General features: G+C 55.6%; 25 protein-coding genes across 25 annotated transcripts in view; 17 read left to right on the forward strand and 8 right to left on the reverse strand.

Annotated features, from left to right (window-relative positions):
• Positions 1-262: 262 nt before the first annotated feature.
• On the reverse strand, positions 263-1,333 carry HRG_07365 (uncharacterized protein; the record flags this gene model as incomplete). Its single annotated transcript, XM_044865836.1, has 2 exons — positions 263-441; positions 1,042-1,333. The coding sequence occupies 2 exons, from the start codon at positions 1,331-1,333 to the stop codon at positions 263-265; spliced, it is 471 nt and encodes a 156-aa protein (XP_044718800.1).
• Positions 1,334-15,546: 14,213 nt separating this feature from the next.
• HRG_07366 (kinase) lies at positions 15,547-18,109 on the forward strand (the record flags this gene model as incomplete). The annotated part of the gene is made up of 4 exons (XM_044865837.1): positions 15,547-16,961; positions 17,089-17,367; positions 17,559-17,976; positions 18,041-18,109. 4 exons carry the CDS (start codon positions 15,547-15,549, stop codon positions 18,107-18,109), a joined length of 2,181 nt encoding a protein of 726 aa, XP_044718801.1.
• Positions 18,110-19,160: 1,051 nt separating this feature from the next.
• On the reverse strand, positions 19,161-20,784 carry HRG_07367 (Endonuclease/exonuclease/phosphatase; the record flags this gene model as incomplete). Its single annotated transcript, XM_044865838.1, has 7 exons — positions 19,161-19,361; positions 19,429-19,547; positions 19,587-19,717; positions 19,753-20,031; positions 20,052-20,377; positions 20,444-20,755; positions 20,779-20,784. 7 exons carry the CDS (start codon positions 20,782-20,784, stop codon positions 19,161-19,163), a joined length of 1,374 nt encoding a protein of 457 aa, XP_044718802.1.
• A 539-nt stretch (positions 20,785-21,323) lies between these two features.
• On the forward strand, positions 21,324-22,953 carry HRG_07368 (uncharacterized protein; the record flags this gene model as incomplete). Its single annotated transcript, XM_044865839.1, has 4 exons — positions 21,324-21,338; positions 21,392-21,658; positions 22,718-22,806; positions 22,863-22,953. The coding sequence occupies 4 exons, from the start codon at positions 21,324-21,326 to the stop codon at positions 22,951-22,953; spliced, it is 462 nt and encodes a 153-aa protein (XP_044718803.1).
• Positions 22,954-25,566: 2,613 nt separating this feature from the next.
• On the forward strand, positions 25,567-27,006 carry HRG_07369 (uncharacterized protein; the record flags this gene model as incomplete). Its single annotated transcript, XM_044865840.1, has 2 exons — positions 25,567-26,033; positions 26,103-27,006. 2 exons carry the CDS (start codon positions 25,567-25,569, stop codon positions 27,004-27,006), a joined length of 1,371 nt encoding a protein of 456 aa, XP_044718804.1.
• A 2,146-nt stretch (positions 27,007-29,152) lies between these two features.
• On the reverse strand, positions 29,153-31,185 carry HRG_07370 (PIF1-like helicase domain-containing protein; the record flags this gene model as incomplete). The annotated part of the gene is made up of 4 exons (XM_044865841.1): positions 29,153-30,475; positions 30,533-30,748; positions 30,804-30,912; positions 30,992-31,185. 4 exons carry the CDS (start codon positions 31,183-31,185, stop codon positions 29,153-29,155), a joined length of 1,842 nt encoding a protein of 613 aa, XP_044718805.1.
• A 2,806-nt stretch (positions 31,186-33,991) lies between these two features.
• On the forward strand, positions 33,992-36,211 carry HRG_07371 (uncharacterized protein; the record flags this gene model as incomplete). The annotated part of the gene is made up of 6 exons (XM_044865842.1): positions 33,992-34,458; positions 34,526-34,797; positions 34,867-35,173; positions 35,635-35,766; positions 35,850-36,156; positions 36,206-36,211. The coding sequence occupies 6 exons, from the start codon at positions 33,992-33,994 to the stop codon at positions 36,209-36,211; spliced, it is 1,491 nt and encodes a 496-aa protein (XP_044718806.1).
• Positions 36,212-39,970: 3,759 nt separating this feature from the next.
• On the forward strand, positions 39,971-40,652 carry HRG_07372 (uncharacterized protein; the record flags this gene model as incomplete). Its single annotated transcript, XM_044865843.1, has 3 exons — positions 39,971-40,061; positions 40,234-40,267; positions 40,331-40,652. 3 exons carry the CDS (start codon positions 39,971-39,973, stop codon positions 40,650-40,652), a joined length of 447 nt encoding a protein of 148 aa, XP_044718807.1.
• A 2,573-nt stretch (positions 40,653-43,225) lies between these two features.
• On the forward strand, positions 43,226-44,179 carry HRG_07373 (uncharacterized protein; the record flags this gene model as incomplete). The annotated part of the gene is made up of 1 exon (XM_044865844.1): positions 43,226-44,179. One exon carries the CDS (start codon positions 43,226-43,228, stop codon positions 44,177-44,179), a length of 954 nt encoding a protein of 317 aa, XP_044718808.1.
• Positions 44,180-44,762: 583 nt separating this feature from the next.
• HRG_07374 (uncharacterized protein) lies at positions 44,763-45,380 on the forward strand (the record flags this gene model as incomplete). Its single annotated transcript, XM_044865845.1, has 1 exon — positions 44,763-45,380. One exon carries the CDS (start codon positions 44,763-44,765, stop codon positions 45,378-45,380), a length of 618 nt encoding a protein of 205 aa, XP_044718809.1.
• Positions 45,381-59,872: 14,492 nt separating this feature from the next.
• Positions 59,873-61,154, reverse strand: HRG_07375 (uncharacterized protein; the record flags this gene model as incomplete). The annotated part of the gene is made up of 6 exons (XM_044865846.1): positions 59,873-59,968; positions 60,059-60,239; positions 60,341-60,578; positions 60,649-60,788; positions 60,859-60,916; positions 61,001-61,154. The coding sequence occupies 6 exons, from the start codon at positions 61,152-61,154 to the stop codon at positions 59,873-59,875; spliced, it is 867 nt and encodes a 288-aa protein (XP_044718810.1).
• Positions 61,155-68,550: 7,396 nt separating this feature from the next.
• On the forward strand, positions 68,551-69,506 carry HRG_07376 (uncharacterized protein; the record flags this gene model as incomplete). Its single annotated transcript, XM_044865847.1, has 3 exons — positions 68,551-68,556; positions 68,614-69,083; positions 69,134-69,506. 3 exons carry the CDS (start codon positions 68,551-68,553, stop codon positions 69,504-69,506), a joined length of 849 nt encoding a protein of 282 aa, XP_044718811.1.
• Positions 69,507-78,780: 9,274 nt separating this feature from the next.
• Positions 78,781-79,890, forward strand: HRG_07377 (reverse transcriptase; the record flags this gene model as incomplete). Its single annotated transcript, XM_044865848.1, has 1 exon — positions 78,781-79,890. One exon carries the CDS (start codon positions 78,781-78,783, stop codon positions 79,888-79,890), a length of 1,110 nt encoding a protein of 369 aa, XP_044718812.1.
• A 2,077-nt stretch (positions 79,891-81,967) lies between these two features.
• HRG_07378 (kinase) lies at positions 81,968-83,542 on the forward strand (the record flags this gene model as incomplete). The annotated part of the gene is made up of 3 exons (XM_044865849.1): positions 81,968-82,283; positions 82,482-82,681; positions 82,742-83,542. The coding sequence occupies 3 exons, from the start codon at positions 81,968-81,970 to the stop codon at positions 83,540-83,542; spliced, it is 1,317 nt and encodes a 438-aa protein (XP_044718813.1).
• A 338-nt stretch (positions 83,543-83,880) lies between these two features.
• HRG_07379 (delta(6)-protoilludene synthase) lies at positions 83,881-85,157 on the reverse strand (the record flags this gene model as incomplete). Its single annotated transcript, XM_044865850.1, has 7 exons — positions 83,881-84,258; positions 84,343-84,490; positions 84,604-84,624; positions 84,701-84,875; positions 84,956-84,994; positions 85,067-85,101; positions 85,153-85,157. 7 exons carry the CDS (start codon positions 85,155-85,157, stop codon positions 83,881-83,883), a joined length of 801 nt encoding a protein of 266 aa, XP_044718814.1.
• A 5,167-nt stretch (positions 85,158-90,324) lies between these two features.
• HRG_07380 (membrane bound o-acyl transferase family domain-containing protein) lies at positions 90,325-91,222 on the forward strand (the record flags this gene model as incomplete). Its single annotated transcript, XM_044865851.1, has 2 exons — positions 90,325-90,541; positions 90,651-91,222. 2 exons carry the CDS (start codon positions 90,325-90,327, stop codon positions 91,220-91,222), a joined length of 789 nt encoding a protein of 262 aa, XP_044718815.1.
• A 3,368-nt stretch (positions 91,223-94,590) lies between these two features.
• On the forward strand, positions 94,591-95,055 carry HRG_07381 (fatty acid hydroxylase superfamily domain-containing protein; the record flags this gene model as incomplete). The annotated part of the gene is made up of 1 exon (XM_044865852.1): positions 94,591-95,055. The coding sequence occupies one exon, from the start codon at positions 94,591-94,593 to the stop codon at positions 95,053-95,055; it is 465 nt and encodes a 154-aa protein (XP_044718816.1).
• Positions 95,056-103,122: 8,067 nt separating this feature from the next.
• HRG_07382 (PIF1-like helicase domain-containing protein) lies at positions 103,123-108,027 on the forward strand (the record flags this gene model as incomplete). Its single annotated transcript, XM_044865853.1, has 13 exons — positions 103,123-103,369; positions 103,422-103,559; positions 103,849-104,441; positions 104,741-104,815; positions 104,887-104,995; positions 105,061-105,293; positions 105,440-105,531; positions 105,593-106,139; positions 106,396-106,482; positions 106,702-107,138; positions 107,204-107,581; positions 107,636-107,681; positions 107,809-108,027. 13 exons carry the CDS (start codon positions 103,123-103,125, stop codon positions 108,025-108,027), a joined length of 3,201 nt encoding a protein of 1,066 aa, XP_044718817.1.
• Positions 108,028-112,473: 4,446 nt separating this feature from the next.
• On the forward strand, positions 112,474-114,340 carry HRG_07383 (VrtJ; the record flags this gene model as incomplete). Its single annotated transcript, XM_044865854.1, has 2 exons — positions 112,474-113,845; positions 113,928-114,340. 2 exons carry the CDS (start codon positions 112,474-112,476, stop codon positions 114,338-114,340), a joined length of 1,785 nt encoding a protein of 594 aa, XP_044718818.1.
• Positions 114,341-119,788: 5,448 nt separating this feature from the next.
• Positions 119,789-124,903, forward strand: HRG_07384 (PIF1-like helicase domain-containing protein; the record flags this gene model as incomplete). The annotated part of the gene is made up of 11 exons (XM_044865855.1): positions 119,789-119,926; positions 119,984-120,085; positions 120,140-120,295; positions 120,381-120,671; positions 120,731-120,735; positions 121,167-121,773; positions 121,838-122,320; positions 122,425-122,801; positions 122,855-122,896; positions 122,967-124,487; positions 124,543-124,903. 11 exons carry the CDS (start codon positions 119,789-119,791, stop codon positions 124,901-124,903), a joined length of 4,083 nt encoding a protein of 1,360 aa, XP_044718819.1.
• A 3,901-nt stretch (positions 124,904-128,804) lies between these two features.
• HRG_07385 (uncharacterized protein) lies at positions 128,805-130,240 on the reverse strand (the record flags this gene model as incomplete). Its single annotated transcript, XM_044865856.1, has 3 exons — positions 128,805-129,413; positions 129,479-129,704; positions 129,774-130,240. The coding sequence occupies 3 exons, from the start codon at positions 130,238-130,240 to the stop codon at positions 128,805-128,807; spliced, it is 1,302 nt and encodes a 433-aa protein (XP_044718820.1).
• Positions 130,241-131,312: 1,072 nt separating this feature from the next.
• HRG_07386 (uncharacterized protein) lies at positions 131,313-131,597 on the forward strand (the record flags this gene model as incomplete). The annotated part of the gene is made up of 1 exon (XM_044865857.1): positions 131,313-131,597. One exon carries the CDS (start codon positions 131,313-131,315, stop codon positions 131,595-131,597), a length of 285 nt encoding a protein of 94 aa, XP_044718821.1.
• A 293-nt stretch (positions 131,598-131,890) lies between these two features.
• On the forward strand, positions 131,891-133,761 carry HRG_07387 (VrtJ; the record flags this gene model as incomplete). The annotated part of the gene is made up of 5 exons (XM_044865858.1): positions 131,891-132,424; positions 132,496-132,594; positions 132,636-132,720; positions 132,779-133,075; positions 133,229-133,761. The coding sequence occupies 5 exons, from the start codon at positions 131,891-131,893 to the stop codon at positions 133,759-133,761; spliced, it is 1,548 nt and encodes a 515-aa protein (XP_044718822.1).
• Positions 133,762-135,494: 1,733 nt separating this feature from the next.
• HRG_07388 (uncharacterized protein) lies at positions 135,495-135,896 on the reverse strand (the record flags this gene model as incomplete). The annotated part of the gene is made up of 1 exon (XM_044865859.1): positions 135,495-135,896. The coding sequence occupies one exon, from the start codon at positions 135,894-135,896 to the stop codon at positions 135,495-135,497; it is 402 nt and encodes a 133-aa protein (XP_044718823.1).
• Positions 135,897-136,545: 649 nt separating this feature from the next.
• Positions 136,546-137,089, reverse strand: part of HRG_07389 (reverse transcriptase (RNA-dependent DNA polymerase) domain-containing protein) — a gene marked incomplete at both ends in the record, with an annotated part of 1,809 nt that continues 1,265 nt past the window's right edge. Inside the window, one exon of the mRNA XM_044865860.1 lies at positions 136,546-137,089. This exon is cut by the window's right edge and continues 111 nt beyond it. Within this exon, the coding sequence (XP_044718824.1) occupies positions 136,546-137,089 (544 nt within the window).

Genomic DNA, 137,089 nt, shown 5'->3' on the forward strand with positions numbered 1-137,089 from the left:
CCGGTAAGGTCATCGTGAAATTAACCCTGCCGTACCCCTCAATCCGGACTTCTGATTCCCCTGTGATTAGGTAGTCTTTCTGGGCCTTTCTGAATGACCGGAATCGGCTGAGTGTGTTACACACGTGAAGGGAAGCTCCTGAGTCAAGGATCGCGGATAGGCGGAGCGGGTATTCCGACACTGCCACCGATGACCCGGCTGGGTAGACGAAAGCCGGATTGGCCGTTCCAACCATCCTTCCTCGAACCCGGGTCGCTGGTTGCTATTTCCCATCTTTCTGGATTTCGCGGATCTCCTCGACCTTCTTCCGTAGGTCGGGGTTATCCTTGATAGCCTTCTGGGCTCTCTTGCACAGCCTTTCAGATCGATTGAAATGGCCTGGCCGTAATTCCTCGAAGACTTGCCAGCAACCCTCAAGTTCATGGCTGTCAAGACCACAAGCTGGGCAACGGTCTTTGTCAGATGCTTCCTTCCTCTTCTTCCGTGGCGTGGAATCTTCTTTCGGACTGGCCTGAAAGCCGGCTCCTCTTTCACCGTTCCCGGGCCGTTACTGGGTTCAATTCGACGATTTCCTAACCTGGCGAGCTGCTTCCTGGTAGGTCCATCTTTCTTCTAGGTATTGTTTTGGTCGCTTTGGGGATTCTCGATGCAGTCCTGGCCTATGTGCTTGGTAGATCTTGAACTGGATGGCAGCGGCTTCTTCGTCAGCCTTTGCTTCCGCGGATAAATATAGCCGAGAAGCCGTCGGAAAGGGGCTTAATCAGGCTAGCTATGTCTCGCAGCCATTGGCCGGTCACAGCCTCCACGAGGAAGTACTGTTCAGCTTCTCCCATGATTTCCTCCCATCTAGCGAGCCAGGTAGAGATATTCTTCGTCGGAAAAGCTCGAAGATGGATCGTATACTGGGCTCGGATACGTTCCATCATATAGCCCCTCGTTGGGGCTGTCGAGGCCTCGAGCTTTACAAACCACTCCCGAAGAGTCTCGTCGTCGTGAAGGAGGTCAACTTCGCTTTGCTAATCGTTTCCGTAATCGTCGTACGGGCTGCTGTGACGAGCCTCGTCTCGTAGAGGTATTCCTTTCGGCGACCTTCGTAGTCCCTCGATGCTTCAGAATAAGCCTTCTGCTGGCCTGCATTCAGATCAGCAAATCTTTCAGCCTCAGCGTTGAAATCACTGAATTCGGGGCGTTCAGGTAGTTCAAGGGGGGTCTTGTCATGTTCGAAGATGAGCTTGTGGATGGTCTTGTCCACACGGGCCCGAAGCTCCTTCAGCCACTTATCCCAATCCTGAGGCTCCGTAAGAATCGTGCGCTGGATGGTGTCCTTCGACATCTTGGTTGAAGCAGAAAGGATGATTAAGGAGAGAGAAATGGGGCGTAGAGGTGTCTTAATCGACGATAAGTTCAATCGAGAGCGTTTGTGGAAGAATGCAGCAGCCGGAAGTTACAGAAACACTGTTTCTCCCGGGCTCATAACTCTCGAAGAGAGGTGCAAGTGATGAATAGATTATGTTTTTCTCCTTAGATTCTTCTTCCTCCTAACAAAAGTGACTTCTTATAGTTCTGTCACCTGTGGCTGCCTTGTGGTGGCGATGTCGCCACCCAGGCCGCCTAGATGACGTTGTCATCTAGAAGGTTCGATACCACCGCTTAACAACAACATTATTCATCCTTCTCAGTCACCTTTGCTAGAGTCAGCCCGACTAGGTAACCTCCGGACCTAGATCGTTAACCCGTTTTCACGACAGTTGTCGCTCTCGTAATTCCAGCTGTCATATTCTGTAGCTCCAACGTCTTTGCCTGACCCGTTGTAGTGAACGCAAATCCAGAATAGCACCCAGAAGAATGACTCAAGGTCGTGCATGAAGGAGTGCTGCTCGTTGCCTAACAGTGCCCCGATGGCCATGAATGCCCTCGTACCTGTCTTCCCTTTCGCTCCCGAGGCATCTTCACGTTGGGTTCTAATGGCGAGGTCTAGGTCGATCAGGAAAGCTCGCCGGGAGGGGTTTTCATCGTCCTCATTGACCATAAAAATATGAGTCCAGAACGAGCTCGGCCACGTCATGCGCATTACGACTGCACCGAAACAGCTCCACGATTCATCGCATGTGCCAAGTCAGCCAATCTTGGCTTGCGGACGATCCTTGTATGCCTTGGGCTAGGTTGAACCAGACGCACAGTGAGTTTGCCCTCTACGGGACTGGTTACAAGACCATTATCATAAAGAGGAGACGGGGGAAAACCGAGCTTGGCTTGATCCCGTGGACGCCACGGGTTGAATTCATGAGGAAACGGCTGAGTGAACTGCGCTGTGTTGCTGAACAGAAAATCATGCCGGGATATCCACTTTAGCTAGCCTCGACTATTATCGGCTCTTGGCTGGTACAGCGGTATCTCAGATTTGGCCGCCACATAGTGAATGCTCCTGGCTCGGGTAGTCCGACTCTGAACACGCATGTTGTTTAGTTCAGCACAGTACCAAACGCAGCGAGTCGCTCTATTTTATGCTGGGACGGTCTAGCAAGCTAGTTCTGTTGTAGGCCATATATTGCCAATTGCATTGTCGCATTCATGGTACATATGTTGGATAAGTGCGCGATAATGTCGCTATTAAGCGATATTATTGAACCTTCTAGAAAACAATGTCACCTAAGCAGACTAAGTGGTGACATCGCCACCTCAAGGCAGCCACATAAGTATAAGAAGGGAGAACTTCTCAATCATTTCAGACAGATAACAATGAACATATTTGACTCATACTCTCTACTTCCATTCCCTGCGAAATGCATGCTGTCAACGTAGACGGTAGCCATGTTTTCGACCGCGAACGCATCGAAGGATTGGCGTTTTATTTTGCAAAGCCGCAACGCTTGTCTCACTGAGCCTGCTCACTGCATCTTACCAGGCCGTTCCGCTGTCTTGCCAAGCCGGACCGTTCGTCATGGTGAAATCGCGCCCGTTCTACATCCCGACATGAGTGGTAGGATACCGTACCGACTTAGGCTACTTCCTGTCTTAGACAGGACTTGACTATGTGAACATTGCCGGCGAAACTTTGCCTTTGAGGTATAGGTACTTATGTGCCTTGATCGCGTCGCGGAGCGCCCCCAGGAGCTACGATATCTTTTCGTACTTGTGGATCGCTCGGCCTGCCGGGGAGATCACTAGACATCGAAAGACTCGACTATCATAAGGTCCGATGTTAGGAGCGAGCAGACTCGTCCTCTGAGCTTCCCCAACATCATATGTAACTTCGTCCTGCCCTTGGCTCGACCTTTGACTGTTGGATCTTGATCGCTTAGATTTCCGGCCGACATCAACCGGCTTGCGCTTTCTTAACGGCTTGTCAGTGATGCTCAAGCCATGAAGCTTTCTGAATGACCGAGAAAGGGCACCGGGAGGCTGAGACAGGGAGAAAGAATGCGAAAAATTCGACGCAGTGCTTGGAAGACCTCGGAAGGAGTAAGGCCTCGTGAATGTCAGGCCTGATCGCATTTCATTGATGCTGGTTATGCGACGATAGCCTATCAACTCAGCAATGCCCTCGACTTCTCTTTAACGGCCCAATCTCAGAAGATCTGCCTCTGGCTTTCGCCGGTCAGACGTCCACGAAAACTTCGCGACATAACTCCAATTCTCGGAGTCCGGAGGCTTCGTGAGATAGCAAGACGCCCCACGGCAGACGATTGCCCGTTGACGGGTGAAAGGCTGCGATTCCAGCCGCAGCCTCGTCCTACTTGAAGCCTCGTCCTGCTCAATGCGTATCAAGCGACTGTCGCCATCCAGCTCTGTAAAGGTGTCCAAGCCCAGTTCCTCGTCATTTATCATTGTGTAGCCGGCGATCACCTGTATGAACCGTTCGGGCTTCTCATGGATATCGAACGCGCCAGGACTGTAACATCCCAAGCGGTCAAATACCCAAACCTCCATCTCGCGCCCGCAGATTGTAAACGCGTGGACATACCAACGCGTCGGCTGGCAGGAGAAAACATCTCGCACGTGTCGGCCGATCTAGATTAGCGTCGCCTTTTTTTTTGGCTCTTGGACACCTTGAGCTCACCCATCACTTCGACATCCCTCCGGAGAGTCGTGCGCGGCATCTGGCAGCTGCCCATTCTTTTACTTGGCAAAGAGATCAATTTGTCGCTGAGCTTCGGCACCGACAAGATCCTTCGGGTTTGTGGTTGAGTAATAGCCGCGTCGTTCCTTCGAGAGGAAGTCGTCTTGGAATCGGACCACCAGTCCAGAAATTCGGCCTGCACGGGCGGGACAGGAGGATCGGTCCACGCGCCATCGACGTGCCGATGCTTCGTCGCCTCATAGACGTTCAAGGCACGGCACGTCCAGTCTCCCCTCTAAGTATTTCTATCGTGATATGTGCAGAAGCTGATCTCTTCAAATACCTTTCTTTCCAGTCTGTTCGGCACCTTGCTGGGAAGCGGAGAAATGAGTAATGGGAGTGCTGTCGTACGTGATTGGGACGCTTGGAGGTGTCACTCGGGCGAACATGGTTGTAGGATCAAGCACGGCGCTGTGTCGAGTACCGGTAGTGTGTCGAGTAGTGAGTGTATCGAGCGGTCTCGAGCGGGGAAAGGATTTTACTCCGCACCTTCCTCCTGAGTTACTATACCCGTTCGGTGTGGGCGGGTGTAGTTCTCTGCGACAGCCGTGCAATCTTGTACCGAGCTTGCACCCTGCATGCACCTTCTTTCGTTCCTCAAGGCATTTCCACGTCAAGTCCTTTCGGCCCGCTAGTTGATCCGCCATCGTACCAAATTACGGACGCGGCGCATTGGGCGACGGGTACGAAGTACCCGAATGCGCCGCCAAATTACGGGCGCTGCTTATGTAACTCTACCAATAATACTTCAACCGACTCATCTCCTCTGTCTCCTGAAAGCATCCGTTCCGTTTCCCCAGTCTCGACAAGGTCAAGATGGAACCGTCGCCAAGCCCGAATCGACGCGCCAATGCAGAGGCCCTTTCCATCTACGAGTCGGCTCGCCGCCAACCGAGAAAGCGCATTCTCATCGAGCCTCTACTGTGGACGAGACTGCATCTCGAGATCCTGTCGTGCACATTTAGCCAATGCAGTCCTGCCCCCCCGGTCATGATGCACCTTCCGTCGACAGAGAATGCTTTTCGAGATGCCAGTCGACGGCGACTTTTTGAGCGCTACTTCTTTGACAATCGACACTTGTGGGTGGCAAAGGAAGGATCAATACGCGGGTTTCTTTGCCTCGAACCTTCACCATTGTCTTGGCGGTGAGTCGATGCACATACCAAGTGGCGTCATCTGACCTTGGCACCCGTAGTTGCGATCTCGACTTGCATCTTGGTGGCTATCGCAGCGTCCTTCTTCCATGCCACTACTACTGCCTCGGCGATCATATCCCCGTAGCTGCACATGTCGACCGCAGCCGCATTATCTCTCAACGCAAGAAAAGGGTTGGGCCGACGATACGTCGATACAACCCCCCTGCCGTCAACTTAGGCAAGCTTCAACTCAAGATGGTTACTCCCACCGAGTCGTTGCACGATCCGTACCTAGTGGCGCTCTTGATTGCCCTCGGCCAGCTACAATGGAGGCGTTGGGACCGCAAAAACTCAGCAGGCGGCTGGCGTGACGGTAAGTATGCACACCTCATCTAGATCAGCTGACCTCCTAATGCGTTGGCAGCCCAAGCTCATGTTCAGCACCGAAGATTGCAATTTTATGTACATCTATTCGGTAAATATATCCTCGTCCCTCATCAACATGTTCGATAACCCAGCCATGAAGCCGTCGGCGCCTGATTCCCTTGCTGTGCAAATATCCACTATTCCCTATAAACCTGTCGAAACGTTTCGTGGTCGTCTCTTGGCGCTCCTCCTCTCGGCGACTTGCCCCGAGGACGTGGACAAGTCGGAAAAGTTGATTGTGTACGGATATACGTGCACCTAGATGCAAGCGCCAACCCCCCTGAAAGGTTGCGGCTGCTGCATGCATGCTGCAAACTGCAAGTCATTACCCACCCTTCATCATTCCCATGTTCACCAATCCTCTCGACGGCTGGCCCAGCACACGGCGCTTGATGAAACACGGCCCCCAAATTGGAAGCGGCAAAACTTGTCACGCTCCCCCGCCATCACTCTTAAATATCGTCGAGGTTGCCCGGCTGGGGATACACTTGCCTCGCCAACCCACTACTGTTTCTAGCAGGACAGCTGACACTCATCACATCTTTTGCTCTTCGTAACATGCAACAATCATGTCTTACTACGACACAGTCAGAGACGCGTCCACCTTCGCGCAAAGAGGCAAGGGCAGAGATAACCTCTCTGCTCTGGTTCATTCCAGGCACTGGAAGAGCGCCGTCAGTCAATGGGGTCGCGAACACTTGTTTGCGCACCGCGTCCTCTGCAAGGAGCCTAAGAAAGCTCTGCCTCTCTTTGAGTCTCGCAGGCTCTTGCCTCGCGACCCAAGAAACACCAACGCCTGCATCAACGCTCTGGTCCAAGGTCCGGAAAGCATCGACGCCCTCAAATACCAAGTGGAGCCTCAGCTCGTGCAGCACTACAAGCCGGACAGTCTCGGCTACGTCTGGGCAGCCTTGGCTCCATTTGTGCGAGCTGGCGCCGGCTCTATTCAGGACGCCCCCTCGGACACAGCAGTCCGGGAAGCGTCCAAACGGACGTCAAAGAGACCTGTGGAACTCCAAAACTTCGTCCCGTCCGACCAGGTCACCTTCGGGAGCTCCCCGACTATAAACATCGTCCCGCAACGTCGGGCTCGAATGAGACTCATTCGAGCGCGGGCTACGTCGAGGGCTTGTAGCACCACTCGTCGAGGATGCTACTGTCCGTCTCGCCAGTTGCTTTATCCGCTGCGTACTGAATTACGGCCAGCACCAGGATCAGACAGTTCCATTTCTCTACTTCTGTGACGAGCGTCAGACGTATTCTTTCTCGCAGGGCAATCTGCACATCCACGCAGTCGATGATGGGGGCATCCAGTTTATCGACGCGAACGGCGATCACCAACATGTAGCGATGCTTGAAGGCAAACGGACGTTCGCAAAAGTCATCGACGGGATTCCAATTGTCTCCGACGAGCTGCTAGGCCAAATGGTGGGAGAGGCGTTAGCCGTGCGATGCTCAGGCGTTCTCGCGGTCTCTACTACCGAGTAAGCTCTTGCCTCTAAACGTGCCAGCCTCAAACTAACCATAAGGTTTTTATAGCTTCATCACGATTCTTGCGGCCAGCCACTTTATAAAATTCTTCCACTTTCATATTTCTGACGCCTTTCGTCGCAGCTATGAGGAATCGCTCGCCAATCTAGATGGCTATTTGCATGTGCACTCTACGATGTGGTTCGACATAAAGAACAACCGGCATAGAGAGGACGTTGTTGCTCACATCTTTGCTCTAATAGCCTGGGCCAAGGAATACATGTAATGGGGCGGCAAGGAAGGGGCACCAGACATGGGCATATTTATTGTTAAGCTTATCAATATCGATAACAATATGGAAGTCCCCTATCAATATGTATTGCTAATGTGCCCCTATTTTGACTTGAATGCCTGTTTTAGGCGTACTTACTTTTTCCACACGTCAGCCGTAGCGCTGAGGAAAGGGGCTCGGCACAGAATGGGAGCATTCTTTCGTTCAAGATTCTCCATGCCCTCCATTTTGGTGATCGAAGTGCACGCCCTCGATATCTCAGCTTTGGCAATGGAAGACTACGTATCCCGTGTGCCGGAAGTTGACATCGCATCGAACCCTTCGTCATCAATTTTGCCTTCCGATAGTGTCTCGCAATCTGCCAGTATACCTTCAGAATCGGAGCATTCCTCCGGCAGCAGTCAAGAGGAGGAAGTTGAGAGCGACGTCGACTTGGCATCACTTTCGACAGGCTCGAGGCGATGAGCCACGCACGGCAGGTGGCAATTTACTCCACTACTGCAAACGTTGTCGCAATCCATCGTGGTCAACCCACATTTCTGGCAACGCCCGCTATCATCTCGAAAAGGTTCATCACGTACAAGTCAGAGAAGACACGAATGCTCGATGCAAGCGTCAAGTAGCCATCGAGAATGCCTTCGCGAGAACAAGCGAAAAGCAGCTGAGGCTGACTCAAGAGAGCGAGGTCAATATTTTGCGGAGCGTGATCAATGTCGATGCTTTCCGAGAGGCACAGATGCTACTTTCCGCGAATAGGCATCTGCCACTGAGCTGCGCGACGTGGCCAGAGTATCAGGCACTTTTGACCGCGATCAACCCCGCAGTCGAGGAGTTCCTCGTCGACTCTAGCAACACGGTCGCTTCGGATCTAGATAGGGCCTACGACACGCATCAACAATCCGTCTGTCGGTGGCTCGAAGGCGCTCGGAGTCTTGTGCATATCGCAATGGATGTATGGTCTTCTCCTCAACGCAAGGCATACATCGCTGTTCATGCGCAATGGGTCGACGAGGCATACAAGCCTCGCAAGGCAATGCTGGGATTGCCAAACCTGCGACGGTCGCACGCGGGCGCAGCGATGACGCCGCACCTACTGAAGATCATCCGGAGATACGGCATAACACAAAAACTCGGCTATTTCACCGGGGACAATGATGCTAAAATGACACTTGCCTCCGTCAACTTTCTGCCGATTTATCGCAAGAGCATGGGCTGACCTTTGATCCAATATCCTCTCGAACGCGGTGCGCTGGCCACATCATTAACCTTTCCTGCAAGCCTTTCTCATTGCGACCAGCGAAAGTGCACTTCAGGCCGCCGTTGAACAGGCGGACGATGAACTGAATCAAACTACTGTTGCAGACGCCTTGCATGACCACCTCCATTCAGAATCTACGCCAAGAACTCACGCCCAGCGCAGAAAAGAAATGACATTGCCGGTTGGCGGAGTATCGGTCCAATGGGAAAACTTCACAACATTGCTGTGTTCATTCGCAACTCTACAATTCACAACGACGCATGGGACGACATTGCGGGGAAAGCCCTCGGTATCGACAACATCACGCGCTGGAACTCGTGGTTCAAGCTGCTAAGGTCAGTCGCAGACTCTGCAAGTATTGCCTTCGGGCTGAAGAAGAGAGCTCAACTTCGATGCAGGTCAAGTATGCCGAAAACGCCCACATGGTAAGCTCGGTTCACATGGGCTGGTGGGTTCTTTCAAAGTATTACGAAGAAACCGACAAAAACCCCGTCTATGCCACGGCACTTCTGCTCCATCCAGAAAAACGGCGGAGGTATCTCGACCGTCATTGGGCACCAGAGTGGCGGCAGACAGCCATTGCTGCAGCGCAGCGGCAATGGGCGAAGTATAAGGACAGACCGATTTCGTCGGAGAGAACCGTGCGACCCAGTTGTGAAGCGCGAGAGGTCGCTTCTTACGAGCGCATAAGGCAGTCAATGAGTGTCCTGGATGAACCTGGCGATGAAGACGAGTTTGAGAAATTCATCAATGCTCCTCCGAGACATATGCTGACTGCCAATCCGCTTGAATGGTGGTGTCGTGAGGAGCAGAGAGCCGAGTATCCACGCTTGCATCAGATGGCCCTTGACATACTCAGCGTCCCAGCGATGTCGGACGAGCCGGAGCGGGTGTTCTCTTGCACAAGGCGGACACTTTCTTGGGATCGAGCTCGACTTTCCGCGGACAGGACTGAAAAGCTGCAATGCTTGGGTAATTGGGTGAGGAACGATTTGATTCGCAAACTGTACGTTGCGGTTGATGACGAGATCATGGATGTGGGCGGCGCCAACGGAGACGGAGATGAGCATTCAATGTTATACTAATAATTATTGATAAGCTTAACAATACATATCAATATAGCCACACTCCTAACAATACATAACAATATGCCAAAAATATGTATTTATTTATTATTGCAATGTCTGGGCCGGACGGACCTGTTCTTCTTCAATGATAAACAGCTCACCCTCGTCGTCGCCCTCTTGGCCGAAGGCTGACGTCACGCCGGCGTCGCGCACATCGTCATCGGCGCCATCTTCACCATGGTTCGACCCTAATGTATCGTCGGTAACCTTGTTGGCAAGGCTTCGCTGACCGGCTTGTAGTGAATGTCAGCGCCCAAGGACATATTGAGTGCTCGGGGCGTCCTTGTATGACCGGCAGTGGCCCTTTTCTCTTTGCCTTGCTTGCAAAAGTTGCGCACCATCTTTGACGGAATGTTCTCTTCCGACTCCATGTCGGATTCCGATCCGGAGGCCAGTTGCCTTCCCATCGCATCTGAAGGTAGCGCACCAGCCCGCGTCCCTCGACGTCGTAGACAGCCATGTTCTCGAGTCGCTTGACCACCCACGCATGCTCCCCGTCGTCATCAGAACTGGTCGCGAGTGAAGTCTCCCGGGGCGGGGGCGGGTGACTCTACACGGCATGGCCCCTTGGGTAGGCTTGATATTCAACTTCAAGAGCCCGTGGGCGTTTGTGTACCGGAGAAGACGAATTGAGGTGGCGCGGGTCGACTCGTCAGGGCCGAGGCTGGCTAATGCGCTCCTCTAAACGTGCCATTGACCGCAATGGCGCCAAGCCCCCAAGTGCCCCATTCCGATTCAAGCGCAGACTGCTTGCCATCATCAACAACGTTGACTTCGAAGTCGTCGGCCATGTACCAGCGGGCTTCGCGAGCTATCTGCATAGAGGATTCCGCCCTCGTCGTTGGAAAGCCCGTCAAAGCCTTCCAGCCTGGTCCTGTGCGACGTAGACGCCTAGGCTCATTGCGCCCATTCTGATACGCGTCGGGGGTCCCACATCCGGGCTCAGCAACGGCAGCCGACTCAATGCCGGTGTGGGCGGGCGGTCAGCCCTACTTCTCGCCGCCCGCGTGCTTTTCGTGGGCCAGCTTCTTACGGTCCCCGTCGAGCTCTGCCTCCATGTTGGACTCCCATTCCTTGAGGGCTCGCGGCGAAACGTAGTCGAGGATCTTCATGGCAGGGACCAGGTGCCGGGCAGCGAGAAGGTCGTGCCATCCGACAACGTTCGTCATGCTTTTCGACAGCGGCTTGCCGTCGGCAGCCGGGCCCGGCGAGGGCAGCAGAATGCCTCGACAATGTAGGGGAGGCATATGCCCTGGAGCGGCGGGCCGCTGCCGGGGACGTAATCGCGCGGCTTGGAGCGTAGCGTTATCTCGATTCGACTCGTCGGCTTGTTCTTGCGCGGCCGAAGCTGCGTGTCTGAGCGAGCCGGAAGAGGCTTCGTCGCCATGGCAGAGTGCTAGAAGTCGTCGTGGCTGCGCGGTCAACTGTCGTGACGTGGTGCCAAGGGAGGCCGGAACGCGCCCGCCCATTCGAGGCCAAGGAAGTGTGTAGAGGCGAGACGAGCAGGCCGAGGGGGCGCAATGCATGCGGAGGGAGCGTCGGCACTGGCGACGAGGCGTGGCCCGAGCCGCGGCTTCATCAACGTTGACGAGGCGCAAGATGGGTGCCCCTGGACCTGCACTGTAGGTGCTTAAGTCATCTGCTAAGCTTCGATACATACCTAGGACTGACCTGGCTTTTTACAATCTGAATCATCACGTCGTGCCTAGACTCGAAGGGAAATAACCACGCTTTGAGTCGGCAACCACCCTATACGCTTTCGACTCCACAGGAAGTTCATGGCGCTGTGACATGTCAAGACTAGTGGCCGTAAGGAGGAAGTGGCCAAAGCGACTGTTTGCGTGTTTTTTGAACCCAAGATGGTAAAACGGACCGATGAAAGTGGTTCCAGCAGACTTGGAACATCTGACGAAATATCACCTTGCAAGTGACTGTGAATCCCTCGGGGAAGCCACTGCAGATGCCCAGCCAATTCTCATCGCTACAGGGAGGAGGCCATCCAAGACAGAACAATAATGAATCAACACTTTTGCACCCCAACTATCCCTACCGTCCCAATTGTCCCCTTTACACCCTCTGCCCAGCTCTCTTCGTGAGATGTCGAATAAGTCACTTCCTCCCAGCTTCGTCCGTGATGCAGAGACTCTTATTATATTCCAGGAACACGTCTAACAGCTTGATGAAGATTCTCGACGTTGGGGTTGATGGTCTCTTGGATACGTGCCGTCTCAGGCTTGCGCTCACTTGCAGTATTCGACTCATCTGCAGTAGTGACTGTCACCCCTATTCCTTTCACTTCAGCCAATCGCCAACCGTCGTCATGATAAATCACGAAGTCATTCTTACCATCGTCCTGAAAATGGGGCCGTTGAGCGGCTGTGGTGATATCGGAGTGAAAACCGGACTGTTCCTGGGTAGCCGAAGAACCTTTCGAACATGCGGAGGGGCCGAAAGGAGGAGATTCGGTTTGCGACATCGTCTTCCAGAAGGTCGAGTGTATGGTCAAGGCTGCGAATAGATCATATACAGTAGTGGGTAGAAGCTCCGGGAAACACAATATGATCTGGAGAGGCAAACATCCACACCATCAGTCTAGTTTGATGGCAGCTCACAAGCGGAGAGATGCGATGGGGGCCAAGTGCAAGCAGCATCACAAATAGCGGCCCTGAACCATACTTATGCCCCTGACCGCACTGGCCATAAACCACGGTCAGGGTGTCCGGCTGCCCCTGTGTTGAACGGGAAGTAGACTGCGCCTGTTAATGCATGTTTTTATGAATCGAGTTACTTGAAAGGAGGTTGGAAGTATCGCAATATCTCGCATTTCCCACCCTATGGGGCGAACCAGTAGGCTCTCCTTGTATCCTTGCTACGGGCGCAAGCATCGCCAAAAGCCCATGTAACGGGTCCAAGCCAGCAAAGCGAATAGACCTCAGGCCACCTTACCAAGGTTCCCCAACAAGGGGAGTGGCAAGTCGGTTGGTCGGTTGGTCGGTTGGCCAGTTGGACCAGGTCCTGGGAGCCGCTCACTCCCACGCAGGTCTTACAGAGGTTACCTTCTTCTTCCAAGGCTGATGCCGAGGAGGGCAATTATTCTTTGCCATGAAGCTTCGTACGCTGAAAGCTTCGCCACCTCCAGACCTTCCCATGCATATGCATACATGTTGGCACTTGGGGCCAAGTCGGAGAGAAGAGAAATCAGCAGGCAGAATTCTGCGTCACGCTCACCCCCTGAACCCCGCTGCAGAAGAGCTGCGGGCTTGTCCGTGTCATGCGGACGAGGCGGTCCGCCCAGTCACTCTTCGCCCTAGTACCTATTCGGAGGTTGGGTGCTGATGGATTTGAAGAAACCTCGGATGTGATCGGCGCGTAGATGCAGAAGCTGGAGGTGTCCTGGTCAAGCTGGGGCTGACTATTAGACATTCATTCCAGGAGGTGGCTTACAAGCATCAGTCAAGCAACAGCGGACTACTGTCCCGAAAGAGGAATAAGGGGCAAAAGACAGCTGGCCGAAAGATGCCATGGGGCGGCCAAAGTTGCACTGCAGAGAACGTACGGGATGATTTGCTGGAGCCCACATTAGGAGTCACGGAAAAGCTCATCTGGGACAGCTCGTTTGCAGTCGCGTGGAGGATAGAGAAACTTAAGCACCGGTCCACCCGTTTCCTCGGTCCCCCATCATTCTCGTATTCTTGCACTCTCAGAAGGCCAATGAACGGCAGAATCCCACAAAGAACCTCCTGCCTGCCATGTCGACTGACTCCCTCTCGACGTTCCAGGAGTATACGGATACGGAGTCGATTGCACGTGGACAAACTGGCCAACTGCGTGCTCTCGGCAGGCTTCTATGTCCTGCATCGCCAACACCAGAGGCTCTAGACACCGTGACCCAATATAAAGGCGCGAGCCGTGGCGACAAACGTGCGCAAGATGAGATTTCAAAGTCACCTACAACCGACACGCAGCCGACACTCGCACCAAGCGATCTTCGAGAGGCTCATCATTCTTTTCTCGTGGCGATGGGAAGGGGAACTGTTCTCCTGGACTTGCATTCCAGGTCACTTTGTTCAGTGCCTGCCATCGAGTAGAGGCCCACGGATCCATCGATGGCGGACATGACGAAGAAGTTGCACTGGATTTCACTCTCCCTCATCGAAAGCCAGTTAATATCACCATGAGATTTTCTCAGTATTCTCCTCGAGGGTCTTCACAATATACCAGGCAACGCAAGCAGAAGGTCCATGACGGAGTCTCCAGGAGGATCGGGCGGAATTTCAAGCGCCTCAGCGAAGATGGCTAACTCCTGAACCGGGGCACAGAAGGCAACGAGCCTACAGATCACAAAGGAGCAAGCAAGGGCCTTGCGAGCCTTCCAGAACAAACAAACGTATTGATTTCAGATTAAGTGTCTTCACCAGCCCCTGAAATGGTAATTGCCCCTAGCTGCCTCCTCCAATAGATATCTGTTCCACGAACCAGCGTTGCCTTCGCTTGCCTTCATGTGAGGACCCTCGGAAATTGCCTCAAGTTCGGCGTATCTTGCAATACGTGCTGACGATCGAATATGGTGTCGGTTGCGAATTTCACTTGCTGCCTTTCCCACACGAGACCAAATCGAAGAGAGTCAGCCAACTCATTCGCGAGCATGTTATGACGAGTCCTTCGTGGCGATAGAGGTGCTGCGGCTTTCCCACAATGCTTCATGGTTCGGGCCATGTTTGCTTGGCCTCCATTGCGCGTCGGGGTGCGCCACCAACCAGTGGTGCAATGCCTGCACAACTTCTCGTTCCGTACGGTCCAAGTCTCGGGCGCAAATTTGATCGCCCAGCATGCCACTCATGGAGGAAATTTTGTGAACAGTTTATGCTCAAAACACCTGTCCGTTGGTTTCAAGGGTATCGCTGCCCTCTTTCATGCCCATGAACCGATGTGTAGGTATTTAATTGGATTCCGCTCCTGGGATTTTTCGTCTCTTCCCCCTCACGACTTGGGCGGGGAAAAATTGCGGCCCGATCTTACCTCAGCAAAAGCCCGGGCCTTTTCCAAGAGGAGTCTAGCCCTGTTGAGAGCAAGTCACGTTACTTTCACAAATCCTCGAGAATATGCCTTAGGATCCTGTCAAACGCGCGCACTGCGTTGGGCTATTGCATGTGTTTTGTGCATTTTTGAAAGTCACAACATTCCTTTGAGTCTATTCAATTTGCAACCGCACTTGCGGGACCGCCTCCTGCGAAGCCCAGTCCCTTCTGACGGCTCTGGCTGGCCGTAAGAATCGTACGGTACTCAAGTACGTAGCGTGTCCTCCGTGCTCGACTTCCTGAAGAGCCATTGCGTTGAACAACACCAAATTCGTTCGCCTTCGCGAAGTGGTGATGGCGACAAATAAGCATGCTATTTGCCGTCAGACGCTTTCCTTGAAAGCTGACGGCATCGAGATGCGATGAAGAGGAATCACAAGACACGCTCGACCAGCATACCTGCTTGGCCGGCAAAGCTCTCTCCGCAAAGACGTGGGTAACGGATCTATATATCAGTCCAGTCCCCAACCCTTTCCGGGTCCTAGCAAGGAACACCGCCACTTGACATCAATTCTTGTTTCGTACGGAATTCTCTGGTTGGTTGCGATTGCGGCCATGTTTTGCTGTGTGGGTGGAGAATTCATGTTCCAAAAGGGTGGCCAAGTCGGGAAGAATTTCAGGCGAGTCACGTGACATAATATGGTTGCCGTCTCAACTGCCTCTAGCCTTTTTGTAGCCATCGTTCCCACGAAGGTTGTCGTCAACATCAAAAACACCCGTTTAGCAAGTTCCAGCCAACATCAATACCACATGCAGGAAACAAAAAAAATCGAGGAGCTAGAGAGGCGACTTCGTGAGGCGGAAGAACGCATTGCAAGCGAAAAGCAACGCGCCGAAAAGGAACAGCAACGCGCCGAAAAGGAACAGCAACGCGCCGAAAAGGAACAGCAACGCGCCGAAAAGGAACAGCAACGTGCCGAAGAAGCAGAACGAGAGCGTCAACAAGAGCGAGATCGTGCCGAGAAGGAGCAGCAACGCGCCGAGAAGGAGCAGCAACGCGCCGAAGAAGCAGAGGAACAGACCCGACCGACCACATTCGACGAGTACATCGCTGCTTGTCATCGCCATGTCTTTTCCCAGTTCACGGTGGAAAGAGACCGCAGGCTTACGTCAAGGGGTTCTATCACCAACCCCCGAAATAAGCTATGCCCTACTAGTCTTGAGCCTTGGCCACGCTTCCTGGAACTGCAGGGGAGCGTTTTCGATACTCTCTACGAATGTCTGCCCGTCGACATTCGTGTCTTCGAGAGCCAAAACTTCCTAGCCGGTCTAGGAAGGAGAGTGGCGCAGCGATCGATAGCAGATGAGAAGACGCTGGAATACTTCATGCATAATAGTGTCGAAGATCCTGTCAGAGTCATCATGGAGCAACTCAGGCAGATTGACGAGGTGTGCGACGCATTCGACATGGGAAACGGGATCGTCTTCGAGAACCACCCTCACGCCATCAGCGACGTCGCCGAGGAAGTAGTCGCCCGGGAGAACCCGTCAACACCGCCGCAAGCACCAGACCACCGACGAGATCTTCATCAGCTACGGCCCGACCAAATCTGCATTTATCGGTCAGGTGATGACCCATCCCCGGAGAAGCGGACGATGATCTACGTGTCCGAGTATAAGGCACCCCATAAGCTCACAGCTCCGCACCTCCGCGCCGGACTACGGCCGATGAATATCTACAAGGAAGTCGTCAATCGGAAGACGATCCCGCCATCTGTGGACCCGGACGGCCGTTTTGAATATCACGCCGAGAGACTGACGGCGTCTGCCCTCACACAAACGTATCACTACATGATCGAAGGCGGTCTCGAGTACGGGTTGCTGACAACTGGCGAGGCGACCGTCTTTCTCAAGGTGGACTGGGCCGAGCCTGAGACGTTGTATTATCACCTGGCAGAGCCCGGGCCGGAGGTGTTGGCTCATCCAGAGCATATGCAGTCTAGCTCCGCGGTGGGGCAGTATCTCACGTTCAGCCTGATGGCGCTAGGTAGACCGGGCGGACGGGTGGAACATGGGCAGGATGAGCGTGATCGGGCGACGGCGAATCTCAACAGGTGGGCGGAGGATTTCGAAGTGACACTGCGATCGATTCCCGAGAGCGACCGAATGGCATCGGACAGCGCATCCAGCTGGGCACCTACGACATACGAGGACTTTGACCGGTCGCCGATTACGCGGCAGGGGAGGAGACGCCGTCGAGGTAGAAGAGGCGACGAGCGCGACACAATTGCGACTAGACGAGATCAGTCGGAATCATCGGACGACGAGTCGGGATATCGGCCTCCGGATACGCCGAGCCCCTCTGAGCGGCAAGGAGGACGTGGACAACGCGGACAACGTGGACGAGGCGATGCAAATGTGCCTCGACGAAGTCAACGAATCCTGGCACGCCGACCCCGCCAAGGGACTGATGAGGAAGTGGAACGGCGGTACTGCACCCAAGCATGCCTCCTTGGACTGGTTCGGGGAGGTACCCTCGATCCTCGATGTCCCAACGCGGGGTGTCATGGCGGCCCTCGAGGATGCACTCGCGCACCACATCCGATCAGTCATTCTACATGGCTGCAACTTTTGAGTGAGCAGCTGCGACAGACGCTGGATGCCGGGATCACAAAGCTAGGAAAGCACGGTGCTCGAGGAGTGCTTTTCAGGGTGACCCTTCTGTCGTACGGCTACACGTTTGTGTGCAAGGGCACAGTGCAGGCCTTCATCCGGGACCTTGAGCATGAAGCAGCAGTCTACAAGCGCCTAGAGCGGGTTCAGGGCGTCAACGTACCCGTCTTTCTCGGAGCCGTAGACCTTCGGCCGCTGAAGAGGACCTACTACTACGACCATCGGGTTTACGTCGTGCACATGACGTTTCTTTCATGGGGAGGAGACGTGATTGACGAGGCCAAGATCGCAGCCAGCACGAGAAGAATCCTCGAGGCCAAGGCGCTTGCATCCCTGCGGGCGATACATGAGGAAGGTGTGGTACACAAAGACGTGCGAAGCGCCAACATGCTGGTCAACAAAGAGACGGACGGTGTGATGATGATCGACTTTGAGCGTGCTATGTTGCTTGAACTAGTGCGACGGCCACTTGCGCAGCTGGTGCCCAACAAGAGAAGATTGGACTCGGGCAACACGACAGGTTCAGGGAAGGGCAGAGCATGCAAGCGGCGAGGTGCGGGAAGTTGTGGATTCGCAGAGGATACTCTGATGGTCAGGACAGCATTCCTGGGGATGGAGGACGGCCATGAATGAGAAAGGACGTTTATGATCCAACGTGATGACGATGGGCGACGAATGCGTCTACTACTACTGGATAAAGGGTACGCTGTAATAATATATTAATATTCGGAGTGGCTGTGTGGTACAGTGATGACCTCAATTCAAGTATCAACTCAAGTATATCAAGTAAGTCAAGTAAGTTGACTGCTCAGTGCATTTCAAGTAAGTAAGTTCACGATGCCCAAAACTTGATATACTTGAAATGCTAGATTTCGTAGGATTTCTTGGGCGACGATCTGTCAACTATTTGAGGTAAAGAAGAGAGCAGTCTCCAGTCAACTGGAGGAGGCAGTGACAAGGATTAGCTTTAGCTTTGACATGTGGACTTCTCCAAACCGGTACGCTTTCCTTGGCCTCCACGCTCACTATCTCAAGTTAGGGCCCCATGTGGCTGAGCCCAGACAAGGAACGGGACAGGGTCCAGTGGGTGGGCACTCTGTCGAACGGCCTCATCCCGGCAGGGTGCCCTTAGCCGTGACCACCATGTGTCACCATCTCTGAACAGGGGGTAGTCTTGACGGCTCACACATCATGGCGATCGATCACCCGCAGTTGAAATAGGTTGCGGGCAAAGGGTTTCAACCCTGCCGCAGCTTGAGTGGCAATTAGCAGTCGGATTAGGAAGTCTTGCTAAGGGCATCCGCTCTGGGGTTCCCTGATCATGCTAGAGAAAATCCCTTTCGAAGTCTCTACCTTCCCGACAATGAGGAACCCAGATTTTCGGTACAGTGGAACAGCGGAGGGTGATGCCATGACGAAAGCAGGGCAGTGCAATTGCTCAAACCGATTGCAGGCATGCTTGCAACTCTCTGAAAGCCCCGGACGTGCGTGGCCTTGCCTGGCGCGTTGAGCAGCCGAGCCCGTTATGTGCCGCCCATTCGGCAATGGCCGTCCCGTATCTTGCGCTCCGCACTCCAGGCGGCCAGAAGCAGCGGTAGGCGTTGATGTCACCCGCGACAAGGCATTTGCCAGGGAAGGAGTTAGTCAAGTGGCTCGGGGGTCCCCTCGTGTCGGTAGAAATTGATGATGAGGATGCCGTTGACCCGAAGCCAGAGTATATCGCGCGTGGGTATGGAGCAGATCTGCTCTACTCGGATATTCGCATCGTTACGGGCGTACGACATCACCCTCGGGGCCTGGTCTGGATCCCATGCTCGTTCTGGCGCAAAGGCGTGGAAGGTCTGGTGTGTCTGGATCCTACATGTCCCGCTCTCTTTCTATCCAGAAGTTCGGTTTCTGGATAAGCACGATGTCGTAATCTTCTGCTTCTGCTAGTCGTAAGGCCATGCTATGATAAGGCTCTGCTTTGCCACGTTGGCCTGGAGAACTCGGATAGTCCTCCTGTCGCGGGTTCTTTGTCTCGGGGACTTGTTACTCATAGGGATCCGGGCGCGTGCTCTGTCGACGTCTCTTTTTGAGAGACTCAGGGCTGTATGTTGCGACCACTATCTCGTCCTGAGGTGGAAGAAGCGCCGTGGGGTCGGGCGCTTGCGCGCTGGAGGGAGGCGGCCGCTGCATCTGGCGGGCCTCGACGGCTCTTGCGCAGGGTGAAGGGTCGGTCCTTGGGATGACTGGGGAGAGGTGGTTGGCGCCAGCCGTTCGAGTTCCATGTTGGTTTGCCGATATAGCCGGGAGCCCATCTTCCTTACTGCGTGCTTTTCGATCTTAGACAGCCGCACGAGTTGGCCGTGTGAGCGCCTGGGTCTGGCAGGGCACTGCTTGTGGTCTTCCTGGAAGGGCCCGAAGCAGTTCGCGCACCTCTCCGGACGATCACAGTCGTCACCGTGGTGGTCTTTTCCGCCGCAGCGTCGGCACGCCGGTTTCTGGTCGCAGATAAAGCGGGAGTGGTACCTAGTCCAAGCAATTGTCACATTGGGTAGGTCGGGGGTTCTTGGTGATCGGTCGCGCTAATCGGCCGGTGCCGAAGAGTCGCCATCTCTTCTGTATAGCCGCCTTGAATGACACAATCATCGTCACGGTAGGCCGGTCTGAGCCCTCGGCGTGTCTCTTGGCTTTCGTGAACGTCTACTGGTTCCACGCCTGTCTGCAGCTTGATCTCTTCTCTGATAGCTTGGCCATAGTCTACTGCAGACCCCCAGATATCCGTGAGCTGCCTGGGGCAGTCGGCCACCGTATAAGTGTGCCAATTCTGGAAGCCTTCAACCGCTTCGGTTCCGAGGCAGGCCGCCCAGTCGCCCTGCCTTTCAGTCAGCAAGTCCCTCGCCTCCCGGTCTAAGACACGAATGGCCCATCCGGTCTTCACTCGGGCGACTTGTGGCATGCCTTCTATATTGAGCGTCTTGGCTACGTGGGCTCCCCTGGTGGCCCCACGATGGGGATCCGTCAGTGAGCCGCACGAAGACGCGCTTAGGCGGCTGGACGTGTGGGGCCATCCGAGGTTGTGGGTCGGGCGGGCCGGCAGGCCGCCCCTGACTGCGCCATCCCCTTCTGGGCCATAGCGGCGTAGGTCACTGCGGTAGCCGCCGTCTCTTCCGTGGCTGGCGTTCTTGCCCGCGCGTGTGGGCGCGCCGTTGAGCGCGTCGTCACAGTAGCTGAGGAAGCCGCGCGAGAAGTCCTTGGCGAAGTTGAGCGCGTGACCCGCATTTGGCTAGGCCAGCACACCGAGTACCTAGGTACCTTTTTTTTTTTGTTCATTACGCGTATGTGGCCGTCTAGGCTATGACGCGGCAGGGGCTAGCCCCCTGCAGCTAGCTAATTAATAGCTAGCTTTGCAGAGTATATAAGAAAGAGACCGGTAAGGAAAAATTGACGGGGTCAGTCCTTTTATTCCCACGCTTTATTATTTACCCCTGAGTACCTAGGTACCTATATACCTGCCTCATGCTCGCCGCGCTGCGAAACAAGAGCCGTCGTGACACGGGGCACAAGCAAAAACGCATCTCGTCGGCCGGTCCACAGTCCCCGCAGCCTTGTTCACGATACGCTAACCCGCCGATACATGGAGGCGTCCTGTGGCTGGCCCCGTGATTGGCGCGAACCCCGCCAGCGCACCTGGCCCGAAACGAAACGGAGTCCTTTCGGGGAGCATACAAGTACCAGCCCAGGTCTCCAAGGCGTCCTCCCCCAGCTCGCTCCCAACTTGGAGAGCTTCACTATACGGATAACAGGCCTCTCTTGTCACCATGAATGACAATAGCGTACCGACATCCACGATCCCGCACCCGGCCAAGCCTTCGCTGACGATACACAGAAACCAAAGGTGGGCGAGATATGCTGGCTCGAGATCCCCGTCCACGACGTTTCTCGAGCCCAACAACTCTACGGCGATGTTTTCGGATGGGTCTGCCAGCCCGAGGGCGTTCCCCACGGGCGCAACGGCATCCAGAGCATGCACTTTTTCAACAAGGGCGCCGTCCACGGGGCCTTCCTCCTCGTCATGGAGGGCTACCAGGCCGTCAAATGGCAATTGATATACGGGCCCAACCACTTTACTACACGGGCGCTCCTTACACGGGCTGTATGGACGACCGGCCAGCCCCACCAACACGGCCCGTCAGCCCACCAAAGGCGGTGAGACCACCACAACACACGCATTCGCTCACTAAGATGACATCTTCTACCGCTAATCTGATAACCTTGTCATCACTACTTCAATGAATTAATACGTCGCTATAATCCCCACACTCGGCGTCGGAGAAGCCGTTCCACTCTTCGTACTCCTGTCCATCTTGGCTCAACGATGATACTAGTGGAGTGGGCGACGCAATACGGCCGTGGCAATCGTCTCCACGTTCCCAAATAGCTTGCCGTGGGCCGGACGCTTCTCGACACTTGGCCAACTCGCGAGCCAATAAGGAATCTGTCTCCGCCAGCTCCCAGGCCAAGGTCAAGGCAGGCTGGAAGCGGGCCACAACCTGCTTGCGGGCATCGACTTCCTCCACCCTCAAGAGGCAGCGTAGACGCTGTCTCTCGAGTTTGTCTGCATCAGGAATTCCTGTGGTGAACAACCGCCGAGCCCCACCTCCTCGGAAGCTATCATCCAAGAATATTTGTGACTGACGTAGTTTCCACCAGGGCTCGTCGACGCCACGAGAGCCGTGTGGTCTTGGCAGGCTAGTGAAGTAGCTTTCTGGCCATGTGGCGAAGAGATTGTATAACGCATCATCGTCGTTAAGGCCGTAATACGGTTCAGGATTGAAAGGAGGCTGAGCCCGAGCCCGTGATGCAAGTCTACGGCGCTTGCATGGAGGCAAGCCCGGAAGGGATCTACTACAGCCGTCGCCGCTGTTGGCAGCAGTTGGGTCTTCGTGCAATGTCATGCCGGTTGGTGCTTAACCGAATGATTGCTCAGACGGAAGGTTGGTTGTGGGAGAGTTAGTTGTCACTACAGAACTGGCAGCTGGGATGTCACCCCCCTTCTGCCAGGTGGTGGGGCTACAGACCCTGCCACGTGCAAGGACCAGGCGGCAGAATTTTTGGCCCAATTAAAAACCGCCGCCCGTGTAAGGAGCGCCCGTGTAGTAAAGTGGTTGGGCCCGTATATCAATTGCCCGTCAAATATGGCCGGCTCGACAAGGAGATCCTCCCGCCGCTGCCCACCTTTTGCGTCGACGATTGTGGCGAGACGCTCACCAAGGTCGAGGCCCATGGCGGAAAAGAGCAGTGGCAAGTCATCTTGTGCGTCGCGATTTGGACATATGCTGACTGCGCCAATTCACAAGCCCCAAGACGGCGATTGGAGGAGACATGGGATACTTTGCGCGCTTTACCGACACTGAGGGTAATATCATCGGCATTTGGTCACAGAAGTAGCCCTCTGGACACGCAGGGTCCCGTTGCAACAGCAGCCATAGAAGAATCATCTGTCGCACGACCGCCGGTCACCTAAGGCAGGCTTTTAATCATACGCCATACGCCATACGGACCTATATGGTTTATGGTGTATGATTTATTCTCGTATGGTGAACTAAAACCATATATTGCCCATACGGGAAATGATGTCAAGGCTCCATGTCGTCCCCTAGAGTACAGGTGCTGCCCTCCTTTGGCAGGGACCCATATTGTTCGACCTCCTCTGCCTGTAGCCCAGCTGTTATGCCGCTGCGAATCCAGCTCTTTAGCACTCCCCTTTTAATTGTCGGTGCTCCAAGGAGCATTCGATCCCATGAAATCGTATGCCGTGCTCCGGAAAATGTACGCTCGGGATCAGCAGACATGGCGGGTAATGAGAGAATGTCTATTGCCACCTTTGACAATCGAGGAAAGCGCCGCTGCTGTTCATCGTGGAGCCACCAGGCAAAGTGGGAGCCGTCAATTGGAATGGGCGCCCTACTGAGAGGTGTAGGTTTCTGTCGATAGACTGTTATTCTGGTACTCATGAGGTAGGGGCAGCACAAGAAGGGATAAAGATGCATGATCTAGCTAGAAAGAATCAGCCACAGGGCCCTATTTATGCCGTAGTCAGAGGGACCCTCAGGTGACTTACATAGGCACCAGACTGGCCCCATACGTGAGGTCTTTATGGGTCCCCGATACATGGCCTCATAATGATCCTTCAGGTGGCCCTCCCTTGATCCTTCAGGTGACCTACTAACAGCGGTGCCTATACTAGCCAACAGTTTCGTAGTCGTCAACGTCGGGTCTCTGTGCCTATAACATCAAGTTCCTGCAGCATGGCGAAAGCCTCAGAATCGAGGAGGAACTTTTCGATGCTTTTCGCGCTGACACGGATCCGATGAACTGCAGAATGCCGAATGTTGGCGATAGAGCGGAAAAGCTGATCGAGCGGCTTCTGACCTGGCTGGGCAGCCGGAAAAAGGCTTTGTCTTTGTGAATTCCTCGGTCCAACGATTCAGCTCCACCGACTCGGCGCAATCCCACCAACGCTGTTGCAAGACTTGATGCATCTTTTGATTCCCGAAATTATAGCAAGAGGACGCCAAAAGATTTGAAGATGTACCAAAATCCTATGTTGAGCCTCGAAAGGAAGATAAACTGGAAAGAGCGGCGGTACCGAGGTTGTGGGTCAGGGCGGGCCGGCAGGGCGGGCCCCCTGGCTGCGCCATCCCTTTCTGGGTCATAGCGGCGTAAGTCGCTGCGGCAGCCACCCCGTCTCTTCCGTGGCGTTCTTGCCCGCGCGTGTCGGCGTGCGCCGTTGAGCGCGTCGGCAGAGACCGGATTTCTCTCGGTGCGCGCTGGCCTTTCCCTGAGGCCGAGACGGCGCTGGGCCCGCCCAGCGGCAGCCAGTGCCCCGCCGCCCTCGGTGTAGGCGGCAGCCAAGTTGCCGCCGCACTCGGTGTCGGCTGAGGCTGGATATCCCGCGGCGCGACTCGGCCTGCGCTGATCCTCCATTTCCCTAGTCCTGGCGGTCTTCCCCGCCCTCGCCTCGGAGGCGCCTCCCTTGACGCCTCTTCTTGCTCTCTCCGAGAGGCGCCGCGACCGAGTGCCGGCGCTGCTGTGATCGGCCGGATCTCTGGTCCTGTGTACGGCGCTGCTCGGGCTTCTGGCGCCGGGCTTGCCCTGTCACCCGCTCCGGACTGGACCCTCCCGTTAGCTGGCTTCATCGCGACACCGGTCTACCGAGGCCCCCGCGGACCTCTTGTCTTCCTCGCTTGCGCTGCCCTCTCCGGCCCCGCCTACTTGCGGTGCTACTGGGCTCCCGGCGTAAATCCTCGTAAGTGTAAGTGTAATAACGGCGTATAAGTCCTTGCCTCGACCATTCATCCTGCACTTGTCTTGCTGACTGGCACCCTCCTGTGCGTACAGGATCCTCTAGGAAAGTCTATATATCTTACTCGTAGCTCTCTAGTACGTCTACAGGCGTGCCGCTGCTCTTTACATTATACCGGCGCCGCCTTTCTATCGAGCCCGCCCGCTATTGCCGCCGCCTTCAGCGGCGGGCTATACGGCCTCGGCCGGTCCTTACATGTAGGTCGCCAAGACAGCTTCCTCTTGCCTGTGCTTTGCATGGTACACTTTTCCGTCTAGTCATCTAGGTCTTGTCGGTCAAAGCCTCAGTACGCCCTAGACGCTCGCCTGCTGAATTTTGAACCCATGTCTTACACGTGTTGCGAATAAGCCTGCCTCCTTCTCCTCGAACATAGCTTCGCGCGTCCTGCTTGTCTTAAAACCCTACGTCTTACTAGACCGCCTTTCGAGGTTTCCTCTTCTCCTCTTGTCGCATTTTTCTGTATACACATCTTATAGACCTCCTTTATATAGGCTCCTTATCTTAGCCTACCGCTAACGCTACGTTGCGTCTTCGTTTAGTATCCTTTGACTTCTCTTATACACCACGGCCACCAGCCCTTCCCTACTACACTGAACTCTTAAGACGGCATATTGGTAGGGAGCACTCCTGCCCCTATTCCTCGCCGCTTCTAGCTTCGCTCCGGCAACGTTGCTCGTCCACTACACGGCCTCGCCATGTCTTCGTCTCCGTCGGCGGACAGCTCTGCCCCGCACCTCCGCAAGCCCCTTGTCACTAGCAAGGGCGCGGGCGGCGACATGTCCATGATGTTCTTCGCCCAGCCTGACTGCCCCGCGAGGTTTGCCCACCGGGACGAGCACCGCATCAGAGGCCTTAACGCCGAAGCCATCGCCCGAGTCCTCCTGCCGGTGCCCTCGTGGCTGCTAGAGTCGGAGTATGCAACCCTCCGGGCCGAGGGCGACGATCTAGGACCCTCTCTCTTCTTTAGCCTAAACCTCTCCATCTACGGCCAGCCAGTCGTCGATACAGACTGGTCCGAGCAGTGGTTCTTTATGAGCGGCCGCGTTCACCCCTACGCCCTCTCCTGGGAGGTGGAGCGCCGCGACGGGCTCGAGGCCGGCCCGGACGATACTATTCTCTACACCGTGCCCGCCCTTATTGTCCGCGACCAAGGTTACCAGCCGTGGGCCCCCCTCCCCTTTTCATTTTAATGCGCCTCCTCACCCACCGCCCCGCTGACTTTGCCCCCTAGCGTCCTGCCGCGCTCCTTGGCCTCTAGCGGCCAGTTCCCGTCTACGCCTCCCGTTGTCTCCTTCCATGGCGTCGTAGCCGGGCCCGGCCTCGACCTCCTGCGTCGAGATTTCCTGCCCAATCTCGGGCCCGACCAGCTCCGCTGCTGCGGCTTCGTCCGGCTCACGACCTACATCGCCCCTGGCCTGCCGGACAGGATTCCATATAAGGGCTACCACCCCTTCGAGGTCTTTGTTATCTTTCCCGTCTACGTTAACCCTTGGGCCGTGCTATGCAAGAAAATCGCTGAAAAGCCTAACTCTTCCTTCCTGCCCGGCGTCCCCTTTACCTGCACCGGAAAGGTCGTCGGCCTTCTCGACCACCGCGTTATGCTCTCCCCCCCGGGCTCGGAGCGCGATTACGTCTTTATCATCGTCCCGGACAGCTGGACCTTTGTCGATCGGCCCTCGGCGGCCGCCGCCGCCGCCTCGGCTTCCCCCCTCGCTACGCCCTTTAGGCGTCAGACCCAATCCGCCTCCTCTACCTTCGATTCCGTCCGTGCCGCCTTGTACTCTGTTGCCGCGCCGGCCTCGACCGCGCCGCCCCCCCTTTCCTCGGCCCCGGCCCCGCCAGCCCTCGACCCCGTCACGCCGCCGCCTAAGCGATCGCCCCCGGCCCTGGCCGATACGCCCATGAAGAGGGCGCGCTTCCTGCAGCAGCAGTATTCGCCGCTTTCCTCGTCTTCGAACACCGTCGGCTCCGCCGCCCCCTCCTCCTCTCCTCCGCCGGCCGCTTTTCCGTCTCGACCGGACGGCGCCCCACCCGTTCCCGCTCCGACGGCCAGCCCGGATTCCCCTCTCAACTCTATCGTCGCGAGCACCTCCGACCCGCCCGCACGCCCTCTTCGCTATCGCATGCAGAAATAAGCTACCTACTATAGACCCATCGCTCTCTTAAGCCTCCTACCTTTACTAAAACGAACTGTTCTCCCTCCCGGGGTGCTGCTCCTAACGCAAATCGTCGCTCTAGAATTACTATTACTCTGCACATTACAGCGTTTGTCCCTTTTAAGGACAGCTTTAGCTTCCGAACCCGTTTCTTACGAAAGTGCCTGCCTCTAGACGTTCTCCGTGACCTCATTTGTGTCCTGTGCGTTGCGCTTCGCCCTTCTCTTTCCTTGCCAGCTTGCCGCCGCACCTCTCGGCTGCATTTAGCGGCGACGGGGCCTGTAGTTGCGCCTCGGCAAAGGCGTCTTTGTTGCGGAAGCCGACTCCGCTTCTCGCCTATCGGTCATTGCTCTACATGGAGGATACGGTTTTCTACTATAAAATATTATATGCCGTTCCTTAGTTGTGCAAGCCATAGGGACGACGGTCGTTGAAGTCGGCGGGTTCTACAAAGGCCGTTGCGGCGTTTGAGGCTGGCCGTAAGGCCGCCTCGACGGCGTTGCTTGCTTCCCCTCCCTAGCTCCCTAGCTTGCCTTTGGCTTGCATCCCTTCTTGTGTACCTTCCAGTCCTCCTTTTGGTGTTGCCTGCTGCAATACGCGACCGCCAGGCATCGGCTGCACCTCCTCGCCCCCGCCATCTCTCCACAAACCCGGCAGACCTTCCCCTCAGTGCTCTGTGCATCCTGCCCTTGCATTTGCTTTGCGCCCATACTTCCGTCCGCCTGCCCCGCCTCTGCCATCGTGTCCTGCATTTCCTGCCTCGCCCTTATTTCGCATCCTTCTTGGCCGCAGAATGACGACACGACCACGACCACAAACGGCCTCTGCATGTAGGTACGATATCGGGCTCTGTAGAATGTCCTTTGCGACTTCGCCGCAACTCTCGCAGCGCGCCCCTGCTGCCTTCCGACACGCCGCCTCGTGCTCCCGTAGGATCGGCCTTATCCACTGTAGGAACAGTGCGCTGGCTTCGTCGTCCGGCCTCGCCTGGCCTACCTGCGTCACGAGCGTCTTCGGGATGCTATGCTTGTACTTGAGCTCCGTGGCCCCGAATTCGCACCAGAACTCCACGGAAACGTTGCAAGTGGCCATGCTGTAGTTGTTTTCCTACCTGCTCGATCGGTAGCTAGGGTAGACGCTTCTGCTCTCCTATTCGTGCCTTGGTGCCTCTCTTATACTCCTTCCTCTCTTACCCCGCAACCGTTATCATCGCTGTATTTGCCTTCTTGCTTTTTCTCCTCTTCCCGCTGCGGGATGGTGCCCGAATGGCCGATTTATTTGCCTACCTTCTTGCATGCATTAGTTCCTGGCGCTACCGCCTGCTTGCGTTCTTTGCTCTGGCCCTCTGTCTTCGTCTTGTTTGTCTCAATCCTCAGTCTTCGTTCCTCAAGGCTTTTTGCGCAACCCATGAGGGGTTGCCTTACCTGTCTTTCCCGCCTCCTGATTCGCTGGCGTTCCCGCTCTGGATTCGTCGGTGTTCCTGCTTTTAATTCGTCATAATTAAGTAAAAATTATATAGAAAGGCATAGTACGTGCCTCTCTGCCAGTCGCCTCCCCTCCTCTTTTGCCCTCTCCCCTTGCTGCCCCTCTTCCCTTTCCCTTTCCCGTCCGTTTGGTTGTCTCTTGAAGGGCCCTCCTTATACTTATATGGATGCAAAACGCGGGCTGCCCACGTGGCCTGGTAGCCCTAACTATCGTTAAGCCGGTGGCGTCGCCGCAATAGCTGCTTGCTTTTGCCTACGGAACACGAGACCCGGCCTGAGATGCCTACGCCATCTACAACACAACTTTGACTACCGTCACGATATAAAACGTCGCTGCGATGGCCAGCCGGCCGTCTACGCAGCCCAAGACTCGACGCAGACTGCCCACGTGCGTGACCTGATAAAAGACTCGACGCATATTGCCTACGCAACCCTACGCATCTAAGACAGAGAGATTATGCATTTTGCCGGCACGCTACCTGCCATGACTATATATATATATTGCCTATGCAACCGTACGTGCTTAACCGCCAATATTAAGACGTAACGCCGCGGCAATGGCCAGTCATCCTTATAGGCCATTCAACACTCCCGAAGGCTAGCCTTCCTACGCTGCGGGCGGCGCGCCGGCGGCGCCGCCGTTACCCGCGGAGCCAGCCGGCCGCCTCCCGCGCCGTCCACCCGCTCAGCTCCTCCAGTCGGGCCTGGGCCGCCGTCATCTCCTCGGGCACCCGGTTCCCCACCAGGTCCCGCTCCCGCACCTCCGACACGAGCATGATGCCGTCGAGCGTCGGGCACCGAGACAGCTGCACGTATAGGCTGTACGGGTCGCACGGCGACGGCACCGCCCGCCCCTCGACCGTCGTCGTCCTCGCCCCCCTCAGCTCCAGCGCCACACGCTCCAGCGTCCCGCCCTGCACCTTGTAGTCGGTGCAGGCGAAGGCCGCCGCGCACGGCAGGCCCCTGCGACTGACGTCGCTTCGCTGCCACGGCCGCTTCCGCTGCGCGTCGATCTTGACGCTGATGGGCGTCAGCAGGATCGTCCCGGCAGGCATCCCGACGAAGTGGAAGTCCTTGGTCGTCTCCGAGGCCAGCACGATGCCCGCCGGCGGCCCGAATTGCATCGTCAGCTCCGCCGACACCCGGTGGCCGGGGAAGGCCCGGTCGGGGATGACCTCCACCGCCGTATACCCGGCCCCGTTCACCAGCTTCAGCCCCTGGTGCGTGTTCTGGTTCACGACGACCGGCATGCCCGGCACGAAGCCGAAGACGGCCGGCACCGGCGTCGCGCTGTCGTCGCCGTAGCCTAGCATTAGCGCCGCCTCCTCCTCCGTCGGCACGCCCCCCTTCCACTTGTGCTCGGAGAGGAAGACGCGCGCCGCCGTCCGTCGCTGCGCCCGGAACGCGAGCGCCGCCTCTAGGTTGAGGTTCCAGCGGTTGCGGTTGAGAGGCGTGACCACCGTCAGGCCCGTCTCCCACGGGATCCGCCTGCCCGGCCGGTGGCACCTCGAGTTGAGCAGCTCTAGGTCCGACCGGTCCTGCTCGCCCCGGCGGATCCGCCCGAGCAGCCGCCGCAGCTCCGGGTCGCCGGCGGCCCGCATCTGCTCGTCCAGCATGACCACGGTCGTGAACCGCCGCCATAACGCGTGCGCCTTGTCGTGCTGCCGCCGCTGCTCGGCCGCGAACGCCCCGTCCTCGTCCCACGCCACCGCCGCGCTCGGCAGCAGGATCGACCGCTCCTGCACCGGCCGGAACTGGTGGAAGTCGCCGCAGAAGATCACCACCGGGATCCCGCCGAAGTCTCGCGCCGACCCCCGCAGTCGGCAGAGCTGCTCGTTGGCGGCGTGCAGCGTCCGCGCCCCGAGCATGCTGACCTCGTCGATCACCAGCACCTCCTTCTCCTGCCAGTCCATCCGCGACCGGCCGTCGACGAAGCGCCCCCCCTGGCCCGGCAGCCGCACCGTCTATCTCCTCGTCGCCCTTCCCGCCTGGCCGCTCTGGCCAACCGCGAGGCCGCAGGCCGAGTGCAGCGTGATGCCGTTGATCCGCGCCGCCGCCGTCCCCGACGTCGCCGTAACCAGCAGCCGGCTCGATAGGTCCCTCCGGGCGAGCAGCTCGACGAGCGCCTCGATGACGCGCGACTTGCCGGTGCCACCCTCCCCGCCGATGAACAGGCAGAGCTGGCCGCCCTCGCCTGCCCCGTCGCCCGCCCCGTCGCCCTGCCGGATCCGGTCGAGCTGCCGGCATACGATTAGGAGGGCGACCGACTGCTGCGCTATATCTGCCGCTAACAAGCGGCCCGGCTGCGGCGGGAGTTGTGGCAGGAACCTCGGCCCTGCTGGCCGGCCGGGACTGGATGGCTCGCGGCGAGTGCTGGCTTCCGGCCGAGACTACGGCCGGGCTAGTCCCGCTCGACGGCGGCGAAGGGCCGGTGGCCCTCCATGTCGGCTGTGGCCGAATGTCCCGCGGAGCGTCCGAACTTCTCGTCGGCGGCGGCAAAGGCCCGGCGGCCTCTACCGTCGGCAGAGGCCGGATTTCCCTCGGTGCGCGCTCGCCTTTTCCCAAGACCCCGATGGCGCTGGACCCGTCTAGCGGCAGCCAGTGCCCCGCCGCCCTCGGTGTCGGCTGAGGCTGGATATCTCGCGGCGCGACTCGGCCTGCGCTGATCCTCCATCTCCCTAGTCCTGGCGGTCTTCCCCGCCCTCGCCTCGGAGGCGCCTCCCTTGAAACCTCTTCTTGCTTTCTCCGAGGGGCGCCGCGAGCGAGTGCCGGCGCTGCGGTGATCGGCTGGAACTCTGGTCCTGTGTACGGCGCTGCGCGGGCTTCTGGCGCCGGGCTTGCCCTGTCCCCCGCTCTGGACTGGGCCCTCCCGTTAGCTGGCTTCATCGCGACACCGGTCTACCGAGGCCCCTGCAGACCTATTGCCTTCCTCTGACTCCGAAGCTGAGGATCCTTGACGCGGAAACCGGGGATCCGACGAACTCGACAAGAAGCCTGAAGCGAACGCCAGCTAGGCATTGAGGGGCCTCATCATGGAGACGCCGGCTGAGGCCGTGAATATGGTGGGGCGAAGCGCGTCGCCTGCGTCGACACCCGCGAAAAGATCGACACGCGTCGTGAGGCCAAGCACCAAAGTCGAGAAGCCGCGCGACAGCCCGACGATCTGGCGGAGAAGACAACACGCGCAACTAGGCTTGCAACGCGCATTGCCTCGGACGATGTCGCCATCAGTGACGCGACTGAGCGGCGCAAAGTTGCCAGCAGCAGCGGTGGCGCGAACGAAGGCCGAGCCATGCTCCAGAAAGTTCTCGAACTCTTGAGCGAGTCACGTCAAGAAACGCAAAGCTCAGCCGAGCGATAGATGCGCAAAACGAGATCATATCCAACAGCAGATGATCCAGGAAATGGATCAACAAGGGAAAGAGATGAGAGATGAGCTTCGTCACATCCGAGCGCAGTTAGAGACCCTGGCTACGCCCGCATCTTCTCTGCAGAGCAGTCCGCAGATGTCGTATGCGAGCGCTGCAGGGTCATCGCCGACGATCCAGACAATGAACCGGGGCACCGTACCAGCAGCTAAATCGGCACGAACAGCCGTCAGCGATAGTCTCTACTGTACGGTGGACACATCACGAGTCGAAGAAGCGAACAGGTGCCAGACGCAGATCGGCAACATCCGAAAGGCCATAGAGAGCGACATGAGAAAGAGTCAGAGGCAGGAGACTTGGAAATGCGCAGCGGTCGTGACAGACGCTCGAAACCCCGACCGGATCAAAATTTTATGCAGAGACCAAACCGAGTTGAAGCAGGTCAAGGAAGCAGCGCAGAAGACGGTAACTTCGGGAGCCAGGGTACTGAGAGATCAGCTTTACCCTGTCAAAGTCGACAACACCAAGCGTACCGCAGTGCTGGACGCCGAAGGCAACGTTCTGCCGGGCGCAGCTGAGGCGCTCGGAGCCGAGAATTACGTCACGATTGCCAAGATCACCTGGCTTAGCAACAGAGAAAGCCAAAGCGTACGGGTCAATGGTGATCTATGTCACTAAAGAGAGTGACGCGCAAAGACTTCTGGACGGCGTGTGGTTCGATGTTGCGGGAGAGTCCGCCTGCACCAATGTTTTGAACGCCGCGTAGGACCGATTCAGTGCTTCAACTGTCAAGAGATGGGACACAAGGCGTTTTCATGCAAGAAGCCGCAAAGATGTGGCAGATGCGCGAAAGCAGAACATCACCACAGAGAATGCAAGGAGACAGTGCCAAAGTGCGTGCCCTGCGGTGGACCACACGAATCGTACAGCCGGAACTGTCGGGCGCGGAACCCTGGGGATGAGACGCAGGCAGCGTCTGGCCCTTCGGGCTAAGCGGAAGTAGAATCCACTTAGGATCGATTATAGCACTAACCTTCAACAATACTAACACACAGGTATTCGACTTCGATTTCGACAGACCGCGCTTCAGCTGCTGAAGGTAGGACGCTGAACACTTGGAGAAATTGGCCTTCAAGCAGGCCTGTCGCGGAGCGAGTAGCGGCGAGGTTGGTGTAGCGTATGCTGACCCGTGGGGCTTAAGGTGTTACGCATTAATGTATTGAAATATCAGTAGCTTTTACGTCTAGGCCCTATAGGAGAAATCCTCCGGGTGAAATACACATACATTGCCTTCCTCTCTTGCGCTTGTCCTCTTCAGCCCGCCCTACTTGTCGTGCTGCTAGGCTCCCGGCGTAAACCCTCGTAAGTGTAATAACGGCGTATAAGTCCTTGCCTCGACCATTCGTTCTGCACTCATCTTGCTGACTGGCACCCCTCCTGCGCGTACAGGATCCTCTACGAAAGACTATATATCTTACTCATCACTCTCTAGTACGTCTACAGGCGTGCCGCTGCTCTTTGCATTATACCGGCGCCGTCTTTCCATCGACCCCGCCCGCCATTGCCCACCCCTACGGGCGGCGGGCTAGACGGCCTCGGCCGGTCCTTCCATGTAGGTCGCCGCGATGGCTTCTTCTTGCCTGTGCTTTGCATGCCACGCTTTTCCTTCTTGTTATCTAGGTCTTGTCGGTCAAAGCCTCAGTGCGTCCCTAGACGCTTGCCTGCTGAATTTTGAACCCATGTCTTACACGTGTTGCGAATAGGGCTACCTCCTTCTCCTCGAACATAGCTTCGCGCGTCCTGCTTGTCTTAAAACCCTCGACGTCTTACTGGACCGCCTTTCAAAGTTTCCCCTTCTCCTCTTGTCGCATTTTCCTCTATACGCATCTTATAAACCTCCTTTATCTAGGCTCCTTATATAACCTACCGCTAACGCTACGTTGCGTCTTCGTTTATGATCATTTGGCTTCTCTAATACACCACGGCCACTGGCCCCTCCCTACTATACTAAACTCTTAAGACGGCATATAGGTAGGGAGCACTCCTGCCCCTCTTCCTCGCCGCTTCTAGCTTTGCTCCGGCAACGTTGCTCTTCCACTACACGGCCTCGCCATGTCTTCGTCTCCGTCGGCGGACAGCTCTGCCCCGCACCTCCGCAAGCCCCTTGGCACTAGCAAAGGCGCGGGCGGCGACATGTCCATGATGTTCTTCGCCCAGCCCGACTGCCCCGCGAGGTTCGCCCATCAGGACGAGCACCGCATCAGGGGCCTCAACGCCGAGGCCATCGCCCGCGTCCTTCTGCCGGTGCCCTCGTGGCTGCTGGAGTCGGAGTACGCACCCCTCCGGGCCGAGGGCGAGGACCTGGTGCCCTCTCTATTTTTTAGCCTAAACCTCTCCATCTACGGCCAGCCGGTCGTCGATACGGACTGGTCCGAGCAGTGGTTCTTCATGAGCGGCCGCGTTCACCCCTACGCCCTCTCCTGGGAGGTGGAGCGCCGCGACGGCCTCGAGGCCAGCCCGGACGATACTATTCTCTACACCGTGCCCGCCCTTATCGTCCGCGACCAAGGCTACCAGCCGTGCGCCCCCCCATTTTTCTTTTTAATGCGCCTCCACGCCGGCCGCCTCGCTGACTCTGCCCCCTAGCGTCCTGCCGCGTTTCTTGGCCTCTAGCGGCCAGTTCCCGTCTACGCCTCCCGTTGTCTCCTTCCATGGCGTCATAGCCGGGCCCCGGCTCGACCTCCTGCGTCGAGACTTCCTGCCCGATCTCGGGCCCGACCAGCTCCGCTGCTGCGGCTTCGTCCGGCTCACGACCTACATCGCCCCTGGACTGCCGGACAGGATTCCCTTTAAGGGCTACCACCCCTTCGAGGTCTTTGTTATCTTTCCCGTCTACGTAAACCCTTGGGCCGTGCTATGCAAGAAAATCGCTGAAAAGCCTAACTCTTCCTTCCTGCCCGGCGTCCCATTTACCTGCACTGGAAAAGTCGTCGGCCTTCTCGATCACCGCGTTATGCTCTGCCCCCCGGGCTCAGAGCGCGATTACGTCTTTATCGTCGTCCCGGACAGCTGGACCTTTGTCGATAGGCCCTCGGCGGCCGCCGCCGCCTCGGCTTCCCCCCTCGCTACGCCCCTTAGACGTCTGACCCCGTCCGCCTCCTCTACCTTCAATTCCGTCCGCGCCGCCTTGTACTCCGTTGCCGCGCCGGCCTCGGCCGCGTCGGCCCCCCCTTCCTCGGCGTCGGCCCCGACCGCCCTCGACCCCGTCATTGGAACGCGAGCAGGAAGGGCGGAGTAGGTCACCTGCCAGGTCACGTGGGGCATTCGGCTGAGATGAACCAATCAAGTATGGCAAAGAAGCTCTAGGCACCGCCTCGCAGATCATAAAACGAGCGATCACCCCACAACTATTTGTTACACCTTCCTGCGATCTTCCTACACGCTCTTCATGCCTGAGGCCGTCCACCGCGATGGCCGAGCCGGTAGGACTGGCTTCCGGGCTATTGGCCCTGGCTACGTTCGCCTTCCAATCCAGCATTACGCTTTACAGCACTGTCCAGAGTTTTCGAGACCATCCCAAACGTGTGCGCGATCTCATTGACGAGCTTGAAGCTTTGAGCGGAGTCTTAGGCCCACTTACGGAGACGGTCAGTGCCGTCCATACTGTCGACCTCTCAGCGCTCGATCGACCGTTGCTGCGATGCGGCCATGCCTGTGCAGAGTTCAATCAGGAACTCATGAAATGCGTGTCGCAGTCCGGGGGGGACTCAGACGACCTTTCGGGGGTGGGCTAAACTCAAGTACATGGGTGATGATATCGACGGATTTAGGCGGTTGTTATCCGGCTACAAGTCGACAATCACTATTGCCCTCACTGACGCCAATCTGTACGTTTCACGGTCTGCAAGCCACCACCCTCCATAATATAAACCATTCAGTAGCAACTCTAATGTTTATGCTGTGAATGTAGCCGCGTATGCTCTGCCACCGCCGAGACCATTCGAAGCTACAAAGACCTTGTCGAGACAGCGCACAGTGACCTCCGGGCTCACCTCGAAAGTATCGACGAGAAAATAGGTGTCTTTCTCGCAGACGCCATATCGGAGACCGGCTCAGGCGCGCCAGAATTGCAAACCATGCAGGAAGAGCGATTGAGCACGCAGCGATGCCTTGAAATTTGTGACCAACTGTCGAAGCATATCGATGAATTTCAGCTGGCCACCAAACGCAGTGGAAGCTCGTCCGAAAATGAAGAGCCAGCTACGTTCCCCGAAAAGGTCGTCAATGAGGGTCTGAATGGGTGCAGGAAGACCCTTGACAACACAGTCGTGAAACTGGGACAACACGAGAAGGATTTGTTCGATCGCTTGATGGGGAAAATAAAGAAAGTGCCTGCTTCTGAGGGGGATACTTCCGAGATTGCGAGGCTGCGTGAAGAATGGGAAAACGCGCGCCAAAGCTTGACCATTTGTTCTGAAGCAAACAAGCGCTTAAAGGAAAACATTAGCGTTATTGACAACTACGCTACAGGCGACGCCATGCAGTTCATGGTTTCGACTGACGGAAAGACGATTCACGGACAAAACAAGGGACTTGGATGGAGGAGCAGGCAAGTAGGGGGTCACCTTAGTGATGAAACGGTCCGGCAGATATCACGGGACATGATCACACTTAATATCCAAAGGCCCAAGGAGGAGGAATCTCAATCGCAAGACAATGCGTATCCTGGACCTGATGTCGGTGCCAAAACAGAGGCCAGGTCCCAATTTGGGGCAAGGTACGGGCGAGGCTTCATGCTATCGCCCAAGTCTTCTGATACACCCAAATCTCCTGTATCTTATTCGGGAAAGTAAACTGACTTTTGCGGACGAGGTTATGGGGGCAGGCCGTGGCCAGCCACATCTTTGTCGATTTGGACCACGCAAGGGACTATCTCTTCTTGACAGGCGGTTGTTGGTTAGGCAGCCATGCAGCGTTACTGTTCATGGCGGCGTGCCTGTATACGTGCGTCCAGTTGTTCAATCTGCTGATACGTCTTGCTCCCTGTGCCCAGAGTGTTGCCGCTCGTTTGGGGTTCCTTTGTAGTATTAAGCTACCATCCTAAGCTGGTGTCAGAACAGCGGTTCTGCGGCTCGTCCGAATGAGGAAGGTGGCAACAATAGTGGGCACACAGAAGAGGTCAATTGGAGCTATAGGCACGGCTGTGTGTGTGTAAAGGCGATGTGTGTGATGCCCCCCCTTCCGGCTAGGAATGTGCCCCTTTTGGGCCCGCAGAAATCTCAGCTGAATGCCCCACGTGACCTGGCAGGTGACCTATGCCGCCCTTCCTGCTGCGCCGTTCCAACAGCTGGCCATCTGTCACGGGCTGTGACCGGCATGGTCGACTAGGAAGCGTTCAAGCCACCAATGAACGGTCGACCCGTCAACAGAGGCTACTGAATACGCACTCTCGTCGACTGTGGATGTGACTGTTACGCCGTGATCACGTGGCATCTTCCCAATGACAGATTCGTGCTCGATATATATTCTTCGTGTAGCCGAAGAGTACTCGGACCCCTCGGCGCCTGCTTAGCGAGGGCGACCGGGCCTACCATGCCCCACCCATCGCCTGTTACACCCCCTTCACCGGTACCGCAAAAAGGTGCCTTGACCATACAAACTATATCAATTGAATTGAAGCTATTAGCCCATAATAAATTATTCAGCCGTAGGCTGACTTTACATTAATCGAATAAGTTTTCCCTAATATGAGGGTTTGGTGCAGCAGGGATCAGTTAAGTTTTCTGACATCTGATTGGTTGTATGGTTTCTAAAACGTAACTCAACTGGATGATGGCCTTCTAAAAGTGGGTCCAATTTTGCACTTGCCCCTGAATGTCACAGAGCTACTCTGAGCATCGCGGGTCGCCAACAAACCCATCGTACGCAGCTGCTTTCAACCGCAGTGAACCCTATGCCTCATCGAGGGTCTCAAGGTGGCGTGGTTTCCATCGTATGCATTCGCTGTGGCGAGGAGAAACCAGCGCAAGACTTCCTCGGCAGAAGAAAGTCGGCTGGGCACACCAAGAGCTGCTTGGGCTGCCGCAATAAGCGCGCCTATCATGTTGGCTTTATCTCGCGCTCCACAAGATGTTCAATGCTGATCAATTGAAGTACTCCAGGTCCAGACGCATAACCCAGACTTTGAGGGAGGTCGCGGTCCGTCCTTCCTCCGCTGACGGGCCTGCTGCGAAAAGAACAGACCGAGATGCTCGCTTACAACCCGAGCAAAAGATACCTAAAGCCCAGCCTACATCATCTGAAAGTTTCCAGGAACGTCATACAGTGAGGTTTTCTTCCGAGGACTCGATGAGCCAACCGCGTGTAGTGCTGGGGACACCACTGCCGCCGACCCAACAAAGTTCAGGGAAGGTTTAGGAGTTGGCAGGTTCTCACCAGAATCCGTATAAGAACGGTTAGGGGCTACGTAACTCCACTTGATGCTACCAAGACGTAGATGACGCAATGAATGCATGACTGTAGATTCTTGAATTTTCAGGCCTGCCTTACCGTTGACAGCAGACTTGCAGCCTTCGGCTGATTGTACGCCTTGCACCACTGCTCTAAAGTGCAAGGCGTGACGAAGTATTTTAAAAGAAATACTACTCTGTAGTGCTTTCAATGTTTAATTGCCGTGGACTGTTGGGTTTCTGGTCTGTCTCCGCCCATGTGTAAGAAGGCGACGAATCAGGTGGCTTTACCCTCCCCTTCCCCTCCTCCTCTTCAACCTGACCAAATGCACCTTCAATCGCATATATAGCACCTCTTCATCGCCCTGTGGAAGCATATAGACATTCCCTAATATATATCGGAGGTTTATGAACATATTATTAGGATTGGGGATCATTCTTTCCTTCCTTGGCCTCATGCGATGCAGCGTAGCCGCCGAGGCCTGAAATCTCTGATCCTTCAACACCAACTCTGCTCCTTGCGCTCAAACACTCTAGATATCTTTCTCAAAGTCTTCTCGAGGCTACTAGCTTCGAGATTTTCTAGCCTGTGGAGTTGTCGGCTCGTGCTCCTCGTAGGTCTAGCTTGGCGTATAGCATCCAAAACCATATTTCTCTGTCTGGTTAGACCCAGTGAAAATGACGCGTGACCTTGAAGCCACGGTAGTTGAGATCTAATGTTAAGATCTCCAGCACTATACCGCCGTCGATATCTTTACTGATGATATTTATCCCCTTTGGTCCGACATCGAGCACAAGATGCCGTCACCGGCGGTAGAGTCGCTCATACTGTCGCTCATACTGCCGTTCATGGTGCCGCGCAGGATTCCGTACGCAAGGAGGATAAACGACAGGGTAATTACGAGCTCAATAAGCCACAGCAGTTGGGTGACAATGATACTGACGACGATACACGAGACCGGCTGGCCGATCCGGAGCATGCTCTGGGTGCGGAGTGACCTCGAGGCGGAGCAAGCGGTAACGCAGTCAGCGGATTTGACGGCGGTAATCCTTCGGCTACCGGACCGAGATCTGATGGTAGTGTCGGTATACGTAGAGTAGAAGAGCGAGGTGCTATCGAGAGCGGTAAGAGAACTGCATGGATTAGTGGTGGGCTTCCGTGGTGGAACTGGACGTCGTCGCGGGGGACTTTAATCGCCACGATCTGCTCTGGGAGGCGATGAGGTAGCAACAAGAAGACAAGGGAAGCGCAGCCGATCATCGACCTGATGAATGACTGTGGGCTCTGCAGCCTGCCGCGAGGCACCAAGACGTGGCAGGGCCAAGACTCGGAAAGCACGATTGATCTAGTGCTTGCGTCGGCCGAACCGAACCGGCAGACGAGATGGTGACATGCAATATACACCCCATGGAGCACGGATCGGACCATACAGTTCTTGATGAGGGTGACGAACCGTATGTTCACGGGGCGTCCCCTGTCGCAGGTCGAGGTCGTCGCTCATCTTCTAGGATATCCAGCCGAATTTTCCAATGGCAGCGCCTAGGCGTACCTAAACACATACCGGTACTAGCTGTACTGGCACGTCTTTCGACGATTGCGGCATCTGCGACAAGTAGCGCATGGGTCACAGATGATCCCTGGATGAGTCGGTCGTCGTCGAAGAAGCAGGCCCCAGGATCTCCCGCGTCGAGGCATATCAGCACCGTGGAGATCTCCTGCGAGGCCTATGCCTGTACGACTACGTATCGCTGGTCAGACTCAAACGCAACAGCAACGACGGGAGCTGTGGGGCTAGGGGGGAGGTGCCTTTCGATGATGGGCGGGCACCAGGAAGACGCTGGGTTCAGGTGCTCAGGCGGCCGGGAAAGCAGGCCACCGTTTGCCTTGACGGCTACCTGAGCAAGACTTTGCCCACGACGAGGACTCGTGTCATCGGAGGTTTGCGCGAACCCGATTCGCCGGAGGATATGGGAGACGCTAATTTTTTTCCACCTTTGAAAGGGCAACCGTGCAGCACTTTGTGCTATTTGTACCATGGGAGTTTTTCATGTGCGAAGAAATGGGCGACATCAACAGCATCTGGGCGCGGGCGCAAGAGGCGCTGGCTCCGAGAATATCATGTCTCGACGACATCGTGCCGATATCGTGCGGCTGGTTCGACGATCAGCCGAAGACGCAAAACGCGACGCTAAGCAATGGGCATCCTCATCCGGAGATGCCTATCCGACGGTCGCACACGTGGAAGGGGCGGGACGGACGAGGCGGGCGCAGAATCAACAGCGACGTATCAGTCCAAACAGCATCGGAAACGCAACGCAGCTGATCGACGTCGTCCGAGGTGCACTGGACTCGAATCAGGTGACGGCCAAGTCGCCGGAGCAATGGCGATGATGCAACAGCTCTATCGGTTCCATCGATCAGCGCTTTCCTCGACGGCCGAGCTGCAGGCCGCCGTGGTACAGTACTCGAACAAGGGCGAGACGGATAAGCATGTAGGGCGTGTATTTTCCGGGGTCGCACTGCCACCGTAGGATCAGGTCAGGGCCACCAAGTCGCAGCAGATGAGTGCCTCGAAAGAGAGGGAGAGGATGATCCAAGGCATACAAAGTATAACCGTGGTCCGAGAAAGCGACTGCCGTGCTGCGTTGCGGAGGGTCATGGTCGGCTTAGCTGGCTTCGAGGTCGATGTCGAAATGGCGATGGCCGACTTCGACGAGACCGCAGACGACGTAGAGGCGGGAATGCAGGCTTGGCGGGCAGAGAGTTGGCAACACGGCCGACGCTGAACAAAACGCAGTCGATCGCTTTCCCAATCATATGCTGCCAGCTCGATTTGATGCGACAAAACGACGGAGGCGAAGTCGGCCAACTCTGCCAGTTCGTCGGTGGCGAGGGCAGGACTGGCAAGTCGCGAATCATCGAGGCATTCGTCGAGTTGTTCAGTAGGAGGAGCCTTTCGAATCGCCTGCTGATCACGGCGACATCAGGGACTGCCGCAGCGCTCATCAACAGTATCACGATCCACTTCCACCTGCGGGTTCTCCAAAGACTAAGGGCGGCCGCGAACACGGCCAGAGATCTTGTCGAGTGTGACTGCCAACCAAGCGGACCGGCTCGTCCATGGCCAGTCTCGGATGGATTGGCGGGAGAAAGACGCACTGGTCATACCATGCGCCATCTTCGTCAGAACATATTTCCATGTTATACCGGGACGCCGATCTATGAGCGGAGAATTGTTGCAACGCCGTGGTAGAGTGATGGTGAAGTCAAGAGGTTGGCGGAGGACTGGCATGACTAGATCACCAACTGTTGTAGAGGCGATTGGCGGGGAACGGGTTGGTCGAGGAAACTCGGGGTGTCGCTCCTAGACCCTTCCGCTGCTGCCTGGTGCTCGGCGCCAGCTCACTTTCTGGCTGCAGTGAAGACGATTTTGCTTACCAAGAAGGGGTTGCAGTCCTTACAGCTCAGTACTACCAAGCAGCCAGAAGCTAGGATGCTGTCAATCGCCCAAGACGAGGACTTGCTGCACTGTTGTGAAGCCAGAATCGGCCGCAGGTACGGTAACGGGAATCCAGGCACCCATGATGAGCGGAAGGGTCTAGGAGCGACACCCCGCGTTTTCTGTACCCAGCCTTCTCCCCGAACTTCTCTTTGCGACAGCTGGTAATTTTGTCCTACAGTACCAATCATCCGCCAACCACTCACTTGAGTTCACCATTATTCCGCCATAGGATAGAGCCGCTACTAGATGTCCAAAGGCACATGTTCAAAGGCTCATACCGGCGGCACAATCACAACCGCGGCCAGCCAAGTCCCTGCGAGCAGAGTCCCCCTGCCTGGCCGACCCCTGCCAGAAGTATCGCTTCCCAGAAAATGAGGCAATGACAACGACAATAACGACGACTTCGAAAGCGGTGTCGATACTCAGGCTGACAACCCGAGGGCACGGCCCCATCTAAGCTTGAAAGCTCACAGGACGACAGCCTCGCACAAACCAGCAAGCGTCAGGCAGTTGTATTCACCGGCGAACGACGATGACACCTCGCGCGAGCCCAGCTGCGTTTCCACTACAAGCGGAGACATGGGAGGCGTTACAATGACTGCCTGGCGGGGCTATAGAGCTTTCCAACCGATCAGCGGGAGCAATATTTGCCTTTACAAGTTCCATTATACGTGCTATCTCGCACTGAATGATCGCCTCTTCATTACGCCTGTTGGCCCTAACGGGGCAAGTATCTCTCGATACTGGCATGGGTGCAGAGGAGCACGCAGGCCATTGGACCATAGACCGGCCGCCACGTCTGGGAAACAACTTCATCCACTGATCCATCATCAGTCAGATTGATACCGCTTCACAAAGCCGCAGACGCTTCTGATTGGAGCACATTGTCACCTCATCGTACATCTCTCGGCCCGGAGGCTTGCTAGGCGGAGCCTACGGCGGTATGGCGGCGAGCCAGTCGTGGACAGCAGTCAGTGCGGCGGGTGGAGGGCTGCCAGCTCAAAGGTATGCTCGGCGATGAATTGCGATGTGACGGCGCGGTCTAGAGCTAGCCTCTAGATGGTAGCCAGATACGCCGGACGGAGAATGGCTTGGGGTTCTGGATTTGCGTCTCGTATCACACCGTTTCCGGGGCTGCCCACAGCGACTCGCATACCCGCAGGAGAACGAAAATAGGCGGAGGTGCCCTAACCACATACATGGCGAAGTTCCATTGCGCCGACATCACAGGAACGACATCCGTGTAGGAGAAGATCACGAGATGTCCTTAGGCGAGGGTTTGCCTATAAAGACCATACATTCCGACTCCATGTGTCTTCGTCTCCTCATCCTACCTCTACACTATCCTCGTCACGTATTTCCATCCTTCTCCACACTCTCCCGTCCACAGCGCCATGGCAAGTAAAGAAGCAAATAGCGACAAACTCACCGGCTGGTCAGCCTGGGGCGGAGAGGGTCAATCCGGGCCGAAATATATTCGCGAATACAATGTCGACGACTCCAGTTGTGATCCCGTTTTCGAAGGTCACATCGAATTGGAAGAACTTACCTATGTGAACGAGGCACTTAAATCCTGCCACATGCCAGCAGACAGTGGAATCGATCATGTCGGCTGTAATGAAACTGCCGCTGCGAGCACTACTTGTACATGTGGCAGCCTCTTTGCTGTGACGGACCGCAAGATCAGAGACCTTTGCTACAACGAGCACTGCGAAATTCGAAATCAGCTGGCCGACATCAGCTCTCGTCTCGGCGCCTTAGAAGCTCAACTTGCCAATACCAAACCCGTCTGTCAGGAGTGCCACAGCACCAAGGATCGCAAACGGCATGCCAAACAGGACCCGCAGCAGCAGCGAGACCAGCCACCTCATGGGCCCGCAGAGCAGGCGCTGGATGACGAACCACGCGCGCGTCGCCGAAGCGGTGGAAGGCATCGGAAGACTTGCCCAGAGGGGGCGAGCGGAGCCGCGAAAACAGTGAACAAAGTCAAGCTCTCACGGGTCTGGCTCGGAAATAACCAAGGGAGTGCCCGCCATGAGTATACGTTGAAAGGCCCAAGAGAGCATGGTGGAGGGGCCGGAGGGCTCTGGAGGTCTGAAACAATCGGGGCCGATACCACGCTGGAAGGAGTACATTTTGCGCTGATGACGGACGTTCTTTTTCTTGAAGTCGAGATTAACGGCGGCAGCCACTTTCCCATAACGCTGCAATGGAATGACGAGACCGAAGCCTTCGAGGGGCAGGATATGCTGAGGGAAATGAATCTCCTCATCGGTTACGACGAGATGTTTGAGATGCTCTGCAACCCCTATCAGGCGTGTAGGGATTGGCGGGTTTGTCAAGTATGAGTACAAGGGATCACAATAGTCTGCTAGAGCCTAGTCGTACTGTACGGTTTGCAACGAGACGCAGCATTTGTTGCAGATACGAGTGGGATACTACTTTCTGGAAATAGCGCTGGGGCAGAGATCAAGTGACAATATACATGCGCCGGTTGCCGTGAAGCCGTTTTGGGTTGGCACAGGATGCCAAGGAGGTCGCATTCGAGCGTCCAGCCGTGAACATGTTTTGCCGTTCATGGCTATTGCGTTGCGAGGTCAGTAGTCCCACCCTAACCTTCGAACTAGAGGTGCCGAATCCAGTCACGACAAATAACTTGGCAAGGCAGAATGGTACTTATGTCGCAAGGGCTGTCAGCCGCAGCGACGAGATTCACGACGTCGTCATTAGACGGAGCAACCCACCCGCATGCTACAAGTCTGAGTTCGCCTCGAGGGCCATAGATTCAGTGGAAATGGAGCAGGGAGGACATCGTTTATAAGTTGGATTACGACTCCCTCCGCTCATCCCAGAGCTTGTGCTAAGACTCATTCCGTCATACATTCGCCATCCTCTGGTTGAACAGCCCTGGACTACAAATATTCAGCCAATATGCCATTTCTGTTGCATCTCTTATGTGAACTCCTCAGTGAACTCGAAAGAAATCACACGAGGTCTTTCAGTATTCAGAAGACCCAGGACTTCGATGTGCGCAGTCTTGTTGGCTGGTTCGACAAACATGATACAGCCATCCCACGTCTAGGGTCAGAAGCCGTGGCATTCTTGTCATGCCTCTTTCCCGAACGCAGGCCGGACCGAGTTTTCGGCTTGTCAAAAATTCAGCTCGAAAGGATTGTCCAACAAGCACAATGTCTTGGATCGTCCCGAATGAAGGAGCTACAGATATGGCAAACCAGGAACGGCCCGGACTTCGCAACTTGTGTTGAGCGCGTTATGGCTATAACGGACTGCGAACCAAGGATGGGTCCGAAAGTGACTCTGCAAGAACTTGACGATGTGCTCGATCGGATTGCAGCCTTCTCACCTTTCTCGTCCGCTGATCTGCGAGAAGAAACTGAGCGGAAATACCGTCAACCCTGCAGCAGCTCGGACGATCTGCTCATCAGGTTGTTCCGAAGATTGAACAGCTTTGAGGCCAAATGGCTGGTTCGCATGCTATCCAAAAGGCAATTGATATACGGGCCCAACCACTTTTACGGTGGGCGATAGGGGTCACTGTTGCAAAACTCCCTGTCATTTTCTTTTGGGTTTAGGCGCCCAGCCCCCTGGTCATCCGGATACTTCAGGTCAGCATGAGAGTATGTACTGCGGACTAGCAGCGGGCCCGCACGGTCATCCCTCTGCCAGTCTAATTGCCAGTTTGCCGCACCAGTCGTAAAATGGTATCCGGCTCGCAAACCACTTACACACGTATGGATGCGCATGATGCTGTACCCAAAATTCGTTCCTGAAAAGCTGATCGATATTTTTCCAAGTGAAATCGAGCGAGCGGCGCGGTGTTTTCGCCAACAACTTTACTTTGGTATTGTCGCGGCCCGAAGACAGCGACAATACCAAAGACAAAGACGGCGAATATCGCCAAGTCCTCCCTGGATGACGCTGGGAACTTGTGAAAGCCGGGCCCTACAGACAAAGAATGCAAATACACACGAGAGTTTGAGGTCTTCTGCTATACGGTGCCGAGTTGAAACTTTGGACTTTAATGTTTCCACTTCCTCCTGGCCACCACAGCTGTGTTCAGTTTTCATCCTAACGTTCATAGGAGTAACTGGGACGAGGAGCGGCGCCATGAGGCAGCAGAGGATTACCGCAGTAATCCCGCTACTGGTCAGCACCGGACTAGCGTTGAAGTCTCTTGCTAAGCCTGGCGATCTTCATTCGCCATGGCAAGGGGATATTGTTCTGTAACTATTCTGCTTATATTAAAATCCCGTTTCCGAGTCCGATCCTATTTGTCCTCCTTTTCCCCTGGTTCTACCTCTTCTCCTCAACCGAAATGGGCCTCCACAGATTCCCCTGAGCATGTCTACTGCGTCCAAGCCGGACAGAAGCACTATGACCTCTTCACTACCATATACGTTGGCGCGAACTATTGCGGCCGTTGCGGCTTGGCCAACCCCTTTCGGCCGCAGCGTCGGGCCAGGTCTAAAACTCCGGCACTTCCTGGCCCATATGATGAGGTGGTCGAGGTCGAGGACTCTCCGCCACGGCCAGTCAGTCCAGCAAGTCAGCTGCTGCGTGACAGACTGAAACCAGTGTCATCCATCGGCGTTGGACACGCCGCCCAACTACTCCCAATGAAGTTGCTGGTACCGGTGCGATGAATACACGGGCACGCATACCTCCCTTCGAGGCGTCAAGCAATCCCCAGTTCATGACCGTCGCATCAACGGCCAGTCGAGCCATTCAAAACTCCAAAGGCAGCACCAGGAAGCCTGCGAGGCAACGAACTGGCTACCAGTGGGTCCATGTAAGCCTGCTGCTTGTGAGTTTGGAGACCAGGTACTTCAACGGGCTTGCAGTGGAGGTTCCAGAGACGGTGCTGCCTCTGAAGGATACGGTGATCAAGTTTCCTCGGCAGATCTACTGACTTGGCCTCGTTCACCGAGACTTTATTCGATCACCTCCGTCCGCTTCCGCCCACGATCGATCCTGCCAATAAAGATCTCTGAACCTTTCTTACGCTTCGACCTTCTCTGGCAAGAAAATCGTTACCGTTCCAAACACCGACAAGTACACGACACCGTCAAGCATGCTCGCATCGGGGCACTTTTCGAACAACCAAGCAGGGCAGTTGAAGGTGCTAGTCGTTCTGACATCCACGGATGTGGTTGATAAGCAGGAGCCGGTCACACCGTTGAGGCCAGATCAATGCTCGACGCCAGTCAAGGAAGACAAGAAACGGAGGGTCAAGCAAGAAGACATAAGCCCAGCCTCTAGACGCAAGAAGCGCGTTAAGCAAGAGGAGCAAGTCAAGGAAGAGATACGCGTCAAGATTAAGCACGAAGAGCCCGTTTCAACTTCATCCTGCCAGAGCCCGACACGCGACGAGCTTGGATATACTGCCAAAGAAATTGTTGGACATGGGGATGCGGTAGGCCTTGGTGAGCTGGAAGATCCACTATGCGATTTAGTGTTTGGCAGTGACCCTAGTGGAAAGGTGTATAAAGGCGTGGTGGCCGAAGGAGTCGAAGTGGACGAAGAAGATAGAGAGGAGGAGACCAGTTTTGTTCCGGAGTTCGTAAGAAACCGAACCAACTCATCAACGAGCCGAGCGCTAACTTCAACAGGTAAACCCGGAGTCAATTTCCCAAGCCTTCAGGGAAACTCAAACTCGACTGTCCGACACTAACGCTGCTAAGCGCTTCCTCCAGCTCACTCTACACGCTTCAAGGGTGCAAAGATCCCTACAACGTTTGCTATTCGATATAGGAAAAGGAAGTATTGACTACTCAGGCTCCCCATTCGAACCATCGCTATCCTCCCGTCATCACTTACCGGTATTTTCTCCATGTCGCTTCCTGCTCGTCCTCAAACCCAAGCTCAACAAGTGGCTGCTCTGCTGGTTCCCCATCTCCAAATTCACCTTCTCGGGCTTGGTTTGCTTGCTCAAGTAATGCTTGCTATACGCGCTTAGATTGGTCGACTCGCAAATAAATAGTATGTCTTACATATTCAGCAACGCCTCCAGTTGGCGCTTTACGGTATGCCAGCGTAGGCTGTCGGCCACTTTCGATATGTTGAATTATCTTATCTCGAAGACCAAGGTAAAAACGCTTGAAAGGTCGCAACTTGTCCGGCTCCTGGTGAGTTCCAAGGACTACGTGATCGTAGCCCATTTCAAGGAGAACTTGGCGGCACCAGTTCTTTGTCTCCGGCTCCAAACTCGTGCTAATGTCAATATCAGCCAACGGCCGCTCCATTTCGTCTAGAATGGAGCGGTCAATCGATACCCCAATTGCATGCCTTGTCTGGGTCGGGGTAATGGTAGTTCATCCAGGGCTGGCCGTGGACCACATGGGGACGGTTCTTTTGGAGGCGTATCCGATGAAGATTCCACGCCTCCACGAAGTCGAAGAGTTCTCGGCGTAGTAAGTCTTCGAAGACGGCGTAGATGGAAATCTGATCTTCCAGCATATCGCCGTCGAAGTCCCCGTCCCTGGCGAGTTCTCCAAAGTAGTCTACCCACTGCCGGGACGAGACATGCAGCATGCGCTCCCACCAACTCTCGATCTTAACGTTCTTCGTACTTGGAGCCGCCTTGTACGAATCCTTTAGTCGATTTCCTTGTTGGAAAACTTGCCCATGCCATTCCACTCGCCCGTCTGTTGCCAAGACAAAGTTCCAGTGTGCTGCTGCGACCAATGGCGTTTCGCTCCCCCTGTCTGCTTGCAAATACCATGGCCGAAAGCCGTAGGCGCCACACGCGGCCAAGTACTGCTTCAATACGCTCAAAGCAGTTGTAGCGGAGTGCCAATATAAAACCAGATAATGTTGCGCGAGTATGCATCGATTGCTGCATATATCTCGAATCCATACGCCTTGAGCTTGTCGTGACCGTCAATGCACCACTGGTAGTTTGGTCCTGGGACAAGAAACTGTCCCTTCTTCCTCCGAAACATCCTTTTCGGAGTTCGACCTCATTTGGGAACATGATTTTGTACATCGCAAAGAGGGTCTCTCGGGACCCAGAGCTGCTTTTGCTGACGAAGATAAGGCTGGAGAAGGCTTTTGCCATATCCCGAAATGGCATTGGACCGTCGCGTCATCTCGATGATAACCTGTTCTGTCTTTTCCAGCAACACAAGGCGCTCCTCGTCACTATTGAGCCTGCGTACCCAGCGGCGGTCCGGGTGAAGTCTGATGCGCTTTAGACCTCGTTTCGTGATCGGCCAGCCTTGTCTTTGTAGCACGCTCAGCGTCTGCTTCTCGGTAAGCCCAACGCGAAAGATCAGGTCACGGATGGTTTCTATCAGCTCTGGAGTTTCTTTGGTACGGGCTTGCTGGCGCGGGAGACCCCAGTTTGCGATTCGGCGAGAGAGTGTACTGAGATTGACGGCGACATGGTAATGCTTCCGAAGCTTATACTTAATCTTGCTTCGCGAGACACCGTTGAGGTATAGATGAGTGATATAGGTACGGTATTGATCGATTGGATTGGGCGGACGTGCCATTGTTGCCGGTAACGTCGAAGGGATGGTGATTTTCTTAGTCCTCATGCCAGGAAAAAGGGGGACAGCGATATAAATTGACTTACTGTTGGATCCACCTGTGCACTAGGCACCGATCGCGCACGTATAACTAATCGACCGCGCTAGTCACGTGCGAGTAAGAGGTGAGACACAGGGAGGAAGGTCTTTGCACACAGTTTGTATGGGACACGTTTCCTAGTTACACAAGATATAACCAATTGAACCAGTTCGAATAACCTCACTGCAGTGAAGAGCCTGTCCACACTGATCAGTGTCGCCCGGCAAAGGTGACACAGAACAGCAAGACGGAAGAGAGCTAACCTATCGTCACGCTCTGCAAAGCGAGCTCCCTGACGGTAGGATAGTTGCTACAACGCGCGGATTGCTACGAAGACTCTGCATCAGAGCCCACTCTAGTTATCCAACCGTGCCTAAGCTTTGCTGTCATCAGCGACCCTTAGGCGTGCCCTATCGCACATTGATAACCTCATTGACACCCTGTGCCCTGTTTCTCAGCACACAGCCTGTCAATATGTCTGACAATTCATCTGCCGCACTAGCCCCGGCAACAGCCCAGGATACCCCGGCCAACGTGTCTCTCGAAGACAGGCAACTCGTTGAACGGAACCTGACGATCGTGGAGCCCCCTTCACTCCCGATCAGGCATTTCGACGCGGATTTCTCAACGAACCTATCACCCAGAGCTCCTCCCTTGTCCACCGCAACAGCTTCTTCTTAGGCTGTGTGGCAACATACACGGTGGATAAACGTAACCACGGAATTGCCCTGCTTGGGGATCTGTATAACGACTTCACGGGATGGAGCTATGATGACTTCGAACTAATCAACCCACGCCTTAGATCAAGACTCCGGACGCTTCTCAGAATTAGGGGGATCTATATGGGCAAGGCCAACTCTAGCATCTCTCGAGCTTTATGTGGCCTTCTAACAAGTAACGAACTTCCTGAATGGGATGAGAACGAGTTGCTTGGTCAAGAGGTTGCTGAAAACACCGTGGCATATAAGGTGAAACAGAAGCTGCTCCAAGGAACTGTTAAAGCGGCTATATCGTCACCGGCACCGGTAGTAATCCAGCAGCCAACTATTACCCGACCGGCGGAACCGGAATCCCTCAGATCATTGAGACCCATCAACCCGCTCAGCAAGAGCCTCAGCATCAATGGCGCGAATCCTCGGTATCAGCAGACGCTCCCGTACGGACTACCAACTTCCGAGATGCATACACGAGCATTCCACCTGTTCGATTCGAGAACGAGGAAGTTGAGGCCGATCTCACGATTAGATTCATTAAGATATGGGACAAGAAACTAGCCTATACCGGCGAACCATACGATATCTTCGATGACAAGATCCGAAATTCATGAGCGTGTGCCGTCAAGCAAACATTCCTCCGTCTAAATTCCATGGTGTTTTCCTTCGATTCTGGCCAAGGAAGCTCAGTCCTTCTTTCTACACGAAATCAGCACTGATTTAACCTTCGCTGAGATGTATCAGAAGATGAAAGAGCACTTTGACACCGAAATCAACCAGAAGATGTATCATACCCACTGGAGCACCCTCACCTTCAGCCGACTTCGGGCTGAGATGCCCGGTAAGTCATCTGACGAGGTCCTCCAGGCCCTTCTTACGAAATTGCGGCTCTGTAGGAGAGCACTCGGGGATAAGTCTGGCGGCGAAGGTGGCCTGATCGATGCAACGCTCAGGGCGTGCCGTGGTGTGCCTGAATTCCGACTCGCGATATACTCTCCGCACCTACATTTGAGGGATTGGCATCACAGCTTCGATCATCGCTATCTGCCATGCAAGATGAACGATCTGAACAACCCAGTGGCCAATATCCCCAAGACCTGGATAGAGGACATGATCAGCACTTCGTGGATCGCAAATTTCAGCGAAATTCCGGCGGAACAAGAGGTCAATCACAAAGGCGTCAGCCAAATTGGAAGAAGAAATGCTACGTTTGCGGCAAGGAAGGTTGTTTCTCAACGAGACATCCTGAAAACGAGAGAAAAGCAGCCAAAGAGAAGTATCTACGAGAGAGAGCTTCCACGGTCAATCTCGTTCGTATGCTATGTTCTTGGCTGACTATGAAGGGGAATCACAGGATCAGGATGACTCGAGCACCGAGGAATCCGATGATTCTGACTCCTCTGACCCTTATGAATCGTTCTACGCTGCTGCGACCTTCTGTCCAACGAAGCTTTCCATCATCGGATCTCTCAGTAGGCATCAAGTTATTCAACAGTGACGAACCCACACAATTCATACTAGATCGTTACTCTCAAGACTCGTTCCAAGGAATCATGCCGGACACAGGTGCGGCATGCATATCGACGGAGGAATCGAACAACTGCGTGCTCTCCAACGAGAGATGCCCCCAGTCCAATTCCGTGATGATCGCAAGCCCGAACCAGTTAGATTTGGTGCAGGAAGATTGGAAACACCACTTGGCGTGATCACCTTGAACACACCAGTGGGAGAGGTTGATTTTCATATAGTCAACGTGCCAACGCCATTCCTCCTATGCCTAGCTGATATGGATCGGCTCGGCGTATATTTAAATAACGTCACGAACGAGCTCGTTGGCAATGGTGTGAGCGTTCCAGTGATTCGAAGATGGGGTCACGCGTGGTTCTTCTTGCGGAAACAAGAGGCATCAGTGGCATATCTCACGGAGGCTGAATTGCGGCGCCTCCACACGCGTTTTGGTCATCCATCCGTGTATCGGCTGCACAAGCTGCTGAATTCGGCTGGCCATGATGTGGAAATCGAAGCTCTGGAAATGATCAAGAAGTTCTGCCACTACTGTCAGATGAAATCCGACCCGCCACGAAGGTTCAAGTTCAGCTTGAAGGATGATTGTGACTTCAATTACGAAGTCATCGTTGATGTCATGACATTGGGTGGCAGACCAGTCCTCCATGTTGTTGATCAAGCCACTGCCTATCAGGCAGGGAGATTCCTATCCAACATGACGGCCAAGGAAACGTGGCTCGCGTTGAAACAATGTTGGATGGATACATACCTTGGACCACCCGATGTGATCACTCATGACGCAGGCACGAATTTCGCTGCTGCCGAGTTCCAAGCAGAAGCGAAATTGATGGGAATAACGTGTCATCAGGTGCCTGTGGAAGCACATTGGGCTGTTGGGAAGGTTGAGAAGTATCATGTGCCCGTCCGAAGAGCATATGATATATTAAAGGCAGAGCTGAAGGATACCGTGAGCCCTGATCAAGTCCTTCAAATGGCTTTCAAGGCTGTCAACGACACAGCCGGTCCGGATGGCCTCGTTCCAACCCTCCTCGTCTTCGGTGCTCTGCCTCGAATGACGATGGATTCGCCGCCTACACCTTCCGCAATGGCAAGAGCTAAGGCGGTGTGGCGAACGATGTCAGAGCTGAGGAAGATCAACGCCCAGAGGAAGGTTCAGACCGCGTTAAATACGCGTAATGGGCCTGATACAGCGTTGCGCCTGCCCCTATCCCTGGCGCTAGGAAGCGAAGTTCGCGTATTTCGCGAGAAGCACGGATGGCAAGGCCCATATAAAGTGCTCGAGGTGACGGATACGGAAATCGCAGTTGACCTGGACAACGGACCAGCGAAATTTCGCAGTACATGCGTCCAACCGTACTATCGTCACCCGGAATCGCTCCTTCCTCAGTTGCAACCCGACCCTAGCCCTAGCCGCACAGACCCATCAACACAACAATCACTCCTTCCTCAACACAATCCGATCAACAACATCCTCTTCAAAACCCTCTTCCCTTCCACCCACAACTCAACAACCTCTTCCTCTTCCTACCACAGAAGACCAACCCAAACCTTTCGAATACCCTGAGCCAAAGAGGCCGCGCAGGCGTGGCCGACCTAGGAAGGATGCTGCACAAAATGGCACATCAGAATCCACTATTGTTTGCTCACCCGTTCAATTTATCGTTCATCATGAAGCTAATGCGTTTCTTGTTCGAAAAGAAATGGAACATCTCGGCCTAGCCAAGCGGCTACGAGCTGAAGGAAAGATCACAAGCACCGGTTTCCCATTTGAAGCTTCCGACACACTCGAGCTCACGAACCTCCTCGCCGCTGGGGTCATTGTACCCGAAGAATTCGATGCGAATAAACATGGTGGATATCGTGTCTTCAAATCACGAATGGTCAGAGAGGTTAAGGAAGAAATACTGCAACGCCATACGAGAAATCACGCCTCGTTGTGCAAGGATACAATGATGATGGGAAACGTGGGATCCTCACACAAGCCCCTACCATCAGCCGGCCCGCACAACGCGTGGCCTTGGCCTTAGCACCGTTTCTCTGCACACGGGATATGTTCATCATGATCAGAGACATCACGATGGCATACACACAATCCCAGACCAAGCTGGCCCGTGTCATCCTTGCAGCCCTTCCTCAAGAACTCAAAAGAAGATATCCAGAGGGAACAATCCTGCGAATCGTGAAGCCGCTATATGGCATCGCAGAGGCAGGAGCCCACTGGTTCAACACATATCACGACCATCACTGCCGCAAGCTTAATATGGAAACCTCTTCGTTTGACCCGTGCCTTCTGATCACGGCAAACAACATCGCCGACAAGGACCTGTTTGGCATCGCGGCCTTGCAAACGGATGACACATTCATTGTTGGCACAGATGCATTTCTCAAGATCGAGGAGAAAGAACTCTGCTTTAAGCCAAGCCAAAAGAGATTCTCCAAGAAGGTTCCATCTGCGACTTTAACGGCAGCCGCCTGACCATACAAAATGGCTGTGTCATCGTCAGGCAGAAGGGCCAAGCCCAAAACCTCGAGGAGATCAATCTTCAGGCATCAAGTAGGCATCAGGATTATGCTGCTCAACGCGCCCGGGGCATATATCGCTTCGATTTGCCAACCCGAAGCAACATACGATTGTTCCGTTGCGGCACAAGCCCAAGAGCCCGTTAATACCGACTTCAAGGCTTTGAACAAGCGGATTGAATGGCAGATCAACAATCCCGACCGTGGCCTATGTTACATACCCATCGATCTCGAGAGCGCGAAGATCTTTGTGTTCACCGATGGATCATTCGCCAACAATAAGGATTTAAGCTCTCAAATCGGCTTTGTGATTATCATCGCCAATGAGACCGCGCAATCAACCGATTCATTTTCCATCCGCGGAAACATTCTTCATTGAGCTCAACTAAATGCAAGCGCGTTACTCGAAGCGTTCTTGCATCAGAGATCTATGGATTGACATCGGGCTTCGATCTCGCATTTGTGATCAAGCAAACGGTCAATACGATCGCACAACGCCTTGATCTGAAGCAAATCCCGCTCGTCATTTGCACAGATTCATATAGTTTATGAGTGCCTCGTCAAACTTGGCACCACAACAGAGAAGCGACTCATGATAGATATCATGGCGCTGAGGCAGGCATATGAATCAAGGGATATTGCGGAAATCCGTTGGGTCAACGGCGCAGATAACCCTGCCGATGCTATGACGAAGGCATCACCAAACAGCGCCCTCACGCAGTTTATTAGCGACAATCAGCTAAACGTGAGGGTGGAAGGATTCGTTCATCGCAATAACACAACAATTCTCGACGAGATTTAATCGGTTTTTCGTTCCCTTCTTCTGCTTTACCGTCGTTCTTTATTCCATTCACATTAACGAGGAGATCCTCGTGTCCATATTCCAACGTGGGACCGATGGAATCAGCTAGCGCATCCGGCGCTCGAAATGCGGCCCATGATGGCGTGTGGCAGAACACACCCAGTGTGGGGAGGGAGAGTTACAGTCAGAGCACACTATCCAACATAGTGATGCATCGTGGTAGGAGTTTGTTGGTGTTCTTGTTCGTGTTTTTCCTATCTCATCTTAATTCGCTGTGTTTGGTGTGTTTTTGGTGGATTGATTAGTGCGCGATCATCGATTTAGAAAGAGGTTCCAGTGTTGGATCCACCTGTGCACTAGGCACCGATCGCGCACGTATAACTAATCGACCGCGCTAGTCACGTGCGAGTAAGAGGTGAGACACAGGGAGGAAGGTCTTTGCACACAGTTTGTATGGGACACGTTTCCCTAGTTACACAAGATATAACCAATTGAACCAGTTCGAATAACCTCACTGCAGTGAAGAGCCTGTCCACACTTACCGCGTTTTCCCGCAGCGGTGGTGCCGCTGGCCCGCAGCGGCTTAGTGCCAGGGGGCTGTTCGTGGAACGGTTACCAAACCAGGCACAGATCGACGCTGCTCACCCGCAAATATTTACAGAACCCAGATCCCCTCCAACCCTAGTTCCTACCTTTCCTTCTGTATCATCATTGCCGTGGAAAGCCAATGGTCAGCAGCGTTGTCATGTCTACAGCAGATTCCGCTATCGTAAGTGAAACCGCAGTCGCTGGCCCGATGGATGGGGACTCGCCTAGCAGGAATAAAATAGTCAAGGGTAGAGGATTGGTCCGACCCAACGCCCGCAAATCCACGGCCAAGATTACCGTACAATCCAATAAGTTCTTCTATGAAGAAGAGGCGGCTGCTAACTTGCTCGCCCGAGCAGAAGAAGAAGCAGACAAAAAGGCCCTCCCGTCGGCTCGGTGCGAGACTTCCCATGCCGTCCTTGCGTCACACGCGCCACCAAGACTCCCGGCCATGAATGTGCCTCCCAGGACAGTACGTTGATTGTCCCCTGTAGTATACGTCTGCCTCACTAATTTGCCGGGATAGATACCGGTGCTGCGTGCTGGGACTGCGCAAAGAACGCTCACACGTGCAGGCCAGTATGAGACCTTTGTTTGCTCCAAAGAAGCGAGAAATTAATCGAGTTGAATGTTCTAGGTCCCTGCTGGGGCTGTTGCTGCCGTGCGTGCCTTTTGGGACGTGAATCGGCATCTCAAGCTTGCAGATGCCGAACCCGATGACACCTGGCGCATCGCTGCGCAGCGAGCAGCACAACAGCTACGTGCTTGCGGTGGTAGTGCGGCTCCTTCTACCGCTTCAGGACCAGCTCCCGCTTTGGCCCCCGAAGAGCGGAAGCTTATGGCGTTAGAAACCATCGCTGAGGCTGCTCGGCTCTGGATTGTGAGCGAACTGAAGTTGTGAGTTGCATTTCGGCTGCTAACTGAATATAGCAGCTTAACAAGCCGGAGGATGAGGACGAGGAGAATGTATAGATAGAATAAGGGAACACATTAAAGCGTTGGAATTACCGTGCGGTATTTTCGCCATAGGCGACTGATATGTTTGTGACGAGAGACGCGCTGCTGGTCCGCAGCGGCCCCGTAGCTGTGACTACACCTGCCGTAACGCCAAATTTTCCAACGAAGTTGGGCCGAGATACATAGACCAATGTACCGTGGGGCGGGCCGTTCATGCCGCTAACCCATTTTGACTCTCGCGCGGTGACTTTTTGGGTTTTGCAACAGTGACCCCTATAGCCTGCCGTACACTTTACTACACGGGCGCTCCTTACACGGGCGGCGGTTTTAATTGGGCCAAAAATTCTGCCGCCTGGTCCTTGCACGTGGCAGGGTCTGTAGCCCCACCACCTGGCAGAAGGGGGGTGACATCCCAGCTGCCAGTTCTGTAGTGACAACTAACTCTCCCACAACCAACCTTCCGTCTGAGCAATCATTCGGTTAAGCACCAACCGGCATGACATTGCACAAAGACCCAACTGCTGCCAACAGCGGCGACGGCTGTAGTAGATCCCTTCCGGGCTTGCCTCCATGCAAGCGCCGTAGACTTGCATCACGGGCTCGGGCTCAGCCTCCTTTCAATCCTGAACCGTATTACGGCCTTAACGACGATGATGCGTTATACAATCTCTTCGCCACATGGCCAGAAAGCTACTTCACTAGCCTGCCAAGACCACGGGCTCGTGGCGTCGACGAGCCCTGGTGGAAACTACGTCAGTCACAAATATTCTTGGATGATAGCTTCCGAGGAGGTGGGGCTCGGCGGTTGTTCACCACAGGAATTCCTGATGCAGACAAACTCGAGAGACAGCGTCTACGCTGCCTCTTGAGGGTGGAGGAAGTCGATGCCCGCAAGCAGGTTGTGGCCCGCTTCCAGCCTGCCTTGACCTTGGCCTGGGAGCTGGCGGAGACAGATTCCTTATTGGCTCGCGAGTTGGCCAAGTGTCGAGAAGCGTCCGGCCCACGGCAAGCTATTTGGGAACGTGGAGACGATTGCCACGGCCGTATTGCGTCGCCCACTCCACTAGTATCATCGTTGAGCCAAGATGGACAGGAGTACGAAGAGTGGAACGGCTTCTCCGACGCCGAGTGTGGGGATTATAGCGACGTATTAATTCATTGAAGTAGTGATGACAAGGTTATCAGATTAGCGGTAGAAGATGTCATCTTAGTGAGCGAATGCGTGTGTTGTGGTGGTCTCACCGCCTTTGGTGGGCTGACGGGCCGTGTTGGTGGGGCTGGCCGGTCGTCCATACAGCCCGTGTAAGGAGCGCCCGTGTAGTAAAGTGGTTGGGCCCGTATATCAATTGCCATCCAAAAACTACAATCCGGCCTCTGTCCCAGAAAGACTGGCGATGGGCAGATTTCATCCGTTTTTGTGGAATCTCCTCCGTTTTCAGAATTCAATCCAAGTTGCCGTAAGTATCCTAGGGGGACTTGAGATCCGGAATACACCCTACAGGCCGTGGTAAATCCCTGGGAAGAGTTGAGGAAAGTCCTACAGCCGCAGGTTGAGTCATGATTGAACGGCCAGCTTATGCGAAAGCAAGGAGCATCAAGCATTGCTGCCACTTGGCTGGCTCAAGACTAATGAGCGTGGAGCGGAAATACGATGGAGAATACTGTCAACTTCATGTTGACTTAAGCAAACCCGGAGCCTGCATCAAAATATTCTCCAAGAGTGGGAAGGACTCTACCATCGACCGCATTGGCCTTCATCGCGCGTTACGAGAAAGCCTCGACCTTGGCACGGCAGGCTGCAGGATCAAGAAACAATGCATACTGGAGGGCGAGCTGCTGGTATGGAACGACGACAGTAGGGTAATCGAGCCCTTCCACAAAATTCGTAAACACGTCAGACGATCAGGACGGCTCCTTGGAGCGGCCCAAGACCCCCCATTCAATATGAATGAACATCTCATGATTATGTTCTACGATCTTCTGTTGCTGGACGACACGGTCTGCGCTAGAAAAGCCATGCTAAGCGGCGACGACTACTTCGGTCTCTGGTTCGCCGGATCCCTGGTCTTGCCGAGGCCGGGTTCCGCGAAGTGGTTGCATTCTCTCAGCCAATGCTGCTGAGCGGCTCACTGAACTATTCGCACGAGCCATTACACAACGGTGGGAGGGACTGGTGCTGAAAGGTTGCAACGACCCTTACTTCACCTCCGATTGCGACAAGTCATCCATCAAACTCAAGAAAGACTACATTCCAGGCCTCGGTGACTCTGCCGACTTCACTATTGTCGGTGGCAACCATAGCGCGGAGGACGAACAAGAGATTGGAATTGGCAAGCTCTGGTGGACGTCGTTTTTTATCGGATGCATGGAAAATAAAGATGAGGTCTGCCGTTATAATTCTAAGCCAAGACTTCGCATCATCGACATCATCGACAAACATGGCATCCCGAAAGACCATATGCAATATCTCAACCGACATGGATATTTCACACAAATACCCTTCATTGAGTCCACGCCAAATTTTGACGTGGTCTTGGACCCCGACCGTGGACTACGCCCAATGGCGTTATTTCAACATCCATTTATAGTAGAACTCGTGGGATCTGGCTTCGACAAGCCCGCAAATGCACGGTACTATACTCTACGGTTTCCACGAGTGTTGAAGATACATGGCGATCGCTCGTTCACTGCTACCACTAGCTTCGACGAACTGCAGGGAATGGCTCAAAAATGCTCAGAGATACCTGACAATTGCGAAGGGGAAGAAAATTCTTGGCTAAGGAGGTTGCGAGGTCACAGGCACTGGCTTGGGTCATCAAGCCTTGGGACATCAAGGCGATCTCCTAGCGTCGATTCAGTTTCTTTGGACATTCAAGCCACCAGCCCAGATCAGAGGCAACAGGAAAACGGGGAAGCGGTTGAGCTCCTGAGCCCTGATAATATTTCCGTCGATTCATCGAAGAGAAGGGTGGATTCGGACAGTGCATGGCATAGTACAGTCAAACGCGTAAAACAGGACTAGAAAATATGTGTATGCATATTGAAGACTTACGCAATGGGTGGGTAATTATCAAGATTCGGCGTTTGGCAAGAGAGCAAAAGCACTGTGGCTGCCTTGTCCAACGGCGTTCGAACCCGGTGAGGCGATTGCCTTGCTACTTGTACTGAAGCGCGCCCGCAAAAGACCCCGGCCGATGCGAGAACCCGTTAAGTTACAACAAGACTCTGTCGAGTCTACTCTGCATCACCATAACTCGGTAAGATATCCTCGAAGCATCTTCTCTATGGATGAGGCCATTCGACGGTTGGAGCTCATCTCTGCCAGTAATTGGCTGCGTGGGCCATTATGGGCACTTTGGCGGCAGTCGGGGAGGGGACACGTCTTGATAGGTGCTAAACCCGTCCACGCTTGAAACATCCGAGATGGTCGCCAAGGACAACTTTCTTGGTTGGAAAGGTTGCGAGCCAGCCAAGGCCACAGAGTTGCATGTTGACTCAATTGTAAGCCATGCAAGGGCAGAGGCACAAACAAAATAGGGGACGAATGGGGAGACGCGTCTAAGGGTGAAGAGCCTGCTGTAGGACTGCGACAGGGTGAGGATAGAGTCCGCAGCCTGGAGACAGATTTCGCGGGGTCGGACGTCGGAATCAGCCAGGACAAGGTTGGCGAGAGGGCGGAATAGGCAGAGTAGGCAGAACTGATAGTACATGCTACATGCGGGCAGTCAGCCGGATGATGCTGTCTCTTCTCCCTCTGTGTCTCTCGGCCCTCCCGAGTCCTGTGAGCCGGGTTCTTGTGTCTGTGTACATACTGGATAAAGAGTACAAAGGGGGTGTCACTGCCGCCGGTTTTGGGTAGGGAGAAGAATCCTTCGTACCAATCGAGACACTCGGTATACACTGCCATGACCTCGGCTGTGTCGAATCGTCCGTTTGGGGTATGGGTTGCTGATGAGAGGAGCTTGTACACCCATTCCGTGAGCTGGAAGACTCTTGCTGGAATGAGCTGCAGATTGCGCAGTTGCGAGCCGCGTGCTTTCAGGGCAGGGTCTGCAGCCGTGTTACGGTGCGACTCCTGATTGGATACAATTCCTGGGTATACCTAACTTGATGCATTCACCTGGTGTAGTTCCGCTGCCGCACTGGCCGCCAAACAGGTACTCGGCACTGCAGGCGGATTGGTCTAGAAATATTGAGTCGTCTTGTAGCTTGCAACTCGTAGACATGGTGAAGACTTGGCCCGTCGTGAGACGAAGTATGCTGTGTGCGGAATCCCATCAGTTTATGCTTCGGAGGAGTCGGGAACAGGGGCTGCAAGCGGTTTACAGACCGAATCAGGGACACGGCGCCGCGGTACGAAGTAGCCCAAACTTTGGCATATTTTCGGCCTCGGAGCCCATCAGGGGCTCTTGAGGACAACTAGTCCCAGGTGAGGAGGGCGTCGAGGATCTGCCGAACCGAAGCCACCGTACACCCGGCGCACGTCCACCTGTCGGTTTGCGCGTGTGATGCATCGTCAAAGGGCAATGACGGGGAAACAGGAGCCGCCAGGGCCGGTGTCGAAGTCGCCTTGGGAGCCTCGGTCAGTGTGCTGAGGTCGCTCGAGCCCGAGGCAGAACGGTGCATGGTGGGCGACGGCAGTCGGCTCAGGCAGTGCGGGCAGACGGCTTCGTCGAGAATGGAGCTGGAAGAGCCCGCCGATGATTCCTGTTCACCTCCATCTGACGAGCCACGCCCGTTTTCACCGTTCAGGTGCGCCAGCTCCTGCAGAATGGCTTGGTGAGACTTGGTCCCCTCGACCAAGTCTTGTATAAAGGCATTGCTGACTTCGACGTCGTTGATTGAACATATTGCGCGGAGTAGTCGGGCATGCTCCTCGTTGTACCGCCGTAGACTATCGATCTCGGCCCGTAGATCGTCTTTGGACTTGCGTCGCGGGTGGTCGTATACGCGTCCTTCTCCGGCCTCGTCGCATCTTTTGCACGGTGCCTGGCCATCATCACACTAGAGAGCGAGAAACCAATCAGTGAAAGTATCCAGCTAGGCAGGATATGGGATGAGACAGACGACTGGGGCTCTTTGGGCTTTGGCTTCGGGTGGGCTATCGACTGACCTTTGCTCGTTTCTTGCGGCACCTCTGACAAGCCATTCGTATCAGCATTCGACGGGGCATTGTCTTTGCTGCCAAGTGCAGTAGGGGCCCGTGGAAAGGAACCGCCTCCTTATGTAAGGTACGCCTATCGTGCCCGGGGCCAGTCGAGGTCAGACCCTGAGGTATCAAGACAACATGGCTTAGGCGTCACGGCGAGATGGTGGTCAGGGCCGCGATCGCCACGTGCTGTCCATGGCAAGGTTTAACGTGCCGGCCCCGAGGCATGTTTGTGCATACGTACATGCATATATATCTTGTATTTATGTATGTATATATGTATGTACATATGGTTGCCCTGGTCTGCATGAGCTCGGAGTAGAGGGGAACAAGGTTTGGTGTTTGTGTCACGAAAAGTAGGGCCAAATAGGCATAAAGTTAGTATTTCAGAATCGTCCGGTGCTGCTCCATTTTTCCTTCTGTTCTCTGTGTCTGTTCCTTCCTTCCTCGCCCTTTTATTCCTGGCCACAATCTCGATCTTCTCCGTCTGCCTCACACCTCCGTCAATCGTCGGGGGTGGCTGCGCCCCCCCCCCCACTTTTTCCTAGGACACCGTCCCTGACGGCCGGGCTGACTGTCTCAGCCGACGCATCAGAAAGCAGGCCTGACGTCCTGGCTGACTGTCTCAGCAGGAGCATCAGCAAGCAGGGAACCTCTAGAGGTCCTACGAGCGGCTTCGCAACAGTTTGGGTCACTACAGCACCGACGTGCTGCAACACAACATCGCAGACGTCATGCCGACCTCGATGGCGCGCAGGTGGGTCGCTTTCTGTCACGTCGCGCCACATTTTGTCTTGCCTTGTCTCGTCTTTGTCCCCCCGTCATGTCGTGGCGGCCCAAACTAATTGGCAGGGGTAGTTCGAGCACGATCTCACTGCAGCCGATCATTAGCCCAAGGGCGGGGGGTCTTTAGACCCCCACTTGTAAGCTTACCCCTGACTCGTATTGTGTGTGACACACCGCCACTAGCTCGAGGCAACCCCAGGTACGGATACTCAGGATACTTTATGTATCTAGTCTTCTCTAGCCTAGCACGTCTTTTTGCTTTTTTGGAGATGTCCCAAACGGTAATCAATACTACTAAGTTACTAGTTATAGTAATTAAATCTCGCGATAACCTCACTTTCTGGATGCCAATTGCCTTTGCCTTATGTTACGAAAAGTTGGAGCTACTGTCTAATGATTCAGATGACACTAAGTATCTGGCTTCGCGACACCTCTATGTTATGTCAGACATGTTTGTCGATACCATGCCCCACCCCCCTTTCGGTAACACCCACCTTTCGGTAGCGCAATTGAAAAATTCTCCACCAAAAGTCTACCATTTGAACTACATGAAATATGATCAGAACTTAACATTATAAACACAAAAATTATATCATTCCGTAGAGAAATGGACGCTCTTATATGTACCGGCGCTTTTTTGCCATTCGCCCGGATCTGGTGGTGACTGGAAGGGCTTCGGTGCCACCTTGACTTCGATCACTGAAGCTGTCTCCACCTCTGAGACCGCCTCCTCCTCTGTGTCAGAATTCAGCACAACGGCTATCTCTTGGCTTTTAATTTGGGAATGGCTTCCTCAGCCACCAAAGCTTCACTGAGAGTCATGAACCGTCTGTTCGGGTTCGGAATTGCTCTCCTCTTCTTGCCTCTCTGCAGCCGGGCCACTTCTTCCTCTAGCTTCGCGATTCTGTTGCTGTGCTCGGCAAGCGTCTGTTCTTGGGCTTCAAAGCCTCTAGCTATCACGGCGTATCGTCTCCGGGTGCCAGGAGTCTTGTCTGGCGCGGACTTTGGAGACGTCTCTACAATGTCCGCGTGAATTTCTGGATGCCGCAATGCCTTGGATCGTGAGATCGGCCAATTCCCAGTGACCCTCCAGCCGGACAATATATTCTTTGCCGTCATTCCAACCTCGCGCGCTTTAGCATATGCCCGTATAAAATTGACCTTATGAACAGGCGCAGAATCGGTCAAACAGGTCAATTTCTGAAGTTCTTTCCGGTAAGCTGCCTTGGAGGCATTGAATACACCGTTATCTAACGGCTGGAGGCCATGAGAGCAGTGGGCAGGAAGGTAACAGCAATAAACGTTGTTCAAAAAGCATGTGGCCATCCATGCATCCTGGTCCCGGTTAACGGTAATTCCTACAGAGGTGGATAAAGAAACGCACCGTTGCATGACTTCCATGTCCATCTAATATGATCAGTCTAGCATCTGAGGCATCGGCTGGTCGCGTCTGGGGCAAATAGACCCTCTCAAGCCACTCAATAGCGATATGGTTGTCCGTCCATCCGTTGGGCGACGTTATGTAATGCCAGTCGGCTATTTTGCCGAATTCCGTCAAGAACCACTGTTTCTGAAGTTCTTTGCCCTTAAAGATAATGCCAGGGTAAGGACACGGCCGTCCGCGGTGATAGCTTCAATAAATGAGGTCCAGTTGCGGACTGTGGCCCTTTCAGAAGGGCCTTCCGTTTTGGGTCTGCACTCCCAACCACAAGACTATCCAAACCTGGCAAAAAGAGTCTGGTTAGTAAAAGTAATGAAAGACAAGCCAAATACTCACCAAAGCCAGACATAATACCGCCTTCGTCAACATTCACGGTATTTTCTGGTTTAATCCATCCATACTCCTTTTCCTGATATCGAAGAACCAGTGAACCGCACGAGGCGTAAAAGCATTAAATCGGTTAGCTTCCTGACGTCTCCCACGCTTGTTCTTGATGTCCGGATGGCGATTGATGAATTTAGAGACCCAGTTGCGCCCCACTGTCCGCTCGTTGTTCAGTTGTTTCATAAGAGCCTCCACACATGCGCGGATCTGACTGTGGGAGGAGCATAGCCGAGAGACTCTTGGCGGAGGATCCAAGAAACCAAGCGAGCTTCCTGAGACTTACTCAAGAGTTGACGAGGCTGGATCTGATCAGCCAGGGCTACCTGGCCTTTGAGTCTGTCGGAAATAGACTGCTGAGGTATGTCATACTTTTGGGCGGCGCGGTACTGCGACAAGCCGTTTTTTGTGACATCAATTATCGCATTAGCTATAATATCCTCCGTATAAATACCCGAGGCCGCTTTAAGGTCATTTTGCTCATGTGGTGGAGGAATAACGAGAAGAATCATCGTCAGGAGGCGGAAGGAGATTAGGGGTTGGATGGTAATTTCGCGTGCAAGGTACGCACAGGCCACAGACCCTGTACAAACATTCAACCATCGAAAAGTAGAATTCAATCAATCCTCTATCTACTCCAAGTGACGGCTTGTGAATATCTTCAAAGCTGGCTGGAATCGGTGTAAGTGAAATTGATGGGTTTTGGTGGGGATATTTCCTAATGCGCTACCGAAAGGTGGGTGTTACCGAAAGGGGGGTGGGGCATGGTAGTGTAAGTGCGCCTCACCAATCGTGACTTACGACAGCGCCATTTCCAGAGGGGAAACGCGCATAGCTAAGTTACCGCTAGGTGTGAGGCGCCCTTGCCTAATACGGCTAGACACATGGAAGATAAATATCGCGCATAGAACGATTAAGGGGTCCTGGTTTAGGCCATGCATAGGTGATGATTCGTTCAAGAAGGGTGCCCTGCACATGGAGATCGTTGGTCAGCAGCGTCCTGCATCTTTTGCTGCAGGTCATCAATCCTACCACCTGTTCTCGGATGGCTGCCGCCACAGCCCAGAAAGGATTAGTTAACCATGAAATTGCACTGCCGGCCGAATCGCGCTTCTGCTTCACCCGACATTCTCGAGATGGTTGCAATATGTACACAGCAATGACCTGACGTCTTCGTTCTACGAGCTGCTATGCCGCAGCCACAGTGTGCTTCCACCTCTCTTAGCACTTTTTCTGCCAGATTTTTGCGTTGTACCAGGCACTACGCCCTCTTCTTGAGATGGCTGCGTTTAGAGGCATATGGAGGGGGGAAACCCCGAAGGTGGGCGTAGTGGAGGGTCTCGTGGCAGCAGCTCGGTTGGAGCGCGATGAAGCGGGATAGTGCAGAAGTACTTTAAAGTAGAGCTAGAGAGAAGAGGAGTGAAGGCGAGGTAGGGGTGATAGACGAAGGTGAAGATTTTGAAGATTTTGAATGAAGGATGAATCAAATGAATTGAATTTTTTGGATCTTGATTCAAAATCTTCAAGCTCCAATTTTCGCGATTCAAGTTGGGTTTGGGCCAATTCAGGCCATTCATGAATGGTTTGAAGGGATCCCCTAAACGAAGTGAATTTGGTGTGTACCTGAGCGATTGCAAAGATGCCTCAAAAACGCCAATAAGTACCATGCACCACCACCCTTTCGCCAACCCCACCCTTTCGCCAGGCAAAAAAAAAAAACCACCACCAAAACTCAACTATTTCATTTATACAGAATTTGGCCAAAATAGAAGTTATTGGCAAGCGGTCACTTCTCATAGATATAAAATTGATTGGAATTCATTTTTCTGGTCTCGTGCAGTTGCGTGGGGCACGTGATGTATGCAAGCCATTGCAAGGAAATATCACCATCTTAATCACCAAATTCTCACCGCTCTTTCCCAACATTTCTCATGCCAGTCTCTCACAACGCAATAAAAATGCCTTCATCGCGGCCTCGTTGGAAATATACAGAAGACGACGTGGCCGAGGCTATATTAGATATCACCGATAACGGCTGTTCACCCTCTCAAGCGGCTCAGAGATGGGGAGTGCCTCGAAGGACTCTGATCGACAGATAGGGCTGATATTTGAAGATTTTGAAGTCGAATCGGCCTCGGGACCCTTGAATTGAATGAAGCCGAATCGGGTAAGGTCTTCAAATTCGACGAATCAAAAATCAGGAGTCTTCATTCAATTCATTCATAAAAATTGTGAATGAATGGCGATATGGTCGAAACGTAAGGCGAAAAAAAATTATCACCCCGCTTCGCGGCCAAGGGACATACAGGAGGAAAGGGTCAATACCCGAAGCCACCCACCAAGGGCCTCTTCCTGTTCTTCCTCGGCAGGCTCACATACACATCAATAAACAAGCTGCTTTGACCCCATCATTAGGGTTTGCCCGCGCGGACACGGTAACTTCGAGTTCGGCCGCGCTTGTGATGACGCTCTGCGTATTTAAAAGTCTGTTGTGCGTGTTTCAGTTGGATTCCACCGTCCACACTCCACTGGCAAAATCCTAGTCGCGCCGCCCGCGTCTGGCGGGGCGTCGCTGGGGAAATCGAGGCGAAGGACGGCAGTTAGGGCGTCCATATATTGTGGTATAACGACCTAACAGTGCCTGATACGCCACCGTTTCAGCAATCTTGCCACCCTATACGGAGTATTAAAAAACACCATGAAGCTCATGAACAGTGCCATTTTATAATGCACATGATTTAAATGTAGTGCCGCTCGAATGTTCTGGATTTTCTCGTTCGGATGATATAACCCTCGATAGTTACATGTCGTTAACATTTGCTCAAGAAATGCCACATCATCTTGAAGGCAATCAATGGATAGCCCATTTTTTGGTTGGAATACTACATTTCAAGCACATATTAAGCTCGGCAACCCATATTCTGGATATATAATATAATAATTATACCGCTGTACAGCCCCCAGCAAGCTGATTCGAAAAACGCGTTCAGATCCTCAACATCTCAATACTGCGCGAACAATTGGAAGTGACACGAATCGAGTCAGCTCGCGATTTGGAGGCTGTTAGGGACTTATCTACTCCTCGAGCCCAATATGACTGCTACTTGTTTGTCCATACAAATTAGCCGATCAGGAAGTACCCGAAAAATCTGCATGATAAGGATATATTGTGCCAACTAGCCGCGTTCAGACGCGTTATTTCCGCTCAGTTGACCACCTGTTAATTCTACTGCTGTCGGAAAGACAGGGTCGTCAGCCCATCCACCTTTGCCTGCGTGGCGCAACGGTCTTCGCGACAACTGCCACGACATTATTTTACCACGACCTCGCCTAATTCCTGCTTCGATATTCCGACAGCGGCTTCGGATCAGCCCCGAATCAACGCCCTGACCGACGACCTATCCTACCCGTTCAACCCCGACTCCTTGACACTTTATTGTGGTTTATTTGGTGTCGTTCCGACTACCTGTGTCGCGTCCATTCTCGAGCCTTTCAGCCAAGATCAGGTAAAACTTCATTACTCCAATCTACCCTCCTTATTTAATTACCTTACGAGTGGATCGAACGTCCTCAATTCAACCCTCGGAATCCCGCGCGCGCGCGCGCTGATTCTAGCGCAACTCCGGCTCCTTCCTCTCCTCTTCCAACTGGCGAAGATACAATTGTCTGCGCGCCCCCGGGTCATCCTGACTGTGAGTCAGATGATGACATGCCCGACGCGGATACACCAGAGCCGCCATTGAACAGTAGTCATATGACGCTCGCAGAGAAAGCCGGACTTATCAAGAAGTGGGCCGACAACAAACAAAAGCATGTTCGCAAGAAGAGAGACAAGAACAGCCACGTCTATTGGTATATGCAGAGGGAAGCTATAGACAGAAGCTTTTACTCAGAGGATAAGGATGGGCCGAAGATCTTCCAAGAGTTCCGGTGGACTTGTATAGAGTGCCTTCAAAATCCCAATACTCTTCGGAAGAGATTCCAGGTCCTCGAATCGAACCGCCGAGGGTTACCTCTGGCATGGGAGACCATTTAAAAATCCACGGTATTACGAAGGAATCTCACCACGCTCGAATTAATGGATACGGCCGCGCCATTGGTGGAGGAGATTATACAGAGGCAGACGCATGGAGCGGTCGACCTAGGCAGAGAGCAAGACTCACGGCAAAGGAGTCTATCCGCCGGTGGTTTGTAAAACACCGACAACCCTTCTCTGTTGTCGAGACTCCTGCTTTTCAAGAGATGTTCTTGGCTCACAACACAACATGTGTGTACAGGAGTCGTATAACGTTACGCAATCATATATATACAGACTTTGTCGAACGCAGGAGAAGCTGAAGATTGAGCTTGAGTACAATTGTGCCACCATCTCGTTCACCCTTGATATCTGGACAGCACCGAATCGGGTGCCCATTTTCGCCATTATTGCGCACTGGATTACACCGGAGTTTGAGGAGAGAGAAGTTATTGAGTTTATTGAGCTCAAAAGATCTCACACTGGCAAACAATTAGCTGAGATAGTTGAGAGGACGCTTGAGGAGCTCAGGCTCAAGCCTAAGCTTCTCGCCATTACGGGAGACAACGCCGGCAATAACGGCACGCTCTGTCAGTCTTTGTACGATTCTCTCAAGACCAAATTCGACGACAAGGTGAGCCCAATAGGGAGGCCCTGCATGCGCTTTCACGGCAGGAAGAGTTGGATCCGCTGTCTAGCTCATATTACCTCGCTCATTTGTGAGGGCGTCTTGCAAGATCTCAAAGCAGGCACAGCGAAGGAAGCCAAGAAGATGCTTGACAAGTGGGACGAAGAGAATAAAAGCAACAACTACACCATTCCGGAGACTCTAGTCGAAGTGGGATTGCCAAAATCCGCCTCCTCAATCTCTGGATGTTGAGATCCGGGTCTAGGGAGCAAGACTTCAAAAGCATGCCGCGCACGCACTACCGGAAGCCAACCTACGATGTCGACACTCGCTGGAATTCGGCCTACGACATGATTGACCAATTCCTCGAGCTTGAGGCAGAGTATACTGAGTTCGTTGATACTCACCCGCAAGTCAAGTGCCTCCTGCCCTTATCAGAAGAGATTGTCGCTCTCTATCAACTGTGGAAGGTTCTGAAGCCGTTTAAAGACCACACTCTGAAAGTCTCCGAAGTTATGCCGCCGATCTCACAAAGTCTCGATATCTATTGGGATTTGGAAGCTCTCCTGATGATGTAGTCGAAGGAGTTGGCGACTTTACAGACCTTGATATGTCCATTCGAGACGCCTTCTCGAAGGGCAAAGCAAAACACGTTACTTATATGAAGAAGCTTGACGATCAAATGATGCTATTCGCAGCTCACATCCTGGATCCGCGTTATAAAACTCACCAATTGGAAATGATGATACCGGATCAATACTCTGAGATTATGGCTAAAGTCAAGAAGTATTTCAAAACGGAGTGGCCGGAGCTAGCAGCATTGAATGCCACAAACTCAACTATGAGCCAATCCAGGCCAGCTGAGCGTCCTCAAGGAGTCTCCATTGCGCAATGGAGAGCCATCCAAATGAAGAAGGCGAGGGAGGCGGAGACGGGCGCGGCGATCCCTATTTCGGAGCTTGAACGGTGGCTTGCAGCTCCTCGAATAGAGTTCGACGAGTCTATTGCAAAGTCTCCAGACTTCCTACTGAAGTGGTGGAAAGAACACAAGGTCGAGTGGCCACTTTTGGCTGCGGCGGCGCGTGATCTTCTCTCTGTCTCTGGCTCTGAAGTTGACGTGGAACGCCTCTTCAGCGGTTGTAGAGACGAATTCGGTATCCGCCGTCACGCCTTGAAGGCAGATACGGTGCGAGTACTAACACTTTTACGGAGTGCTTATACTCAGGAAGATAAGATCGATCAGGCGTTGATCAAGGCGGCCATGGAGTATGACATCCTGCCCTTTGCCAATAGTATTATTTGGAGACCAGACCACATTCCGGGCAAGCTGGAAGATGGTATGTATGGATATACCCTCATTATATATGTAGGTATATGCTAATCTGTGTTCAGGCGAGAATCCTCCTCAACCTCTTCCTCCCACCGAGGCTCCCACTGAACCCCTACCCCAAACCTCCTGCATCCCAAGCCGATAAGTCTGCGATATCAACCCCCTGTCTAGATACAATGGAGGCTTCGGAGGATTGGGGCTCTAAGAGTGTAGCCGTGTACAGTGGCGGATTCGAACGCGTTGTACCGACGTATTTTGAGGATTCGGCAGAGCTTTGAAAGTGCTTATTTTCAGTCGATTTGCCTAGGACAGGCGGATCAGTATTTATGTAAGTTAATTTTTGTAGTATTCGGGATTATCGACTTCTTAGAAGGCTATAACTTAAAACTATATACTACCATGCACCACCACCCTTTCGCCAACCCCACCCTTTCGCCAGGCAAAAAAAAAAAACCACCACCAAAACTTAACTATTTCACTTACACACAACTTGACCAAAATAAAAGTTATTTGCAAATGGTTGCCTGGTATAAATTTACAATTGATGTATCTATTGGATTTTAGGGCTTTTGGCCGTCCTCCCGATCGTGTGGTGCGCTGAGGTAGTATGGTTTCTTCTCTGACTTCAATAACTGAAGCAGCCTCCGATTCTGGCCCTGACTCCCCCGAAGAGCTATGGTTCACCACAACATGCTTCTTTTCGCTTCCTTTTTCCGGATTGGCCTCTCCAGAGGCTAGAGCCTCGCTCAGAGTCATGAAACGTTTATTGGGATTCGGAATAGCCTTCCTCTTCTTCCCTCTCTTCAGGCGTGCCAGTTCCTCCTCCATGCCAGCAATTCTCGTGGCATGCGCCATTAACGTCTGTTGTTGAGTCTAAAACCCTTTGGCTATCACATTATACCGTCTCCGTGTCTTTGGTGTTTTGTTTAGCCCAAGATCGCGAATCTGACGGCTGGTTTTTGGTGTATCATCCGAGCCAAAATACGGCGCCGGCTCCGGAGTCCTTTTTGGGCTGTCATTCCGCCTATCCTCTTGGATTTCTGGGTGCCGTAGAGCTTTGGCTCGCGAAATTGGCCATTGCCAGTAACTCTCCAGCCGGAGAGTATATTCTTCGTCATTCCCACTTCACGAGCCTTGGCGTAGGCTCTGATGAAATTGACCTTATCCATCGGAGCAGAATCAGTCAGGGAAGCGAACTTTTCCAACTCTCGTCGATATGCAGCTTTGGAAGCGTTGAATACTCCATTGTCCAATGGCTGGAGGCCGTGAGAGCAGTGTGCTGGAAGGTAGCAACAGTAAACGTTGTTCAAAAGCATGTAGCCATCCATTCGTCCTTCGCTCGGTTAGCAGCCACCTTTGGCTAGGTAAGCAAAGACAGTACCGTTGCATGGCTCCCGTGGCCGTCTAGAATGATTAATCTGGCATCAGACTCCTCGGCAGGCTTGGTCTGGGGCAAATAGACCCTTTCAAGCCATTCAACACCAATGTGGTCATCAGTCCACCCGTTTGGTGAAGTTATGTAATGCCAGTTCGCTATCTTCTTGAATTCATGAAGGAACCACTGTTTTGGAGTTCCTTTCCTTGAATATTATGCCAGGAGTCAAGGAGCGGCCGTCCGCAGTGATAGCTTCGATAAACGAAGTCCATTTCGAGTTTGTGGTCCCTTGAGAAGAGCCTTTCGCCTTGGGTCCGCGCTTGACCACCAGGCTATCCAACCCTAACGAAGAGAGTCTAGTTAGTCAAATTTCAAAAATAAAGAGAAAGAGAAATGGCGGCTTGCCAAAACCGATCATGATGCCTCCTTCGTCAACGTTAACAATGTTCTCAGGCCGAATCCAGCCGTACTGGCCTCCCTGATATCGAAGTACCAATGAACCGCCTTAGGCGTGAAGGATTCAAACCTATTAGCTTCCTGACGTCTACCGATCTTAGTCTTAAGGCCTCGGTGGCGCTCGATGAATCTGGCTACCCAGTTGCGTCCTAATTTTGGTTGTTCGCCTTGATGTCTTAACAAGCCCATGACGCAAGCGCGAGTCTGATTGTGGGACGGAGCATATCCCAGAGACTCCTGACGAAGAATCCAGAAAGCCAATTTATCTTCCTGATTCTTGGACAAGCGCTGACCAGGCTGAATTTGCTCTTTCATGGCCGTCAGGCCGTTAAATCTGTCGATAGGGGTGATAGACGAAGGTGAAGATTTTGAAGATTTTGAATGAAGGATGAATCAAATGAATTGAATTTTTTGGATCTTGATTCAAAATCTTCAAGCTCCAATTTTCGCGATTCAAGTTGGGTTTGGGCCAATTCAGGCCATTCATGAATGGTTTGAAGGGATCCCCTAAACGAAGTGAATTTGGTGTGTACCTGAGCGATTGCAAAGATGCCTCAAAACGCCAATAAGTAGTATATAGTTTTAAGTTATAGCCTTCTAAGAAGTCGATAATCCCGAATACTACAAAAATTAACTTACATAAATACTGATCCGCCTGTCCTAGGCAAATCGACTGAAAATAAGCACTTTCAAAGCTCTGCCGAATCCTCAAAATACGTCGGTACAACGCGTTCGAATCCGCCACTGTACACGGCTACACTCTTAGAGCCCCAATCCTCCGAAGCCTCCATTGTATCTAGACAGGGGGTTGATATCGCAGACTTATCGGCTTGGGATGCAGGAGGTTTGGGGTAGGGGTTGGTGGGAGCCTCGGTGGGAGGAAGAGGTTGAGGAGGATTCTCGCCTGAACACAGATTAGCATATACCTACATATATAATGAGGGTATATCCATACATACCATCTTCCAGCTTGCCCGGAATGTGGTCTGGTCTCCAAATAATACTATTGGCAAAGGGCAGGATGTCATACTCCATGGCCGCCTTGATCAACGCCTGATCGATCTTATCTTCCTGAGTATAAGCACTCCGTAAAAGTGTTAGTACTCGCACCGTATCTGCCTTCAAGGCGTGACGGCGGATACCGAATTCGTCTCTACAACCGCTGAAGAGGCGTTCCACGTCAACTTCAGAGCCAGAGACAGAGAGAAGATCACGCGCCGCCGCAGCCAAAAGTGGCCACTCGACCTTGTGTTCTTTCCACCACTTCAGTAGGAAGTCTGGAGACTTTGCAATAGACTCGTCGAACTCTATTCGAGGAGCTGCAAGCCACCGTTCAAGCTCCGAAATAGGGATCGCCGCGCCCGTCTCCGCCTCCCTCGCCTTCTTCATTTGGATGGCTCTCCATTGCGCAATGGAGACTCCTTGAGGACGCTCAGCTGGCCTGGATTGGCTCATAGTTGAGTTTGTGGCATTCAATGCTGCTAGCTCCGGCCACTCCGTTTTGAAATACTTCTTGACTTTAGCCATAATCTCAGAGTATTGATCCGGTATCATCATTTCCAATTGGTGAGTTTTATAACGCGGATCCAGGATGTGAGCTGCGAATAGCATCATTTGATCGTCAAGCTTCTTCATATAAGTAACGTGTTTTGCTTTGCCCTTCGAGAAGGCGTCTCGAATGGACATATCAAGGTCTGTAAAGTCGCCAACTCCTTCGACTACATCATCAAGGAGAGCTTCCAAATCCCAATAGATATCGAGACTTTGTGAGATCGGCGGCATAACTTCGGAGACTTTCAGAGTGTGGTCTTTAAACGGCTTCAGAACCTTCCACAGTTGATAGAGAGCGACAATCTCTTCTGATAAGGGCAGGAGGCACTTGACTTGCGGGTGAGTATCAACGAACTCAGTATACTCTGCCTCAAGCTCGAGGAATTGGTCAATCATGTCGTAGGCCGAATTCCAGCGAGTGTCGACATCGTAGGTTGGCTTCCGGTAGTGTGCGCGGCATGCTTTTGAAGTCTTGCTCCTAGACCCGGATCTCAACATCCAGAGATTGAGGAGGCGGATTTTGGCAATCCCACTTCGACTAGAGTCTCCCGGAATGGTGTAGTTGTTGCTTTTATTCTCTTCGTCCCACTTGTCAAGCATCTTCTTGGCTTCCTTCGCTGTGCCTGCTTTGAGATCTTGCAAGACGCCCTCACAAATGAGCGAGGTAATATGAGCTAGACAGCGGATCCAACTCTTCCTGCCGTGAAAGCGCATGCGGGGCCTCCCTATTGGGCTCACCTTGTCGTCGAATTTGGTCTTGAGAGAATCGTACAAAGACTGACAGAGCGTGCCGTTATTGCCGGCGTTGTCTCCCGTAATGGCGAGAAGCTTAGGCTTGAGCCTGAGCTCCTCAAGCGTCCTCTCAACTATCTCAGCTAATTGTTTGCCAGTGTGAGATCTTTTGAGCTCAATAAACTCAATAACTTCTCTCTCCTCAAACTCCGGTGTAATCCAGTGCGCAATAATGGCGAAAATGGGCACCTGATTCGGTGCTGTCCAGATATCAAGGGTGAACGAGATGGTGGCACAATTGTACTCAAGCTCAATCTTCAGCTTCTCCTGCGTTCGACAAAGTCTGTATATATATGATTGCGTAACGTTATACGACTCCTGTACACACATGTTGTGTTGTGAGCCAAGAACATCTCTTGAAAAGCAGGAGTCTCGACAACAGAGAAGGGTTGTCGGTGTTTTACAAACCACCGGCGGATAGACTCCTTTGCCGTGAGTCTTGCTCTCTGCCTAGGTCGACCGCTCCATGCGTCTGCCTCTGTATAATCTCCTCCACCAATGGCGCGGCCGTATCCATTAATTCGAGCGTGGTGAGATTCCTTCGTAATACCGTGGATTTTTAAATGGTCTCCCATGCCAGAGGTAACCCTCGGCGGTTCGATTCGAGGACCTGGAATCTCTTCCGAAGAGTATTGGGATTTTGAAGGCACTCTATACAAGTCCACCGGAACTCTTGGAAGATCTTCGGCCCATCCTTATCCTCTGAGTAAAAGCTTCTGTCTATAGCTTCCTCTGCATATACCAATAGACGTGGCTGTTCTTGTCTCTCTTCTTGCGAACATGCTTTTGTTTGTTGTCGGCCCACTTCTTGATAAGTCCGGCTTTCTCTGCGAGCGTCATATGACTACTGTTCAATGGCGGCTCTGGTGTATCCGCGTCGGGCATGTCATCATCTGACTCACAGTCAGGATGACCCGGGGGCGCGCAGACAATTGTATCTTCGCCAGTTGGAAGAGGAGAGGAAGGAGCCGGAGTTGCGCTAGAATCAGCGCGCGCGCGCGCGGGATTCCGAGGGTTGAATTGAGGACGTTCGATCCACTCGTAAGGTAATTAAATAAGGAGGGTAGATTGGAGAGTAATGAAGTTTTACCTGATCTTGGCTGAAAGGCTCGAGAATGGACGCGACACAGGTAGTCGGAACGACACCAAATAAACCACAATAAAGTGTCAAGGAGTCGGGGTTGAACGGGTAGGATAGGTCGTCGGTCAGGGCGTTGATTCGGGGGCTGATCCGAAGCCGCTGTCGGAATATCGAAGCAGGAATTAGGCGAGGTCGTGGTAAAATAATGTCGTGGCAGTTGTCGCGAAGACCGTTGCGCCACGCAGGCAAAAGGTGGATGGGCTGACGACCCTGTCTTTCCGACAGCAGTAGAATTAACAGGTGGTCAACTGAGCGGAAATAACGCGTCTGAACGCGGCTAGTTGGCACAATATATCCTTATCATGCAGATTTTCGGGTACTTCCTGATCGGCTAATTTGTATGGACAAACAAGTAGCAGTCATATTGGGCTCGAGGAGTAGATAAGTCCCTAACAGCCTCCAAATCGCGAGCTGACTCGATTCGTGTCACTTCCAATTGTTCGCGCAGTATTGAGATGTTGAGGATCTGAACGCGTTTTTCGAATCAGCTTGCTGGGGGCTGTACAGCGGTATAATTATTATATTATATATCCAGAATATGGGTTGCCGAGCTTAATATGTGCTTGAAATGTAGTATTCCAACCAAAAAATGGGCTATCCATTGATTGCCTTCAAGATGATGTGGCATTTCTTGAGCAAATGTTAACGACATGTAACTATCGAGGGTTATATCATCCGAACGAGAAAATCCAGAACATTCGAGCGGCACTACATTTAAATCATGTGCATTATAAAATGGCACTGTTCATGAGCTTCATGGTGTTTTTTAATACTCCGTATAGGGTGGCAAGATTGCTGAAACGGTGGCGTATCAGGCACTGTTAGGTCGTTATACCACAATATATGGACGCCCTAACTGCCGTCCTTCGCCTCGATTTCCCAGCGACGCCCCGCCAGACGCGGGCGGCGCGGGACTAGGATTTTGCCAGTGGAGTGTGGACGGTGGAATCCAACTGAAACACGCACAACAGACTTTTAAATACGCAGAGCGTCATCACAAGCGCGGCCGAACTCGAAGTTACCGTGTCCGCGCGGGCAAACCCTTAATGATGGGGTCAAAGCAGCTTGTTTATTGATGTGTATGTGAGCCTGCCGAGGAAGAACAGGAAGAGGCCCTTGGTGGGTGGCTTCGGGTATTGACCCTTTCCTCCTGTATGTCCCTTGGCCGCGAAGCGGGTGATAATTTTTTCGCCTTACGTTTCGACCATATCGCCATTCATTCACAATTTTTATGAATGAATTGAATGAAGACTCCTGATTTTTGATTCGTCGAATTTGAAGACCTTACCCGATTCGGCTTCATTCAATTCAAGGGTCCCGAGGCCGATTCGACTTCAAAATCTTCAAATATCAGCCCTAAGGCGAGGGTGGGAGATGTGGGGTCTCGGAGACGTATGCGAGAGAATGGTCAGGGGCCACAACTTGCGTCACCAAACAGCGTCCTTTTTGGGCGCATTTCAGCGACACTACTTCCAGGTACATGGGCACAAACCGCGATGATGACGTTCGAGGTGCGGCAAGGGGCTATTTACCTACCCCAACCTCCAGAATTGCCGCTTTTGGCGGCTCCAACACTGTCTGTTGATCTGAAACGTGCTTGTGAACTACGCCCAGAAGAAGGTTAAGACATTTTTCGATTCTTCTGCGACATAGGCTTTTCCGGCTCTCCGCCCGCCGAGCCAAGAATATAGCGTCTAGATTGGGCAAAAGCAGGCTCAGGTAAGTCTGGTGGGCAACGGTCGTGGACATGCGCGAGTAATTCATACTCCTGTGGAGCTAATGAGCGCCGAAGTGCTCCTTTATTGTCCTGACTGGCTTACTATGTAACATAGTGTACACTACGGTATTATTTCCGTTGGAGCTGGTCTTTTACCAGGAGGAGGCAGAATTCAGCCGGGCAGGGGCTTTTGCACAAACTTCATGCATGTTTCGAGAGACGGCGCACGTCTGGATGGCGTCATCTTGTCCTCTTAGTAGAAGCAATTTTGACCAATGAGAGCTGGAGCTTAGAACATCAATAACTCTGGGCTGCGCGTATGATTGGTCAAGTGACGCCAAGCTGCATCAGAGGCTGTGCACCTGATGGCCGTTAGGACCTGCGGGACGGAACAGAGTGAGTCAGTCAGTCACAGATCGTAAGAGACAGGGGTCACACAACAAGGGGCACGGTTGGTGTGGATGACTGAACAACGATCGGGAAGAAGATCCCCTGTATATCGGGCAACGAAAGACTCTTGATTCTCTATCTAAGTGATGGTGAAAAGTTGGCTTCTTATACTTGGAATTTTGGGCTGAGTGGCGATGTCGCCACCTAGGCAGCATAGATGACGATGTCACCTAGAAGGTTCGAATCCATCACTAATATGGCATTACGAACTGCTTGCTGCCTTTTAGGCAGCACCGTGAATGAGCGTCTTGATCTTGACAGGGCGGTAGAAACCTTTCGCCAGAACGCAAGTACGGTACGGTCAAAGCCTTGAGATGTACCTACGGCAAGCAACTGGTAAGTTAATTCTCTCCTCGATGCGTGATACTGTAATTTCGCATCTCGAATTTTTGTTATTTGAAGAGTTCAAAGAGCATGAGAGGGGAGTATCTGCAGATTATGGAAGGGCCGGAAAAAATTACACGATATGTATTTCGCGCAGCATCGAAGACTGTGAAGCGTAGACTGGTACACCAGATTCCTAAATACGCTACAACTTGGCGACGGATTGTCGTATCGACGAGCTCCAACTCTTTGCTTTCCAGAGAGCTCTGCACCTTTTCCATTGTCAACGTCTCTGTCGAGGCGTTCAAGATCTCGACCGTAGTGTTAAAAGCGTCGTCCATGCTCATTTGCAAGAAGCAAATCAATAGCTGTTCATGGATAACAATGTCCTTGTCTTGGCTATTAATCTGAGCTCGAAGTCGCTTTAGGTCGTCGACCTTCTCCTGCACAGTTCTATTCGTCTGCGTACTAACGTCGTATAGCATTCGGATCAGCTGTCGAAGGCGCGCTTTGTTCGATGTCGCATATCGCTTAACGAGGGACCAGGGTGGTTTTCCATACATGGAAAGGCCTGCAATCGATAATCGGTATCGGCCCCACATTTATTGCAAGTATTGCAATACACCTTTCCACAAAGATGAACGTGATAGATGACGGAGTGCATCACCTTTGCAAATACCAAGAAAACGGCCAGCTAGGCATTGAGGGGCCTCATCATGGAGACGCCGGCTGAGGCCGTGATCATGGTGGGGCGAAGCGCGTCGCCTGCGTCGACACCCGCGAAAAGATCGACACGCGTCGTGAGGCCAAGCACCAAAATTCGAGAAGCCGCGCGACAGCCCGACGATCTGGCGGAGAAGACAACACGCGCAACTAGGCTTGCAACGCGCATTGCCTCGGACGATGTCGCCATCAGTGACGCGACTGAGCGGCGCAAAGTTGCCAGCAGCAGCAGTGGCGCGAACGAAGGCCGAGCCATGCTCCAGAAAGTTCTCGAACTCTTGAGCGAGTCACGTCAAGAAACGCAAAAGCTCAGCCGAGCGATAGATGCGCAAAACGAGATCATATCCAAGCAACAGCAGATGATCCAGGAAATGGATCAACAAGGGAAAGAGATGAGAGATGAGCTTCGTCACATCCGAGCGCAGTTAGAGACCCTGGCTACGCCCGCATCTTCTCTGCAGAGCAGTCCGCAGATGTCGTATGCGAGCGCTGCAGGGTCATCGCCGACGATCCAGACAAGGAACCGGGGCACCGTACCAGCAGCTAAATCGGCACGAACAGCCGTCAGCGATAGTCTCTACTGTACGGTGGACACATCACGAGTCGAAGAAGCGAACAGGTGCCAGACGCAGATCGGCAACATCCGAAAGGCCATAGAGAGCGACATGAGAAAGAGTCAGAGGCAGGAGACTTGGAAATGCGCAGCGGTCGTGACAGACGCTCGAAACCCCGACCGGATCAAAATTTTATGCAGAGACCAAACCGAGTTGAAGCAGGTCAAGGAAGCAGCGCAGAAGACGGTAACTTCGGGAGCCAGGGTACTGAGAGATCAGCTTTACCCTGTCAAAGTCGACAACACCAAGCGTACCGCAGTGCTGGACGCCGAAGGCAACGTTCTGCCGGGCGCAGCTGAGGCGCTCGGAGCCGAGAATTACGTCACGATTGCCAAGATCACCTGGCTTAGCAACAGAGAGAAAGCCAAAGCGTACGGGTCAATGGTGATCTATGTCACTAAAGAGAGTGACGCGCAAAGACTTCTGGACGGCGTGTGGTTCGATGTTGCGGGAGAGTCCGCCTGCACCAATGTTTTGAACGCCGCGTAGGACCGATTCAGTGCTTCAACTGTCAAGAGATGGGACACAAGGCGTTTTCATGCAAGAAGCCGCAAAGATGTGGCAGATGCGCGAAAGCAGAACATCACCACAGAGAATGCAAGGAGACAGTGCCAAAGTGCGTGCCCTGCGGTGGACCACACGAATCGTACAGCCGGAACTGTCGGGCGCGGAACCCTGGGGATGAGACGCAGGCAGCGTCTGGCCCTTCGGGCTAAGCAGCGGAAGTGAGAATCCACTTAGGATCGATTATGGCACTAACCTTCAACAATACTAACACACAGGTATTCGACTTCGGATTTCGACAGACCGCGCTTCAGCTGCTGAAGGTAGGACGCTGGACACTTGGAGAAATTGGCCTTCAAGCAGGCCTGTCACGGAGCGAGTAGCGGCGAGGTTGGTGTAGCGTATGCTGACCCGTGGGGCTTAAGGTGTTACGCATTAATGTATTGAAATGTCAGTAGCTTTTACGTCTAGGCCCTATAGGAGAAATCCTCCGGGTGAAATACACATACATACATACTTGGTCCGTCCGTGGGGCTTAAGGTGTTACGCATTAATGTATTGAAATGTCAGTAGCTTTTACGTCTAGGCCCTATAGGAGAAATCCTCCGGGTGAAATACACATACATACATACATACTTGGTCCGTGCACGACGACAAAATGTTACTGACGACCTCAGGTAACGGATGCATTGGTATTGTCAAAAGGAAATGAGAGATGCCATGCATATAACGGTTATAGAGAGTCTATTATCCTTAACCACTGCCCAAGTCAAGGGGACGAAGGTCCCAGTTATATACACAAGAACGGTGCCCATGTGGGTCGAGACACCTCCTCGACTGGGGCGGAATGTCGTTTGACAGGTATCACAATTTATGCCCCATGGTTTAAGCGAAACTATATATTCATCGTCATCCCCGATACTTGGACTTTCCTTGGATACGACCATGTCCAGCTGGTCATCTGCGACCAGATTGCGGCCGATGCGTAATTGCCTCAAAAAGACGGAACATCACGATTGATGGGCAGGAACGGTACGACCGTGCTCTGAGGTGAAAACTTCTTACAGCTCAACTTTCCGCGACCGTACGGTCAAGCTTCGTCAAAGTGATACTCCCGGAGCTGAAGCCTCCGTGTGGGACGGGGTACCGTGACGCCCAACCGGTTAGTGGAGATACATGGTGTGGAGACACATGGTTTCAGGGAAGCTGCGCGACGCGCACGTGACCAGTCGCGTCTTTTGATTCTAGTTACTTGTTTACCTCTCCTCGGTTTCTCGTTTTTCCTCTACCAACAATCAATCAGCCCATGCTCACTGTTCAAACCCAGAATGACCCTTTCAAAGCAACAGATCAGCATCATCTCAGAGAACCCGCTCAATGATACCTTAGATCGTTTCCGGATCAAGCTAGGCGATTGCGACCAAAGCGACCAATTACTGTGGGATGAGATTGCAAGTCTCGTCGGGGCGTTGGTTAGCTCTACGGCGGCATTCCGCCTCCCTTCTCCAGACGCAAGCGGCAATGTGGCTACAAGGCTCTTCTCAATACAGCAGCGTGTTCGAGGAGGCGGGATGACTCTTGAGCCATTCCGCCCTCTCATTTCCTCTGTCGTGGACAATGCTCCTGACGTCAACATTTGGGATGCCGTCCTCAGTCTCATCGACACCCTCAACTCCCTCACTCCTCCTCCATCCAGCATCGTCCCAACCTACAAGGGAACACCCGTCAAGACCAGCTCGAGCCGACTTGCCGATAGCGAAACGCGCGACATTGTCGAAAGGGGAGCTCTTCTTCGAGATAAAAGACTGCACCTTTCGCAATGTGGGGGGATTCTGCGACAAGTTTTTTCGACTCCAAGAGCTGGCGCAACGAACAGAAAGAGATGCTTAATAGGATGATCGTGGCGCACGATGGAAAGAAGTGGACGAACTTTCCGTCCACTCCCGATGAAAAACCGGTCTGGACATGGCTCTGTGCGCTTGAAGAACGCTTCTTGACTGATGCACCCCACAAGTTATACACCACCCGAACCGCTAACCAGTTCAAGGAACGGAAAGGCCAGATGGATATCTTCTTTCAGATGCCAGACAGGGAAGCTAACAGCACCTTTACATACAAGGACGTTCTTGTCGTTGGAGAGCAAAAGAAGTCATACGACGCGAGCCGGTTCAAGGCGGATCTCCTCCAACTTACTCGCTATGTACGGGGTGTCTTTGCCGACCAGCCAACGCGCCGTTTCGTCCACGCGTTCTCCCTCAGCTCTTCCAAGATGGAGCTCTGGGTCTTCGATCGGTCCGGGCCGTATAGCTCAGGGTTATTCGATATTCACGACGAGCCAGACAAGTTCGCGCGAGCTCTTGTTGGATATGCTACGATGAGTGACGATGCGATGGGCCTGGACACGTTCATCGAGCGAGAGGGGGGCCATCGCCATGCCACTTTGGAGGACACAAACGGCAACGAAACAAGAGTCATGCTGGAGGAGCTGATAGTCAGACAGCGCGCTATCGTGTGTCGCGGGACTACGTGCTACTGCACCCGGAACGGGCATGTTGCTAAGTTCTCCTGGGCATCAGATAAGCGGAAACCCGAGGTGGACCATCTCAAGCTGGCAGGAGAGAAGGGTGTCAAGGGGGTGGCGAGAGTGGTGGCGCACCGTCAAATCACCAACATTGCAGACATGCGGAAGGGACTGGAGTTTCCAAAACCTCACCCGTTTCGGGATGAAGACGTTTATTTCAGGGATCTACCATCGGCCGTAGGAAGCACGAGCACAGCAAGTCGCAAGCGAAAATCATCCTCTGACAACACATCTGACAACACCTCTGGATCCAAGAGGCGGCGGTCCAACAGCCAGAAACCGAAGCTGGCTAAGGAAATCAAGGAGCAGCTGTCGATCGGCAAGACCAAACCAAGCTTGTGTACTTCTACGGGCGAGGATCCATTTGAGAACAGGATCTATTCGTGCCTCGTCGTCTCACCAGCCGGCCGTGTCATCAGCGATTTCAAGACGATCAAGGAACTGCTCCAGTCGATGCGAGATGCGATCAGGGCACACCAATCTCTGTATGTGACCGGCAAGATTCTCCACCGCGACGTCTCTTCAAACAATATCATTATTACGAAACCTGAACTGGCGGATGGCTTCAAGGGCATGCTCATCGACCTTGACCTGGCCAAAGTGAGAGACAGTGGCCCGAGCGGAGCGCGGCACCAGACCGGCACGATGCAGTTTATGGCGGTCGAGGTGCTGCGCGAGGCCGATCACACCTACCGACACGATCTGGAGTCGTTCTTCTACGTCCTGATTTGGATGTGTGTGCGTGAATCATGGACCAAGAAGCAGTTTAGCCGTGGAGAGAGGCCCCCTAAGGAGAGTCTTCTTCGGAGATGGGAAGTCGGCAGCTTCAAGTATATTGCGGCTGCTAAAGAAGGCGATATGACCGTCAATAGGCTTGAAGAGATTATGGGCGAGTTTCCAGAGTCGTTGGATGTTGTCAAGCCGCTCTGTTTGAGGATCAGATCGATAATGTTTGGAGACACAGCGAGGCTTAACTTTGGAACCCCTGTAGGGGATTCAGACCAACTTTACAAGCCCCTCGTAGCTGCCTACGATGATACTATCAGCGAGCTCTAGAGAATAGCGGGTTTGTCTCTGGCGGTGAGATGGGGAACTGGCGGATGGCATGAGAAATGCTTTTTGGCCTTTTTTTTTACCTCAGATAATCAGGACGAAGAAGTGGAACTGGATTTCACTCCTCATCGCAGGCCCTCGGATACCACTTACTACTGTGGCACCTGCCAATTCATCTACCAGACTTCGGCCATATACAAACAAATCCCGACGGTCAACGGGACCGATGAAGAGCAAGCTGTCGACACAACTGATTATGGAATTGCACTGATCGCCCCACGCCATCTAACCCACACTCCAACTCTAGTCGGTTCCTTAAGGCCTGTACGGTCCCGTTCAACTTATCCCTTGACGGCGCATATTTCACTGAGCCCAACATCCTCGGGCCGCGTTCTAGGCAATAGCGACATTCTCCGTGTCGTCATGACCCTGCCGCTCTTGTTCCCAAAGTATCGTTCCGACTCGAAGCTCCACTGGACGTTGGCGCGAACCCAGTTTCCCATCCCGTCCACGTAGGTTTCAATGTCCAGATCAACCTGGCCCCCCCAGCGGGGGATGGTCTCGTACACTTCCCTAAACTGCCGTACGGTCGCGGCGTGGTAGTCGGCGGCCCAGTTCATCGCGCCCTGGACATCCAAGTGGAGCTGGTCCATGGCAATCGCAACGATGTTGTGCTTGTCGTCTCCACATGCCTGTTCCTTGTTGTAGGACGCCATGTCCTTAAGAGTTGCGGGTCAATAAAACATCGAGATTAAGAACAAGTAATCATGGATAGCCCTCCTCGTTCTGGAGACAGTGCTTACATTATCAATAAGTATCAGGTCGGTACACAACAGTGACAGCTTCTCTATGGTTGGGTGCTGCAAAACCTCACGGGGGAGTTCCATTCCAAACTCAAAAATCATCAAGGATGGCTTGAGGCCGACGGTGACCCGGCGAAGGGCGAAGTAGCTATTTATATCCCGCAGACGGGGCTTGTCGCGGTCCTCTGCTTGCGCGGCGAGCCCTGCAGCCAGCCATCGAAGGCCTCGATAAATCGTTCCTGTGATGACAGAGTCACTGACTTTCTGGCGAGGATCCAAAACCTGTTCGAGAGACGAAGTTCAGCTCGCTTGAATTCGTAAACCAAATTATACGTTCGGCCGGGACAGCAAGACTTACTGTCGTGCGATCTCCCCACCTACCCATTCATCATGCGCCCTGGGCTTATCCGCATTGCGGAGAGCATCCACCACGGCGTTGCTCATCTCCCGCACCTCGGATGCAGTCGCCACGTCGGTGAGGTCGTCGAGGACGAAAAAGATGTTCATGAGGTCGCAGCTCGTGCGGAAGCGCTCTATAATTTTTCGCAGGCGTCAGCATTTACTCGCACCAAGGTAATGGGGACTCGGAGTCTCGGATCCAGACTCAGCCGACCTTTATCGAGATCCGGATAGGCCAGCCCTGCAAGCAGACCTGGAGGCAAAGCAGCACGGTCAGGCCCAGAATGCTTCTCAGCTGCCTTCTCGGGCAGGTAGCCGATCTCACCGAACTTATTCGTCGCAAAAAATGCGCTGCGCCTTCTGCCCCAGGGTCCCGAAGTTTGCAAACCATGCTGCGGACTGCTCGCTTACTTCATCATAAAAAAGGGTTCTGACGCCGCGATTGCCATGGCCAAAGTGCCAAGGTATCTGGCAGGGCTATTTGCTGATGCATGGTGGGAAAGGTTACAGGGGCAACTCGCGCGGCACACGTTGGGGCGGAAATATGAAGTGCTCACTAACGTTATATATGTATACGGCTCGTTATAATGGACAGGTCACTGGCACCCGTCACATGATTTGATGCTGCTCGTCATCTGGGGCAAGAGCATACAAGTTCCTTGGCCATCAAGATAATTTCCGACAAAGCCCCGGTCTGCTACGCTAGCTCATCAAATCTTGAGACAAGATAGCCCGCCCGCCCGCACTTTAAGGGAATTCGCTTTGACTCACCTACTAAAGTGGTGTCTCACAAACCCATGACTCCGGGAGTCCCAGCCACGCTGTTTCTTTTCGTATTTTCAGCTTTCACGACGTGGTGCTTTCGTATTTCGTATACATCCTCAACCCAGCCCTGTCCGCCCTTGTAGCTACGACTCCTGGGAATCCGAGACAATGTTGTGCAAAATTCTAGCAGCAGCTCTCACGAAGAGAGCATGCAAGTGGGCATTGATTGTTTTAATAATAGGTGTGTTTTTGTTGTATTCCGTCGTGTCTGTCCCTCTTGCAATGCCCTCTTCTAGGCTCCCTATTTATATCCCTTGGTTCCCTATTGATATCCCCTTTTCAGTTGTATAGGTACAATATCTAGGAGGCTGGGCTCCTTTCCCCAGCCCCCCCCTTTGCATACTGACTTTCCCTAGTCGCCGAGGGCTCTTTCAGCTTCCCCCGTATATGCAGTCTCTCTACAGCCTATGTGGCTGCCTAATGCGGTCTCCTAATAGCCTTCTGCAGCCTCAGAACTCTCTGCAGGCTGCCTCTCTGTCTAGCCTGTCGGGGCCCTTAGCTGTATACCCCTTATGGTCACCCCGAGCTCAAGATCTCAGACGTGCTTCGCGACAGCAGCGGGGAGCCGGGCAAGGCCACGTTTTCGCACCAGTTGGTAGCGACTTGTACAATACGAAGACAAAACGAACACAGAACGTACTCGGGGGGTTGACTAAGGGACTTAGGCCCCCCCTCTCCTCAACCCCCCGAGTAGAGCCCATCTGTAAGTTACTTCACTGCTTCGTTGCATAGCGCCATATAATTTCATGGACCATGTTTGGCCCCTATGGCGGCCCTTGTGATGCAATTTTTGTTGGCATCCAAGCCTATCAAGTATCAACCAGGTCGCCAGACTGCGGCCTCCCTGTCAAACGACATTCCGCCCCAGTCGAGGAGGTGTCTCGACCCACATGGGCACCGTTCTTGTGTATATAACTGGGACCTTCGTCCCCTTGACTTGGGCAGTGGTCAAGGCCAATAGACTCTCTATAACCGTCATATGCATGGCATCTCTCATTTCCTCTTGACACTCCCGACGCTACTATGGTACGAATAGCAGAGTTTCACGGTTGTGTGGATGCATGCATTATTGGAGTCGAGGATGAGTCGGTGGTGTTGATGCTGCTATTCGAAGGAAAACGGTAGTTGGGTCCAACCTTAAAAAGGAACGTGTCACTCAACGGTGGCGGGAAACATTACCGGACCTAATTTGTATGGAAAAAGGGTTCTAGAGCCAGCCCCGGTTCCTACAAAAAGTCCGAGCTACCTCCCCTTCGTCGATGGATGGGGCAAACTGCCTATGAGGAGCCCGACACCGGACAGTAACGACAAGAATTGGACTGTTATTGTTGTATGTCAAGTAACCATACATTTCTAATATGAATGTCCTCATATATATTGTATTGTCACAACGTCGGAGCCAGCCAACAGATAGTATCGGTACAAATATGGGGCGGCTATGGCACAACGAACCCGGGGGTGTAGATCGGAGGGGCCCATGATTCCATCATTGATCTTTATTTTTCCCGTTTCAATCCCAAGAGACGAATCATTAATATACTGGTGTCCTTTTATCATCTTTCGAGCTACTTCCAAGCTGTCCCAGAGGTCGTCTTCCATCCAACACGAATCGGCTTCCTTGGCGCTTGGAGGCTCCTTTAGCCGTCATCAGCGATATGGATTCGTCCATCAGGAAACTGGATAGAGTTTCACTTTGATGTCCGGCTTAACCCATAGTACATAGTACTTGCTGTCTTGTAGGAGGTCACCTGGGTCATTGACCACCTCGACGTCGAAGGAGAAGAGGAGTTTAGCCAAGGTAATCCGCATCTCCAAGTACGCCATAGCTTTACCCAAGCACTGGTAAGCTCCTCCACTGAAAGCAAGCATCGGTGGCGGCCCATTTTGCCTTGGAGCGATGGCTCTTCCAACCAACGCTCGGGCCGAAACTGCTGGGGTGACGGATATGTTGCCGGGTTTCGTGATGCACTGAAGAGGTGCGTTCCGACTACGACGCCTTGAGGGATGTATTCGCCCTCAATGACTGCTCCCGGGGAAATTCTTGGTAGACCCATTGCCACTGGGGGATACATGCGAAGGGTCTCTTCGATTATCGCTTGGAGGAGGCACAGCGATGACGTGCTTGTCCCAGTGATGTCGTCATATGAGCTGAATGAACTCCGTATCTCCTCTTTCAGTTTCGCGCGGTATCCAGGGTTTGCATGGAGATAGTAAAGGACAGCAGTCATTATCGTCGCTGTTGTCTCCCTCCAGCCACCGTCAGAAATCTCCTTCTGCTACGAGGTAGCCCTGCGAGAATTCTCCACTGCGGAGGATGTTTGCAAAGAAGTCTTCCTGCTGTGTGAGTTACCTGTCTCCATCCGCTGGAGCACTTTTGCTTGGTGAGCGCCGTGTGCTGCGCGAACATCTTCCCGGCATTCCTCGGGAGCATGAAAGGGAGCAACAGCGAGACAACAGGGGACCTGGCTCGCAACCCGTCGACCAGGAATACGAAAAGCCATTTGGGATCAAGGAGCAAGGAAACCCAGAAGCTCGACTTCCAATCTTGGACCGCATTGAATGAGTCGCCAAATGCCAGCTCTCCTGAAGGGAAGTAATAAGCACTCTATACTTGAGCGATTCAAACGTGGAGTGGAGGCAGCAGCGTACCAATAATGTCGAAAGTCAGCCAAGTGAAAGCCTCGCCCATCAAAATCCCACCGTCATCCTTCTCACTGCGCCCGCGAAGCTGGTCGATGAATAGGTCCACAAGGCTATGGATCACGTTCTCCTGAGATCTGAGAGCTGAGGTACTGAATCCGGGAGCCAGCCTCTTACGAGCGATGGCGTGTTGTTCTTTATCCCGTATATGCCCCACTGGAGATGCTTTGCCAAAGTGCTCGTAAAAGCTGCTCTTTACGAATAGGCTTGAATTGATGGTTCGAAAAGCGCCGGCGGAGTCAAAAGACAGTTCGTTTGGAGAAATGCGGACAATAGGGCCTATTGATGAATGCTTTAGCTTTGACGAACGGATCAATGGTCGACCATACGTGCAGCCGAAAAGTTAGTCAGACATACCGTATTTCCGATGCAGATCTTGAATTACAAGAGCTGACCGGCCACTGAATAGTGTCCAAATGATCCAAAGCTGTTTTGCACTGTTAATATGCTAGCAGTCCCAAGTGCTGGATATTTCGGTGGCGTTTCACCTCTGAGATAGCAGCCAGCCTCGGGCCTGGAAACTTGGCGGCCGGGTGATAGAACAAGGCATATATACACCAGCCTGTCCAGTACACAAAACCCTGGCCATCAGTTAGATTGCTCGGAATCGCGGCCTGGATTGCGTGCATACCAGCATTAGGGCTGCCGGGAGCGCGATACTCAGTGAAACCATCGTCGGTAATGCGGGAAGAGGTGGGCAAATGTGTGACAAGTGCGAAGGGAATTCAGGTATGGCCGGTCTACAAATACCGGAGACGTGGCCAGTCTGCGCGGCTGCGCCAAAGGAGCCTTGAGGTTCGAGGCAGGCAGGAATCAGCATTGGCTTGCAAGAGTGGTTTCCTTTTTTTGGAGAAGCTATACCTTACATGTCTCATTAGCTGAAATTTGTTGCGCCATGTCTCGGGAGTTCTTTCCATTTCCAGGGCGCTGCATGCACGCACTGCATCAGTCGGACGGCCCGCTGCGTGCCTCTTGCATACATAGCTGGAGGCAAGGCCACACTCATAGGTAATTGATAGATTTGTCAAGCCATATTCCGTCCGTCGCAGTCGAGGAGGCATTCCGACCCACTTGGGCACGGTTGTGCTTTTGTGACATATAACTGACCCTCGCCCGCCTGGCTTGGGCGGTGTTTAGAGAGGAGAGACTCTCTCTCTCTATGGCTCGCGCATGCATGGCATCTTTCCGTTTAATTTTGACAAGGATCAACGTTCCTTCACCTCCATCTTTTGGCAAGTGCCATCAACTTTCCCTTGTCACCTCAACAACAATATTAGGGAAAATCCGCCACGATGGACCCGGTAACCCAATCAACACTTGCCGTGAGCCGGTCCTCTCCTATAGAGGCCGTGCCCGAGGGACGAAGCCGACTGCTTGACATTCCGCACTATTACCTGGCCATTTTCATCTTGCCGACACTTTGGTTAACCATCCCACACACTCGGCGGCCCCGGCTATACCAGACACGATGGTTGGTGGCGGCAGCCGTGGCCGCCATCAATGTTCGCAACTTGTTCCAACCAGGCAGCACCGCCGTGGCTTACTCTATTTTTTCCGCCACAATGGGCACGTGGGGGACTATGATATGCATGAACTTCTTGATCTGGTCGCGGCCGCAGTTTGATGCGGCCAGGGTTCTAAAGTTGTCGAGACGAACGGAAAAGCGAAAGGGCTGGGCCAGCGATGCGGAGGACAGCGCCAATAGTTCCAGTAACGCGCACCAACCGAATGGCACTCAACAGAAGAGGCTACCCAAGCAGAATGGCGTGGCAATCCCCTGTCCACGTCTTGAAGGAAAGGGAGGAGATGAGTTCGATTACGTCTGGCAACGCTTCCCTGAGGATGGGCCGTTCCTGGAGAGGCTTGGCTGGGTCATAGATCTCATGTTGACCCCCCGAGGTTCAGGTAGGATCGCCCCTGATTGCAAGCACACTGCCAGTGAAGATTCGCGGGGGGTATTTGGTGGTCGTAGTTAACAGGCTCTAGGTTGGAACTGGTCCATCTCTTCTATTCCGCGGCCATATATCCCCAGCATGTCCAGGACGGGAAAGGGTCGCCATGGAGTCCATGCCGCGAATAACCAAGAGCGGTTTGCAGCGCTCTACCTCTGAGACTGAGTTTGTCTATACCAAGTTAAAGACCATCATCGGCTCCTACGTACTGCTAGATCTCACGTTTATCCTGACAGAAAAGGATCCGTACTTCGCTGTCGGTCCGGATCACTCTCAGCAGCTCCTACTATCCTTTCAGGGCTTGCGGCCGTGGCTCCTCTTCGGTTATCGGGAAATCGTATCGCTAATAATCTGCTTGAGCCATATCTCATACGGGTATAGCCTCATCGATCTGGCGGGGTATTGACGCTAACGACGCTATTTCCTCTCGAGGCGGATTATGGATGCACTCATCGACGTTTGGGTCCCTTTCCCAGATCCTCGATCGCGGCCTCTCCGGCTGGTGGGGCGCGTTCTGGCATCAGACATTCCGGGTCCCATTCCTCGCCCCGGCAACGTTTCTGATCAGAGAGGGCTACATCGAGGCGGGTACGCCGGCGGCGGAGGCGATGTCTCTGCTTGTGTCGTTTCTCCAGTCGGGCTTGCTCCACGCATCGGGCAGTCTTTCGTCCGTAGCCAACACCAAGCCGTGGCAACCTCTACAATTTTTCCTCCTCCAAGCAGTAGGCATCGTTATTCAGCGTGCCGCTGGCGAGCTGCTGCGGCCACGTCTCCCACCACTGCCAGAACGGCTGCGAAGGGGTGCCAACTTGGTGTTCACGGTGCTCTGGCTGCATCTGACGGTAATGCTATACTTCGATGATGTCGCATCCACGGGGTTGTGGGTGAAGCAGGCTGTTCCCGTCTCCTGTTTCGAGGATTTGGGGTGCGGTCTCCTAAGGATCATTGGTGGCGGGAGGATGGCCATAACCCTGCCTGGTGGCAGACCATACCTGCTGCGGTAGTAGCGGTCTTTTAGCGTCGGCTCTTTCCTACGTGTTCATCTCGCCAGGAAAGCATCCGGGCCTGCACTGTAAGGCGCACACAACTAAACAGAGAGTGAAGAACGAGGGTCAATCACTTAATTCATTGATCTCTGAAGATCTGTGAAAGGCTGGCCCGGAGTTTATTCAACAAGCAGGTGCCTAGGTGTTGTCTATCTAGAGCTAAGGAGGAAAAGAAGCTGAACTCGAGGCGTAGCCTCGAGTGCGAGCTTATATTGCCCTTCTCGGAATGTTCTCGCAGCTTCTGGGTCCGCGGAGCGGGGCCGGTGTTGCCACCGGAGCACGACCCACCGGACCCGGTACAACCGGGTCCACCAGCCGGGCACAGCCCGTGACAAGATCCCATAAAATCCCGAGAATAGGCACCCTTCTTATATGATAGCATCCTCCGTTTCCTGACGGCCTACTCCGAGACATCTCGGAGGTATTCCTTCTCCTAGCGCGTGACATGCACTCACCGCCAGAGACACTGAAACACGACGCCCCGAGAGTTGAGAATATATCCAGCGCGATGTGCCTAAAGCAGCAGAAGGATGCCGCTTTTCTGCATATCTGCTAGGAGAATACAGACACCATTCTCGTACTAGAGTCGTACCAGAGATACGAGAGACCATCGGTTGAGTCTCGAGGCAGAGCCTGTTGGAGTCTGGGTGATGAAAGCAAGTCGCATTTTACGGGAAGGAGCTCGTTAGAATGCGTTGCCTCGATGGGGAATATCTATAACCTTCGCTGAGCCCAATATACCACTTCCTTCACCTTCTATGGGATAGCTCTGTCGCTTAAAATGGCGAGTTAGTTGGTCTCACAGCGTGAGCGGATATCAGGGAACTCGACGTTATTGTCATGCCAACCTCTTTCGATGTACGACATGGATCTCCGAAAGGGAAAGCATAATGAAGTGAAATCAAACCAAGATGGGAAATCTACCTAAGACGGAAGTCGATGTCAGATGGCGACCAATGGAAGCCGAACCTATCAGCAGTATGCGCTACGATCGAATTCGCGATAACAACCGGAAGACTAGATACGGATAAATGACAATACTGGCAAACCAGAGTGCATAATATTAACATCATATATAGCCTCTCATCGAGAGACCGGGCTTTAGCTGCTGAGAATAGGATGCTGAACACTTGGAGAAATTGGCCTTTAGCAGGCCTGTCAACGGCGAAAATGGAGGTCGAAGAGTAGGCAAGAGTAAAACGTTTGTGGGGCTTGCTGAGTGTTGAAGTCGAAAGTGGAGGATGCAAATCTCACGAAGAGAGGATGCAAGTGGGCATTGATTGTGTAACGATCGGTGTGATCTGTTCTCTTGCAATGCCCTCTTCTAGGCTCCCTATTTATATCCCCTTTTCAGTTGTATAGGCACAATATCTAGGGGGCTGGGCTCCTTTCCCCAGCCCCCCCTTTGCATACTGACTTTCCCTAGTCGCCGAGGGTTCTTTCAGCTTCCCCCGTATATGCAGTCTCTCTACAGCCTATGTGGCTGCCTAATGCGGTCTCCTAATAGCTTTCTGCAGCCTCAGAACTCTCTGCAGGCTGCCTTTCTGTCTAGCCTGTCGGGGCCCTTAGCTATATACCCCTTATGGTCACCCTGAGCTCAAGATCTCAGACGTGCTTCGTGACAGCAAATAGCCTAGTGTGGCGGCCCTCATTGGGTCAATCTCTCCGGCGAAATAAATTGCATTGCATTGCATCAGTCGTAGGGTAGAAGCCAGAAGTCGTCCCCCCGTATTCGTAGTCTAGTAATGCGGCACTACAAGGGGGGTCTCAAAAATGACCACGATTCTCGCCCTTGTTCCACAGTGAAGTGGGGCTTTATCCCATTTACTAATACGAGGTCCCTGAGACACGAGATGCCTTATCGTTACTTTCAGCCGCCCTCATTTTGGGATTGCTTTGGCTCACCCACTTTTTTAAGTGGGTGAGCCAAAGCGAATCCCCTTAAAGTGGGGGCGGGCACGAGTAGCAGCCTAGAGCCCCAAGCATGAGAGGAAAGGATATTCTTGTAAAAAGAGTAGGGGGTAGTTATCCATCCACCACTTTCTACTATCCATCCACCGAATTTGCGTAGGGGAAGTACCGAGTACCTACCCAAGGGTTACCAAATTGAGCCCTCTAAGTCCGGCACAACAGCCTGCTGTGCCGGATTGGCAATTGCTTATAAGCGCGCAGGCCGAAGCAGAGAAAATGCCCTCTAAATTTACTGAGCAGCTCGGGGTTTTGCCCCGAGCGAACGTGGAGTGATGCCTCGTAGGTATAGAGTACTTAGAGTAGATCGCGCGGATATAGCCAATTAGAGCGGCCAGGACTCTCATCGCCCCCACCTTGGTGGATGGATAGTAGAAAGTGGTGGATGGATAACTGCTCCCAAAGAGTATAGTGTCACACACGGGATATCATTAGCCCTATTAAGATTGTCGCCCCTGACTACTGCATAATGGCCCAAAAGGCGGCACCTTTCTAGCTAGATCATGCATCTTTATCCCTTCTTGTGCAGCCCCTATCCCTCGTGAGTACCAGCGTAGCAGTTTAATCAACACACGTTAGTGCGGGTGATACCACATGACACTCCCCCCCGAGCAAACGGTTCTCCCCTTCTGCCTGGGGTAATTCTTCAGACTTGCAAGCGGTATCCAACAACACACAACTTCCGCTGCTTCCATGTTTACCGTACACACAGCCAAGGCACTCCCAGGGCAACAATCACCACAACCCAGGCAACATGCCCGCTCAGGTACGCCCACGACGCAGGCGCAGGCCAACTCAAAGGACTTCATGAAGTCTACATGGCGTCGCCAGAACCGCTCAGAGTGGACAATCTACCACTGGCTCTTCGAAATTGTAGGCGTGCATCCTACCTACCTCGACAATGAAATCCCGGTGCACCAGAAGGAGGAAAAGGTTCCCATATGCACGAGTGGTCTCTGCACCGTTGGATCATCTTGCACGCCTTTGTTCCCATCATCCTCCAGCACCTGTACGTCACCTGGACAGGCCGCAACTTCACCGCGTGGCAAGCGGCCTTCTTCTATAGCGCTGCCCTCCAGATCATCAGCATCCACGAGTTCTACATTCTACGTCGCATCAGCCATCAGACCGGTTTCCTCGATGGCGACGTCCATGAGCGTGACGGAGTGCCCGATGTCGGGGTCCGCAAGGTCTTCTACTCGCTCGTCTTGGGCTCCACGTTCAGAGTCATCTGTACCGTCTTCCTTAGCTACTACGTCAGCCAAGTACCCGCGGATATGGGCTGGCTCTGGCTGCCACTTGAGGCCGGCCTCTACGGCATCGTTCTCGACTTCTGGTTCTACTCGTACCACCGCTTGATGCACGAGGTCGCCAGCCTCTGGAAGTACCACCGCACCCACCACCTTACCAAGCACCCCAACCCGCTGTTAACGTTATACGCCGATACTGAGCAAGAGTTTTTCGATACTCTCGGCATCCCACTCCTCGGTTACTTTTCACTTAAGGCGATGGGTCTACCTATGGGCTACTACGAGTGGTGGGTCTGCCATCAGTACCTCGTCTTCGCCGAGTTGGTCGGGCATAGCGGCCTCCGTCTTTATCTCCCCATCCCGAACACACTTAACCCGTTGTTGTGCTGGTTCAACTGCGAGCTGATTATCGAGGATCACGACCTGCACCACCGCAAAGGTTGGAAGAGCAGCGGCAACTACGGCAAGCAAACTCGTCTATGGGACCGCATCTTCGGTACTTGCAAGGACCGCATTGAGTGCCGGGATGATAACATCGACTGGGAGAATACGATTACGATGCCGTTGTTATAAAAGGCTTTGGCGTTATGCTCTAAGGCAAGTCAGGAAACTAAAGAGACGAAATGTTCTTGCTTCCGCTACCCCCTGTGACGGACTTGACCCCCACATTGAGCACCGTCGCACCCCGTTTGCAGACATGACCCACATGTTTGTTCAGCCACGGCTCACACCTACGGAAGACATATTTAGGGAGAGGACACCCAGCTGTATTGTTCTGTTCTCCTTTTTCTTCTTCAGAGCAGAATCTTCGTAATAGAGTCCACAGGCTTTTGGCTCAGTCCGTGACCGTCACGGGAGGGCTTGCTGAGCGCCGATCCTCGAGAGGACGATAATATTGAAGGCGGTAGAGTGCGCATGCCGATGCTCATCGGTGCCAGCGCGCTTCGAAAAGAAACAGCTTTAGAAACAAATACATATATATGCAAGTATATCATCATTTCCTTGCGGCTCCGATGTATTGTCTACCTATTGCTCAATAACAATTGTAAGAACGATATGTCCGGATCTGTCGTGGTCCTTGTCTCTCGCATCTCCTCCACGGCTCTTTTTTAGGCGGTCCGCTTTCAGCCGTCCATAAACTCGCTCTAGTCTGTGGAAGGAGCCCCTTGCCATACGGACCATGCTGATACGGCGGTTTGTGGATCGGAGGAGGATGTTGAAGACCAGGAAACAAAAGACCGGATGCGTAGCAAATCGACCCCCGTGTCCAGGGTTGTTTCTGATACGCGATCCACGATATCGCAAGTTTTCAAAGCTATCGGATAATATCGTATCGCGAGGATCGATATCACGTATCGCATAACTTATGCGATAAAAGCTTGCAAAGATGCCATGATACGTTAAGTCCGCTTTCCATATTTGAGACACCTGCAAAGCTGCAGCCGAGAGCGAGCGAGTCCCCGAAGGATATCGTCGTAACGAAAAGAGATAAAATCGTAAGTGACTGGTCTGAGAGAGACACCAGGGTCGTTAAACAGTTAGGAGTTATGTCGAGAAGAAGGTCCGAACGAGTTGAGGTCTCTAGGTCTCTCTAGGTAATACAGCTTGAAACCAGGTAAGAAGGGAAGTCTGCAGACTGTTCTTTCTTCTTCCTGGACCACTGAGGGGTCCGGAGGATCTCCTATTCGAACGGGGACCCTTTGAGGAGTCCGGCATAGCTATTACTGGCTCGGGGACCTCGAGAGACTGAACTATCGATCTCATAGCTAGCAGAGCTATTCGATCGGGGAGATGGAGCTGATGTTGCCGACGTAGATGACTTACGTGGCCTTCAGTAAGTGGTAAGAAGTGCCCTCTTCCTGATAGAATGTATACTATACCTGAAAACGGGATATCAACTTGGGAGAAGCTCGGAGGGATATAAAAGGGGCTGTATGGACGGGAAAGGAGGCAACCGGGGAGAGAGGGATTAACACAACATCTGATCGTATGATACTCGACCTTCAAAAAGTCCCTTTATCCACGTTTATGCCCACTTTTGCTCTCTCCTTCGCGAGAAGTTAATGTATTTTCGCTCGAGACTGAAAACTGAAGTGTCCGTAGGCGCTGGATCGGCGGCTGACAGGCCGTAGGGGTCTGAAACCAGCCAATCCGCCAATTATTCAGTCCGAAGGACTTCTAAAATACTGCGTCACACCTTGCACTTCAGGGATGTGGTGCAAGGCGTACAATCAGCCGAAGGCTGCGAGTCTGGCCAACAGTCAACCAGTCACCGAACAATCAGTACAGTATCTACAATCATACACTTCATTTGTGCCTTGGAAAGCGTCGTTCTTGTTGCGGGTAGCATCAAGTAGAGTTACGTAGACCCGTGGCCTATCTTGTATGGATTCTGGGTGAGAACCTGTCGTTTGCGAAGTTGCTGATCCCTCATTTTCATCTTAATTCCTTCTTCCAGCGGCGACGCATAAGTCAGGTGATTGCGGTCAAACGGGGCATCCAGCATCAGACCCTGCAGCGTTTTCACACGCGAGATGGCGACGTAGCTCAAACCGGTCTAAAAGTCACGGCAGGACAGATCCGTCACGATCATGTCTTCGGTGATGCTCTGCGACTTGTGAACTGTAATGGCGTAGCATAAATGGCGTAGCATACGATCAGGGCAAACTGCGTACGAGTGCAGAGTGTTGGCCCAAGAGGAAGTCCTCTCCACTAGTAGAATCGGCACAACCTTCCTGCCATCGGCGGTGGTCGGGAATACCGGCCCCATGTACTTATCAAACTCCATCATGATCACGCAGGAAGGGTCTTGCATGGGGTCAGCTCCAGGCGCCCAGGCGATATCGTACACTGTACCACGTGCGCCGTTGCAGAGGCCAACTGGCTGCCAAAGGTTGGACGTCAGCATCAGACGGGCGCCAACGCATACGGGACTCTGCTTCGCAAGGTTGCCTGCCTTGTCGTCAGGAGCAGCAGCAGCACCGGCACCAACGCTCATAGCCATGACCTGGATGACAGGCCGGCCTAGGCGGTCGAGGTGGTAGTTGTTATACTCGTTAACCCTGTCTTTCGTGGCGTATACTCGTAGGGGATTGACGAACATGGCCGCCTCCTGATTGTCCAGCTTCGTCTGCACGCGGCTGGAGAGGAGCTTCCAGGACTCCTGGAATAGACGGTGCAGTCGCAATTGATCGAGGGCCGTGCGAAATGTGCCCCTTCTGTTCTTTGCCGCGCTGACGCTGGGCAACCGTCAAGAAAACCGTCTTGTCGAAGCGTCGATGTGCATTCCTGCCCTTGATCTCTACTCCTTGCACCTCCTTGTCGTAATAAAGACGCTTCTGCAGCACAGGGGAACTGAAAGAAGTCGCCAAGCAGGAGGATATTTAGACCACTAATGAACTCTCGTGATCCATGCCTGTGCAAAGAGAGCGTGGGCTTGGTTGTGAGAGAATTTTTCCATGGCTAAGAGCCGCGCAGCAAATAAAGGAGCAGCTGAGAAAGGAGCAGCTGAGAAATTAGTGGCTTCCCGATACCCACTTATCTACTGACACCGGCCAATCCAGCCTACTTTAGAGCCCTGCCATACAAATTATCGGCCAATCAGATCTGGAAAAACTTATAATCCCTGTCTGGACCAAACCCTCATACGAGAGGAAGGCTCGCCAGCCGCGGCTCGCGCAAAGAAGCCTTTCGGAACGAAATTTGGCGACAAGAGAACCGGAGAAGAGTTGGCTACAGAAGAGAGAGAGAGAGTTGGCGACAGTAGATAGGAGACAGGAAGAAGAGTGAGGTCGAGATACGAGACACGGCGAGAGACGTAGAGCATTATCGTGAGTGAAACCGAGACAGAGCGTCGGGAAGGCAGGCTAGGCCGCTGGAGGAAAATTTGGTTTAAAAAGGCGCAAACTCAAAGGGCGTGGAGAGACGGCAGGGTTGAAGAGAGATGTGAGTGGGTAATGCATGTCTGGGCGAGTGGAAGGCTCGGAAAATTTACATGTGCTACCGGTATAAGTCGTAGGTATAAACAGAATAAGGAGTATATCTTAGAAGTTTTGACTTGATCGTCTTCATGAAAAGGAGAACAAGAAGAGAAGAGAATGTGCTATTCGAGCCTTTGGCAGTTGATTTTGAGGATGATGAGACATGTTGTCATGTTGTATTGTTTCGTTTGATGCTTTAAAGTTCAGAGAATATTCTTGGGCGGACGTCGGGCGCGCAGTGGTCGGGAAGATATCGACGCGGGAGGTCTGATAGAGCCAGAGGCGGATGTGTCTTGGTGATTGACCTGTTCGGTGTCCGTCTCTGACTCTGCGGGTCTTCCGGGGACAGAAAGGAGGAGGTATCGGATTTGGGGGAGTCTTGACCGTCACAGTCGGTGATTATGGTGGAAGTTTCGGGAGAAAGTCGCGGTCTCTTGGTTGGGGTTTGGTAGGGATCGGGCAATGACCGACTTGATGCCAGCATAAGGATCGACTGGGCCAGAAGCATGCGGCGTGGGGGAGGCGGGGCTTTGGGCGGCCTTGGGTTTCTTCGTAGAGGTAAACCTGGCCAACGCAACGCTATAGTCCGAGGGATTGCCGACCGCGCTCTTGGGTGTCGTCGGCAGTAGTTGTGTTGCAGAAGCCTGGTCGGACATGGCCTTGTCGTGGAAAGTCCACGTGTCGGGGACGACGATGAAGATATGGTCTTGGTCGAAAGCCGGGGCATGTTTCATGATCTGGTGATCCAGTAAGCCGGCGATTTTGCCCGTACAGGTGAAGAGAGCGTTCGACTGGAACTGGCTGTCGCGCCTCTCGGTCATCTTCTTGCATAGGAGGTCCAAGGATTAGCGTGAATGGGGAAGATGACGAAAACTTGGAAGGGTGAAAGCCCTTGAAGGGGTTTTGCCGGGAATCCCAGGACAAATAAAGGTGGAGAGCTGGACAAAGCCGCAGCAGCTCAGCTGGGTGTCGTCAAGGGCCGCAGCCGAGTTTCCATGCAGGAGGTCGCGGCCGGAGCCGATGACAGGTCCCGTGAAGGAGACAATGGGTTGTATCGTTGGGAAAGTATCCACCGAGCTGAGGGTGCGAGTGACAATTCTATGGATATCGTCAGGGAGGGCAGTGGCGACAGAGAGATTTGGAGCATAGACTCACGGTTGGTAGCTGTGATCGCGGACTATAAGCGCGGGGACGGTGTATTCTGTGATGTTATCATCGTCCGACTCAAGCCATCACGTCGCTCGATTTCCCACGTCAGGGCAAAGGATGAACACGGCCGACCATGAAGAACCATTGCTCGGTCCATTCCGAGGAGATTATCTGTTGGTTGTATATGGAAATATTAAGGCTGAAGAAGATGCAGGTCGATGGATTGCCAGTATCTGACCGGATTGCTGCATACCCGGAGTCGACAGCCATGAGGGCGTGGGAAGGAAGACCTCGCTAGGGTTTCTGCGTTGAGCCCTTTGACACGATGCTCATTCTGGTAGGCGAACCTAGACGGGCAGCCGGGCTGGACAAAGGCCATCATGGACATGTCGGCGCCAGCATTTTTCTGGCTGTCAAGAGGTTGCCGCGGGGAGGACGAGGTATCGACGTTGAGCTGGGAGGCCGACATCGTGAGAACATGGCAGATGTAGTCACCGTGGAAGTGTAAATGAGGGGTTACGCAGAGTGGAGGTGGGCATCCTATAAAGCAGGTTTTCTTGCTGCTCGAAAGAGGGCTCGCGGCTAGGGTCGGGGAGACTTAAGAGTCAGAGAATGCTACCTAGGTGATAGATTAGAAGCGGGGGTATGCGGGAATGAGCTGGCGAGGTTCTTGAACAGTCTCGACCATCTGGTTCTATGGTCGTGAGTGAAGTAGGGAGCCGGGGGTTGGAAGTTGAGTAGGGGTGATGGCTATGTCGCGAGAAGTTGGAGGTCGGCGAACGGTAAGGTTAGTGTGGGTAAGTCTGCGGAGAAAGAAAGTCCAGCAGTACCCTTCGGTGTCATCGTTGCATGGAGTAGATAGCAAAGGCGACAATAACGAATGAGAGTGAAGGAAAGAAAGAGGTTATGGTAGTATTGCAGGGGTCCCTTTGACGGTCGTCGGTAGTTGGATGGGCATTGCGTGCGGCTGAGCGAGGCGGGTGCCGACCGTGTCGAGTCCACTATTGGGACACGGTGAAGTCGGATATAGGGGACGAGCTGAGGAGGAGGATGCGAGTTGGTCACGAGAACTCTCAAGAGGGTTTGCAAGTCGAGACTCCGGTGGCTAGCGACTACAAGAGGACAGGCAGGGGGATCCTGGCTGTCGCTTTAGCATGAAGGCCGTTGATGCGACGTTGGTGGTGGCGAGGGAGCAAACCTAGCCGGGTAGTCCGGTTGCACGAGGGACACCGTGGACATGTTATCGCCGGCAGCCTTTTGGCTGTTGCTCGACGAGGTGGAGTGGCAGATATTGATGGAGCAACTGATGCGCAAGGTGGGTGGGACGGCGTTGGAAGGGCCGGAGAGTATGGTTGGAAGTGTGCGGCGGGCGGTTGGCGCGGCCACCCCATGTGCCGGAGGTCGGCAGTAGCCAGGATTCGCTGGAGTGCGCAAAGAGAGCACGGCGATGGAAGGGTCGCTTTTGGCAAAGCCGGGGTAGCAGGTCGCACGTGGAGACCAGGCGAGGCCGGGACGGTGGACGCACATAGATAGGCATGGTAAATGGGGGATTACAAAGGGGTAGTAGTATTGCATCGCTTCGGTACCATAGGCAAGCATTATAAGGGAAGAAACGCCACGGCCATGAGAGTAGTGATCGTTAGGAAGCTTCCCACTCGGGAGAAATAGTGTACGCCAAGAAGCGAGATTATCCAAGTGGAAGTGCTCCGGAGCCAAAACTTTCTAGCCTGTTGCCAATCCACGCTAGTCGACGTCGAGGAGGCAGTAGCATGGCGGACAGTCCTGCAGGGAAGCTAGGCGAGGCGGCCGCTCACCGTGGAGCCTGTTCGTTGTCAGTCGAGGATGGAGAAGAGGGTAGGAACGGGGGAGTGCCTGTTTCGGGGTGCGGAGATGATACAGGGGCAACTCCCGAGAAGGGGCACGGAGCACGGGAGACAAGGTTGGGGCGGTTCGGGAGATACAGATCAGTGGCGAATGAAGCATTAACGTTCCGGCTGATTCAGCCTAAGCAGTCTGCGGTCGAAGAAACCGCATGGAGAAAGCATGCAGAGGCGATCGCAAAGTCACTGCCGAGAAGACCGCCGCGAGGCGGTTTGCGGTCAAGCAGAGCACGGAAGTCCTGTAATTTGGTCAGCAGCGGAAATTCCGCGCAACGTCAGTCACCGAGTCCGCTTCCGAGGTTCGTGTTGCCTACAGAACGTGGAGACCAGGGGCAGTGGGCTCTAACAGTCCACCCTTCATCGGCCGTTTTGCCCCAGGAGAGGGGTCCTGAAGGTGACGGGCAGGGAGATAAGGCGGCGACCGGCGGTGTCCCGGGTGTTCGTTCGAAAGGGACCGACGCTCCGACCTATCCAGCCCAAGGATACGACTTTCCAAGACCTAAGACGAACGGCGCAATTTGCAGCATCGATTGCATGGGGTTTGCCCAAGCCCGTCGGGGACCGGTTCGGCGGCCAAGGGCACAGGTGGGTGTGGACGATGGCGCAGCAGAGGCAGCGGACGGCTGCTGCGCGGACAGAGGCAGTCCCGGAGGCGGAGAAGAGAGCCCGTCTTCCTAGCCGGGATGGGCGCCCGATAAAACAGGTCCGAAGTGGAATCGGAAGGCATAGGGGACGGAGCTGCAGGCCGAAGACCTGGCGAGTGTGCTGCGCTTTTGGAGGAAGACTTTGCCTTGAAGGAGAGATTGTCTAACGATCAGACGTGGTGCACGCCAATACCGCTCGAGAGGAAGGTGTCGACGGTGCGAGACTTCTATCAGGCGTTCCACGATGCGAGCACGTTGCCGATACGGACCTGCATGGCAGCTACCGCAAGTGTACGAGAGGAGAGTTGAGGGAGATTACATGGGATCATTGGCTGTCAAGTTGCGTACCAAAGGGCGGCCGCTCACCATTTTCATGCCGGAGTTGCTTTCCTGAGGGCGAGTCCGTGTCGGTGTGCGCCGAGTGTGGCCGATGCCTGGCGCGCAGGAGCCTGTCGCCGGCGATCCACCTTCACAGTCGCCTTGGCTGCGAGCACATGTTCCCGATGAGCTCAAGGGACTGACGCCGGTCGAAGAGAAGCTCATCTCGCTGAACTCATGTTACGGGTTTGTCACGAGATATAGCATTCCGGGCGGGCAGAGGCAGAGCGTGAAGTATCCGAGGCATGTCAGGGCCACATCACGGTGTTTCCGAACAATGTGCAGGAGCTGGCCACCAAAGTGCTCCCGCACCCCTTTGCAAGCACTGGACGAGATCCACATCTCGTGGCAGGGCGCGGAGAAGCCGGCACCGAGCGACCTGTCGAGTCTCTTGTCGGTGAGGCGGCGGGTGGTCGAGAGGGCCCTTGTCTGGCTGAAGCGGAACAACCCCCACTACGCCGAGATCGAGATCGACGCGGCGGAGATGGAGAGCTGGGGAGACTCGATACACGGGTACCGTCGTCGGTGTGCGATCGTATGGAGCGGAACGAGCCGTCTGGGTGGGAGAAAGCGCGGACGGCGCACGTTGTGCCGCCCACGGAACGCGCCATGGACGAGGAGGGGCCGGTGGAGATCGAGGAGCTCTTCGCCCTGCTCAACCAAGGACAAGAAGCCGGCGGCCAGGGTGAAGGTCACGGGCCCAACGGAGAAGGCGCGGTTCGCGATGGAAGTGACGCCTGCCCCGACCAGAACGTTCCAGCGATCAACGAGGTGACGTCTTCTGGCATGTTCGCGCTCGACGGACCGCCAGACGTCGCGGACGTGGAGAAGCTGCAGTTTGCCTGTGACGCTGTTGGTGAAGGTGCCGACGACGGCCGTGCGGGCCCGAGCGTGGGTCGGGTCCCTAGCCGGGGTTCGGGGCGTGGCGACGGTGGTTGTGAGCCATACATCCGGGTTTCGCGGGGGTGAGTTTACCGATTCCTTTGAGGCGTCCTTCTTTGCCAGGACGTTCCCGACCCTGTTCCCATTTGGCGTTGGGGACCAAGGCTGGTTGAAGAGACCATGGTCGACGCGGGAAGGTCACGGCCAACTTGCGAGGCAGGGCTGTCGAGGCAGAGGCGGCCGCGGAGACCCCGTATCGTCTCGAAGCTTGAACCTTCAGGCGTGGGCCGAGATCGTGCTCCGGCGCCATGGTGGTCGATTTGCACTGCACCACATCTTCGCATTTCTCGTCTTCAACATGGGGTGCGGTCGAGGAACCGCCGGGTCAGCATGTTGAGTGTGGGAGGAAGAACTTCCGCAAGGTAGAGCGCATCGTGCGTCTGATGACCACAGAAAGGCTAGCGGCGGCGAGGGTCGAGTTGGAGAGCTCGGGTAAGACGACCGATGGTGACGTGAAGGAGCTTCTCAGGAGCCTCTCGCTTTACGGCCACCGGCAGCCCATGTCGAGAGAGGTCCGTCTCAATATGCGGCGGAAAATCCAGTCGCTCATCGTCGGATATGGCGTGCCGGCCATCTGGTTCACCATCAACCCGAACGACATTACGAACCCGGTGAAGCTGCGACTGGCGGCATACCGCACACGCGATCCCGACGCGGCCGAGGAGTTCTTAGAAGGCCTTGGGGATGCGTATAAGCGGGCACGGCTGGCGATATCGGATCCCATGAGCTCGGCCGTGTTCTTCCACCGCGAGATGAAGCTGTTCTTCGATCATTACGTGAAGGTCGGTGAAGAGTCGGTATTCGGGCGCATCGGCAAATACTATGGCGCCGTGGAGACGAACGAACGAGGGGCGCTTCATGTTCACGGCTTGCTCTGGCTGCACGGGAACGCGCATCTCAGCTCGATGCTTGCCGACATCCACGGGGAGGATCAGGCGGCGTATCGCGAGCGAATCGTCCGATACATCGATAGCGTCTTCTCAGAGGTAAGAATGCCTACCTAAGATGTGCCACCGGGAGCCTGAAGTACTCTTCTGATGGCCAAGTGGGGCCGGGTTGACGTGCAAGGCAGGATCTGACCAGGAAAGTTTTGCGCCGTGCAAGCGGAGCGATCTGTGACGGGCGGTATTGGTTCCCTGCTGGACAACGCCGCGCAGTTCTCGGCCGCGTTTATCGAGGAGGCCAACTTCTGTGCCGGCGCGACGCAGGTGCACACGCATAGCCCGACCTGTGTGAAGTATTCCTTGGGCAAAGGAGGGCGGAAAGGGACCTCTGCCGGTTCAAGGCGCCATGGAGGTTAGTCGACAAGACCGCCCTCACGGCAGACGGGGTGCTGCAGATCCGGAGGACACACAGCATGGTCAATCGATGGAACGAGGCTATTGCTGTCGGGCCCGGCACAACCATGATATTTCCTTCATTGCGACGCAGCGCAAGACAATGGCCCTCATCTATTATGTCACGAACTACGCGACCAAGGTGGAGGACCCGGTGTGGAAGCGTGTGGCGGCCGCGGCCGAGCTCCTGGCCGCCTCAACAGGTGATGGCACGGCCAACGGAGGGCGGGACGGTGGCGGAGACGCTGCCACCGATGACCCTGTCAAGGGAACAGGACGCGACAGTTCCTGATGAGAGTGGCGAACCGCGTGTTCACGGAGCGTCCGCTATCACAGGTCGAGGTCGTCGCTCACCTTCTCGGATATCCGGCCGAGTTCACCGACAGCAGCGCGTGGGCGTACCTGAACTGTTCTCTGCTGTACTGGGAAGTCTTTCGGCGATGGCGGCATCTCCGAGAAGCCAGTGGCGCTGCGGCTACGGATGACACCTTGGATGAGTCGGTCGTCGTCGAAGAAGAAGGCCTGAGAATCTCCCACGTCGAGGCGTACCAGCACCGAACTGAAACGCATCGGCAACGACGAGAGCTGGGCGGCTTGGGGAGATGTCTTTCGAGGATGGATGGGCGCCGGGACGACGCTGGGTTCAGGTGCTCAGGCGGCCGGGCAAGCACGCTACCGTCTGCCTCGACGGCTACCTGAGCAAGGACTTCACCTACGATGACGAGTCGTGCTACCGGAGGTGTGTATGGCAACTGCTCTGTCAGCGGGCATTATCGGAGAGGCTAACCCACCCCCTGAAGGGCAGCCGTGCAGCATCTTGCGCTGTTCGTGCCGTGGGAGTCCTTCCTGGGCGAAGGAACAGGTGAGATCAACAGCATCTGGGCGCGGGCTCGAGACGCTATGGCCCCGAGAATATCATGTCTCGTCGACAACGTGCAGCTGCTTCGACGATCCGCCGAAGACGCAAAACGCGACGCCAAGCAATGGGCAGCCTCGTCCGGCGATGGCGACCCGACGGTCGCACACGTCGAGGAGGGTGGAGCAGGCGAGGCGGGCGCGGAGTCTGCAGCGACATATCAGCCCAACAGCATCGGAGACGCAACGCGGCTCATCGACGTCGTCCGAGGTGCAGTGGGAGCGAATCAGGTGACGGCCAAGTCGCCGGAGCTCATGGCAATGATACAGCAGCTCTGTCGGTTTCAGCAATCGGCGCTGCGCTCGACGGCCGAGCTCGAGGCCACGGCGCTGATCGAACGAGGGGAGAGGCGGTTAAGCATGCCAGGGCGGGTATTTTCCGGGGCCGCACTACCGCCGCAGGATCAGGTCAAGGCTATCAAGTCGCAGCAGGTAAGTGCCTCGAAGGAGAGGGAGAGGATGATCCAAGGGATACAAAGCACGCCCGCCGCCTGGGAAAGCGATCGCCGCGCAGCGTTGCGAAGGGTGATGACCGGTTTCGGGAGGACGAGGTCGAAATGACGATGGCCGACTCGACGAGACCGCTATCGACGCAGGGGCGGGAATGGACGTTCAGTTTGGCCCATCAACCTCCTTCCTCGCGGCGGGCAAGGTGTTGGCAACACGGCTGACGCTGAACAAGAGGCAGTCCATCGCTTTTCTGATAATATGCCGCCAGCTCGATTTGATGCAGCAGACCGACGGGGCGATGCCTGCCAGCTGCGCCAGTTCGTCGGTGGCGAGGGCGGTACCGGCAAGTCGCGAATCATCGAGGCACTCGTCGAGCTGTTCAGTAAAAGAGCCTTTCGAATCGTCTGCTGATCACGGCGACGTCGGGGACTGCGGCGGCGCGGATCAACGGCATCACGATCCACCCGCCTGCGGGTTCACTAAAGACCAAGGGGCGGGGGCGCGAACATGGTCAAAGACCTTGACGGTGCGGCTGCCGAAACAGGCGGAGCGGTTCATCCACGGCCAGTCTCGAATGGATTGGCAGGAGAAGGATGTGCTCGTCATCGACGAGGTGAGCATGCTCGGGGCGCGGACGCTGCACGCCGTGAACGAGCGGCTTCGCCGGCTTCGCGGATCGCGGCAAGATTTCGGGGGGATCCCCATCGTCCTCTTCTGCGGAGATTTTCAGCAGTTCCGGCCGGTCCAAGAGAGGTCGATCGTCCTGCCTAGCGCGGCCATCTCGTGGGACGTAGACAACTCGTTCAAGGCCGAGCAGCGTCACCAGCACGACAAAGCGCACGCACTGTGGAAGAGGTTCACGACGGTCGTCATGCTGGACGAGCAGATGCGCGCCGCCGGCGACCCGGAGCTGCAGAGGCTGCTGAAGCGGATCCGTCTAGGCGTGCAGGATCGGACGGATCTAAACCTCCTCAACTCAAGGTGCTACCGGGAGGAAGGCGGATCCCTTGGGAGACGGGCATCACCGTGGTGACGCCGCTCAATAGGAATCGGTGGAACCTGAACATGGAGGCGAGCCTGGCGTTCCGGGTCCAGCAGCGGTCGACGATGCGCATTTTCATCTCCGAGCACAAGTGGAAGGAGGAGCTGCCGACGGAGGAAGAGGCGATCATGATACTCAACCAGGGCGACGATAGCGCGATCCCGGTGCCGGCCGTCTTCATGTTCGTGGCCGGGATGCCCATCGTCGTGAACCACAACACCCACCAGGGGCTGAAGCTAGTGAACGGCGCGAGCTACTCGGCGGTGGAGGTCATTGTCGACAAGGCGTACCCGGGGCATCGGATCTCGGCCGATATGACGATCCACTTCGGCCGCCGGCGGGGATCATTCTCGAATCGGAGACGACGAGATATCTCCACTTCGTCGGGATGCCGCCGGGCACGATCTTGTTGACACCCATGACCGTTAAGATACAGTGCCAGCGAAAAAGGCCGTGGCAACGCAACGACGTCAGCCGAAAGGGTTTGCCGTGCGCAGCAGCGTTCGCGTGCACGGACTACAAGGTGCAGGGCAAAACGCTGGAGCGCGTGGCCCTCGAGCTGCGAGGACACGGACGACGAAGATGGATGGAACGGTGGTGCCCTCGCAGTGCGACCCGTACGGCCTGTACGTGCAGCTATCGCGCTGCCGAACTCTAGACGGCATCATGCTCGTGTCCAAGGTGCGGGACAGAGACTTGGTGGGCAACCGGGTCCCCGAGGAGATGACTGCCGCACAGGCCAGGCTCGAGGTACTGAGCGAGAGGACCGTTGAGGAGGCGTTGCGCTGGCTGGACGGTGATGCTGAAGAGTCAAGGCGGCCGCGCTAGGTGACGCGATGAAGAGTTCGGCAGGCGGGAAGAGTCGGCAGGCGGCAGACAGGGTGGGAGGCGCCTAGTGGTGGGATAAGGCACGCGAAAAGGCAACAGAAGCCGGGGGAAGGGCAGCGACCAACGAGGAGGGAGGCAAGGAGGGACCAATCACAAGGGACCAATCAAGGGGCGGAGAACTTTTGGGGGGAGAGGGCGGGGTCTGCGGGGCACGTTAGAAGGCCTTTCGTTCCTCAAGGCACTTATTCTGATTAATGTACGGGTAAGGCAACCCCGCACGGGTTGCGCAATAAGCCTTTCGGAACGAAGATTACGACCAGAGGGGAAGAGAAAGGAATAAACAGCAGCAGAGAGGCAGAAGGAATGGGGGGTGTAACAGTTCAGCAAGTTCAACTTAACTAGCTACCTAGTTAGAACGAATAAGCTAATAAGGACGAGAATATAGAGGTAAAGAGGAGGAAGGAAAAGGAGTTATACCTACGTCAAGAAGTAGGTCCAGTTGCATAAAGTTAGTCTAGGCCTAGCTCGTAATATATAGTAAAGGTAAGAAGGGGAGGGAAGGGAAGAGGGGGAAGTGGAGTTATAGTATCACGGGGCGGACTAGGCAACGAGGGAAGAACGATGTTGTCGGATACAGAGCTATGGACAGTATGCGAGGGCCGGGCATATATGTATGTGGCTATAGACACGTGGTGTGTAGAGGTACCTTAGTACCGTGAGATATAGACTAATAAGTAGGGGTAGCTTTTCTTATATTAATAGTATAGCGAGAGTATAGGCCTAGCTTATATAGTAACTAGGTTGTAGAGGTATATTATTTTGGAGAGTTTAGTAGATATCAAGTATAGATTCAGTGTTATTCAGATAGTAGGCTCATTTTTGCATGCGTTGGCGGAGGGGCCGGATGGGCGCGTCGCTAGTACTAGCGACGATAGAGTCAAGAAGGGAACCGGGCGCGGCGGCCAGGGCATGAGCGGGCGTGTCCCCGGGCGGCCTTGACGACGAGGCGGACTGCGGGGGTGAGGAGGAAGTGGCGGCGGAGCCAACAGTGCTCGAAGAGGAGGAAGGAAGCGAATGGTGCTGGTGCAAGGTGCGCGACCTCTTAATCGGGGAGTCGGCCACGGCCGAGCAGGCCCGCTTGGGCGGCGGCGTCACAGGCGCATCGGCAGGCGGCCCGGAGCCTTGGAAGGCGTGTGCGGCGCGGTCGAAGGCGGCGTAGCAAGCGAGTAGGAGGCGGCGCGGACGAGGTCAAACGCAGAGGAGGTGGAAGAGGTTGACGCCTCAGGGCTGGGCCAGCGGGGAAGCGGAGGCGGCAGCGGCGGAAGACCTATCATGGAAAGTCCAGCTATCCGGGACGACGACGAAGACGTAATCGCGGTCCGAGCCGGGCGGGACACACATCACGCCATGATCGAGAAGGCCGGCGACCTTGCCAGTGCAGGTAAACGGGATACCAGGCAGAAAGGAGAGGCGGACCTCTCGGCCAGCTTACACAGGACGAGCCAAGGGTTGGCATAGATGGGAAAGATGACAAAGACCTGAAAGGGGTGGTAGCCCTTGAAGGGAACCTTGTCCGGGACGCCAGGGCGATGTACGTCGATAGCTGGATTAGGCCGCAGCAGCGGAGCTGGTCGGTCCCAAGACCAGGAAGAAGATCGGCCTGCAGGAGGTCAAGTCCGAGCCGGCGACGACGCCGTGAAAGGAGACAACAGGAGGCGTCGAGGGGAAGTGGCCGTCGGGTGCCAAGGAGCGCGGGAGGACGCTTAGGGAAGAGATCAGCGGGGCGGCAAAGAGGACGGAGGGGAGGCTCACGGCTGGTAGCCCTGGTCGCGGACGACGAGGGCGGGCATCGTATAGAGGAGAGTCTCGCCGACGTCGGCCTCGAGACCGTCGCGGCGCTCGACCTCCCAGGCGAGGGCGTACGGATGGACGCGGCCGGACATAAAGAACCACTGCTCAGACCAATCCGAGTCGACGACCGGCTGGCCGTAGATTGAGAGATTCAAGCTAAAGAAGAGGGGGGAGACATCGTTATCATCCCCCGCTGCCCGGAGGGGAGCGTACTCGAGCGCCAGCAGCCACGAGGGGGCGGGAAGGAGGACGCGGGCAATGGCCTCGGCGTTGAGGCCCCTCACGCGGTGCTCGTCCTGGTGGGCGAACCTCACGGGGCAGTCGGGCTGGGCAAAGAACATCATGGTCAGCGCCGCCGGCGCCCTTATTGCCTGTAAGAGGCCTGCGAAGGTGCGGCGGAGAGTCGGTGGTAGGCGGCGTCATTATAGCCCTCTAGCAGGAAGTAAGTCAACAACAATAGGGGCAAGGGGGAAGCCATACATAGCTATATAGATCGCAAAGAAGCCTATATAGCGCGATACTGCATTAAGAAGCGCGGTAGGGTTAGGAGATTAGAAGATCGGATATAGGTTAAAGTCCTAGAGAAAAGAAGGCATAAAGGGTTAGCAGGGCAGGCCATATAGGGTCCCATATAGGTAATAGAGAAGACATAGATGAAAGCAACGAGAACAATAGGAAAGGATAGGAAAGATATAATCGGCGGTCTACTACGAGATTAAGGGGTCTTAATATATAAGCCATACGGCAGGGCTAAGCGTGAAGGGAAAGGTATAGCATTGTCTCTGATGCGTACGAGACATTGAACTAAAGGCGGGCACATAAGCGCCTAGGGACGGACCCAGACGTAGGCTATGGGGTCCTAGGAGAGAAGAGGGAAAGCGTGGCGCATAGAGCGTCAAGGACGAGAAGCCATTGGTAGGACCTACGTCTAGGGAACAGCCGAGGCCGCATCGGCCGCGGGTAGGGCAGTAGGCGTCAGTCGGTACGGACCGCAGACAGCTAGCGCGGGCATAATAGTAAGTAAGTAGCATATGTAAGACATGCTAAGTCGGGAGGCCGAGGGCATATAGATATGTGATTAAGAAGCATGTGTTATGTGGAAGGCATGGGCCGAGCGGGAGCATGGCGAAGAGAGGGGCTACACGCCAGCGGCCCGTATATGGAGAATGTTTGCCGAAGGAGGTGGTGGCATAGTAAGTAGGTAAGGCCAAGAGAGCGTACGCAGAGGTAGCAGCATCCATCACGATGAAGCCAGCCAGTACAGAAGCGCAGCACGGGGCTGAGAGCAGCGCAGGCCGAGCACGGGAGGCACCCAGAGCCCCATATATAGCAATGAGGTTCAGGCCGATCTCGGCGGCGCCGGTGCCCGGCGCGGAGGGTCGGCAGGTGGCGCATGAGAGGGCGTCAGGGCTGGTGCTGCCGAAGCGAAGGCGACGGGGCGGCCGGCCGGCGAGGAATCCAGGGGAGGGGACCGGCGCGGGGGAGGCAGGCACGACTAGGGCCACGGCGGGAAGGACGCCCCCAGGCACAAGCGACCAGGGGGCGATGGAAGGAAGACGGCGCCGTCGACACCGGAGACGAGGCGGAGGCGAAACGTAGAGAAGCCGGCGAAGGCGAGGTGGCCTCCTCACGCCGCCAAGCTCCGCCGAGGCGCCGCGGCCTGGCAGGAAGGAGGCCGGGGCGGCCAAGGCAGCAGCGGATCGACAGAAGCCAGCAGCCGCTGTTCCGGGATATCCAGCCGCGGCCGACATCGGGGGAGGCTCTAGCGACACAGCCATGGAGCGCGGCAGGCCCGGCCCTAGGTCCGGCGGCACGGCAAAGACAGCTTCAGAGGATACAGCCCTGGCCGGGGAGCGGGCCAGAGGGTGCCACGGGGGACGCGGCCGAGGGCGCAAAGCCCAGTGCAGAAATGAAAAGCCAACGCGCCGGTATAGTTCCCAAGCAGGCTCCCAGGGTCGGTCGACGGAGAGAGGTGGTTAACGTGATGTAGATGAGACGACGATGGGCCCGCCGCCCCCTGGACAGAGACAGAAGAGAAAGCGCAGCCCGGTTGGCAAAGAAATCGAGGCAAGACATGGCGGCCGCGCGTCAAGCATGGCCGGGCCGTCCCTAGGCCCCACGGCAAGTCAACAGGCGCCTCGGTGATCCTGCCTCGGCCAGTAGCCACGATGGAGAGCGCTATAGGGGACACGGCTGAGGTTGTAGGGCCTGGCGAGGCAATAGAAGGCCAACGCGCAGGTAAGACTATGAACGGTGCCAAGGTATATATATAGATGTCTAATCGGATATAGATGGGATGACGAGAGGCCCGCCACCTCGAGAGAGACAGAAGAGGAAGGGCAACGCCGCCAGCGGACAGACCGAGGCAAAACGGAGTCGCGGCGACCAGAGGCGGCCAAGGCCAAGGCAGATGCAGGCCGAGGACCTGGCGGACGTGCTGCGGGGCCTCGAAGAGGAGTTCGAGGCGGGAGAGAGGCTGGCCGGCGAGGGGGCGTGGTGGGCGGCGGTGCCGCGGGGAAGGGGGGGCAGGGAAGGGCGGGGGGTCTAGCGGGGGGTTCACGACGCCGGCACGCCACCGACCGCGACGCGCACGCCATGCTACCGGAAGCAGGCCAGGTGGAGCTCAGGAGATGGCGTGGGAGGGCTGGTCGCGGCACGGCGCGGCGCAGGAGGCGGGCGGTCGCCGTTCGGGCCGAAGCTGCTTCCCGAGGGCGCGCCGGTGCCGGTGTGCGCCGAGTGCGCGCGGCGGGTCGGGCGCGACGGCGCATCGGCGGCGATGCACCTCCACCGGCGGCTCGGCTGCGAGCACGTCTACCCGGACGAGCTCAAGGCCTGACGCCGGTCGAGGAGAAGCTGATCGCGCTCAACTCATGCTACGGCTTCGTGACGAAGGACAGCATCCCCGGCGGCAAGAGGCAGGGCGTGAGGCACCCGAGGCACGTCAAGGGCCACATCACGGAGTTCCCAAACGACGTCCAGGGGCTTGCGACCAACGGGCTCCCGCACCCGCTGCTCCGGGTCATGGACGAGATCCACGTCTCGTGGCAGGGCGCCGAGAGGCCCGGGCCGCGGGACTTGTCCGGCCTGCTGTCTGTACGGCGGCGGCCGGTGGAAAGGGCGTTGGCGTGGCTTAAGGAGAATAACCCGCACTATAGCGAGGTCGAGGTCGACACGGCCGAGATGGACAGCTGGGGGGAGCCGGCGCACGGGGTGCCGGCGGCGGTGTGGGAGCGGCTCGAGCACAACGAGCCGTCGGCGCGCGAGAGGACGCAGACGGCGCAGCTGGTGCCGCCGACGGAGCGGGCCATGGACGACGAGGGCGTCGTCGAGATCGAGGAGGTGCTTGCGATGCTAAGGCAGGGCCGGGACCCCGCCGAGGGCCGGCCCGACCCCGGGCCTACGTACGAGGGGGCGGGTAACGGCGAGGATCTAGAGGGCGCTAGGCCCGAAGAGGAGGGGGACATAATTAACGAGGTAACGTCGTCCGGCATGTTCGACGGGGCGCCCGAGGTGGCGGACGCCGATAAGATCCGCTTCGCCCGCGAGGCTATCGGGACCATAGGCCCGAGGACATGGGTCAACATGGCGGCGGGAGGGGCGGCGGGAGGGGCGGCGAGGAGCAGCGGCCGTGGCGGCGACAGCGAGCCCTACATACAGGTGCGGCGCGGAGACGAATTTGCCGACTCGGCAGACGCGTCCTTCTTCGCCAGGGCCTTCCCGACCCTGTTGCCCTTTGGGCTAGGCGGGCCGAGGCTCGCCGACGAGGCCGCCGCGGGCGAGGGCGCGGCCGCGGCCGCCGGCCGGCGGGGCGACGACAGCGCGACGCCGGTGCCGGCCGTCTTCGTCTTCGTGCCCGGCATGCCGGTCGTCGTGAACCAGAACACGCACCAGGGGCTGAAGGTGGTGAACGGGGCCGGCTACACGGCGGTGGCCGTGATCCCCGACCGGGCCTTCCCGGCCACCGGGTGTCGGCGGAGCTGACGCTGCACTTCGGCCGCCGGCGGGCATCGTGCTGGCGTCGGAGACGACCCGGGACCTCCACTTCGTAGGGATGCCGGCCGGGACGATCCTGCTGACGCCCATCAGCGTGAAGATCACGGCGCAGCGGAAGCGGCCGTGGCAGCGCAACGACGTGAGCCGGCGGGGCCTGCCGTGCGCGGCGGCCTTCGCCTGCACCGACTACAAGGTGCAGGGCGGGACGATCGAGCGCGTCGCGCTCGAGCTGCGGGGGGCGAGGACGACGACGGTCGAGGGCAGGGCGGTGGCGTCGCCGTGCGACCCGTACAGCCTCTACGTGCAGCTCGCGGTGCCCGACGCTCGACGGCATCACGCTCGTGTCGGAGGTGCGGGAGCGGGACTTCATAGGGAACCGGGTGCCGAAGGAGATGACAGCGGCGCAGGCACGGCTGGAGGAGCTAAGCGGGCTGACGACGCGAGAGGCGGCCGGCCTACCCGCGGGTGAGGACGCGGGCGAGGAGGGCCGAGGCAGCCCGGCCCCAAAGAAGACCAATGAGAGGGAGTCTTCAAGAGATGGCCAAGAGGAGGGGGGGGCCAATCAGGAAGAGGCTTCAAAGGGGGCAAAGAGGGGAAGAAAGAGCGGGAAGAGGGGTCGAGTTACGACGAATCAGAGGTAAGAACGGCGACGAATGAGAAGATGAGGGACACGGGGTAAAAAGCGCCGACCAATCAGAGGGCCGGAAAGTGGGTTGGAAATTTTTGGAACAGGAGAAGGCTCGCCTCGGGCTCGCGCAAAGAGCCTTGAGGAACGAAAGTTTGTGGTTGAAATTTGAGGCTGACAGGAGAGGCAACCCAACGGGGGTTGCGCAAAGAGCCTTGAGGAACGAAAGACTACAGGGAAAAAAACTTAAGGAAGAAAAAAAAGGGGCAGACGTGAGGATTGAGGATGGAGTAAGAACAGGGGGGACTTAAGGACGGAGTGAAAAAGAGTGATAGAACCAGGGTAGGGTTAAGGAGTAGGTTAACTTAAAGTATAAGATTTAACTGTCTTACTCGTTTAGGAAACTGTAGCAGTTTATGGTTTCGCATCGTTATTCCGTTTCGGTAGCTTTCTTAGATAGGGGACGGTTTCGGAGTGGACGGGCCGGCGAGTCCAAGCCATGCGCGACAATGGAATGGAGGGAAGAGTCCCCAAGACATGACCCCGTTTAGGCTATCCGGCTTAGATGTCAAGGAGGCAGCCGAAACAGAGAACGACTGGGTGGCAGATGAGCCAGGGTTAGGGAAGACGAAGGCACCGGGGCCTTGCAGCAGCCGCGGTCGTTTCGTCGGCGTATCGGCAGGCTCGGGGCAACATCGCTTCGGGCGGCCCAAGGGGCCGGTCGAGGGCGAAGCCGAAGCCAAAGGTGGAGGGCTGAGCGGGAGGGTGCCAGGGGTGGCCAAAGACAAAGAGGCAGCGCGCATGTCCTGAAAGGCCGCGGAAGGGGAGGACGCCTGCTGCCTCTGTGGTGTAGAGAGAAGTGGTGTCATTGGGGTGACGGCGGCGGCGGCCTTGTCGAGAAATGTCCAAGAATCCGGGACGACAATAAAGACGTTGTCCCGGTCGGAGCCTGGGGGATAGAGCATAACGTCATGACGGAGCAGGCCGGCGACCTTGGCTGTGCAAGTAAAGGGGACGTTGGGTTGGAGAGTCTCGCCTCGGCCATCTTCTTACACAAGATGGCCCAGGGTTAGCGCGAATAGGAAGATGACGAAGACCTGAAGGGGGAAGCCCTTGAAGGGAGTTTATTGGGCATCCCAGGAGCGACGTAGGTAGAAAGGCGGACAAAGCCGCAACAGTTAAGCTGGGCGGCGTCAGACCCGGCAGGAGGTCCCGCCGGAGCAAGGAGTGGCCGGTGCCGACGATAAGGCCGGTAAAGGAAACAATAGGCGGGACGCAGGAAGTCGTCCATAGCCAAGAGCCTAGGAAGAACGCTTCAGGCCCACCTTAGCTATGTATCTTTCGTTGGCACTTGCGAGGAACAGGGCACGGCTTACGGCTGGTAGCCTTGGTCGCGGACGACAAGGGCGGGCATCGTATAGAGAAGGGTGCCGCCCGTGTCGGACTCCAGGCCGTCGCGCTGCTCAATCTCCACGCAAGGGCGTAGGTGGACGCGGCCATTCATGAAAACCACTCTTCCGTCCATTTTGAGGCATCAATAGGCTGGCCGTAAATCGAGAGATTGAGACTAAAGAAGACGGATGTCGGGAATCGTCGGCCTCCAATCGGAGGGGCGCATATCCCATCGCGAGCAGCCAGGCGGGCGGAGGCAGCAAGACGCGGGCCATGGCCTCGGCGTTAAGACCCTTGATGCGGTGCTCGTCCTGGTGGGCAAATCTAACGGGGCAATCCGGCTGGACGAAAACACCATGGACATCTCGCCGCCAGCGCCCTCTGGCTATCGAGCGGCTTTCGAAGGTGTGGTGCGGGCACATCGATGGGAGGTAGAGAGGAAGACATGGTGCAGCAACGCAGGTCGATAGGCCAGTCGCGCGCACGAAAATGACCAGTGCTCAGTGTCAAGAAAGAAAGGAGTAGGGAAGAAGTCGAGCGTGAAAGCACTTGGGATAGATCAATGGTGACATAGATTCGCCGGGAAGGGCGAGGAGCCTTGCCGCTGTAAGTAAACGGACGTTGAAGAGATGCGTAGTGGTGTCGTGTAGCTGGGTTCCGATCAGGCACCAAGGGCGGCGCGGACTAAAGTGTCCGGCAGGGCTGGCGGCATAGGAGGCCGAAAGTTAGGCTGTCGGCAGATAAGCCTGCCGATAGGTCCAGAGGAAGCCCAGCAGGCCTGGGAGAGCAGAGGCCTGATGCAAAAGGAGGACATCAATAAGGAAGGACATAAACAGGGGCGTTTTAGAAGGCTGAAGATAAGGGGCGGGGATGAAGCAGGCAAGATCAGCACAGGGAACCTTGTCATACCTTTCCACGCCCTGTTGTACACCAATTAGTTTGCCCTCCTCGCGGGGGGTAGAGACCGACCTAATATATAACACGTGCAAAGCGCACGGGAGGTGTTGCAGGAAGGTCGTGGTTACACTTGATAGGGAAGGTCGGGAAAGAGGGGACCGGAAGCAACCGTTATAGGTGAGGGCGAGCTGAAGGGAGGGCCATTCCTACTTTCGGTGCAGCAGGAATACTAAGAGATACCGAGGAAAAAGAAAGATTAGCACAATGTTCCTTTGGCCGCCTATTTGCAACGGCCAAATAGAAAGATGCGGAGGAGAACCGAGGAGGGAGGAGAAGACCTCGCCAGGCAGATTTTTATGGTGTCAGCTCCTGCGCATGGGCTAGTCGAGGCCGTCCGCCGGGAAAGACGCGTGGCGGCGGAGTTAGGAACCGCGGGGGAGAAGGGAGGGGGTCTGTCCCGGACAAGCACTGCCGCGTTGTCCCCGAGTTATAAAGACTATAAGGTTGCTGGAGACAGACCGCTGGTAGGAAGAATGGCGATACGGCGGAACGCCATCGCCGGGAAGCAAGGCAATCCCAGCGTATATCGCGAGCGAAAGCTTCCCTATCCATCGTACGGTTGCAGAGCCTAGCCGTCAAGAAAGCACCAGCATGGGGGAGAATCCTAGCCGCGAGGCTAGGTTGGTGGCAAGAGGGTGCGAAATAGCGACGGTGGCAGCGGCCGCTGCTGCGACGAGGAGCATTACGGCGGGGAGACTGAGTGCAACGGACGAAGGGCCGAAGCGGGCCTCGGACCATGAAAGCCAAGCTAATACGGTACCTAGGTTCCGGCCTATCGAAGCCAAGCAGGCAACGCTGGCTGAGGAGGCCTCACGAAGAGAACAAGCAGAGGCACTCAAAAGAGCGTTGCCCAAGGGAAGTCGGCGAGGCGGTTGGCCGCGGGAAAAGACGACGCACGTCAATGGCGCCTCCTCGAAGGGAGGGCGGGCGCGACGCTCAGAAGCGATAAACGCGCGTGATAGGTGTCCAAGCATAGAAGCAGACGCTGCCACAATAGGGTCGGTAGTTGCTGAGCCGGCTAGGCGGGGTCTTACGCCGTCCGTTGGCGCTGTGTTGAGGGAGCGGCCGACAACCTCGTACCGCAGCGGCACACGTTGGCGAAGGAGATGAGGGCTAGGAGTGGCGAGAGAGCGCACCAGGCATAGTTGCTCTGCAAGCACCACCCGCCCCAGGGTCTTGGTTGGCGAAACGAATGCCTAAGCGGCAGGGGATCTTCCGTCGCGGCCGGAGGTGGCCACGAGATCGTTCGGCCTGGGCAACTCATCGGTGGCGTACGGATGACTCTGAAGGGTCTTGTTAGGCGGACAACTGGTGCCGGGGGGGAACAGAGGAGGGGGAGACCGACAAGCAGGATGGGATTTCGGCTGGGAGAGGCGAGCCTGCAGTCGCCCCGGGCCATCCAGCCCAAAGGGATCAGGGACGTGGCCGGGCACAATCGTCCTTCTGGCGAGGCCGGGTCGTGCATCGGGGCAGCGGCCGCTGCTACGAGGAGGAATACTGCGAAGGCGAGACCGAGCGCGACGGACGAAGGACCGAAGCGGGCGTTGGGCCGCGAAAGTCAAGCGGGCCCGGCACCTGGGTTGCGGCCTATCGAGGCGAAGCAAGCGCCGATGTCCGGGGAGGTCTCAGGAGGAGAGCAAGCGGAAGCACCCGAAAGAGCGTCGCCTCAGGGAAGTCGGCGAGGCAGTCGGTCGCGAAAAAATACGGCGCGCGTTGATGGTGCCTCTGCAAAGGGAGAGGCAGCGCGACGTTTAACAAGATCTCGGCCAGAGGACGTAAGCCAGCGCTTGCCGCAACAACCCATCCAGCCGAAAGGGATCAGGGGCGCGGCCGGACACATACCTCCCTCGGACGAGGGCGGATCGTGCGTCCGGGTCGTGGAGGGCGTCCAGAGGGGCACGACTAGAAAGCGAAGGGGTGGTGCGCAGACGAGGCCCAAGGGCCCCGACGGACACTGCCGCCCAGGAGCACAGGATCGGCCGGCAACCAGTGTCGGGGTTTCGTCTCGAGTTGTCAGGGAGCGCCTCATTAGGCCAATCCAACCTAAAGAAATAAAATACAGAGCGGGAGATTTGCAGTCACCCGGACGCCAGGCGGGACAGGGTCGGCCGGCAATCAGGGTCGGGACCTCGCCCAGAGTAGTCGTCAGGGAGTACGTCGTTCAGCCGATCCAACCGAAAGAGATGGAAGAGGGAGCCGGAGATACACACTCATCCGGACGGTTGCCACCACGGCCATCAGGGGAGGCAGCGGCGGGAGAACAAGACCGGCCGAGGCGAGACGAGGCTGCGGCAAGATCTTCGCGGCCAGCGGAACAGAGAAAGAGGAACCGGCAACCCGACCGAGACGAGCCACTGACGAAACGTACTCGAGGCGGCCAATCTAGGGAGGTGGGGGATGGAGCAGGAGATGTGCAGTCATCCGGACGGCTGCCACCACGGCCACCACGCCAGGCAGGACGGAATCGGCCGGCAACCAGGGTCGGGATCTCGTCTCGAGTTGTGGTCGTCAGGGCATCCCCCCTCCAGCCAATCGAAGCTAGAGAGATGGAGGATGGAGCCGGATATTTGCAGTCATCCGGACAGTTGACACCACGGCCATCACGTCAGGCGGCGGCGGGAGAACAAGATCGGCCGAGGCGAGACGAGGCAGCGGCAATATCTGCGCAGCCCGTGGAACAGAGAAAGAGGAACCGCCTGCCCGACCGAGACCAGCCCCAGGCGAAACGTAGTCGAGGCGGCCATCGGAGGCAGAGGAGCCGTGAGTCACAGGCGGAGGATTTGGCCGGCGTCTTACGTCACCTTGGGAGGAATTCGCCGCGAAGGAGAGGCTGTCCAACGAGCAAACGTGGTGCACACCAGTGCCGCACGAGAGGAAGGTATCAACGGTGCGGAGCTTTACCGGGCGTTCCACGACGTGGACACGCTGCCGATACGGACGTGCATGCTGTGCTACCGGAAGCGCACGAGAAAAGAGCTGAGGGAGGTGGCATGGGACCAGTGGTTGTCAAGTCCTATCCCTAAGGCTGGGTGGTCGCCATTTGCGTGCCGGAGTTGCTTCCGCGAGGGCGAGCCTGTCCCGGTTTGCGCAGAGTGTTCTCGACGCTTGGCGTGCGGTGTGCTGTCGCCAGCGGCGCAGCTTCATAGACGTCTCGGTTGTGAGCACACGTTCCCGGATGAGCTCAAGGGCCTGACGCCGGTGGAGGAGAAGCTGATCGCGCTGAACTCGTGCTACGGATTCGTAACCAGGTACAACGTCTCAGGCGGCCAGAAGCAGACGCTAAGGTATCCCAAGCACGTCAAGGGCCACATCACGGTGTTCCCAAACAACGTACAAGAGCTGGCGACGGACGTGCTGCCGCACCCTCTCTTCCAGGTAATGGACGAGATCCACGTCTCGTGGCAGGGGGCGCTAAGGCCGACACCGAGCGATCTGTCGAGTCTCCTATCGGTGAGGCGGCGAGTCGTCGAGAGAGCCCTTGTCTGGTTGAAGAGGAACAACCCCCACTACGCCGCGATCGAGATCGACGCGGCAGAGATGGAGAGCTGGGGACCCGGCCCACGGGGTGCCGCCGTTGGTGTACGAGCGCCTGGAGCGGAACGAGCCGTCGGCGTGGGAGAAGACGCGGACGGCGCACGTCGTGCCGCCCACGGAGCGGGCCATGGACGACGAGGGGGCGGTGGAGATCGAAGAAGTCCTCGCCATGCTCAACCAAGGGGAAAGCACGACGAGTCGCGAGGCCGGCGAGCCAGAGGCAAGCGAGGTGGACGAGGTGCGTGGTCAGAGCTGCGGCGAGGCCGATGATAATGCGAAGACGGTCAACGAGGTGACCTCGTCAGGATGTTTGCGTTGGACGGACCGCCCGACGTGGCCGACGTCGACAAGCTGCGGTTCGCATGCGATTCCGTTCGCCAAGGCGCAGCCGACGACGGTACGGGCCCGAGGACGTGGGTCGAATCCTCGGCAAGGGGGCAGCCGGGGCACGTCGATGGTCCTGAACCATTCATCCATGTCCGCCGCGGGATGAATTCGCCGACTCGTTCGAAGCTTCTTCTTCGCAAAGACCTTTCCACGCTATTACCATTCGGTGTCGGAGGGCCGCGGCCGGTCGAGGAAGCAAGCTCGCAGTTGGGCAGAGGCTCGGTCAACACGCGCGCGGCGGCGGAGGCGGGGCGCAGGACCTCCTGTCATCCCGGAACATGAGCCTTCGTACGTGGGCCGACACGGTGTTGCGACGCCACGGCGGCCGGTTCGCGACGCACCACATCTTCGCATTCCTCGTCTTCAACATGGGCGTGCGGTCGAGGAACCGCCGCGTCAGCATGCTGAGCGTGACGAGGAAGAACTTCCGCAAGGTGGAGCGCATCGTACGGTCGCTGACCGCAGACGGGTTAGCGGCAGCCAGAGCCGAGCTGGAGAGCACAGGCAAGACGACCGACGACGGCGTGAAAGAGCTCCGTCTCAGTATGCGGCACAAGATCCTGGCGCTCATCGTCCGCTACGGCGTGCCTGCGATCTGGTTCACGATCAACCCAAACGACATCACGAACCCGGTGAAGCTCCGACTGGCAGCGTACCGCACGCGCGACCCTGAGGCGGCCGAGGAGTTCCTGCGGAGCCTCGATATGTCGTTCAAACGGGTGAGGCTGTCCGTCTCCGACCCGATGAGCTCAGCCATGTTCTTCCACCGGGAGATGACGCTGTTCTTCGAGCATTACGTAAATGCAGGGGGGGAGTCGGTGTTCGGGCGCATCGGCCACTACTACGGTGCCGTGGAGACCAACGAACGAGGATCCCTTCACGTCCACGGGCTGCTCTGGTTACACGGAAACGCGCACCTGAGCTCCATGCTTTCCGACGCCCACGGGGAGGAGCAGGCGGCGTACCGTGAGCGAATCATCCGCTATGTCGATAGCGTCTTCTGTGAGGTAGGTAACAGCAAGGGGCGTTGCTGTCATGGGCCGAGAAGACGCAGGCTGACGCGGAAGGCAGGACTTGGACCAGGAAGGCTTCTGCGCCGTGCAGGCGGAGCGTTCGGTGACGTCTGACGTCTCATCCCTGCTGGACAGTGCCGAGCAGTTCTCGGCCGGATTCGAAGAGGAAGCCAACTTCTGCGCCGGCGCGACGCAGATCCACACCCACAGCCCGACATGCGTCAAGTACTCCCTGGGCAACAAGGGGCGAAGGGGCGACCTCTGTCGCTTCAAGGCGCCATGGAAGCTGGTCGAGGAGACGACGCTCACAGGACGGCGTGCTGCGGATCCGCAGGACGCATCCCATGGTGAATCGGTGGAACAAGGCCATCGCCGTGGGCTCCGCCACAACCACGACATCTCCTTCATAGCGACGCAGCGGAAGACCATGGCTCTCGTCTATTACGTGACGAATTACGCGACCAAGGTAGAGGACCCGACGTGGAAGGCGTCGCCGCGGCCGCGGAACTGCTGCCCGTCGTCGCAGCAGGTGGCCAGCCGGGTGCCAGGAGGATGCCGGAAATGGCGTCGTCGGCGGCGACGACGGAACCAAGAATAATAAGACGCGGCAGTTTCTGATGAGTGGCGAACAGGATATTCACGGAGCGCGCCCTGTCGCAAGTCGAGGTCGTCGCCCATCTCCTGGGATACCCGAGCGAGTTCACGAGCAGCAGCGCCTGGGCGTACCTGAACGTGTCGGTGCTCTACTGGCACGTCTCCAGGCGCTGGCGACACCTTCGGCAGGAGAGCGGCACCGCGGTCGCAGACGTGTCCGTGGACGAGTCGGTCGCCGTGGAGGAAGCAGGCGAGAGGATCAGCTTCGCCGAGGCGTACCATCATCGCGGACACGTCCTACGAGGCTTGTGCCTATATGACTATGTTTCGCTCGTCAGGCTCCAACGCGTCGGCAAGGACGGGTGCTCCGGTGCCTGGGGAGAGGTGCCTTCGAGAGCGGCTGGGTGGCCGGCAAAGACTGGGTGCAGGTATTGAGGCGGCCAGGAAAGCACGCCGTCGTCTGCCTTGACGGCCACCTTAGCAAGGATTTCGAGCAAGACGACGAGGAACAATGCCACCGCCGGTAAGTAGGTGCGGTGGATGGCCGGTCGAAAAGCGGTCCCAACGCGCGGTGACTAACCGTGCCGCTACAGAGCAGCCGTGCAGCATCTTGCCCTATTCGCGCCGTGGGAGACCTTTCTTAGCGAAGAGCGAGGCGACATCAACGAGATATGGAGGCGCGCACGAGAGCGGCTTCCGCCAAGAACCTCGTGCCTCGTCGATAACGTTCAACTACTCCGGCGGTCCGCCGAGGACGCAAAGCGAGACGCCAAGCAATGGGCAGCGTCGTCCGGCGACGGGGATCCGGCCGGCGCACCTGGCGATTGGGGGGAGGATGGGGAGGGGCCGGGCGAGGCGGACCGCGAGGCGGGATCCGCGTACCAGTCCGACAACGTCGGAAACGCAACGCGACTGATCGATGTCGTTAGAAGCGCGACCGGCGCGAACCAGATCACGGCGGGGTCGCGGGAGCTTTCGGGAATGATGCAGCAGCTCTCCCGCTTCCAGCAATCAGCGCTAGCCTCGACGGCCGAGCTCCGGGCCACCGTCGTGACCGAACGGGGTGGGGGGCACATCAACATGCCCGGGCAGGTGTTCTCCGGGGCCGCACTACCGCCGCAGGATCAGGTCAAGGCTATCAAGTCGCAGCAGACATGCGCCTCCAGAGAGGGTGAAGATGATCCAGGGCATACAAAGCATGGCCCCGGCCCACGGTACCGATCGCGGCGCAGCGGAGCGGAGCGTGCTCGCCGGCTTCGGGAGGAAGACGTCCAGGTGACGCGAGTGGAAACCGAGGAGAGGGCAGGTAACGCGGAGGCCGGCATGGAAGTCCGCCTCGGCCCATCCACCTCCTTTCACGAGGCCGGGAAAGACTTGACAAGACGATTGACGCTAAACAAGAAGCAGGCGATTGCCTTCTCCATAATATGCCGCCACCTGGACTCGATGCGGCAAGGAGACGGAGGCGACGTCAGCCAGCTCTGTCAGTTCGTCGGCGGCGAGGGCGGCACCGGCAAGTCGCGCGTCATCGAAGCACTCGTGGGCCTCTTCGCCGCGAAGGACCTCTCGCATCGCCTGCTGATCACGGCGACGTCGGGGACCGCCGCCGCGCGGGTCAACGGCATCACCATCCACTCGGCCTGCGGCTTCACCAAGGACCAAGGGCCGGGCGCGAACACGGCGAGGGACGTCGACGGCGTGCGGTTGCCGAGGCAGGCGGAGCGGTTCGTCAACGGCCAGTCTCGGATGGACTGGCAGGATAAGGACATGCTCGTCATCGACGAGGTGAGCATGCTCGGCGCGCGGACGCTGCACGCCGTCAACGAGCGGATCTGCCAGCTGCGGGGATCGCAGCGGGACTTCGGCGGGATCCCCATCGTCCTCTTCTGCGGGGACTTCCACCAGTTCCGCCCGGTCCAGGAGAGGTCGATCCTGCTGCCGAGCGCGGCCGTCTCGTGGGACGAGGACAACTCGTTCAGGGCCGAGCAGCGCCACCAGCACGACAAGGCGCACGCGCTGTGGAGGCGGTTCACGACGGCCGTCATGCTGGACGAGCAGATGCGCGCCGCCGGCGACCCCGAGCCGCAGCGGCTGCTGAAGCGGATCCGCGGGGCGTGCAGGACCACACGGACCTGGATCTCTCAACTCGAGGTGCCACCGGGAAGGCAGGCGGATCCCGTGGGAGACGGGCATCACCGTGGTGACGCCGCTCAACAGAAATCGGTGGAACCTCAACATGGAGGCGAGCCTGGCGTTCCAGATCCAGCAGCGGTCGACGGTGCGCATCTTCCTCTCCGAGCACAAGTGGAAGGACGGCCTGCCGACCGAGGAAGAGGCCATCATGATGCTGAACCAGGGCGACGACAGCGCGATCCCGGTGCCGGCCGTCTTCATGTTCGTGCCGGGGATGCCGGTCGTCGTGAACCACAACACCCACCAGGGGCTGAAGCTGGTGAACGGTGCTAGCTACACGGCGGTGGAGGTCATCGTCGACAAGGCGCACCGGGGCATCGGATCTCGGCCGACATGACGATCCACTTCGGGCCGCCGGCGGCGATAATACTGGGGTCGAAGACGACCAAGGACTTCCACTTCGTCGGGATGCCGCCCGGCACGATCCTGCTGACGCCCATGAGCGTCAGGATCCAGTGTCAACGGAAGCGACCGTGGCAGCAGAACGACGTCAGCCGAAAGGGCCTGCCGTGCGCCGCCGCTTTCGCGTGCACGGATTACAAGGTGCAGGGGGGGACGCTGGAGCGCGTGGCGCTCGAGCTGCGGGGGACGAGGACGACAAACGTCGGCGGACGCGCCGTCCCGTCGCAGTGCGACCCGTACAGCCTATACGTGCAGCTGTCACGGTGCCCGACGCTGGACGGCATCATGCTCGTGTCGAAAGTGCGAGAGAGACCTAGTGGAAACCGGGTCCCCGGGAGATGACCGCCGCACAAGCGAGGCTGGAGGAACTGAGCGATAGAACTGTTCGGGAAGCGATGTGCAACAGGCTCGGTGAGAGCGCGGGGGACAGAGACGGTGAGCAGTAGGTAACTTAACCCAAGAGGGCGCGACACCAATAACTTAGCTATGCCCCACCCCGACCCTTGCAAGGACTTCATTACTAATGGGAAAATTGGGTCGGGGCGACCGGTGGAGCAGGCGGCACAAGCGAATGGGAAGGGGTTTTCAACGGGCCAGAAGCGAAAGCGGTTTATTATTCTGGGCAATCAGAAGTCTCAGGGCACGGACAAGCGAATCAGATGCCCCAGGACATGACAAACAGAAGGCGAAAGGCCCAACCGAAGGCGAAATGACCGTAGCCAATCGACCGAGCGAATCAGAAGCGGGGATTTCGAGGGGCAAAACCGGGGGTGGGGCATAAAGTCCTTTCGTTCCTCAAGGCAAAAGGGGGATTTATCTGTCTGTTTGATGTTTCAAGGTTTTGTGGTGGTTGCGGCATCACTGGCACGGAAAAAATCTTTCCCGCAGTAGCTTGCATCGCGCGACGGGTGATTGGGGGCGAAGAAGATCGGGCGCCAAGCTGTCAGTCATGTCATGCAGCAATACGTGAATAAAAAGCAAGGAGAAGATGAGAAGTGATGGAGGAAGAGGGGATAAAATAAGGCGTAGAGAATTCGGCCTTGAGTGGCCTACTTGCTGTTCTAGTGTACTTCGCATCATATGCGTCAGTTAATCATAAAAAAAACTACAGAGTATCTAAACATCTAGAACACAGATTATGGCGATGTCTACTTTCCGAGTCGAGTTCATATGCCAATTTGGCGCCAGGCAACTCATCCACAAGCATAGCATTCCTCGGAGCCTTGTGACGGAGGCAAACGGGGCCGGCGGAGATGCTGAATACAACGAGCGATTTACACGGGCATGATGCCTCTTATGAAGGAGCACGAATCAGCATGTCGCAGTGCGTCGGGTGCTTTCTGCGAATGCTGCGGGCGGTTTGCGACAGACATCTTACAGAGTCCGATATCGATGCTGCAGGCAGACGAGGCTCGCATTGTGGTTTGGGTCACATCGTTACGTGGAAGAGGGCAGTGCGAGGTAGAAATGAGACAGGAAATGCAACTAGTAATGGGGGAAATGCGGCAGGAGGAGGAAAGGCGAGATAAGTTTCTAGGACGCAATAGGTGCATGGAGGTCAGGCTGTGCAAAATATGCGGGACGACCGTGGGAGTGAAGCGGTGCAGTAGATGTCACGCAGTGGCATACTGCGGCACGGAACATCAAAAGGCGGACTGGAAGGTTCACAAGAAGGCGTGCGAGCCCCGAGAGGCTCAACAGACACGGAAAGTGTGGAAGGAAACGATGACCCTAAGCGAGGTCGTAGAGGATGGAACGGAAATTTAGGGAAGACTGTCTTGGAAGCTAACAACTTAAGACGAGAAAAAAGAGGGTGACTAAGACGAGGGCAAAAAGGGGGGGGGGGGAGGCGACGACTTTCATATATGGCCAACAGGAAAGCGGGATGAAAAAGGACACAAAAGAGGGGGAAAAAAACAGGGGCAAACTTGTAGGCCAACCGAAAAGCAATCGTTCAAGACGAAAGAGGCAATTTTTCTAGCCAACGGGAAGCCGAGAAAGCTAGCGAATCAGAGGCGCGGATTCGGGGGGCAAAAAAGCGCGGCATAGAAATCCTTTCGTTCCTCAAGGCAAAGAGTGGTCTCGCAGGGTAAGAAGAAAGCCTTTCGTTCCTCAAGGCAGAGTGGTCTCGCAGGGTAAGAAGAAGCCTTTCGTTCCTCAAGGCAAAAGAGTGGTCTCGCAGGGTAAGAAGAAGCCTTTCGTTCCTCAAGGCATAGTCAGCCTTCGGCTGAATTACGACGGGTACGACGGGTAAGGCAACCCCTCATGGGTTGCGCAAAGAGCCTTGAGGAACGAAGACTGAAGATTGGAGAGACAAACAAGACGAAGACAGAGGGCGAGAGAAAAGAACGCAAGCAGGCGGTAGCGCTAGGAACTAAAGCATGCAAGAAGGTAGGCAAAGAAATCGGCCATTCGGGCACCATCCCGCAGCGGGGAAGAGGCAGAAAAAGCAAGAAGGCAAGTAACGCGATGATAACGGTTGCGGGGTAAGAGAGAGGAAGGAGTATAAGAGAGGCGCCAAGGCACAAACAGGAGACAAGAAGGGTCTACCCTAGCTACCGATCGAGCAGTTAGGAAAACAACTACAGCATGGCCACTTGCAACATTTCCGTGGAGTTCTGGTGCGAATTCAGCCACGGAGCTCAAGTACAAGCATAGCATCCCGAAGACGCTCGTGACGCAGGTAGGCCAGGCGAGGCCGAACGACGAAGCCAGCGCACGGTTCCTACAGTGGATAAGGCCGATCCTACGGGAGCACGAGGCAGCGTGTCGGAAGGCATCAGGGGCGCGCTGCGAGAGCTGCGGCGGACTCGCAAAGGACATTCTACAGAGCCCGATATCGTACCTACACGCAGAGGCCGTTTGTGCTCGTGGTCGTGTCGTCGTTCTGCGGCAAAGAAGGATGCGAAATCAGGGCGAGGCAGGAAATGCAGGACACGATGGCAGAGACGGGGCAGGCGGGCGGAAACATGGGCGCACAGCAAATGCAAGGGCAGGATCGGCAGAGCACAGAGGGGAAGGTCTGCCGGGTGTGCGGAGAGACGGCGGGAGCGAGGAGGTGCAGCCGATGCCTGGCGGTCGCGTACTGCAGCAGGCAACACCAAAAGGAGGACTGGAAGGCGCACAAGAAGGGATGCAAGCCAAAGGAAAGCTAGGGAGCTAGGGAGAGGAAGCAAGCAACGCCGCAGAGGCGGGCTTACGGCCAGCCTCATACGGCCGCTAACCGCCGCAACGGCCTTTGTAGAAACTACCGCCGACTTCAAGAGACAGAACGCCAACCGAGGTCGACGACGGCCTGCAAGACCGCCTCTCCACCCGTCTGAACGGAGAGTCTAACAGTAGTAGCATCGCCGCGACCCTCGTCCCTATGGCTTGCACAACTAAGGAACGGCATATAAGATTTTACAGTAGAAAACCGTATCCTCCATGTAGAGCAATGACCGATAGGCGAGAAGCAGAGTCGGCTTCCGCAACAAAGACGCCATTTGCCGAGGCGCAACTACAGCCCCCTCGTCGCTGCTAAACGCAGCCGAGAGGTGCGGCGGCAAGCTGGCAAGGAGAGAGGAGGGAAAGGGAGGGAAGGGAAAGAGAAGGGACGAGGCGCAACGCTCAGGACATAAACGAGATAACGGAGAACGTCTAGAGGCGGGCACTTTGTAAGAAACGGGTTCGTTAGCTAAAGCTGTCCCTTTAACAAAGGGACAAACATTGTAATGTGTAGATTAATAGTAATTTTGCAGCGACAAGTTGCGTTAGGAATAGCATCCCGAAAGGGAAACGGTTCATTTTAGTACAGGCAGGAGGCGTAAGAGAGCGACGGGTTTATAGCAGGCAACTTATTTCTGCATGCGATAGCGGAGAGGGCGAGCGGGCGGGTCGGAGGTGCTCGCTATGATAGAGTCGAGAGGGCAACCCGGGCTGGCCGTCGGAGCGGGAGCGGGCGGGGCGCCGTCTGGTCGAGACGAAGAAGCAGCTGACGGGGGAGAGGAGGAGGGGGCGGCGGAGCCGACGGTGTTCGATGACGAGGAAGGCGGCGAATGCTGCAGCTGCAGCAAGCGCGCCCTCTTCATGGGCGTATCGGCAAGGGCCGGGTGGGAGCGCTTAGGAGGCGGCGTGACGGGGTCGAGGGCGATCGGGGCCGACGCCGAGGAAGGGGGGACCGATGCGGCCGAGGCCGGCGCAGCAACGGAGTAAAAGGCGGCGCGGATGGAATCGAAGGTAGAGGAGGCGGATTGGGTCTGAGGCCTAAAGGGCGTAGTGAGGGGGGAGGCCGAGGCGGCGGCGGCGGCCGAGGGTCTATCGACAAAGGTCCAGCTGTCCGGGACGACGATAAAAACGTAATCGCGCTCTGAGCCCGGGGGACAGAGCATAACGCGGTGGTCGAGAATGCCGACGACCTTTCCGGTGCAGGTAAAGGGGACGCCGGGTATGAAGGAAGAGTTAGGCTTTTCAGCGATTTTCTTGCATAGCACGGCCCAAGGGTTAACGTAGATGGGAAGATAACAAAGACCTCGAAGGGGTGGTAGCCCTTAAAGGGAATCCTGTCCGGCAGGCCAGGGGCGATGTAGGTCGTGAGCCGGACGAAGCCGCAGCAGCGGAGCTGGTCGGGCCCGAGACCGGGCAGGAAGTCTGGACGTAGGAGGTCGAGGCCAGGCCCGGCTACTACGCCATGGAAAGAGACGACGGGAGGCGTAGACGGGAACTGGCTGCCAGAGGCCAAGAAGCGCGGCAGGACGCTAGGGGGCAAAGTCAGCGGGGCGGTGGGTGAGGAGGCGCATTAAAATGAAAAGGGGAGGGGGGCCCACGGCTGGTAACCTCGGTCGCGGACGATAAGGGCGGGCACGGTGTAGAGAATAGTATCGTCCGGGCCGGCCTCGAGCCCGTCGCGGCGCTCCACCTCCCAGGAGAGGGCGTAGGGGTGAACGCGGCCGCTCATAAAGAACCACTGCTCGGACCAGTCGGTATCGACGACCGGCTGGCCGTAGATGGAGAGGTTTAGGCTAAAGAAGAGAGAGGGCCCTAGAGCGTCGCCCTCGGCCCGGAGGGGTGCGTACTCTGACTCTAGCAGCCACGAGGGCACCGGCAGGAGGACGCGGGCGATGGCCTCGGCGTTAAGGCCCCTAATGCGGTGCTCGTCCTGATGGGCGAACCTCGCGGGGCAGTCAGGCTGGGCGAAAAACATCATGGACATGTCGCCGCCCGCGCCCTTGCTAGTGACAAGGGGCTTGCGGAGGTGCGGGGCAGAGCGGTCCGCCGACGGAGACGAAGACATGGCGAGGCCGTGTAGTGGAAGAGCAACGTTGACGGAGCGAAGCTAGAAGCGGCGAGGAATAGGGGCAGGAGTGCTCCCTACCAATATGCCGTCTTAAGAGTTTAGTGTAGTAGGGAAGGGCTAATGGCTGTGGTGTATAAGAGAAGTCGAAGGATCCTAAACGAAGAAGCAACGTAGCGTTAGCGGTAGGCTAAGATAAGGAGCCTAAATAAAGGAGGTCTATAAGATGCGTATACAGAACAATGCGACAAGAGGAGAAGAGGAAACTTCGAAAGGCGGTCTAGTAAGACGTAGAGGGTTTTAAGACAAGCAGGACGCGCGAAGCTATGTTCGAGGAGAAGGAGGCAGGCTTATTCGCAACACGTGTAAGACATGGGTTCAAAATTCAGCAGGCGAGCGTCTGGGTGCGTACTGAGGCTTTGACCGACAAGACCTAGATGACAAGACGGAAAAGTGTACCATGCAAAGCACAGGCAAGAGGAAGCTGTCTTGGCGACCTACATGTAAGGACCGGCCGAGGCCGTATAGCCCGCCGCCTTTAGCGGCGGGCAATAGCGGGCGGGCTCGATAGAAAGGCGGCGCCGGTATAATGTAAAGAGCAGCGGCACGCCTGTAGACGTACTAGAGAGCTACGAGTAAGATATATAGACTTTCCTAGAGGATCCTGTACGCACAGGAGGGGTGCCAGTCAGCAAGACAAGTGCAGGATGAATGGCCGAGGCAAGGACTTATACGCCGTTATTACACTTACGAGGATTTACGCCGGGAGCCCAGTAGCACCGCAAGTAGGCGGGGCCGAAGAGGGCAGCGCAAGCGAGGAAGACAAGAGGTCCGCGGGGCCTCGGTAGACCGGTGTCGCGATGAAGCCAGCTAACGGGAGGGTCCAGTCCGGAGCGGGTGACAGGGCAAGCCCGGCGCCAGAAGCCCGAGCAGCGCCGTACACAGGACCAGAGATCCGGCCGATCACAGCAGCGCCGGCACTCGGTCGCGGCGCCTCTCGGAGAGAGCAAGAAGAGGCGTCAAGGGGGGCGCCTCCGAGGCGAGGGCGGGGAAGACCGCCAGGACTAGGGAAATGGAGGATCAGCGCAGGCCGAGTCGCGCCGCGGGATATCCAGCCTCAGCCGACACCGAGTGCGGCGGCAACTTGGCTGCCGTCGACACCGAGGGCGGCGGGGCACTGGCTGCCGCTGGGCGGGTCCAGCGCCGTCTCGGCCTCAGGGAAAAACCAGTGCGCACCGAGAGAAATCCGGCCTCTGCCCTCGCCGCCGCAGACGAGAAGTTCGGACGCTCCACGGGACATTCGGCCCCAGCCGACATGGAGGGCCGCCGGGCCTTCGCCGCCGTCGAGCGGGACTAGCCCGGCCGTAGTCTCGGCCGGAAGCCAGCACGTGCCGCGAGCCATCCAGTCCCGGCCGGCTACCAGGGGCGAGGCCCCCGCCACAACTCCCCCCGCAGCCGGGCCGCTTGTTAGCGGCAGAGATAGCGCACCGGCAGGTACGGTCGTTGAGCGAGGTGAAGGCGTGTGACGGTGATAGCTAACCGGACGCAGGTAGAGCGGCGATAAGACGCCAGGCGAGAGAAGAGCAGAAGAGGAAACGCCATCTTAGTAGTGGGCAGGCCGGGCGGAAACGCGCCAGGGTGGGTGAAAAGATGCCAAGACGAAGGGAGCTGCAGGCCGAGGACCTAGCCAGCGCGCTACGGCACCTCGACGAGGAGTTCGAGGCGGGCGAGAGGCTGGCCAACGAACAGACGTGGTGCGCGCCGGTGCCGCGCGAGAGGCAGGTGAGGACGGTGCGGAGGTTCTACCGGGCGTTCCACGACGCAGGCACGCTGCCGATCGCGACCTGCACGCTATGCTACCGGAAGCGGGCCAAGGGGGAGCTGAGGGAGATGGCGTGGGAGGGGTGGTCGCGGAGCAGTGTTGCGGGGGGCGGGCGGTCCCGGTTCGGATGCGGAAGCTGCTTCCCGGAGGGCAGGCCGGTGCCGGTCTGCGTAGAGTGCGCGCGATGGGCCGGGCGCGAGGGGGCGTCGCCGGCCATGTACCTCCACGGGCGGCTCGGCTGCGAGCACGCGTACCCCGACGAGCTGAAGGACCTCACGCCGCTCGAGGAGAAGCTCATCTCACTCAACTCGTGCTACGGCTTCGTGACGAAGTACAGCATCCCGGGCGGTCAGAGGCAGAGCGTGAGGTACCCGAGGCACGTCAAGGGCCACATTACCGTGTTCCCAAACGACGTGCAGGGCCCAGCCGCTAGGTGCTGCCGCACCCGCTGCTCCGGGTCATGGACGAGATCCACGTCTCGTGGCAGGGTGCCGAGAGGCCCGGGCCGCGCGACCTATCGGGCCTGCTGTCGGTAAGGCGGTCGGCGGTGGAGATGCGCTAGCCTGGCTCAAGGAGAACAATCCGCTCTACGGCGAGGTCGAGATCGACGCGGCGGAGATGGCCAGCTGGGGCGCCGCCGCACGGTGCCGCCAGTGGTGTGCGAGCGGCTAGAGCGAAGCGAGCCGTCGGCGCGGGAGAGGACGCGGACGGCGCAGGTGGTGCCGCCGTCGGAGCGGGCCATGGACGACGAGGTGCGGTCGAGATCGAGGAGGTCCTCGCGATGCTGAGGCAGGGGCGGGACCCCACCGAGGGGAGCCGGGACGTCGGGCTCACGTGCGAGGACGACGACGGGGACGGCGCTAGGCCCGAAGAGGACGGGGACGTAATCAACGAGGTGACGTCTTCCGGCATGTTCCCGTTGGACGGGGCGCCAGAGGTGGCCGATGCTGAGAAGATTCGCTTCGCCCGCGGTGCCGTCGGGCCCGAGGAGCGCGCGCCGGCCCGAGGACGGGGTAGGGACTGCGGCCCGAGGGGCGGAGGGCGATGGCGGCGACGTCGAGCCGTACATACAGGTGCGGCGCGGCGAGGATTTCGCCGACTCGGCGGACGCCTCCTTCTTCGCAAAGGCCTTTCCGACCCTGTTCCTTTGGCTTAGGCGGGCCGAGGCTCGCCGACGAGGACGCCACTGGGAGAGCGCGGGCCCAGCGTCGGGAACCAGGGCACGCAGGCGGAGCGGGTCGCGGAGGGCCTTATGTCGACGCGGAACATGAAGCTCCAAGCATGGGAGAGCCGGCTTAGTATGCGGAAGAAGATACTCTCCCTCATCATAAGGCACGGGGTGCCGGCCATCTGGTTCACGCTGAACCCGAACGACATTACAAACCTGGTAAAGTTGCGGCTAGCGGCACACCGCAGCCGCGACCCGGACGAGGCCGAGGCCTTCCTACGAGACCTAGGGACCGCGTATAAGCGGACGCGGCTGGCCATATCGGACCCGATGAGCTCGGCCGTCTTCTTCCACCGGGAGATGACGCTCTTCTTCGAGCACTACGTCAACGTCGGGGAGGAGTCGGTGTTCGGCCACGTCGGCGCGTACTACGGCGCGGTTGAGACGAACGAGCGAGGCGCTCTCCACATCCACGGGCTCCTCTGGCTAAGGGGCAATCTGCGCCGGCGCGACGCAGATCCACACGCATAGCGCGACCTGCGTAAAATACTCGCTCGGCGCGGGGGCGCGGAAGGGGACCTTTGCCGGTTCAAGGCGCCGTGGAGGCTGGTGGAGAGGACGGCGCTGACGGCGGACGGGGTGCTCGAGATCCGGCGGACGCATAGCATGGTGAACCGGTGGAACCGGGCGGTGGACAAACTGGTCATCTCCGTGCCCTCGATAGGCTTCTACGTCCTGCCTCACCAACATGGGAGGTTTGTGACATCGAAACTCAATACAACGGCGCAGGCCGTTGCGATGAACAGGCGCAAGGCGAGATTGCGGAGTCACCTGCAGCAGATGCACATCCGGTGCTCGCACCCAGCGATCTTCATGACTCTTCCTCTTGCAGCGACGGGAAGGAGAATCGTCCTCTTGGACTTTTATTTCAGGTCGCCGTATCCGACACTTACCATCGAGTAGAGGCCAACGGTTCCATCGATAACGGACAAGACGAACGAATTGAACTGGGGTTCGGCCTTCCCCTTCGCAGGCCTGTTCAAATCACCTTGAAGTTCTCCCAGCGTTCTCCTCCAGGCTCGTCACGATGCACCAGACAGCACGAGAGGAGGAACCATGATGAAATCCCGGAAGGAAGGATGCATGGCTTCGATCACCTGAGCAAAGATGTCAAGCTCCTAGGCAAAGGTACAAGAGGCAGCGTGCTCACAAATTTCGGAGGAGCAAGCGACCGGCCGTGGAAGAGTGTTGAATTTGAATATCTTTACCAGCCCATAGAATGGTAGCGGTCCCTCGATGCCTCCCCTATGAATCATTGATTCCACAAGCTAGCATCAACACCCTCAGTTGCTTTCATGCAAGACTTGTCGGGGAACTGCCTCATATTGACCGATTCATGCGATGTGTGCCGGTGGTTCAATACGTTTTCGCCTGTAAATGCCCCCTGCGGCCTTTCCAGCACGAGTTCCAATCTGAGAGAGTCAGTCAACTCGGCCGTGAGCATGCTGCGGCGAGTCGTTCGTGACGATAGAGTGCCGGGGCTCTCCCACGGTCGCATGTAGCTGGATATGTTGAACATTGGATCGAAGCGTCCCGCTGCTGCGCTTGTCTGAGGTTGGTTGTTGCTCTCTTGCACTTTCTAGCATACGCGTGCGGCGTAGTTTGTCAAGATCGGAACGCTCATTCACTGTGCTGCCTAACAGGCAGCAAGCAGTTCGTAATGCCATATTAGTGATGGATTCGAACCTTCTAGGTGACGTCGTCATCTATGCTGCCTGGGTGGCAACATCGCCACTCAGCCCAAAATCACAAGTATACCGGTACCCCTTCAATGTCGCACAGATAGATAGAAAACATGCATCATCGTTTGGACTCAATTGTGCCTGCCCTTATCCTTCCGCCCGCGCTCTCAGCTTGCTGAGACAGACATTTGGCTCCACACGGGTCAGAGATGGCATCAGGCAATTGATGAGAATTATCTAAAGAACAAGAAGTGAACGAACGAACGCACGGAGTTGTGCAGCTCTTTATACGCAAATGAAAGGTCCGTCGCGTGATTACGCAGTAGTGGTTGCCTAGCAGGCAACAGCGGCGTTGCGAGTAACATCGCCACTTCATGAATAATCATCCTAGGCAGGCTTGATATGCGACACACCCCCCAGCGTTGAGTGATCAAGTCAACGCTGCTAGTGGTGTCTCTACGCTGGCGCGCAGGGTCGTGACACTACCCCCCGTCTAAGGCCTTGATATGCGTATCAAGGTAGTCAGTCGTGGCGGCGGGTTCTTGGTTTCACGGCTTTCTCTGCTGTGTCATCATCGTCTCGTTCCTCGCAGCCCTCCTCCGCTGCAGCACATTCGATCCAGTATTGCAGGTTGACGGGTGGGCCTGCTGCGTCCGGATGTTCATCGTGGAATACCTTCAATGCTATTGGTGCGTTACGGAAATTCCTAGCCGGGTACCAGGTCTCATCAGGGTCACATCCCTTCCATAAGACCTGGTATTCCAGTCGTCGACTCTTACCGGTTACTCGAGACTGCTGGACTTGATCAACCTCCCACTCGGGTTCTCCGTTGATCTCCTCGGGTGGCGGAGGTGTCTGGATCTGCTGGGGCAAGGGGTTATCGGCTGCTTTTCGAAGACGGTCGGCGTGGAATAGGTTCTTCATTTTGTACGACTCGGGCAGCTGCAGTACGTAGCTATGACCGCGTTCTTCCAGGATTACGAACGGACCTGACCATTGGTTATCTAGCCGAGTAGTCGGAGCGTTCGTGGCGAAGCCTTTCCTGCTGAGAAAACTCGGTCACCGATGGCAAAGTCGGTTGGTCGTCGTTTCCTATTAGCCTGTTCCTTCTGACGTTCTTGAGCGGCGGTGGCAGCATTCCTGGCGTCTTCCTGGGTTTCCTGGGCGGTCTGCACAAGTTCCCTAGCTCTGGCGGCGGGTCCGGTGGCAGCGGTCTTGTCAGTCGGTGGCAGTGACAGGGGGTTCCGGATATCTCGGCCTAGGGCTACTTTTAACGGGGCCATGTCGATGGAAGAGTGCCAAGACGAGTTATGGGCGAAGTCGAGGGCGGGCAGCAGGGAACTCCAGTTGTCTTGATGCTTCGTCACGTAGAATCGTAGCTTTTGATCCAGGTATTGATTTGTGACTTCTACACCCCTTGGGTCTGAGGGTGTAGGAGCTTCCATGACGATGCTTCGTTCCCGTGAGCCGGTTAATCTCCGCGAGGAAGGCAGAAATAAACTGTCCAGCGTTGTCAGAAATCCATACGAGGGCATACCGAAGAAACGATAGAGGTAGCGGAAGTAGCGGCTAGCTAAGACTTCTGCCGTATCGTTTTCTTTCCTGGGAGCGTGGCGATAATCCGGCTTAGCTTGCAGACGAAGGTCCAAACATAGTCATATCCGTAACGGTCTTTCGGCATATCCTTCCCGTCACATTCGACGTGCTCCCAAACAGAAGTCGGCACGGGCAGTGGATGGAGCAGTCCAGGGGTCTTGTCTCGAGGGGTTTTGTTGCGGCGGCAGTCGTGGCAGTTCCGAATATAACGACGGATATCCTCCTTCATCCTTGGCCAGTAGAAGTCTCGTTGGAGCAGCTTGATCACCTTGTTCTGTCCGGCGTGAGCGAAGATCTGGGGCTCGTGGGCTTCGCGAATGAGCGCGGTCTGAAGAAACGTCTGCTTGTCTGAGGTCTGGGCTGGTACGATCAGGTGTGTTCCATGGGTGCCGAGGTCTTGGAGGAGGTTCTCTTGGCGGATCAACGAAACGAGTTCGGCTCCCTTCGGGACCGAGTTCGGGTCTAGTTCTGGGCGGTCTTGATCGGGCGTCTGCTGTATCCCTTGGTCTTCTGGGGTCTGT

This window comes from Hirsutella rhossiliensis, assembly GCF_020360975.1.
Source record: "Hirsutella rhossiliensis strain HR02 chromosome Unknown scaffold00008, whole genome shotgun sequence".
Taxonomy (NCBI): domain Eukaryota; kingdom Fungi; phylum Ascomycota; class Sordariomycetes; order Hypocreales; family Ophiocordycipitaceae; genus Hirsutella; species Hirsutella rhossiliensis.